We start from the raw sequence: 104462 nt of genomic DNA, 5'->3' as shown, positions 1-104462 counted from the left end.
ATAATAGAATATTGTAATATAAATATGGGAAGTTGACGATGGGAAATGGAGAAGCTGAAATAATCCCGATTGTCATGATATGAGTTGTTAATTTGCCGTTAATATAGATATTCAATAAAACATCTGACTTTGAAGCAGATGTGGGGTCTTTTATTTTGTGTTCACTGGGATATATTGAATTGACATATTAATGGAAATTATATTATACAATGATACTATAAGGCATGCACATACCTAAATATGGGGTTAAAGGTCACATCTAGGGATGTTTTCTCATGTAGAACCTTTTGAATATTTTTTTTTCTTATAAGAATATATAACGGGGTCAGCTCACAAAGGAACAGTGAAGGTTCAATCAATTTGCATTTGAAAAAAAAATATATCGACTCCCCAGCTTCAGAACTTATGCATGTTTTATTGTTTACATTGTTTTCCCTTCAATATTCTCACTTTTAAATGTGTACATCAATGCCTAAAAATTCAGAACGTAAGCTAAAGATACCCTTTAATTATGGTACCGTTACGACGGTCCTTATTTTTGGTTTTGTTTTACACCTGGTCAGTCATATGATGCAACACAATATAACATGACAATGTATATTTGAGAGTTTATGTATCTAAACTGAAAAGCTCTGATGTACAAGGAGAGTACCCTTCAAAAGACATTTTCCTTTTATATTCCTCCATGACAAACAATAGAGACACTATATTCGCTAGCCAAGGATTGTGGTCCACTTCGCTTGTTGGGAGCGGAGTTGATCAAACACCATTGGCTAGCAAAGACGTATAAATACAGGTCGTTACATATACAAAGTTGCATTCCAGAAAGCGTTTGTCTTATAGGACACGTCTCATGTTTTCAAAGTATACAAATTAACTTGCATTTTTCTTTAACGTATGCATATAGAAATTAATTCTAATAGTTCGTTCATCGAAGTATTGCGATAATTATCCACAGCAACAGGCTTAAATATAAGCCCGATTTAAAAAAATTCTAGTGAATTAGTTAGGTAGTCACGTTGTACAGTGACGATATATGCAACATTCGTCGATCAACTTCTTGTGAAAGCAGTGTAACACATTTTTTTTTAAAAACTCAGGTTTTGGGAGCCTAATTTATTTGTCATGGCTATTTTGACTTTCCCGAGTCTTATATATTTTAGCCACCAGTGAATACAAATAACGATGTAAATACAAAAATGTAGCGAGGGAAGCAAGTATGAAGCGATGTGAGATTACGAGTAAATAATGTTTACATAGGGTCAATGTCTTTACACTATTAGGTAATGTTATTCCTAAAAACATTTGTAATTAGTGCAGCTGTTTTTTTAAATGAATACTGCAATTATTATGTCGATTACATACATTATGTAACGATGTATCTATCATTGACAACTAAGCCTTATAATCGCATACTGTCATGTATATCACGGGTGCATTTAAAAAAACAATCGATAAAAAATGATCAAATGTATAGTGGAAATCACATTACTGTGTTATAATTTCAATGTTGTTTATTACAATTGTTTTGATTGGACAAAAATAAAGCTGAACAAGAGTTTATACATCAATAAATCCGAAAACGCGACGTATTCATACACGCCTAAAAACAAATAACATAGTGCGGGGAAACTATTCAAATTTTTGCAATTGTTAATAAAGTGAATGAATTGGAATTATAAGAATCAAACATTCTTTTTTGAAGAATTTATCGTAAACGTACACGTTTATTGAAAAAGGAAGCATTGCAATTCAATTTAAAGTCAAGAAGATACAATATTTCATTATTCATAATTAAGGGTCCAATTATTTTTAGTACTTTGTTTTGTTTTCCATAGCAGCTATTTGTTAGAAACTGAAAGCACAAGGTATGCATATATGTTGTTACAAGGTGAAGGTCAGTTGGTGCGAGGGTACATTGAACGAAATGCATATAATGCTGCAGGCCTACATGCAACAGTGCTTGGCTTCGATAGAGCCATTTTCTCACAGTTTATCTACGTCTTTGTCCAAATTGTTTTTCGAAAAAAAGGAGAGGTACAAATATTACTGGTTTTTCATGACAGAGTCATTGTGCCAACAAAAATATACACGTCTTTTCCCGTCGTACCTTCCTTCAAAAATTGAGGAAGACAGATTTTGAATCCTTTCTACTGACAGCTAAGTACACATTAACCGGCACAAACCACCCTACTGCAGTATTGTTTACAAACTATTAATGTGATAATTTGTTTTCTTTTGTCAATTAATTCTAAAATGTTTATCAAATGTGTAACAACTGTTTGTAAACCTTCTCTCTCGAAGATGCATTTGACGTCACAGATAACGGCGCGTAAAATATCGAAGAACATTTGCACATCGGAAGATTTGAATTACATCGCTTTAAAACTCGAAAACTACGTAAACTGTTTAATTTGAAACACATGTAAAATAGTTTTAGGTATGGAATGAATTGCTTTTGCCGAAAAAATAAAACATTTCGAAAAATACAATGTGTCCTTTAACCGCACTAGCAATACTATGATAGTCCTTTTGGAGGTAGGACGCATATTTGGGTTCCACAGTGCATTGTTCTGGAAATATATGGAACATTATTCTCGTGTACCTTTTATATATTGACATCGTTGATTGTAGTGTTGCACAATTTCATTTGTAAGATTTACGCCACTTTGTACATTGTTCCGAGTGTGTAATCCTCCCCGGTTCATTTTTAGAATTGTTGTTTACTTGAGGCTAGGAGGTTATTTTCATTATTGTTCTTTAGAGTTTTCTTCTGCTTGTTCCAAACATTGTATATGCCCTATGGATACAGTCCTGCACAAAATGTAAGTAAAAATAATCATCCCCTTGCATTTTCCTAAATTATTCTGTATAACATGTTCACATATTATGACTGTTGGGACAGACTTAAGTTTTGGCACATGTTTATGTCTTAAATTTCATTCTTGGAAACATTGCCATTCATTTTGATTCATATTTAGTGAAATCAGTGTTAAATTCAATCTTAAACTAAGATAAGTTTATCATATATTGATGTATGTTAAGTGAGTTATAAGCCATTATAAAGTTTAAATATGAATGTAAATCCTATAGTTATCCTCAGCCATGGAAGGTACATTCTGCATGCAGCTTAATAACGCATATTATTTTTGTGATAGCTTAACCCAATCCCTGATTTAATTTTATACTCAGAATATTCACTTGTACATGATAATTGTTAATCATTTAACTGTATGAACTTTTATAGGGTCATTGTTTTTGTATATTTGTTTTCCCCATTATTTTCAGTATCTTACCACACGCACCTTCAGTCGTTCACGCAACAAGAGTGATCCACTTTGACTGTGTTGATTATTTGGTAAACTATCTACACAAATACAGGATACTGATAAAGGTTTGATTGAAGTACGAAAACTTATAGCCTGATTCAAAAACGTACAACAGGCTATCATGTTTGTCTGGTCGATCGATATAGCGCTTTGATTATGATATTTTTGAAATATACAACAAGCTATATACAATACACAGTGGTCTGATATATCGATATTCTTAAGAAATGAACATCACCTTTGAACTGTTCATGGTCAGTATGAACGGATGTGGATTTGAGGCAAATTCTGTGAATCGCGCTATCCTCAAATCCAAATCCGTTCATATTGACCATGAACAGATCAAAAGTGATGTTCATTTTTTATCTTTTTATTAATTTACTAAAACACCGTTTGTTTACATTGCTTCTAACAAACTCCTAGCCTCTGTCACAGCAGTTATTGTGACGTCTGTTAACACTTAGGCATGACGTCACATTTCGTCTCGCCCTGCCTGTTATCAACATTGCAAGGTGCACTGTATTTTGGAGGTAGGAGACCGCAAGATTGGGATGATAACCCACGTCAGTTTACAATCTTAATCCGAGGTGTGACTTGCGAGATCTTTGTAACACATGTTCTATTTTTTTTCAAATCATTACGCTCTCTCAGTCGTGTGCTTTAAACTAGTTCATAATCCGTTCATAGTCAAAATGAACGGATTGTGTCGCGCGCTGAAATTGGTTGGTTCACAGAGGAAAATGTGATTTGTAATATAAATATTCGGTATTAACCACATATAACTGTTGTGCATTTTTTTTCTTTTTATTTCAGTGATGGTGCGCGAGAAAACTACTGTTGCCTATGTTTCTGTTAAGTCACGTGGAATACATCTTTCATCACATTGACAAATGTTTCTGAGGAGGAGACGATTTGCTTACAGATCTTTCCTTGACAGTGCGATGTGAAATAAATTTATTCATACTTTGTACGAACACCCTTTATGGACTAGAATAATTAAAAACATGTATACTATTAATTGTATATGGAAATGAAATATTCTGTATTATAAGGTACATGTAGCACCAAACTGATGCACATCTTTTACAACATTTTGAAATAAGTATATCAATGGCGGAAATAGCAAGACAATAGGTATTATTATAATCCTTTAATAGGGACAAATTCACACACACATCCCTAATTTTCCTTTTCACTTTCAATGATCAAAATATACAGTCTAACATGTTTATGACATTTAACAAAAACTAAAATGGTGCAGCTTGATAGAAGCTCATTATAGAGAGTTTGCTATTTGTGTTGAAAACAAATATTTGGATATGTTATTGTTTACGAAGTTTTCAATATATATATATCACATCTCGAGTATGATTTATGTATAATATATATACATCACATCTCGAGTATAATTTATGTAAAATGTATCATTTAAAGGTTGAAATTTGTGATGGTACAAATTGATACAAATCTATAAATCACAAAATTAAGGTTTCACTTGTTTATTTGTTTACATAAACAAAACTTGAGCCTCCCTTTACATTACAGATAATCAAAGCTCAGATGTTGCTCTCGTCCTTGCATTCAGACGGTCCAAATTTTGGTTGTCAACATCAAATGAATAATATTTTTAAATGTTAGCATTAAAAATGAAAAATATTTCTTTCGAAAATGGTGCATCAGTCCGTTTAAATGTACATTAAATGAATGTATCAATTTCCATTCTCAATTACCGTACATCGTGTGACAGTGTGGCGAGAATTGCATCATCGTCGAAAGACTTGCTTAGATCACACGGGTAAACGTGTTATCTTCTGGTGGACTGTTAGTCCCCGAGGGTCTCTGCAGCCCAGTAGCTTAGTACTTCGTTACTAGCTTGAAAATACAGATGTATATTTAATTGGTGTTATAAAATTTAGAAATTCATTTCAAAATTAAGAATTTTCTCCCTCGTGCATAACTCTTATCCTTGGACGAATTTGGCTCCACTTTTTTTGACACGCTGTGTTTGGCAATATTTAGCTCCAAAACTTCATAGTTATTTTGGATTTCAAACATTTCGGTTGAGCATCACTGAAGAGATAATATTTGTCGAAATGCGCATCTGGTGCATCAAAATTGGTACCGTATAAGTTTTACATCGGAGATTCAGTGAATGATGTTGCATGTTTATGAAACATAGCATACGTTCAGATTTGCTTTTTAGTGATAAAGACATTCTATGCAGCGACAGTTGTAATAATAAAGAGGTATATGGTCAGCTTTGCAAATGCTTAAAGCGCATGTAAAAGATTAAGAGCACCGAAAAAAGAAATAAAATGTCGTTATGCATTGTGTAAACTTCTACCAAAAATATCATATTAGAGCAGTAAAGAACTGTACATAGTCAAGAAGGAATATTCAATTGCATTTTTAAACTTAGATAATTCTTTAGGAAATGAGAGATCGAAATAATCTTACAGTAAGAGATCAGTAAACTTTATTAAACTTTATTAAAAGCATCGGGTGATATAAAATATGTTATCGGCAATAAGGTAAATGCTATCGGAAAATTCGTTTTTCAGAATTTATGTTATCGGAAATAAGGTTTCAATCGTTTTTCAAAATACCTTATACGGCATTACCTAGACACTAAATTGATATTTTAGTGATAGAAAACACGTGAAACTCGTGTTGTTGAGTGTCCGGTACGAAGTAATAGTGCCTTATAATTATAGTATTTGCGTTGCGTTATCCTCATTTGCTGGGTATTGAGTGGATGGATCTAATGGAAATTGAAGAGGTTTTTTTTCTGATGACAATTAGATTGATTTATTGATTGTATATTGTTTAACTTATTGTCTCGATGATATTTAAATTGCATGGATACGTCATCATTGCCGATCAAGGGCTGCAAAATTTAGGGATATGTTCGACACTTAATGAGGAGGGATCTTTATCGTGTCACACATGATGTAGCACAGGGCCTACGTTACGACAAGCATGGATTACTTAGAACCCATTCCCACCCGGATCTCCACGGGCAAATTGTATATATTTGATTAACTGTCAAACAGAATAATAAGGTAGTACCTGTAAGACATTGGGCATTTTATACTCAGAAGTGGGGATTTGGACTAATGTCAAATTATAAAATGATATCGCAAAAAAAAGAACTTTTTTTTCACATGAAAATGTGGATTTAAAAAAAGAAATGAAAAAAGTTCATATTCAATCGGAATTCATTTATTTGTTTGTTTTTTATCCTTGTTTCAGATACTATGGACGATTTTACGTAGCTTTTGGACATGCTATTTCAAATAATAGAAGAACATTGTACCGATAACGATCCCATTGATGCTATTAAATACAAACAATAAGCCATTAATTATTTAACATGTGAAACATCGAGGCTTTATCACGAGAAAATTGCACACATTCGTAAATTTACCAGAGATACTCAACCGAAAATGCATACATATGTTACAGCAACCTACCAAGAACTAAACCTTGATGTACTACCTACCAAAGACCAAACCACTTACGCTGTACCTCCTTTCGTTTGTATGGAATTTATTGTATGGATTGGCGACTCGACTGTCACGCCCCTCTGTATAATACATTCCATACAGAAAGCATTGTGAATAACTTTTGTATGAGTATTCATAACACCAATTCAAAAATTACACGCGATGTGACATAAGTCTGGGGTTGATAAACAATTTGTCATGGAGATTAGTGACACTTACTGTTTATATGTTTAAATTGGTGTAGATGACCTTACGTTTTCTTAAATATGTACGATAATGGGTAATGAAGAAAGCGCGGGTGGGGGAGTTGGCACGATGCGTATGTCGCATAATTTAGCTTCTTATCACACATTATTTTTGAAGTTGAGAATCATTGTATTTGGAATACTGAATGTATTGAAGTGTATGTGGCGGATTGAGATCCCCTTGGCAACAAATCTATAAGTTATTACTGCATGACATATATATATATATATATATATATATATATATATATATGAGCTTGAAAAAATGCAAACCTTGCATAGAGTATCATGAAATCAGAAACAATGCGAGTAAAAATCCTTATTTGGCACGCAAAATTGTTGAGTATATTGGTTAATGCGTCCCCTTTTTTCAGGAAATCCCGGATCCGCTACTGTATGTGGTTGTGATTGTAGGCATCAACAATGCTTATTTTATATATGTGTTGTATTTCCAAAGTTTTCGTCAATGATTAATGTTACAACATTGTTGTTTTCTATCTATGGTCATTGTTTAGATTTTGTAGTACTTCTCCGTTGAAGTTATTGTACAGCTAAGCTCCGCCCCTGGAAGTTGTTCCACGTTGGATGTCCACCAAGGGGGTTCTCATTCTGTACCCTGAGTTGTATGCGCTACAAGCATTACCAAGCTTGTGTAACACACCCTCTGGTGAGAGAATGAGGGTTTTTGTCTGATTTAAAGTATGGCTAAGATCAAAGGAAAAACACTTGCACCATGGCACATTACTAATTTCTATATAAAATATATAGTAATTGTCACATGCGCCAATATGCACTAACATAAAGATCACTCGAGATGGATCGACAGGGATAAGTATACGCTTCTCTCCCAATCGTGATCTAACCTAACTTAATTGGTGGTACATTCATTTTCTATCAGATGAAAACATGTTTTCCGATCATGCATAACATGCAATTTCGTGCCAATGTAATTTAGTCTGATACTCATACAAAAAGGCTTTTTTTTTCATGTTCTTGCCACATTAATTCACTGCATGACCATTTGTTATTATGCTATATGACTGGTTATTTGATTGTTTGATATTTGACTCTTCCACACATTTATCTTTTCCATTGCATTCTTTGAATTTCTGTACCTGTATGAATTCAAATATGCACACCTGTTTGTCACCATAAGCAGAGTATTATGTTTCTCTGGTATAAGATAAAAAGATTCAGCATTGCATGTATTTCTGTTTCTGATAGTCATTTTTAATCTAACTTTAATGTAATATAATATAAATAGAAATAAAGAAAATCCCACAGAAGAGACCACACGGTCTTTTTAGAAAAGTATAACAGGTAATTAAATTGCACTTTTTATTAAAAGAGAAATATTTTCCATTACATGTTATTTCAAACACAACTCATCGAGCATATATAAGGAGACTAATAAACATTTGACATATCAATTTGGCATTATATAATACAAGTTTACTCCTAACATTGGAGGATATACAATATCGATAATAGGGATCAAAATATTTAAAAATGACACAAAATAGTTGTCCGTCTTAACAAAAATTAGGTAACAACCACACAAAGACCACATTCAAATGGGATCCACCAACTAAAGGCGATTTGTAGTGCTTGTAATTGACCCGTGAAGAGACTGAAAATAGCTAAACAAACGGTTTTTGATGTAATATATATAATTAACCAGGTACACTGCTGTGTCCAGCAAAGTAGTCACCCACATTAGGACTATCAAACTGACTGATAAGACACCAACACAACAAATTACATGTACACCGAGCTAACCAGGTAACACAGCAAACATATTTTGACCTGTTTACCTGGATACAAAATCATGGCTAATAAGAAATACGAAGACAACCAACAACTCCTGAAATGTCACCAATAGACCAAAAACTAAGGTTGGATGTCAACAATGTCCTAATAATGAAATTGTTGAAATAACCGATAACAGTACACGACTTCTGGTCTATATATAGTATCAGATTTATAAACATGGTAGGCAGCACATACTTCTGAACCCCCCCCCCCCCCCGTCCCAAAAAGACAGCAGATAACCTTTAACCTGTTTATGATGATTAATAAACATAATGAACAGTTTCTTAACTGCTGAACATTTTGTAGAAATGAAATATAGCACGGCTTTTGAAAAAAAGTATGGTCCAGTTTCGAACAACTCAAAGTGAAAAAAGAGGCCCAGGGGCCACATCGCTCACCTGAGTCACCTTGACCCATATTTAAAGATGTCCCCTATAAATGTGTATGTAAAAATCTGACCCCCCTTGTGACCCCATCTTACCCTTGGGGGCCATGATTTTAACAACTTGGAATCTGAAATATGTCAGAAAGCTTTCATGTAAATATCAGCTTTTCCTGCACAGTGGTTCTTGAGAAGATTTTTAAATATTGTTCTGATATATTTGTATGTAAAACTTTGATCCCCTATTGTGCCCCCGTCAGATCCCAGGGGCCATGATTTGAACAAACTTGAATCTGCATCATGTCAGGAAGCTTTCATATGAATATAAGTTTTTCTGGCTCGGTGGTTCTTGAGAAGATTTTAAAGATATTTCCTATATATCTGAATGTAAAATTTTGATCTCCTATTTTGGCCCCATCCAACCCCCGGGGGCCATGATTTGAACAAACTTGAATATGTACTATGTCAGGAAGCTTTCATGAAAATTTCATTTTTTCTGGCCCAGTGGTTCTTGAGAAGAAGACGTCAAAGCCCTTCACCCGAAGATGCTTATGGCAAGCTTTATTGGAATTGGTTCAGTGGTTCTTGAGATGAAGTCGAAAATGGGAAAAGTTTACGACGCCGGCGACGCCAACGACGACAGAGAACATACACATTTTGATCAAACAAGCTCACTTGAGCCTTTGACTCAGATGAGCTAAACTGTCTAACAAGCATAATGATGTTTGAAACAAATATAATGATGTTCCAAACAAACGTAAGGATGTTCCAAACAAACAGAAGGATGTTCCAAACAAACATAAAGATATTACATTTGGTCCCGCTCTGGACATACCAATATATGGCACCAGATACTCAAAAAATGTATCACACTGTCACAAACAAATCGCATTGACCAAAACATGAATGTGTCATCCAAAATTAATATCATAAATACAGTACATTTATATTGCGATTATGAAGACAACTACCTTAAAGCACTTTACATATAAAACATTAAAATCAAGCTAAAACAAAGATCAATAAATACATCGAAATGGTTGTAAAATAATACTAAAACTGAGGTTAACATAGCAACTATGAGAATGAAAAACTACATATTAGAAAAAAAAATAATAGATGCAAGGTCACACTCTGGGTAAGCCAAAATGTCACCATATTAAAAACAATATGGTTCCGTTTTAGGCAACCTACTGTAGCAAAACAAAAAAATGTTGCATATATAACTGCCCAGCGCCACATTTGGCCAATCTGGACACACAAATTAGGACCTAATAACCGATCTCAGGTCCATTTACGAAGTTTTCAATGATAAAGAAAAAAAGATGGCACCAAGCAAATAATGTTATTCCAGTGGCTCTTAGATATGAACTTGTTGAATGTCTATGCATACATTAATAAACATGAGCTCCGAAAACAATGTGCATTGGGTTGAAATATATATTGAAAACCCTACACACAAGTATTCAATACGAGTTTGGGTTGTCTAGACAAAGGCACTGGAAAGGTGTGGCCTGGTTTAATTACAATGTAAAATTGAACTCGCAATTCTGAAGCTAGACAAATACTAGATATTTGTTTCACACTGATGAAAAGACAATTCTATTATACCTAAATGCATGCATGTATCTACATACATAATTAGTGAACCTAATGAGGCAAATAAAATTAAATGTACATCAAATTGTATACACGCAGCGATACGATGCACATGTAACGAAGTCATAATGTGATATATATACATTTGAATGTACACATACAAAAATAAAACTTTAGAATTGGCTTATAAAATTATTCGATGAGAAGTTAAGCATTGGAAGCATGCGTCGTTGCACTATATGAAATCTAAATAAATCCTGTGGACAATCAGCGTGTTCCATCATGAAACATGCCATGTCTATAAGATAATACGTTACATGTGAAATGATATATCTAGCTACACTAAGGTTAAACCAACATAGCTATAAATTAAAATGATGCTAGCAGTGTGTAACTAGCACCTGTTCAGGTGATGATGCAGTAGTTAATTGATGGGAACTGGTGTCTCTGATGCTACAGACTTGGGAAATCCCTCCCACTGAGAATTTAAAATGATCAGAATTCAGTATAGTAGTGTTGCCGGCTGGAAGAAAAACATTGACGGCTGACCCTGTTGCCATTGATGGAATTAGACGTTGTTGCCAGAGATGAAGCACTGTTCACGACTATCAATGTCCTGCGTATATCCAGTTTGAGAAAGTTGCATGGACAGCACTGTGGTAGCATACATCCTTCTGGGCGGTAAGAATGATGTTACCTAGAGAATGTAAAATATGTATAGAATTCTAGTAGTACTAATATTAACCTATATTGAGAATTTCAATGAAGAAATGAGAAATTAAAATGAAATAAAAAGAAGCCTGCAATAAAATATAAGATATGGTAATACCAATAATCCTGTAATTTCAAAGTAATTTAACTTTTGTTAACTTCGAACGGAACAATAATTTTTTAAGGGGAAAAAAACGACCTAACTAAACGAATTCCCAGGTTCCAACAACACTGTGATACGCTTTCCCCAACCATATAAACAGTTTAATGTGACAAATATTTGTAATCCGCATGGTTAATTATTGACATAAATTGTATTTAATTCAGATGATGTCATCATTTTATCACCTGGGATTGGTTTAGTAGTACATATCAACAAGCAATACGAACGAGAAAAAAAAAGACAATGCAAGTAAATATATCATATGTCTTGCGTAACTACGAGGGCTGAAAATCTTACATGGTTGTTTCTCTGAATGATAAGGTGTTTAACGGATGTGAGTAATAGATTCCTGCAGAGTGAGACATCTGTCCATTGCAGGATGACCCCTCCCTCTAACCGAAGCGGTATAACCGAGTGAAGTGTAGTGTCAATAGCGGCACGTCCATTGGACAGAACGGGAAACATCAAGTGGCGATATTGTTCCTTCTCTTACTAGTGATATAATCCCCAGCTGTAACAAAGAGGGTGTATTTGAAGAAAGCGAAGTAGCATTGTATTTCATTCCAATGGCACTCTTCATTTCTCTGCATTGGATGTTTGTGTTTGATTCTACAATAGAATCAAGATCATTTGGATCGCCCATCCAAAATATTATGTGGATTTAACTCACCTGTTATGTTAGCCAAAAGATAACGTGAATTTAACACACATGTTACGTTACAGAACTGTTCGGTCGGATGGATGACGTGTTGGTGTAAATTCAGCAGATATACGGAATAAGTGGTGGATTCCAAATGGAAAAAGGATGTTTTAGGGAAAATGTATACAAAACCATTAGATTATTATTTTGTATAATAAGGAAACGGTGAGGATAACGAGTTTCCGTTACACGCTGTTACAGAGTGTCTAAATATGAATGGTGCTGAGGGGATATGGGTTAGAATATATCCACTTTACCCCTTGTTTGTTGTACGAGGTGATTAGATAGTGCTTTTTATGGATTAGAGAGTTGCAAGGATATTAACTTACTTAAAATCTACCCACAATTTGAATTTAACTATAATTCATTCATTCATATTGCAATTGTTTTTACATGGTATCAATATACAATTGCAATGCCTTGGATAGAGCGAGATTCTGACTTCCATGTTGGAGGTCTAATGTTCGAATCTCGCCAATGTATTTAAATTTTGATTGGAAACTTTTAAAAATATTAAAATTTTATAAGCGCTATAGTGACAGAGATGTATAAGCGGAAATTTGTGAATACAAAAATGATAAATTTGATCTCAACAAAACATTGCTGAGTAGCTGTCTTCAGAAATACTTCAAAAATAGAATGACGTCACAGGAAATTTTTGAACTAAAGTACTTGTAAAATTTCGGCAAATCGAATCGACGTGTACTTAAAAGCATGAACTACCATTAAGCTTCGGTACAATGAAAGTTAAAAGCACTATAAATGACTAAACGATTATTAGACCATCACTTTCACACATGTTTAATATATTTGAACTAATCAAGGTTTCCCAGATTAGTATTTTCTTACAACCATTTATGTTTTTTATTGAGATGTAAACTGTTAGTGTATCTACCATAAGGACATGCTCTGTTACATTGACCACACCATCAGTGAAATGGCTGCCTTTTTACTGTTACTTCTGATTCCTATAAATTAGGAAGATTTCAGAAAGCTTTAAGCATTCATAAGAAGTCCAGCTTTAACGAAGAGATACATACACTTTTACAATGAAAAAAGATCTAACTCGCATATCATGAAATTTTATGCGATAAGTGTGTTGAAAACAATCCAAGTCCTGGACAACATTGAACACGTTGGAATTAAGATGTAGAGATGCAGTATTTTCAGTGTCCGGGGTTCATCCGCATGCATTGAAAGAAAATAGTTAATAATATAGTCACTAAATTAAATCATCGTCATACATTAAGATTTGGAATTATAGATGCTTGAAAACAAATTCATTGATTGTGGTTTAAGATCATGAGATGCATTTCAGACATGTTTTGGCTACTGACTTTGGATTATAATGGGCCGAATCGAAATGTTGTTGCATCCATGGCGGCAAAAACAGATCTTTGTGGGTACACCTAGTAAATATAACTGTTGTAATATATATTGTAACATATGTAGAATGAACTCAAACTCTTTCATTTTCCGACAGAATGTTATTTTTGTTATGAATTATATTGAGCATTATACCTGACGATGAACTATATTTGAAAAAGGAAGAACGTGCTACTTTTTTCTGAATGGATAAGAAATATACGAGGGAAACAAAAACCCCGTACTAGACATATCAACACGAAAGTGCGTCCCAACTAGCCGCCTGTGTTTAGCAAAGCATAAGTGATAACATGACTAGAGATTAAAAAATAAGAAAAATTGAATAATTGGTAAATATGGGATTAATCAGTGTTCATTGTCTTCACCATTTCATTGCTAACATTTATGTTTTAGAGTTCCATAGAAATCGTTCATCAAAGAATGAAGAAAGTTGCGATGGAATATTAAGTCATAAACCTTCTAATTGTGTATCACTCACACTTATCAGTTCTTCTAGGAAAACTGAAGATGATGAACCGTGATCAATCTCAAAAATCCTATAAACAACACATCATTGAGAATAGGACAAACACGAACCATTCAAATCAATGGAGGTGGTATCAGTTGTCTAGGAGGAGAACATATTCGTTGTCAATCGGTTAATCCCTTCGTGAAACATCTGTTTTGATCAGGTAAGCGGGATAATCTGTAGTCAAAACCATTTTTAAAAACAACGGCCTGATAATTTCAATGAAAGTGGTCGGACATTATCCAATCCAATGAGAGTTTGCACCTGTAATCCTGGCCTCAAGACCATAAACTGAGAATAAACTTTAGTCTAAATTTTAAATCAAGATAAGTTTTGAAGTGATAAACAAATATAATTCAATATTAGTTTGCATTTGCTTTTTTATCAACCAGCTATTTTTTAGCATCTGTGCTAAATAAATCTTAAGATAACAACAATCAAATTTCTGACTATTGTCAGTTGATGGTCTTGGGGCCAGATTATCATAACGGCCATAGAACTTGAGAAATGCCGATCTCGAAGGAGAGCGCCGAAATCCAGGCAACACCAGCTTGTCAGCATCTGACCGTAATCTCCAAAAACCCCTGTCCACACGCAGATCATGTCCTTCTCGAACCGACAAAGAGACAGCCGTATTTCTGATCTCCTGAAATGTTCAAATACGATGATAGAAAAAATGAATGAAACATTGAATACTTACCATGTTCCATGTTTGTGATTATTGTCATTATAATTAGCTCAGTAAACACGAAAATAATGTTATTTATTTTTCGATTCCCCGTTCGCTGCGTATGCAAGAAATACGCTTATATCGAATAAACGTATAACTTGTAAATACCAAGTGAATGTATGGCTTGTAAATATCAAGCAGATATATGCATCATACTTACCGAGTAAATGTACGCTTCGGAGAAACTAATAACATGTAAAACTTGTAAATACCAGATAAACATATACATTCCGAGTAAATATATAACTCGCACATAGCGATGCACCTTCTAGTAGTCTATATTAGTTTATTTTAAGGGAAAACAAAAATATGTACTCACCAGCATTGGCAATTGCAATCTAAATACTTACCAGTGTTGAATATATCGATATAAATACCAACTAAGGTTGAAGACAGGGACACATGCATCTTACGTTGCATAGGTAACAGTTCATCGATGGATCTTCCATGGATTTATTTGAGCAAGGCACCTGGGTGGTTCTCATTTATCACTTTTTTTATTTTTATACAATGCTCTATTTTGATATCTTCAAATACTCGAATTAAAACTATAGCCATGGGATTCCCTAGTCGCTGAAATATGTTACATTACGGATATATATTTGAAATATACAAGGATATCGTATTTTTCTTATGACATTGGGACATCTTGCCTATTAAGCAATCAGTGATGTAAATGGTATGCCCAAATGTAAATTACTTGTTTTCCTTCTCAAAACACAACTTTGCAATTCATCAGCGTTAAGCAAAGATCAGCTGACTCGAATTACCAGCTGAGAATGATTTAGTACTTTGTGGACATATATGATTGTTTTCTTGTCATTTGATCACTCTATCGATAGCAAGTTAATGAGCGGCACACCAAACAATATTCGTCTGATTATATATCGTCAAAGATGTATCCTCTGATCTGCAATTCCTAACAATTAACGCCAAGTGCAAAGTCAAATTCAAAATGGTCTCAACATAGATCCCAAATTGTGGCATCTGTGAAACAATCTTTAACAATAGAAAAGTCCGCATACATGCATGTTTCAGGCAAGTCATAATATTTACCAAAGACAAAAGTAAGTAAAGTAACAAACTTACTTCAGATGGCATGGGGGATATAGAAATTCGACAGAAATCCAATCTCTATATAAGGGGTTTACCTGTTGGGTTGGAATTCTTCTTGCAAAACGTATTTCAATTTGAAGATCCCAATGTCACCGTGTCAAGAGATATTGTGTCATTGGTTGTTGATGAATGTATGCATCACGTGTTTAGACGTATACGGCAAATTGTTATTTGAAAAACCAGTCCTAGTGTCTTATACAATGACAAAAAATCTAGATACATGATAAATATTTGCCAGATCAAGTGTTGACTTGCTTTGTTTGTATTGATGTCAATTGGACACAACGAAGAATAATCAATCTCAAAAATAACATAAAGCTTTTATAATTAAGAACAGGTCAAATACGAACACCTGGACACACCAGAAGTTGGATGAGGTGCGTAGGAAGAGCAAGCACCCCCTCTTATCAATTCTAATTTTTTACTCCCATTGCTATTTCACCAACCTAACATTGCATCAAATGTTGTGTAACGTGTTTCATACAAAGTTTTAGGCCATTCTTCGCAAATTGTTTTTGTCTACGGAAGCTTGTTTACTTAAGATATAGGACCAACGGCGGGTGTGACCGGCCGACAAATATTGATTACGCCTCAAAGACACCCGATCTCACTTCTGGTATGCCCACGTTCGCGTTTCTTCAACTTGTTATTTTGCATTCATAAAAGGGGTTGTGAGACTGGTCACTATTCGTTATATTCACCTTACATTAATTGAAGTTAGGGCAATATTTATATATACAGTAACTTTTACGCATGGTTGTCTTCCTCTACATATACCTCTGATTTGGATTACCGCTGACTCATACTCTAACAATTTGTCTTCCCATATCCCGTTCTCTTTCACCTGCTGAGTCAATTCACAGATTAAAATCCCAACATCTTCTCTTTGTATATCTAAATGAAATGCAAAATATGCTGAGCTTTTCCTTATGACATTGACATTGTCAAAATGCCCTAGATATGAAATCAAGACACAACATCACGGCATTAGCATGACCAACCAACCAATTTATGATTTTTAAGTAATAGGCATATTAATAGCCAATCTAGGAACATTCACACAACTACAGAATTATTATTCCACTTCATAGGTCAAAGGTTTCAACATATGGAATGGGAAAAGGAGGTTGTTTACGTTGTATCCAGCATTACCTTCTTTTTAATTAAAGTAAAATTATAAGAAAGTAATGTTACCTTAATGCAAATGTGTAATGTCATAATCGTTTTCATAATTTACCCATTACTGTCATCTCTGAGCTGATGCTGTTCTGTTGAAGGGGAAGTACCTCACACGAATACTTCTCCGCCATTGACACATCCTCCAAGGTGCATTGACTGGTCAGCAGCTTTGAATTGTGGTACCACTTCACCTTTAAATTTGTGATGATGTCTAGTGTCCCATGTCCCGAAATGTTACAAAGAGATGTATAATTATCTCCGGCTTTGACCATTGAGTTTACAGACGTCACATCTACTGTGTAGGTTTGAGTTGTCGCATTCCCTAAAATATTAAGTTAGTGATTGGACACATTGTCTACATTTCTACAGGTGGACAGTGAACTTTATCTGATGACATATACGGTATACAACAATCATGTTTATTTAGTGTTCAGTTTCAATACAACTAAATGCCTATAATAAGTTGATGTGTAAATCGTTAGTACCAGTTTGACACTTCACCAACACAATCATCACATTTAAAAACACATAGCATAGCATTATCAGATCTTGATCAACACACTCTAGTGTTTATGTAACTTTAAAAACCAAGTCTTATTAGGACTCTTTGAAATAGATTTGGAAGGTTGCATTGAATAGAACATGGGGTTTTAAATCTCATTACTGATCTTTCTATCACAATTTACATTATTTTTTCCAGGATACATATTCACCAATTCACAAAGAAAAATATTCTTAGCGTCCTTTCACAGAGTACAGTCGCTTCTAAAAAATATAACACAGCACTTTAAAACACGCCGTGTTAGTACGGTGTATAAATATGTTTTACGGCATTGTCTTTATCAAAACAATAGAAATATGTTTTTGTATACCAATTGAAGAAAGTATCAAATTTTGACTTCATGGCATACCATATCTGGAAAATTGTGACTTAAAAAACCTAGGGATTTTTAAAAGAGTTTGGTATGTTTTCTCTACATTTCTTGAAGCATTTGATATAAAAAAGTAGATGGGGTAGCGGACAATTTGAGAGCTCAATGACAACATTTATGTTAAAAGCCTTGTAGAATGCACATTGGAAAACGGTGTTTAAAATTCTTATTTCTACAAGCATGTTTAATTCATCATTTACATTACTTAATTTTCATTTCAAGAAATATAACAGGGTCGTTTTTGAAACACAGTACAGAACATCAAAGCTTTATAAAACTAAAAACCACTTCCATTAATTGTAGTAAGCTTTGTGGATCGGGGTTGGAGTTTGGACAATACTATATATCTCTAAAGTTTAATAAAACACATGTTTCTGGGGCTATGATACAGATAGTTCAAATATAATCAATTATGTATATGATGGCTGCTTCTTTCGCAGCGTGAACGGTGAAATAACGAACAGTGATCAGCGTCATAACTTCTATAAGCAATTCAAAATAGAGAATTGAGCAAACACGAACCCCTGAAAACACCAAAGGTGGGTCAGGTGCCTAGGATGAGTAAGAATCCCCTGTCGACCGGTCACACCCACCGTGAGTCCTATATCTTGATCACCCTAAAACTCGCTATGAAACACGTCATAAATCATTTGACCCAATGATAGGTTATATTAACAAACTAGATCGTTATAATTTGATTATAATAATTTAGTAGAATTTGCGAAATGCTGACTTAAACGATACTGTTGAAACCTCTGCAATGACGAGTCATGAATCAAATCGCATATTGATTCACATTCCATAGACTCGAAATGTCAGACTAATCTTTAGACTACGTGACATGAATACTGACATGACGTCATAATATATGAAATTATAAAACCACATCGTCAGGTTTGAACAAATAAATATAGATCAGAACTATTTTTACTTTTGTTAACGTCCATTCAGAGAATACTAACTTAGTCCCATGTTAATTTTATTTTGAAATTCTGCATCCCTTGTCCCCTTGGTATTTTTTTTTTATTCCTGCTGGGTTTCTTAATGTGATTTCAGCAATACGATACAGCCATGCGCTGTGTGCATTACTGACATGTAGTACTGCGTACACACCGATGAGTTTTAATCAACTGCACTTGACTTAAACATCAGTGAAGGTCATATCCGGTCAGAAAAGGTTTTCGGATAAAAGAAAATTACATAACTCTTATTGATACGTAAAATAACTCAAGTTACGTAAGACTCATAGAGATAACTGTTACAAATGTGTCAGTGTGTGATCTAATTGAACACCCATCGGGGGCCTCAAAACGATTTTTGTCGTGTAAATAAATATCAAACTTTAGTAAGAAGGGGTTATGATGTCAAGTAGCTTTAGATAATGCTCATATTTTAAGATTATGACGACATCATAATGTTTAAAGTATTTTTTTTTTCTGTGGAGACGTTAAATGTTCTAGTTTGTACTGTATTCACCAACACATATCAAGCGTGACAAGATGTCTGGTACATATTATGGTGTTTTCCGATACCTTGGATAGCTATTAGCAAAACTAAAGAGGAATTCCACCTTATTTCTTTCAGTCTTTTGATCTTACTTTATATATATAAAACCCAAATATACATTCCACATTTGATTGAATTTTCGTGCGTGTCAAGCAATACACATCTCCGATAATAATATACCGGGTATGGGAAACACACGGAATGCTGTAGCAAACTGTGTATATGCTGCAAAGTACAATAAAGTTGAAAATTGGTAGTTTGATAAAAAGAAAACATAGACATATTAGCCAATACTATGGATAATTGATTTTTGTTTTACATGATTGCAAGTGGTCGCAAATATTTGCAGTGAAGATTTCAAAACATGCAGCAAACGTGTGGAAACTCCTTTAAGTTTGCAAAAATATTGTCGTTATTGAAAATTTTCACAATGTACAATGATCAACTCCGTTTGTATTTCCAAAAATAAAGAAATTGTCACTCCATTACACAGACTGATATACATTTTTCTCACATTATCACCAGTGTGAGATAGACTTTACCCATGTGATACAGCCATGTGAGATTTTTCTGTCTCACACTGCTGCGACGTCATTTGATTGTGACGTCATATATTTTCTATGATTTACGTTACACGGTGAAGATTTACGTTACACAGTGAAGCAAAAATATTTTGTATTGTTATCTTTAAATTTTAATGTATATAGCTTTCCGTTGGACAACCTTGGGTTTTTTTAGTTTACACTTACAGTGTAAACCATTTTCGGGTATGCTCTTTCTGCCTATCTAATTAGTTTTTGCATAGAAGTTCAAATGAGGATTTTGATAATTTAGAATTTTCTCAAATCTCCTAAATTTATGCACTAAACTGTAGGTAAAATGTGAGAAAAATAATCGTTCATTATTTACTCGTGTGGGATAGGGAAATTCCACCTCTGGAACAAGATTCGCTGTCTTGGACTCGGCAAAGCCTCGTCCTAGACTGCGAATTTTGTCCCCTCGGTGGAATTTCCCTATCCCACACTCGTACTAATGAAGGATTCTATTAATCTCACGTATTGAGTCGGAGAAAAATATCATGGTAGGATATTTTTCTGCAGTATTGTATCTGATTGACTAACACATTTACTGTGTGCTTCATAGAAATAACAAAACAATTGTCAATACTGCTTTAATATCTTTTTTACTCGATATATCATATGTATCGATGATTATTATTGTGGACCCTGCAACTCAGAAAATATACAAGCGATTAGCAATGCGGAAAAGTCAGCGTATGCATGCGCAGGTCGACGTCTTCACCACAGTTAAACATGATTCGGCCTCTTCCGTCAAACCGTGGTATAATTTTTCGACTTGACCGAAAAAGGCCGAGCGATGTTTTGATTGCACTTGACATTAAAAACGCAACCTTTTTATAGATACGTCCTAACAGGGTAGGGTGTGATGATACACATGGAGAGAACAATCAGTTAGCGCACACACAAGTACATGTTTATTGAAATAGGCAGATGAATCTTTTATATAAAATGATGTTGATAAATGTAGTACCGTGTCTGGATTGTGAACATTTTAGGATTCGTACTAAAATCGATTAATGCTTTGAAGTTTAATTCATGCGTGTGTACATAACATGATTACATGACAAGATATGTACCTCAGTAGCTCTGAATTACAGTATTATAGCGTGAAATTGTTGTTCATACTTTGAAATGGACATTATTTTAAAAGTGCACGGAGGTTTTGAAATGAAAATCAGTATTCACGTTTGTGAGTATCATTATTTTGTTGCAAGTATGATTGATATCAGTGGATTAAATCCGTTTATAAAGCTCAAACGTTAACCTACTAATTGGACCAGGTTGTATCCTCTGTTGAATTTGAACATCAAGGTTCAAATGTAATAAAACGATGGTTCTAATTCTGAGCTTACAGGTCAAAAGTACAAATATGTCATACGCATGGGGCCTATGTATCATTACAGTCCTAATAGTAAGGCTTGGTGAAATATATGTAAAACTTATACGGTACCAATTTTGATGCACCAGATGCACATTTCGACAAATAATGTCTCTTGAGTGATGCTCAACCGAAATCTTTGAAATCCGAAATAACTATGAAGTTTTAGAGTTAGTATAGGGAAAAAAGTGAAGTTTTAGAGCCAAATATAGCCAAGAACAGCGTGCCAAAAAGTATGCTTAAGATCAAAAAGACACGTTTACCTGATCAGGATACATTCGCCTTTCTTAGAAATACATTTTTATATTGATGAAATAGCAGGTCTCTATTAGAAACACATTTCTATATGTCACTTGTTATAGGACAGGTTTCCTGTTTGACATATCAGGAAGCGAATATGTCGGTGGCATCGGCGGCTTGATGTTTTCGGAATCAAACATTTCGATATTCAGTGCAAATTTAGAGTTTTGTTTACGGAACATTGATTATCAACTCGCTGGACTCAGTAGATTGTTTTACGTTCCGTCGAGAATTCAGATATATATTATGAGCTGCTGTACCACTATTTAACCACATTTTCACCCTCTCGTATATGGATTTTATACATTTATATATTTATATCGCAGACTGGAATATTAGATTTTGTAGTTGTTTGTTATTCATAATTTACAATTTTGTTACATGCTATTGTGCGTATGTACAATAACCAGGTAAACTTTTTGAAATAAATGAATAAAAAAATCAGTCATATTCAGATATCACCAGCTGTAGGTGTGCTGTCACGCATTTAGACATATGTTTAGCGATTATGACCGTATCAAGTTTTTTTTAAACTTGCAAGCACTCTCTGGTACACCGGACCTCTGTATTTTAGGTTGTATCTGAAAGACCCGTATGCTCACTTTAAAATTCAACGTGTTTGGGGAAGGGACAACCACTATTTATATTCTGATGCAGCCATGGCACGAGTGGGGTTTGAACTACAACATCATAGTTATGAAGCAAACGCTCTAACGCGCAGCTACCGTGACACTGAGCTCACAATGTGTATTGATTAATTCTTTTGAATACCAAATTTCATTGTTTCTGTGTTTTGTAAATTCTATACTTTTTTAAAAAAAATAAATTACTATATCAATTGAAAAGGAAATTATTGTAATTTTGTTTACATAGCCCTACTCATATCTACAGATAAAAAGAACGAGAAAGGTGATGTGTATGTTTACTCTAATGAAAATGGTCGTAGTATCCATGCATATATAATGTAAGCAGGTCAAGTTCTTATATATCCTGCAATATATGCTGAATGTACTATGTAGCTACTGTAGACACATTGTACGACTTTTGTTAATTCGCCGCTGGTCACTAATGGTGAAGGCAGATGTATTTTGTTATGGTAGAGATCGTTTATGACACATCAGTTAAAAGATTTTTTAAATTACATGGATACATATACCAGGTAGCATGCCTGTCGTTGAGACTAGACGAGTGTTTGTATCCCCAATGATATATATATTTTTTACCTGAATCACAAACAACTTCTTGAAGTGAAATGTCCTTCAACAACGTGTCTTTTAAATTAAGAGGGTTTTGACAGGAAGGTTCCGTACTCGACGAGAAGAGCTTTAACTCCAATCGCCTTGTTTTCATAAAGCGGATAAGGGCGACTAAGTGGCAATCGCAATGTAGTGGGTTTCCGCTTACAACACTGAAAAAAAACGAAGTCATTTTTTGATAAGCGAGAGAGTTCTAAAGAAAAGTGCATATAACAAACAATAATCAATCTTATAACTCCCATAAGCAATACAAAATAGAGAGTTGAGCAAACACGGACCGGGTCAGGAGTCAATGAGGAACAAGCATCTCCTGTCGAACAGTCACACCCAGCATGAGCCCCATATCCTGATCAGGTAAACATAGTTTTCGGTAGTCAAAATCATTGTGACAAAAATGTTAGCCAAGGAAGTGTTGCATTGGTAAACTAGATTATTATAAAGACCATGGAATATGCGAAATGTTCACTTTTAAACGAGACTGGTTAAATCCCTGCACCACTAACGTGTTTGGCAGTAGCCTGTCTCGATTTAAAAACTGACTATCCACAGAACAAGGTCGTACGTATCGAAGCTATTGAAACATATAAAAACCTTATCTAGATGGTAATGGAATGGAATAGTGCTACATAAATATGGGACGTTGGATTCATGAAAGAAAATTGAAACACTGCTGCCTTGGTGGACTTTAAGAAGAATGGCAGTGTTGTCCCATCGCATGTGATCTGCCTCCTCACATACGTTTATCCACTGTCGTTTGGAAGTATTTGTACTGTATATCAAGATCCAATGAATATGCGTTATGTAGAGTATGTTATGACATAAAAATGAAGTAGAAGGAATATTCACGTGTAGAGGGTTTATTGTTTGTCCTACACTTAATTTCGTATTATTTATAGGAATTATAAGATTGATCACTGTTCGTTAACTTCATGTTTACAACCATCGTAAATAATCTGGGAAATTACTGTTATCGAGTCATGAGGCCGTAATAGGTATACTGTCGAAGTATATCTACATATCATGTTTCTTTTTCGATCAAGATAATTTCCAGATAAATATCATTTTAATTGCTATGAAGATAATCTTTTATTGAAATGCTTTCTAAAGCATCTCTTCTAGATGTCTAGATACATATAATACTATCAGAAATCAGACGGAATCCTTTGTTCAGGCGAATGGAATATCTGAAGTGCAACTCTTTATTTTTTATCTCTTCTAAGAGTTATGAGATTGATCACTGTTGGTAATTTTTACCCTTCATTGATATATACTATGACAATACATTATCCACTGACGGTATGTTGTTCTAATATCCATGCGGATAGTATCATGGATTTTCAAGAGATAAAGATCTTCATATTTTGATGTGAAATTATTCTACACATCTAGTGTTAAATATACTTAAGTAAGTTAGGGATAATGGTGATCAATATTGCACGGGAATATAAGGAAAACGAACTGTGATCAATGAAATCATAGAGATAACGAACAGAGAGAAATTTAATCAATTGTGTAACGAATGACTAACTGAGGGTCATGCAAACACGGGCCATGTTACAGCACGTTTGGCACCTTGGCATGAATGGTCGCCACCCAAGCCCACTGTCCCAAAACATAATTTTGCTTTTGCTTTGCAAAACGGTGTATGTTCATGTGTATGTGTTCGTTTGTGCATGTCTGCATGTATTTGAGTGACGGTGTGAGCGTATACACGCGTATATGAGTGCATACATGTACGCATACGTGCATGTGTGTATATATGTGTGTGAGTATGTTTGTGCATTCATGTGTAAAACAGTTTGTTTTGCAATACACACGTACAAATGTGCACACGTTTGTGAAACAAGCCAAATACGACACAAAGCCAACAAACACAAAACCTAGGCATTTCTGGATGGAATTTGATGTGAACTTATTTTGCAAACAGGAGTCGCGACATTTTAGCAATACAATACTCTTCCATACCATCCCTACGGCACGCCGTTTTTACATTTACGCCTCTTCAAAGATATCTCATCAATCTTATAAGATATCTTATAAAAGGTATAAAATATCCGAATATGTTTTTTTTATACGAGATATCTTATATAGTATGTAATGTATCTCATCAACTGTATATGATGTCTTATCAACGTTTTAATTTAAGATATTTCTTAAACTCTTATAAGATATTTTTTAACTTTTATACGGTATCTTATGAAAGAAATTTCATAATATAGCTCATATATTTTATAAGATACCTTGTAGAACATATAAGATATTTCTTATACTTTATAAGATATCACATCAATGAATTTTTAGAAAATATCTTATAAACCATATAAAGTATCATATTGTTGTGTAATACTTGCACTTGAGTGACACCTGTGACCTATATTGTTCGATGTTTATCATGTAGAATATGTAGATGACGAACTGGGTTTTTCAAGAATGTACAAGAACACTTAGTCTGATTATGAATACAATGTGATTTTAGCTGATGTTAAGTTCTGGCTAGACAAATACTTTAGGTATTTTGATTATTCTATAACTGGGACTAGGATTTAGGGATTTCTTTGGAAATTAACATTCGATTTGTCATTTCTTTGTATACAGATTCAGCTCGGCACGGATATTGTCAATTGTTCACCTATTGTAAGTTAGTACTTTGTAATTATTATAATTTTCTTTCAAGAATTGCAAATGAATTTTATTACTCATTTGATTGTCGTTGTTAGTAAATTCCGCTGCGGGGTAATTCTGACCCATACTAACATGAATAAGATAAAACTTATACGGTACCAATTTTGATGCACCAGATGCGCATTTCGACAAATAATGTCTCCTGAGTGATGTTCAACCGAAATGTTTGAAATCCGAAATAACAATGAAGTTTTAGAGTTAGTATAGGGAAAAAAGTGTGTCAAATAAGTGGAGTCAAATTCGTCTAAGGATAAGAGCTATGCTCGAGGGAGATAATCCTTGATTTTGAAATGAATTTCTAAATTTTGTAACAGCAATAAAATATACATCAGTATTTTCTAGCTAGTAACGAAGTACCTAGCTACTGGGCTGTAGAGCCCCCGGGGACTAAGAATCCACCAGCAGAGGCATCGACCCATGGATCATAATCTGAAACTTATACGGTACCAATTTTGATGCACCAGATGTGCATTTCGACAAATAATGTTTCTTCAGTGATGCTCAACCGAAATGTTTGAAATCCGAAATAATAATGAAGTTTTAGAGCTATTATAGGGAAAACAGTGTGCCAAAAAAGTGTTATAAAACATAAATGATATCCCGTGGATTTTCTAAGATATCGCATGAAGTTGATCAGATATCTTATAACAATTCATGTATGAAATATTTTCTTATAAAACATATAATATATCTTATGTTTGATAAGATATCTTTCAAAAATAAATGAATAAAATATCTTCCATCTTTTATAAGATATTTCATAAACTTTATAAGATATCTTGTTTAATATGTACGATACCTTATATAGTTTTTGAGATATCCTATATAGTTTAAAAGCCTCTTATATATTTTATGAAATATATTATCAACTGTAAATAATAAGAGATATCTGATGCAATTTATTAGATATCTGATTTAAATTAGAAGATATATCAGAGATTACATTAGATATGTTTATAAAAGAGTAATTGTAAAGATGACGTGACATCCATCCTGATAAGTGAGAGTGCGCAAACACGCATACAAATGCATATGAGCACACAGATTGAAATAGGAAGCAGGTACATGTATTACCATTTGTCATGGTTTGATCAGAAAATGAAATCTTTAGATTCGGCATAAACAACACTGCGTGGAGATTTAATTTTAGTGCACATAATATCCTTGAACAGCACTTTAACACTTACAATGTTAACTTTTTTTTTTAAATCCATTTGACAGTACTATCATGATGAACTCAATTTAAAGAATTAAGGAATTTAAGTTAATTATTGTAGTAGCGATTAGCATGAAAGTATAATGTACAAAATAGCTACAAAATTCGTACTTTTACAAAGTATGCATCAAATTAAACAGGTGGAATAAGCAAGTCTTTGAATTTGAAACTTCATAGGTATGAAGCACTTTTCATACATGAAAGTGACTCTTTTAAAATGAAGCCACTATTTTCTAAAGTATTTAACACCAACACAGTTGTCTTTCTCTTTCTAATTAAATTTGGCGTGGTAGAGATAGAGAAAGAGAGAGAGAGAGAGAGAGAGAGAGAGAGAGAGAGAGAGAGAGAGAGAGAGAGAGAGAGAGAGAGAGAGAGAAGGAGAAGGAGAGAGAGAGAAGGAGAGATAGAGAGAGGTTACATGGGGATGATTGAAGGGCAGCGCAGAGATAACTCTGACTTGTTAAAGAGTAGGTGTCTATGGAGGAATACTACGGTTTTGTGGGTATATCTATGTCATGTTTTGTGCACTCTCTCTTATTGTAAGCCTATCTTTTTACGCCACATTTAAGAAACGCAAGATTATTCTCTACACACTTGAAACATGTTGAAGGTTTGAAGAGCTATTTTGAATCGGTATAAGATATATGTTTGTTAATTGAAGGCTACAAGAAAGCGGCATATCCCCCTTAGCTATTACCCGCCAATTCAAGAGACTCGTTACGTTTGATCAACCCGAAAGAAATTGAAGAATAATTTGGAGAAGAAGGAGAAGGAGAATTAAAAGGGAGACAGAGACGGGAGGGGAGAAGGTGCTGGAGGAGCAGAAGAAAAGCAAAGTTGAGATTTGGGAGTGGGAGCTTGGGTGAGGACCATTCGTGCTCGGGTATAACCTAGAATTGGCGACCAATCGTGTCCACCCCCAGGTCACGTTTGGTCGCCCGGCGACGATATGTGTGGCACAAATGGTCGTCGGCGACCAAACGTGCGGCACAAATGGTCGTCGGCGACCAAACGTGCCGAAACGGCAAAGCGTGCCGTAACAGGGACACAAGAATCACCATAACTCTCATTCATATCCAAGTATCTTTACATAACACACAGCAAGATGGAGTTACCTCCCTTTGATGTAGTATAGCATTCAAATGATGAATGAGATCAGGGTTAATTGTGAGATTGAAGTGTTCTGTCATTGGGTCGAATGTTTCACTTGCATGGTGCCTATAATAAAGCCACTCCTTATATATTGATTTGACTAGGATTACTCCATTTATCGGATCACCATAGTGGGATTATAGCGACTGTGACCTTTTAACAGGGGATGTTTATTTCTGTTAGCCACCTGATCCCACATTTGGATGTTTGTTAACTCATTTCTTTCATGAACATATCGGAGGAAATTTTTTCACATTAATGCATAAGTTGCTAGTCAAAAGGTGATACCTTTACCCTGCAAGAAGACTTATTCACCTTTGTAGTTTACAGGGGAAATTGTTTGCACTATCCTCGATTTTGAATTATTTACAGGATGATGTGCTTGACCAATAATATGATTCTTTATCTTTTTTTCCGTTTTAAGACTCTTTCGTTGTGATTGAAGGATCAAATGAAAAAAGAAAAGAAATGAAGATAACGATACCAGAAATAAAATAATGTTTAATTTAGAGTAGGCTACCTGGAAACATTAGAGGTGGAATCTGATATCTAGGAGGGGTAAATATCAGCTGTTGACCGGTCACATCCGCCATAATACCTATATACATTGATTATGTAATGCGTGTGCGATACAGCTTTCGGACTGATATCATAATGTACACATGCACACAGCTAATCGACATAACTGTCCTTGATTTGACATTTCAATTTCCAGTTTCAATATGATCTGAATGTTTAATGTTACACAAATTAAATTAGGTTTTTATTCCACGTAATCATGCGATTAAGTTAAAACAATTCATATGCATTAGACAACCAACTTGCGGGATTTGTGTGTAATGGATTTTGGCGAACATAGATATAAGGAGTGATTGAGCAAATGTATCACGCACTTTAAATCCATAAAAAGGTGTATGACATATAAGCATATAAATGTATGTTCTCGAAAGTATATTCATCGTATCATTTTACAGAGTGTATAGTAAGCGGTTGAAATACAGCTTTGATTTGCAAAATATGTCTTAAGTATATGAAATGCACGTTGCATATATATTCAAGAAGAATGACCTTCCATGATTTAAGATATATAAGGAATGGCCTGCAATCGTTATTTCTAAAAACATTACTTACAAGATGATGTAAAAATGCTGTCATTTCATAATTTTAAGGGAATCGTTTATCTAAGTACCGGCATATGGTATATATTCCATGATGTTTACACTGTCGTATGAAACAGAAAATGATGTTCTAAATTTTACATATTCTTGATTACTACCAATGTGTACAAATTAGTCAACTGTATTGTAAGTAATTGATATTCATATGAGTATCTATAGGCGTTGTCAAATCGCCAACGTATCAAACATTTCATTTAGTAACGTTGTAATGTTAAGGTACATTTACCTCGCGTTTCAGAATTATGATAATTTTTTAATTAACCTGAACTGATAATCGTTAAAATAATAAGATGTACCGAAATGTTAACTAATTCACCACGCGAAAGGACAGTGCTTGTACAAACTGTGGCTTTAAACTTGACTCCGCTTACCTGAAGTTTTGGTACACTAATTTTGACTGCGGATAACTCCGTTTACCTGATCAGGATATAGCACTCACGGCAGGTGTGTCCGGTCGACAAGGAATGGCTATTCCTCCTAGGCACCGATCCCACCTCCGGTGTATCCAGGGGTCCGCGTTTGCCCAACTATATATTTTATATTGCTTGTAGGAGTAATGAGATTGATCACTGTTCGTTATCTTAACCTTTCACATTCAAATACATCATTTAATCTGCATTTCAACAGTAATAATTTTCAGTCATATGTCGATGAACAGTGAATATAACGAACAATAATCAATCTCATAAATCCTATGAGTAACACAAAACAGAAAGCTAGGCAGACATGGACCTTTATACACACCAGATGGAAGGATCAGGTGCCGAAGAGGAATAAGTATCCCCTTTCGATCTGTCACACCTTCTGTAAGACCTATATTTTCCAGCAAACTTTAAATATTACCTCCTAGGCATGTGACCCCACCTCTTATGTGCCAAGGGGGCATATTATCTCCTAATTCTTCATATGAGTATGAAGATCATTGTTCCTTATCTTTACCTTTTCGTTTCACGATGAGATAAACAATGGTTGATTGAAAGAATATAAAATATGTAATATCGTAGCAAATGCATCCTATATTCATGTCTTACATTGAAGGGACATTAAAAAGTCGTTCAGTTTCAATGAAAACATTACCTACAATACGTACGTGTTACTCAGTTGTAGTGAAAGTAAGTGAATTCATTTAAAGGTACTCACAGTATCTGTAAATTCCCCATTTGATCAAATGTTCCAGTCTGTAACGTTGTTAGTTTATTGTTGCTCAAGTCTCTGAATGACAAAACATATCTTGATTAACCTCAGTAGATTAACTTTACAATGGAACTGTTATTTTACAAGTTGATTCAATATGCAAGACTATATTGATTGCACAAAATGCGACTTTAAAGGCCACGTTCAGGTACATTAATGGGTGATTAATTTACTATTAACAGTAATCATCAAGTCGATAACTGCAGAAACATCTTAATCAAATATTCAGCAATTTTGAGATTTAAAGGAAAACCATATGAGAAAATAGTTTTGGTATCCCGTAGCTCATTTTTGTTATTGCAGAATCATTGCAGTATCGAATAAAATAGCAAAATAGTTTAAGTGTGCATGTCATTTACCATCATGATGAGACAAAATACGTTATTGCAACATGAAAGCTTACTGTTGAAACCCCTTTTACATCAACTTGTTTGCCGGTAGCTTGACTCGATTAAAAATAAATGAGCATAGCTTGCAGACCGAATCGATTGAGGCATATTTGCATCACATGTGAGTGATATTGGAGTGTTACTGCATAAATATGGTAACTTGAGGATTGATAATCTGAAATCATACCATTTTCCCAAAGTTGCACTGTCAGTTTGTCGCTAACATCTATGTTCAAGAAAATAGCCAAATATGAGAAAAAGATGAGACAATCTGTTGTATCTTTTATTTAATGTTCACTGAGATATATCAGTCAACACATGCATGAGAATGACCATTGCTTATAGGTAAAACGTTGTTCATAGATATAAATGTTGAGCGAAGGCCATTACAAAGAAATATTCTCTATTAGTATTTACGTTTTTGAATAAAGTCAGCCTCGTGAACAGATCGACTAATAGATAAGTGCAAGATGACATTGCCGAGGCAAAACTCAAGCAGGTTTTTAGTAACAACTTCAGAGTAGTTCTACCAAGAATCAGAATTATTTCTGAATGACTTTTAAAAAAAAAAATATGAACATTTCCGTCTTCCATTTCTATTGAATAAACTACATTCTATACTTTCAAAATGGCGAGTCTTTTTTATCGTGAGTAATATGCATGTAGGGTATTGAAAAGTCATACATTTTCATTCTCTTGATTTTTGGAACAGTTTGATGATTTTAAATTTACTAAAAGTTCTTCAGAATATTTTAAAACCCACGTTTGATTTATGCTACTTCTGGAATAGTTCATGGTATAATACATTTGAAGTGTGTTCTTCACAGCGGTCAAAATCTCTTGAAGAAGGAAATCTAGGGGCTTGGTATAACATTTACGTGCTCCAACAGCATGGGGACCTATTTTCTACTTTTCTCAAAGGTGAGTACTATCAACAATTGATTTTGCCATTTATATTGATGTCAGTTTTCTGTATCATAAAAGACATAGCTAGAAACTGTAACACCATGTATAGCCGGACTTAATGGGCACATAAAGAAATTAATCTTGTGTATTCGCTGATGAATATTGACAGGTAGAAAAAAATTCTTGTACACAGATTGCAAGTTTCATAAATCATTTTGTGGTATGATCTTTCCACATTTCAAGCTTAGTTTTTTGAAAACGTTCTAACACTTGTTATTGAGTCTTGATACCGTATTAGGTATAATGTCGAAGTTGATCTACAGATCATGTTTCTTGTTCAATCAAGAAAATGTCCAGATAAATACTATTTCAATCGCTATAAAGACAATATTTAATTCAAATGTTTTCTAAATCATCTCTTTAAGATGTCTTCATACAATTGGTATTATGAGAGATCAGGCGGAATCCTTTCTTCAGGCGAATAAAATATCTGATATACAACTCTTTATTTTTTATCCCACCATGGAGTTATGAGGTTGATCACTGTTGGCAATCTTTACCTTTCATTGATACATATATTACAACTCACTATCCATTGACGGTATGAGATTCTAATCTACATACGGATAGTATCATGGATTTCGAAGAGATAGATATCTTCATATTTTGATGTAAATTTATTCCTACAAATCTAGTGATAAATATACCTAAGAATGTTAGGGATAATGGTGATCTATATGTCACGGGAATATGAAGAAACGGAACTGTGATCAATGAAAACACGGAAATAACGAGCAGAGAGGAATTTCATCAATGTTGTAACGAATGAATAACTGAGAGTGGGAAAAACACGGGCCATCAGAAATACCATAATTTCCATTTCAATCCAATCATCTTTACATGGAACACAGCAAGGTGAAGTTACATTCCTTGGATGATTTATAGTATTCACATAATTGATGAGTTAAGGGTTACTGATAATATTAAAATGTTATATCATTAGGTGAATATTTGTTGTGCTCTTTATATACTGAGTTAACTAGGGTTACTCAATTCATCGGATCACCATAGTGGGATTCTAGCGACTGTGACCTTTTAACAGGGGATGCTTATTTCTTCTAGGCACCTTATTCCACATTTGGATGTTTGTTAACTTCATTTCTTTCATGAATACATCGGAGGAAATCACTTCACATAAAGACAAAGGTTGCTAGTCAAAAGGTGATACTTAAACCCTCTAAGAAGACTCTCACACCGTTAGAGTTTACTGGGAAATTGTTTGCCCTCTCCTAGCTTCTGAATACTTTACAGGATTATGTGATTGATCAATGATTTCATTTTTTATCTTGTTCGTTTTAAGACTCTCACTATGTCATTTTTTTGGTTTTTTTTTTTTTTTCGTTTTAAGACTCTCACTAGGTTATTCGAGGATAAAATGAAACAAAGAAGATAACGGTACCAGAAATAAAACCAAAATACTTAATTTAGAGTCGGGCTACCTGGAAACATTATAGATGTAATCTGGTATCTAGGAGGGGTATATATCACCTGTTGTTCGGTCACATCCGTCATGATACCTATACACATTGATTATGCAATGCATGTGCGATACAGCTTTCGAACTGATATTCTAATGTACACATGCATTTATAGTATCTACATAATTGTCATTGATCAGACATTTCAATTTCCAGTTTCAATATGATCTAAATGTTTAATGTTACACAAATTATATTAAGGTTTTTATTCCGCGTAGTCATGCGATTAAGTTCAAACAATTCATATGTATCAGATAACCAATTTGCGGGATATATGTGGAATGGATTTTGGCGAGCATAGATATAAGGGATGATTGAGCAAATGAATTACGCACTTTAAATCCATAAAAAAGGTGTATGACATATAAACGCGAATATGTAACGTATGTTCTCAAAAATATATTCATCGTATCATTTTTACAGTGTGTATACTAAGCGGTTGAAACACAGCTTTAATTTGCAAAAATATGTCTTAAGTATATGAAATGCATGTTGCATATATATTCAAGAAGAATGACATTTCATGATTTAAAATATATAAGGAATGACCTGCAATACGTTATTTCTCATACCATTACTTACAAGATGATGTAAAAATGCTGTCATTTCATAATTTTAAGGGAATCATGTATCTAAGTACCGGGGTATTGTATATATTTCATGTTATTTACACTGTCGTATGAAACAGAAAATAATGTTCTAAATTTTACATATTCTTGATTACTACCAATATGAACAAATTAGTCAGCTGTATTGTAAGTAATTGATATCCATCTCAGTATTTATAGGCGTTGTCAAATTGCCAACGTATCAAACATTTCATTTTATAACGTTGTCATGTTAGGGTACATATACGTTTCGTCTCTGAATTATGATAATTTTTTAATTAACCTGAACTGATAATCGTTAAAATAATAAGATGTACTGAAGTGTTAACTAATTCAACACGCGAGAGGATAGTGCTTGTGCAAATTGTTGTTTTAAACTTGAATCCGCTTACCTGATGTTTTGGTACACTAATTTTGACTGCGGACAACTCCGTTTACCTGATCAGGATATAGCACTCACGGCAGGTGTGTGCGGTTGACAAGGAATGGTTACTCCTCCTAGCCACCGATCCCACTTCTGGTGTATCCATGGATCCGCGTTTGCCCAACAATATATTTTATATTGCTTGTAGGAGTAATGAGATTGATCACTGTTCGTTATCTTAACCTTTCACATTCAAATACATCATTTAATCTGCATTTCAACAGTAATAATTTTCAGTCATATGTCGATGAACAGTGAATATAACGAAAAATAATCAATCTCATAAATCCTATGAGTAACACAAAACAGAAAGCTAGGCAGACATGGACCCTTATACACACCAGATCGAGGGATCAGGTGCCGAGGAGGAATAAGCATCCCCTTTCGATCTGTCACACCTTCTGTAAGACCTATATTTTCCAGCAAACTTTAAATATTACCCCCTAGGCATGTGACCCCACCTCTTATGAGCCATCGGGGCATATTATATCCTAATTCTTCATATGAGTATGAAGATCATTGTTCCTTATCTTTACCTTTTCGTTTCACGATGAGATAAACAATGGTTGATTGGAATAATATAAAATATGTAATATCGTAGCAAATGCATCCTATATTCATGTCTTACATTGAAGGGACATTAAAAAGTCGTTCAGTTTCAATGAAAACATTACCTACAATACGTACGTGTTACTCAGTTGTAGTGGAAGTAAGTGAATTCATTTAAAGGTACTCACAGTCCATGTAAATTCCCCATTTGATCAAATGTTCCAGTCTGTAACGTTGTTAGTTTATTGTTGCTCAAGTCTCTGAATGACAAAACATATCTTGATTAACCTCAGTAGATTAACTTTACAATGGAACTGTTATTTTACAAGTTGATTCAATATGCAAGACTATATTGATTGCACAAAATGCGACTTTAAACACCACGTTCAGGTACATTAATGGGTGATTAATCTACTATTATCAGTAATCATCAAGTCGATAACTGCAGAAACATCTTAATCAAATATTCAGCAATTTTGAGATTTAAAGGAAAACCATATGAGAAAATAGTTTTGGTATCCCGTAGCTCATTTTTGTTATTGCAGAATCATTGCAGTATCGAATAAAATAGCAAAATAGTTTAAGTGTGCGTGTCATTTACCATCATGATGAGACAAAATACGTTATTGCAACATGAAAGCTTACTGTTGAAACCCCTTTTACATCAACTTGTTTGCCGGTAGCTTGACTCGATTTAAAAATAAATGATCATATCTTCCAGACCGAATCGATTGAGGCATATTTGCATCACATGTGAGTGATATTGGAGTGTTACTGCATAAATATGGTAACTTGAGGATTGATAATCTGAAATCATACCATTTTCCCAAAGTTGCACTGTCAGTTTGTCGCTAACATCTATGTTCAAGAAAATAGCCAAATATGAGAAAAAGATGAGACAATCTGTTGTATCTTTTATTTAATGTTCACTGAGATATATCAGTCAACACATGCATGAGAATGACCATTGTTTATAGGTAAAACGTTGTTCATAGATATAAATGTTGAGCGAAGGCCATTACAAAGAAATATTCTCTATTAGTATTTACGTTTTTGAATAAAGTCAGCCTCATGAACAGATCGACTAATAGATAAGTGCAAGATGACATTGCCGAGGCAAAACTCAAGCAGGTTTTTAGTAACAACTTCAGAGTGGTTCTACCAAGAATCAGAATTATTTCTGAATGACTTTTAAAAAAAGATATGAACATTTCCGTCTTCCATTTCTATTGAATAAACTACATTCTATACTTTCAAAATGGCGAGTCTTTTTTATCGTGAGTAATATGCATGTAGGGTATTGAAAAGTCATACATTTTCATTCTCTTGATTTTTGGAACAGTTTGATGATTTTAAATTTACTAAAAGTTCTTCAGAATATTTTAAAACCCGCGTTTGATTTATGCTACTTCTGGAATTGTTCATGGTATAATACATTTGAAGTGTATTCTTCACAGCGGTCAAAATTTCTTGAAGAAGGAAATCTAGGGGCTTGGTATAACATTTACGTGCTCCAGCAGCATGGGGACCTATTTTCTACTTTTCTCAAAGGTGAGTACTATCAACAATTGATTTTGCCATTTATATTGATGTCAGTTTTCTGTATCATAAAAGACATAGCTAGAAACTGTAACACCATGTATAGCCGGACTTAATGGGCACATAAAGAAATTAATCTTGTGTATTCGCTGATGAATATTGACAGGTAGAAAAAAAATTCTTGTACACAGATTGCAAGTTTCATAAATCATTTCGTGGTATGATTTTTCCACATTTCAAGCTTAGTTTTTGAAAACGTTCTAACATTTTATATTGAGTCTTGATACCGTATTAGGTATAATGTCGAAGTTGATCTACATATCATGTTTCTTGTTTAATCAAGAAAATGTCCAGATAAATACTATTTCAATCGCTATAAAGACAATATTTAATTCAAATGTTTTCTAAATCATCTCTTTTAGATGCCTTCATACAATTCGTATTATGAGAGATCAGGCGGAATCCTTTCTTCAGGCGAATAAAATATCTGATATACAACTCTTTATTTTGTTTATCCCATCATGGAGTTATGAGGTTGATCACTGTTGGCAATCTTTACCTTTCATTGATACATATTTTACAACTCACTATCCATTGACGGTATGATATTTTAATCTACATACGGATAGTATCATGGATTTCGAAGAGATAAATATCTTCATATTTTGATGTAAATTTATTCCTACAAATCTAGTGATAAATATACCTAAGAATGTTAGGGATAATGGTGATCTATATGTCTCGGGAATATGAAGAAACGGAACTATGATCAATGAAAACACAGAAATAACGAGCAGAGAGGAATTTCATCAATGTTGTAACGAATGAATAACTGAGAGTGGGAAAACACGGACCATCAGAAACACCATAATTTCCATTTCAATCCAATCATCTTTACATGGAACACAGCAAGGTGGATTTACATTCCTTGGATGATTTATAGTATTCACATAATTGATGAGTTAAGGGTTACTGATGATATTAAAATGTTATATCATTAGGTGAATATTTTTGTGCTCTTTTATTACTGAGTTAACTAGGGTTACTCAATTCATCGGATCACCATAGTGGGATTCTAGCGACTGTGACCTTTTAACAGGGGATGCTTATTTCTTCTAGGCACCTTATTCCACATTTGGATGTTTGTTAACTTCATTTCTTTCATGAATATATCGGAGGAAATTACTTCACATAAAGACAAAAGTTGCTAGTCAAAAGGTGATACTTAAACCCTCTAAGAAGACTATCACACCGTTAGAGTTTACTGGGAAATTGTTTGCCCTCTCCTAGCTTCTGAATTCTTTACAGGATTATGTGATTGATCAATGATTTCATTTTTTATCTTCTTCGTTTTAAAACTCTCACTATGTCATTTATTTTGTTTTTTTTTCGTTTTAAGAGTATCACTAGGTTATTCGAGGATAAAATGAAACAAAGAAGATAACGGTACCAGAAATAAAACCAAAATACTTAATTTAGAGTCGGGCTACCTGGAAACATTATAGATGTAATCTGGTATCTAGGAGGGGTATATATCACCTGTTGTTCGGTCACATCCGCCATGATACCTATACACATTGATTATGCAATGCATGTGCGATACAGCTTTCGGACTGATATTCTAATGTACACCTGCACTTATATTATCTACATAATTGTACTTGATCAGACATTTCAATTTCCAGTTTCAATATGATCTAAATGTTTAATGTTATACAAATTATATTAAGGTTTTTATTCCGCGTAGTAATGCGATTAAGTTCAAACAATTCATATGTATCAGATAACCAATTTTCGGGATATATGTGGAATGGATTTTGGCGAGCATAGATATAAGGGATGATTGAGCAAATGAATTACGCACTTTAAATCCATAAAAAAGGTGTATGACATATAAACGCGAATATGTAACGTATGTTCTCAAAGATATATTCATCGTATCATTTTTACAGTGTGTATACTAAGCGGTTGAAATACAGCTTTAATTTGCAAAAATGTCTTAAGTATATGAAATGCATGTTCAATATATATTCAAGAAGAATGACATTCCATGATCTAAAATATATAAGGAATGACCTGCAATACGTTATTTCTAATATCATTACTAACAAGATGATGTAAAAATGCTGTCATTTCATAATTTTAAGGGAATCATGTATCTCAGTACCAGGATATGGTATATATTTCATGTTATTTACACTGTCGTATGAAACAGAAAATAATGTTCTAAATTTTACATATTCTTGATTACTACCAATATGTACTAATTAGTCAGCTGTATTGTAAGTAATTGATATCCATATCAGTATTTATAGGCGTTGTCAAATTGCCAACGTATCAAACATTTCATTTTGTAACGTTGTCATATTAGGGTACATTTACCTCACATCTCTGAATTATGATATTTTTTTAATTAACCTGAACTGATGATCGTTAAAATAATAAGATGTACTGAAGTGTTAACTAATTCAATACGCGAGAGGATATAACTTGTACAAACTGTGGCTTTAAACTTGACTCCGCTTACCTGATGTTTTTGGTACACTAATTTTGACTGCAGATAACTCCGTTTACCTGATCAGGATATAGTACTCACGGCAGATGTGTCCGGTCGACAAAGAATGGTTACTCCTCCTAGGCACCGATCCCACCTCTGGTAGCTTGTAGGAGTAATGAGATTGATCACTGTTCGTTATCTTAACCTTTCTCATTCAAATACACCATTTAATCTGCATTTCAACAGTAATAATTTTCAGTCATCAGTCGATTAACAGTGAATATAACGAACAATAATCAATCTAATAAATCTTATGAGTAAAACAAATCAGAGAGTTAGGCAGACATTGACCCTTATCCACACCAGATGGAGGGATCAGGTGCCGAGGAGGAATAAGCACCCTTTCTCCATCTGTCACACCTTCTGTAAGACCTATATTTTACAGCAAACTTTAAATATTACCCCCTAGGCATGTGACCCCACGTTTTATGTGCCATGGGGACACATTGTATCATAATTCTTCATATGAGTATTAAGAGCATTTTTCCTTATCTTTACCTTTTCGTTTCAGGATGAGATAAACAATGGTTGATTGGAATAATATAAAATATGTAATATCGTAGCAAATGAATCCTATATTAATGTCTTACATTGAAGGGACATTAAAAAGTCGTTCAGTTTCAATGAAAGCATTACCTACAATACGTACGTGTCACTCAGTTGTAGTGGAAGTAAGTGAATTCATATAGAGGTACTCACAAGCCCTGTAAATTCCCCATTTGATCAAATGTTCCAGTCTGTAACGTTGTTAGTTTATTGTTCCTCAATTCTCTGAACGACAAAACATATCTTGATTAACCTAAGTTGAATAACTTAACAATGGAACTGATATTTTACAAGTTGATTCAATATGCAAGACTATTTTCATTGCACAAAATGCGACTTTAAACACCACGTTCGGGTACATTAAGGGATGCTTCATTTACTATGAACACTAATCATCAAGTCGATAACTGCAGAAACATCTTAATCAAATATTCAGCAATTTTGAGATTTAAAAGAAAATCATATGAGAAAATAGTTTTGGCATCTCGTAGCTCATTTTTGTTATTGCATAATAATGAAGTGTCTAATGAAATAGCAGAATAGTTTAAGTGTGCATGTCATTTACCATCATGATGAGACAAAATACGTTATTGCAACATGAAAGCTTACTGTTGAAACCCCTTTTACATCAACTTGTTTGCCGGTAGCTTGACTCGATTTAAAAATAAATGACCATATTTGCAGACGGAATCGATTGAGGCATATATGCAGCGTATTCAGGTGATACCATATGTGCTACTGTAAAGGCGGCGATGGAAACGATGAACTTAAGCAGCCTTTAAAGTATACTTTCAGTTACACATTTAAAAACGAAGTATCCACATATAAAACAAATAAGGAATATTATGTGCCGCCGTTTATTGTTAATTCAATGCTGTCTATGGAAGCGACATATAAATGACGGCGAATATTGTCTATGGATAAAAAAACCCACATAGCTGTGTAAATAGATATGTTAAGACTATATTGGGGTATTTTTTCTATTGGATAGATTTTTTTTAAATAGATGTATAGTAATCACTATTGCAATTGAAAATAATAAACGTTGTGTATTTTGGTGAACAAAAGATATGTTATTGCTGAAAAATGTATATATTGAATGAATGAAAAGCATAAATTAAACATATTGATAAAATGATATTTGTCATAATATGGGGATAGGTGATACACGTTCTCACAAATACATGTATCGAGCAGTTTTAAGGTATGCACAGTAAGTGGTAGAAATGCAGGTGTGATTTACAATGTATGTTTTATGTATGTGAAATGCAAAACTTATACGGTACCAATTTTGATGCACCAGATGCACATTTCGACACATAATGTCTCTTCAGTGATGCTCAACCCAAATGTTTAAAATCCGAATTTAGAGCTATTATAGGCAAAACAGTGTGCCAAAAAAGTGGAGTCAAATTCGTTTAAGGATAAGAGCTATGCGTGAGGGAGATAATCCTTAATTTTGAAATGAATTTCTAAATTTTATAACAGCAATTAATTATACATCTGTACATAGTGCAAATGTATATTGCACTTTTATTTCAGAACAATGACATATAGTCTCAATGACCTGAAGTACATTACTTATATAATTCATGAAATTATACCTAACTATAGTCATTTCATCATTCGAAAGAAGAGAACCATGCATTATATTTTTTTTCAAGTCATTTACAGTCTTAAATTTTCAGAATTTTGATTAATCTGAGTATATACATATCATTTAGTTTTATTGCAAATAACCGGATTTATAGGATCTCTAAATTCGCCAACATATCACATGTATTCTGTACCGTTGTTATCTTATTGTTTGTGAGGTCACTGATCGTAAAGATGTCCTGATTAACCTTTAATGATCATCGCCATAATGATAAAATATATTTTCTAAATTGATTCAATGCACGAAAGCATAGTGTTTGAATACAATATGACTTTAACCAGGACATGTAAATACATCAATGATGATTTATCTATTATCCAACAATAATCCTATTCATTGATATGTCGATTGTAGCTCCAGTTATCTCCAAATAGAGAAGCTCATGTTCTTCACCCTTTGTTTCATATTTAGATGTTTTATTTTCTATACTATACAGAGATGACGATGACAAACTACCATATGACCTCTATGATAAGTTATTGTTTCAGATTATCCACCATCACCATATGTTTAACAATGTTCTATAACAACCGGGCATCGTATCCAACTGATCCGATACCACATCGCATGCTCAATTTGGTTTGAAGATCTGTGGTTCTGAATCAACACCAGTTTTCAAAGTATAATTTCAAATGAGAAAGATGTACAGGTGACAGCACCTTTGTGTGCAAATTTGCCTTAATATGTCGCAATATTGAAATGACATTACCGATCCTATATTTACGGACTTTATCTCAAACTATGGAAGGATTTTATGTACTCAGTGTTAGATCATTTTCGCACTATTTTTTTAATGTTTTTTGTGCTTGTATCACCTAGTCTAAGAATGAATGATGATTTTGACAGAATGCATATTGATATTATGTACGTGATATGTACACTGTTTTTAGAAAAGTGTTTGTAGTAACTTCCAATTCACATGTAACTGTACTTGCTATTTAGAAAGTATATTCTTAAATGAATTTTGTTCTTTAGGAAAAGGAAAAAATAAAATACATATCGCCAGGCTCTACTAGATAAACGTACGTTGCTTTGAAAATTGTTTCCAGTAGTTCGCAGATCAGATCTTACTCTACTGCTGAAATCATTAACAAAAAAAACAAAAAAAACAAAAAAAACAACAACAAAAACCACAACAACAAAAAAAACCACCAACAATTCAGACGCTGATGGTATATACAATACAAATCAGGAAACGCATCACATTCGGTAAAACCTGTAATTCAACGAAAATACATCCTGCATATCCGCTTTTGTAAAACCTAAGATGACTTAGAAGTGTTTTCAAAAGAATATTTTATATTGTAAACAGTTATAAAGATATGTAAAATCGATTCTCTGTTCCTTTTTCAACTTTATGCAATGTCTCTATGGAAATAATCTTATCAAAGTTGCTAAATATACAGACAATGAAACGTATAACTACACCTATCGAATGGTAAACAAACGTTGGACGGTTTTTAGGAACAAATGGTTTTCTTTTGGGAACGCATGCTGAACACTGCAAAAAGAAGAGTTTTTAGTGAGAACAGAGCGGTTATTTTCGAGAAGAGAACGCTTTGCAAGGAGATGGGAACCGATGTATGGTGTTGGTTTGAAAATCTACATTTCAGACGGTACTTTTTGTTTGAATATTCATAGACATTGCGGAAACGAGGGGAGGTTTTTGCCAAAATAAAAAAGTGTCATCTAATTGAAATTATGAATATTTGAAAATAGCAGTAACGGGGATGAACGTACATTGATATATGCTGTAGTATGCGCCTTGGATTCCACATGTGAATATTTACATGCATTTAATATGATGAATAACGCAAAATCTTTAATTTAAAAACAAAAATTGCGTTAGTTTACATCGAATCCAACTTCAATAACATTGTCACCCTTACATAAAAAATATGCCGTTCTTGGCACATTGATTTTGACTACGGGTAATTCTGTTTAGCTGATCAGGATATAGGGCTCACGGTAGGTTTGACCGGTGAACAGGGGATACTTACTCCTCATAGGCACCTGATGTGTCCTGAGGTCCGTATTTACCCAACTATCTATATTGTATTGCTTATAGGAGTTATGAGAAGGATCACTGTTCGTTATCTTCACCTTTCATGGAACTACAATTGGCTAAGTTTATTTGTAGACAATTAGATTACAAAAAAGTCAATTTTTATAGCAACTACCCGTATTATCCACCAATCTTATAATTAATGCATATAACGATCGGAGAAAATAACTGACGTGACTGATGAGTTAGCTCTCTTTGGGAATATCGTGAGTTTTCCTGTTTCGTGCATGTTTTTTTTCAAATGGAACTAACTTTGTATAAAATCACGACATTTCCTTAAGACGTTGTCATTACTAAGTACAATGACGGAATTTTATATTTCCATCAGTTATAAATCTATATTGAATTTACTGAAAATATTTAATTGCTAATCACAATATATCATTTTTTTTTTACGAATGAAATATCCAATTTTATGAAAATACTTTTGACACTATAATAGGATCTGTATCTTGTTGATTTGATATCCTAGCTGAGCCAATTAATTGCACTTGACATATCAAATTGAGTTGATATTCATAGGTGATTAGTGGTTAAGACGATAACCACCCAATTAGTCAGGAGATGCATTTATTTTTTCGTTATTCAAAGCAGAAATAACACATTTTAGAAGACCAATTCTTGGTTAAAGCAAATGAATAAGACTAACGTATGGATGGATAATATTACATTGTGTTTCAAGATGTGTACATAAATGATACAGCAAGCATCCATCTAACTGTTCATTACAAGGCAGTTAAGGTAAACTATTCTTAAATATAAAGATGTAGGCCAAAGAGAACTGACACTGCTAGTGACGCTGAATTACACGTGCTGAAAATTGTCAATACGATAAGTACATCTAGTGATAAAATTTGATGTGTAAGACAAAACACAACATGTTTGTCCAGACGACAATATGACATAAAAAGGAGTGTGTCCTAAATCGCCAGAGTAGTGATATCCTGCTACGAGAGACTGTCAAATCGTACCAAGGATATTATTTGGCGCTAAGCGCCATATAAACGAATCGTTTGAAGTAATCAGTGTTAAAGAGGCAATTTAGAGTTCATGAGTGACCTTTACGATTATTTACCATAACATTGCCTATATCCAACCCTAGGACCTAAAATTGCACACAGAATAGAATTTCTAAACTCAACACATACATTCGAATTTACCAAAGTATGTTAATTTACGCTAGGAATTTTAAACTATACATTATACTAATGTCCAAATAAAGGTCGCTGAAGGGTGAGGATGGTGATTGTACAGTATGTGTATAAACAATACGTCTTTTGGAATGCGTTAAGTGTTAAACTCACCGCTGTCTGTTATAGGGATAATATTTATCCAAATGTTGACAAATTTTAGCTGTATATAGCAATATATACGTTCTTCATATTCTTTTAGATGTAATTGAAATTTCGTACCATCTATTGCGTAATGTATTTATGTTAAAAGCTAATACATATTGTTTATTTTCCATACGTCCTGTTTTGATATTCAGCAGCGATAATGAGACGAGGGAAAGGAAAAAGACTGAGGAATTGCCCGTATTGTAAAATTCTTTTAATTTTGAATCGCATATGGAATTTATAAGATTCATCACAATTCATAATCTTCTTTTGTTCATTGATCAAAGTTTGGTCTCTTGAACTCTTCATCTCAGCTACGTTATTACTCAGTGGACTTACCAACATATCAGAAATATTATTAATAGCGCATACAACATTATCTGCACTATCATTATTCATGAGATGATTAATGATTGCATTGCAAGTGAGTGATATAGTATTGTATGATGATCTGAACGAAATGGTGTATCATTGACAGGGTGGCATTTTCATATCCATACCCTGAACGTATTATTCCTCTCATTGACATTATTCACTTATCATACAGATAATTGATATTTTATAGATATGCTTTCAATATCTGTAGACTCTTCAGTGCATCAACTATTCCATTCGGGAACGTTGATATGTTATTGCTCCACAGGTTTCTGAATCATAAATATTTCCTAATTAACCTTAATTTATCAACGCTACAATTATGAAATTTAACATTCTGTCAACTGATCGAATATTTGAGCGAATGATATTTGCACTAAATATGGCTCAAAACGGGAAAAGTAGATCCATCAACAATAGTTTATCTATTTCCTAGCATACATTGGTGATTAGAAATTATCAAATCAACGCAAAATAAGTACACACAGAATTTACCATATATGTTTTGTTTCTTTTTTATTTTTTGTTAGCAGAATGGAGATGTTAATGATATACTAGAACATCAACTTTATGGCAATTGGGATAATTTCAGGTTTTCGATCGTCAGCTTCCGACATCTATGTAGCGATATCCCATTATCACCTGGTTATCATGTCTATGTCTCTTAATTGATTTAATTAAAAACTGCATTTTCTGCTTATTATCAATTTGACGTCTGATTTTGCACTGATTCAAAACAAGTCTTCACACTAAACTTTTAAGTGAAAAGGATGTAAAGTTTACAATAACTTATATCAAAATGTGCTTGAAATGTGTCCCCATGTTGAAAAATGCTTATATTTACTCATCCCTTGATCTCAAGCTGTGAAAGAAGACTATAATTACCGACTTTCTCAAATCATTAAATAATGTACTATTTTGATAATATTTTCACCAATGTATTCTGTGCTAGTATGAAAGGTAGTCTATCACATATTCCCAGAATATGTATTTATTTTGACAGCATGCATGTATCCAGGCTCTAATTGATAACTAATTAATTTGCATTTGTTTATCATTCTTCTGCATAGGCAGAATGGTATTTAATTTGAGGTTGATAATTGTTTTCCATATGCAGGTAAACATTTAATTTGTTCTTGTTTATAATTATTTTGCATCGATAGATATACATTTAATTTATAGCTGTGTACAACTGTTTTGCCAAGGCAGATGAGCATTTAATCTGTAGTTGTTTATAATTCTTTTGTATTGGTAGATAAATATTAAATGTGTTGTTGTTCATGTTTATTTTGCGTAGGAAAATGCGTATTTTAAAACAGGTATCAATATGTTACTGTTTGTTATCCTCACGTTCTTCACACTTTGTTTCTTATTTAGATGTTTTATGTCCTGTACTCTACAGAGATGATGATGGCAAACTACCATATGACCTCTATGTTAAGTTATCATTTCAGATTATCCACCATCACCATATGTTTAACAATGTTCCATTAACACCTGTATATGGTATCCACCTGATCTGATACCACACCACATGCTCAATTTGGTTTGCAGGTCTGTGGTTCTGAATCAAAACAAGTTTTTAAAGTATAATTTCAAACGAGAAATATGCATAGCTGACAGCACATTATATGTAAATTTGCCTTAACATATCTCAATATCGAAATGACACTATCGATCTTATATTTACAGACTTTATCTCAAACTATGGAAGGATTTTATGTAATTAATGTTAGACCATTTTGGTACTATTTTCTTCAATGTTTTTTGTGCTTTTAGGAAAGATGGTAAATCACCTAGTCTAAGAATGGTGATTTTGACAGAATGCATATTGGTAATATCTACGTGATATGCACACTGTTTTTAGAAATTTGTTTGTAGTAGTTTCTAATTATCATGTAACTGTGCTTGCTCTTTAGAAAATATTTTCTTCAATGAATTTTGTTCTTTATGAAAATTTGTCCATCACCTACTTTGATTATTAGTAGTCAAAATAAAATACATATCGCCAGGCTCTACTAGATAAACGCACGTTGCTTTGAAAATTGATTCCAGTAGTTTGTAGTTAAGATTGAAATAATTAACAACAACAACAACAATAACAAACAATTCAGAAGCTGATAATCTATAAAATACAAATCAGGAAACGCATCAAATTCAGTAAAACCTGTAATTCAACGAAGATGCATCCTGTATATCCGCATTTGTAAAACCTAAAATGATTAGAAGAGGTTTTCTAAAACAAATATTTTATATTTTAAACAGTTATAAAGATCTGTAGAATCAATTCTTTATTCGTTTTTCAGCTTTATCCAATGTATCTAGGACAAGAATATTATCTAAGTTGCTAAATATACATACCACGAAACGTATAACTACACCTATGGAACGATGAACAAACGTTGGACGGCTTTAGGAAGAAACGATTTTGTTTTGAGAACGGACGCTGAACGATGTGAACAGAGCAGTTTTTAGTGAGAACGGAACGGTTCTTTTCGAGAACGGAACGCGTTGTAACAAGATGGTAACAGACGGTATGGTGTTGATTTCAACATATGCATCTCAGACACTGTCGATACTTTTTTATTCGGATATTCATAGACATTGCAGAAACGAGGGGAGTTTTTTTTTGCCAAAATAAAAAGTTTTAACTCATTGAAATTACGAATATTTCAAAATAGCAGTAACGAGGATGAACGGATATTAATACATGCACTAGTATGCGTCTTGGATTTCATATGGGAATATTTACAAGCATGGAATATGATAAATAAAAAGCAACATCTTCAATTTAAAAACAAAAGTCGCATTAGGTCACATTGAATACGACTTCAATAACATCCCTTAAGTAATTGTTTTTTGATTACTTAGTGCAGATGTGTCTTGGAAAGTGGAATTCAATTTGTAAATACATTACATATTTTTCTTGTAAAAATTAAATCAATGATTAATATTATACAAATATACATTGTACAATGAATGAAGTGCACACAACCGTTTGAATTTTTTATCATATATATACTGTATTTGTATACTTTTAAATAGATCAATACAGGTAAATACAATTTATCTACAAACAATGATTGGTAATTAAAATTTTAACATCGTTAATAATAATGATTGCTATTATAAAAAAAATGATTTATTTGCTGTGTTTAAATTCGATAAGATAATATCTGCATTGTTTCAACGAACATAGTGACTTGTCATGATGATTGATTGCACACGTGATTGTACCCATACATGGAAATATTTTAAAGACACCTGTCAACAGAGGGGTATCAAGGAAACCAATGCCACCTGAGACGGAGAACTATAGGGTGGGTTCTTTGTCATGTCCCCCGTATACTAGTAAATGTACACTGTTATATTCGCAACTCCTAGTATTTCGATCATTTCATACCTATTTTAAAATTTGAAGATGACAAAACCCACTTAAATATTAACACGCAGGCGAGTATTTCCATTTTAATTTTCCAACACTTTCACTCAAACATGCCAAAGTCATACTACTTCAATAGATCTGATAATTCAACAGTTTTTTTTCCAAAATCTCTAAATGATAAATTCAAAACAAAACACTGTACAAACTCCTTTTCATGAACAATATCATTATCCCTATTTTTATTTATAGTCTGCTTATTTCAATTCAAAATCTTTGGTAAAAGTTGATTTACCTTTAATCCGAAATTAAAATTATTTTCTAATGTGTGGTGGTCAATTCGTAATTTATCTGAAAACTTTTATGAATTTGAACTATGAAAAGTACAGTCTTGTGCAAACTTCAAAATGTTGGATAAAATGAAGAGGAATTAGTTTAGTCTTCTTCTATTTCGACCAAGCGTCATGTTAACCCGCAATGACTGGCTGCCACACAAAGTCTGAATGACCATTCAGGAAAAAATGGTTTTAGGGAACGGACGGTTTTAGATATAAAAATGAATCATTTGTCCTAAAAACAGAACGCTTTGGTCTTGGAACGGGACGCTGGTATTGAAGAATTTCATCTTTCGAAAAGGCAGTTGGAGTATAAGTACGATTATCGAATGGAGAATTAATGCCCTGTCTCAACTAAAGCATCACACATCATAACGTAGTCCGGTATCAATACGATAGCACATGCACTATAATGATTCGTGAGATGATCACTGATTGTATTTCAAGTGATTGATGTTGTGTTGTATGGGGATCTGAAAGACATTTTGAATCATTAACATGATTACGTCAAAAAGCAAGAACATTCTCAAATCGAAACAAGTTCTGGACAATTCCTCTCGTTGAAAATATCTACTTGTCATACAGATAATCGGTATCATTATCGATCTACTTAGAATGTCTGTAGATTTGTCGATTCATCACAATTTACAAATTCCAATTGGTAATGTTGGTATTTTATTCTTATTCAGATATTAGAATCGTAAAAAAAATCCATTTTAGCCTTGATTGATCAACGCTTCAATGATGAAATACTTAATTTTGTTAACTGATTCAATATGAGAGAGTATGTTATTTGCACTTAATTTGGTTTTAAGCACCACGGTTTATCTATTTTTACCCATAATAATTTTCGTTCATATGTTGATTAGAAATTATGCAGTCAACTTGAAAAAATAACACCATAAAGGTTTCTACATTTGTTTAACATTCAGATCTTTTTCTTACAGAATAGAGAGGATTTTGTATAATTTTCATGCGTTTTCGAATATATTGTTTTCTTGCAACTACTCTCATTGTCATGATGTATATGTTATACGAATGACTGATGTCTCTATAGAAACACGTATGCTCTAGATATGCGATATACTATCACTGACATAACGACAATGCATGCACTATAAAGATTCGTGAAATTAATATTGATTCATACGGTACCTGTAAAGAGCAAAACGAAATCGAAACGAAACGAAACGAAATCTACCGAAACGAAACGAAATCTACCGAAACGAAACGAAACCCACCGAAACGAAACGAAACCCACCGAAACGAAACGAAACAGATTGTATAATCGAACTCTTTCAATTATAATAATTAAAAATGGTACCTCAGGCCCTTGTTAAAGTTTACACATATAAATAAAATTCGCCTCCCCTTTGATGTAGGTTTTCGGCTTGACTGATACAAAGTTTTGAAAGTTGGAAAGGGGGGGGGGGGGGGGGGGGTAAGCACAAAGCACATAAATATCATGTGCAATTACGCGGGTACGTTAAGGCAGGTTATGAAAATTTGTACTGGGATAAAATCCGCGAAACAATGTGACGTCATAATTGAAATAAGTATATCACTAAGCATATATTAAATTCCAATTTTATTTTTTATTGAAGTTTTATTTATGCATAAAATAAACCATGCAGCTACCAAGAGCCAACGAAATTCGAAATGCTATACTGCTGTTGTGTAATTTCTGTCTGATCGATATGAAAGTAAACTGATGACGTCATGACTATACATCGCGTGACGTTGACACATGCAAGGAATTTGTTTATGTGTGCCATGCAGATATCGACAAAATGTAGAGTATTTGAAATATATGACATGGGATATATGGAATATATATGTGAAACGCTTAGAATTTATTGATATTAAGAAGATATGTTGATATCATACATTATCAACTTTGTTTAACGGAGAAAACATTCCATTTAGCATGCCGATCCGATTTCCTCTGTCACAGACTGAAATAAAACTGCAAAAGTAGCACATTAGCCCGCATACTTTTGGAGACTTTTTATACACCGTTTGAAAGGTCATAAACTAATGTACAAGGCAATTACTGATAGAATCCTCTGTTAAGAAAACTTTTAAAGAAAACTACATAGCATCATGCAAAATGTAAAACATGAGCTAGATGGTTTCGTGTTTAAATGTTCAATAATTATTTCTTATTGAAAGTGGTAGGATTCTATCAGTAATTCTGATATACTATGGGTATTTTACCGTCATTATCGCCAGTTAGACCAATATTTGAATATTGGGATAATGTGTTACTTTTACATTTTCTATTAAGGTACCTCCATGATCTATTTATAACAGTCATGCAATGACGTCATACGGAAGCGCATGTTTGTCATATTGTTATGATATAAAATGTTTTCATGTAAACAACCACAATAGTTTTTAAGAGTTAGTAGCTCCCTCTCTCTATGTAAGACATATTTTAAAACTTATGCAGTTTACGTGCATAAATGAAGCATGACCTGCCTTAACATACCCGGGTAGCTTCGGATCCATAAATTTTAGAACGGGAGGTTACAGTCTCACAGGTCAGAGGTCTGGGGAAATACACTAAACGAGGGATGGGGTCTTCGGCGTTGGATTCGCTTTTGGGCATAAATACATGTTTCAGTATTTTTGTTCTAAAGATAAATATATGTATACATGTGGATATTGTGTATTTGTATGTAGTATATCAAACGGTGGATTCTGAATATGTCCTTCCGTTCTCTTTGTGATTTCTGCTTAAAATTCCCTTGTTCATAAGCCTATTCAGTTTACAAAATGCCGACCTCCTCCTAATATTATTGCATTAAAAAAAATCCGTTTTCCGTCCCGTTTTCAATTCCCCGTCTTAGCAACACCTCAAATGTCAATCTCTCACCAGAGGGCGTATTACGCTACGCTACAAGGATAACTCTGGGTAGAGATTGCCCAAAAGTCTGCTTTCAATTTTCTCAGACACCATCTTCTTCAAACAATGTATCTATGCCCAAAGGCGGATCCAACGTCGGCGACTCCAACCCTCGTATAGTGTGTTTCCATAGATCTCTGAGACTGTAACCCTCGGTTCTGAAATTTATGGATCCGAAACTAATTGTACATGTCATTTAATCAACTACGGATATGTACTTTGTGCTTAACCCCCCCCCCCCCTTTTCAACTTTTAAAACTTTGTAACAGTCAAGCCGAAAGCCTACATCAAAGGGGAGGCGAATTTTATTGATATATTGTAACTTTCACAGGGGCCTAAGATACCATTTTTAATTATTATAATTAAAAGAGTTCGGTTATACAATCTGTTTCCTTTCGTTTTGGTAGGTTTCGTTTCGTTTCGGTAGGTTTCGTTTCGTTTCGGTAGATTTCGTTTCGTTTCGGTAGATTTCGTTTCGTTTCGGTAGATTTCGTTTCGCACTTTACAAGTACCCTGATTCATACGTGTATGAGGATCTGAATCAGAATTTGTATCATTAATATTATTTTTTTTCATAATCACTCTCATTTACATTAACATGATTCATTTGTTATACAGATAGATTGTGTCTATATAGATAAACTTAAAATGTCTCTAGCTTCGTCAATGCATCAAATAATATGTTCGATAACCTTCTTATTCCATTGAAACCCAGAACTATAAATGCTAAAACATCCTTATCAACTGTGTTTGATGAACGCTATAATGCTTCAATAAGTTATTCTGTAAACTGATTCAATATACCAAAACGTGGTATTTGCACTAAACATAGCTTTAAATACAGGGCACCAATTGGGTCTTGATCTTTTTGAAAACCGAGTTATGACAGCAAAGAATAATGTTATGTGATACCAAAATCTGTTGTATATACTCATTTTATGCCAACATATTTTCTAATGACAAAAGCAAATTTTGTTATATGAAATTATCATTTGCAAAAAACAAATGATTGTTGTCTTAATAGAATTCAATTGTGTCAATTAGGTATGCAACCATCAACATATTATGCAATACAAAGTATACCTTTGTTATATAATTTGCTAATTAGACATCAAAAACCAATTTTATGAGTCGAAATTGAATGTGTGCATACTATGTAGACGTAAAATGAGGCGTTGTACTCAAAATCTATTTTTGTATGTAAAGAATTGAGTCTTGTTTGACAACAAATGAGCAATCATAAGTGCAATGACTACGTGAATATTCAACAAATATTTATCTGCTACCATAGTATCCAAGTCTGATTAATCTTTACCACAGAATGGGCTAAATAAAAGAGTTTCCACCAATCGTTGATTGATTTTCAAGTAAATGTGACAAAAAATGAATTGTCATAAGAAAATGACATTTGTCCAAAGAAAGTATGTTTTTTCATTTCTCCACTGAAAGAATATCAATACATAATTTCCTGTTTAATGTCAGCATTTCACAACTTATATTGCCGTTATAATTATCTCATTTCCAATACAACTTATCAATCGATCACATGCTCTCTGACGTGTTTCATACCAATTGTTAGGCCGTTCTCTGCATATTGGTTTTAACTTTTGTGATTTTAAATCTGATCGATAAATGGGTCTCATAGGGGGTGTGATCGGTCGACAGGGAATGATTATTCCTCCTAGACAACGGATCTTACTTCTGGTGTATCAAGTGGTCCGTATTTTCTCAACTATTCATTTCGTATTCCTCATAAAAGTTATAAGATTGACCAATGCTCGTTATATTTATCTATCATGATTGAATTTACCATTTTTAAAAACATGGTTATGTAATTTTCGTTATAACAGAATGTTCTTATATTTTTTATTATTTTTCAACATTCTGTAAATAGTTCATGGATTATCTTCATAATATTTACATGTAATATAGAATTACAGAAGTGTTTATTTCTTTTAGAGAGAGAGAGAGAGAGAGAGAGAGAGAGAGAGAGAGAGAGAGAGAGAGAGAGCTATGAAAATATTTGGTTCTATCTGTTTCAAAGGGCATCAAAATCTTCAGTATCACCATATACATACGAAATGATTTTTTGTGTTTCACAGATTAACTTTAAAAATGATATTGCAAAACGCACACTCATTTTTTCTCTGTACAACTTGCTGTATAGATATAATAATTTAAGCAGAGAATGAGAATAGTTTGTATACCCTTGTTTTTCTCAAGGATGCCTACTATAAATGACAGTTCAATGTCGTCTAACGAAATTCAATATCGTCTCACAAACCTAACATTTGTCAGAATTTGCCCCAGTTGTCTTTGCCGGTTAGTTTACAGAATCCATATTAAAGTAGTTTGTTAATTACAACCCATCATTGTTAAACAAAATGAATTTGTGTCCACCCAAAATTAGATTCCGTGTACGATATCATAAAAGTCTAATACCCCCCCCCCTATCAAATATCAAACACGAGAATTAGATTCCTTTAACCACGATTTATCTCTTTTCGAAAGATATTTCCCAATTGTTTTTTGATTAGAAATTATCCATTTAACTCGAATTAAGACGCCACACAATCTTCCACATTTGTTTTATGTTTGGATCGTTTTCATTACAGAACGGTTTCCGTTAATGGTATACGAACAGTTTAATTTTTTGGCATATTAAATGCTAGGTTCTCCATCCACAGCTTCCATTGTCTGTGTCTCCCAACTGATTCAATGCTAAAGTACAATTTCTGCTTTTGGTTAATTTTGTTTGTAATTTTGCACAGAAGAAAACACGTTTCCAAACAAAAGCTTTAGATGAAAATAATATACGATCGGCATTGTTTCATATGTAAACAGTCCTTCAAAATATGTCCCATATCAACTTACATTCACCGACTTTATATCAAACGATGAAATGATTGCTTTAATCAATAAACGACTATTTTGATCGTATTTTCATTAGTGCCTTTGTGCTTTTTGGAAATGTGATCTTTCAACTATTCTCAGAATAAATAGTCATTTGGGCAAAATGTATGTTTTCAAGTTCTAGTTGATCAACACGCAGCCGGCTTTGAATGATGACTATAGTAGTCTATGATTCAAATTCGGTACTTACAATTTCATCACCAAAATAACATCAGGAACGAATAAACGAGGCAAAAGAATTGTGAGATTGACCACTGTTCGTTATATTCGCCTTTTCATAGAAAAAAGTATTGGTTTGTAGCTTCGTTCATCTTCGCCAAGAAGTGAATTTCATTTGCCTTTCTAAATATGAAATCTAAGGAGTGTTTACCTATCTTCAGTAAACTTGATTTCAAGTGGTAGTATTAAGAGCGTTTTGATCATATCACTGATAGTTACAGAGGTCCGTGTTTACCCTCTATACACGTTATGTTTTATGGAAATGATAAAATTGATCTTTGTTCAGTATCTTCACTTGTCAATTGGTCACCGTTAGGAATCTTTACTTTTTGATTTTAGATAACGAATCACACATCATGATATATCGTGATTCCAGATATACTATCATTGTCACAAACAAAAGCACACACATAATACTATGATATATAGGAGGATCGGCGGTTGTAATTCAAAGGAATTATGAACAGGGAATGATTATTCCTCCTGGGCACATGATCCCACCCATGGTGTGTCCAGGGGTCCGTGTTTGCCCGACTATCTATTTTGTATTGCTTATAGGAGTTATGAGATTGATCACTGTTCGTTATCTTCACCTTGCATTAATAAGAATATCATGATCAGAAATAGATGTTGTATTATTCCCATGGTAAGGAGCAGCTATCAATAAGAGTTTCAAATGTGTTCAATTTTCCTATAATTACCCTCATTAACATGAATCATTTAGTATACATGCATGTTGTAAATATTTAGATAGCATCACAGGGCACCGCTTGATAACGTTGGTATTTAACTCAGAATCGTAAAAAAAAATCTGAATAGCCTGAATTGGTCAACGGTAAATGTTGAAACACATTATTCTGGAAACCGATTCGTTGTGTGGGAAAATGGTGCATGCACTGAATACGGCTTTAAACACGAAAATTAGATCAATCAACTACTATTAATTTATTTTCCAATAGTGATATAATCATATGTCGATTCGAAATGATTCATTCAACCTAAAATAACACAACCACATCACCCCCCCCTTTTTTTTTTACATTTATGTTTCTTTCGTTGCAGAATAGAGATGATAAGTGTAAAAACATAAACTTTTTGTTTCCCAACAAATTAAATACAAAAACACATATTCTACTTTGATCAATTTGGTAAGTAATTTCACACTGACTCAAAAACAAGCTTCCAGACTATAATTCCAAATTAAAATATATGTACGATTTGTGATACTGTTTATACAAATTGCTAAAACACGTGACCCAAAGCCAAAAAGGGAACTACTAACCTATATGTATCTCAACGTATAAAAGAAGTGTTTACTCAACATTGGACGATTTTGGTGATATTTTCATCGATGTATTTTGTGGTTATAGGAAAGGTGGCCTATCAACTATTATCAGAATTAGCATGCATGTTGACAAGATGCAATTCGCCTGTACCCATATGGTAGATAGATAATATAAATGCGTATCAAGATATGTAAGATCAGTTCTTTATTCGTTTTTTTTTTTTTGTTCAGGTTTACCCAATGATGTTAAGAATATTGTTTTATATACTTTGCTAAATGTAAATCCGTATCTTTTTACTCCAAGGCTAATATTCAAAACGCTGGATTCGATCTGTGGTATATCTAGAAGTACACGGGTACCCTTCTTTAAAGTTTGTAATATATGGGGTTTATGAAATTGATCACAGTTGATTATGTTCACTTGTTCATTGATCACAGTTTGACATATCGACCTCTTCATCTAAACTAAGTTATTGCACACTGTGATTTAACGATATGCCATATATTGTATTTTTGTATCAGTGACGTATATGACACTACTTACACTTTAATTATTGATGAGGTAAGTAGCAACGAGTACTTCGTTAGTTTATGCAAATGTGATATATATCATGTTTATTGACAGGGTGATGTGAAAAAATAGAAAATGCTTAAAAGTAGGGAATTACTATAGTGACATTGAATTACAAGTGTTCACAATAGTCAATACGGTAGGAACAACTAGTGATGTAATTAATATGCAGGACAGAATACAGAATGTTTGTCCAGGCGGCAACAACAGAAATAGGACCGTGTCCTCAATCGTCATAACAGTGAAATCCTTCAACGGAGGGGACTGTCGTCAGCCGTACCAGAGATATTACGCGTTATGGGCATCATAAATGAATAGTCTGAAGTCTGCATTGTTTTGGGGGAACTATAAAGATAATGAGTGATCTAGAAGAGCATTTATCAAAATTGTCTAAATTCATCTGTAGGATTTAAAACTGCATACAGAATAAAATTTCTAAACACGAAAATTCGAAATAAATCAGTCCACCCATGCATTCGAATTTGCCAAATTATGTTACATGTAATTCGCAATAGGGATTTTGAACTAAGACTTGATAGAATTATGCATGATAACAATAAGGGTCAGGGGAAGTTCATGTAAGGGTCGCTCAAATCAAGGAGAGGAGTGTTTAAACTGCATCAGAGTGCACCCCAGGAAGTAACCCCAGATACTAACATCAAACAAATTATCCGTAAACAGTTGATTAATTCTACAAACCACGCAAAATTTCCTAATCACGGGTACATTAATGAAGAGGGAAGAATAAAAGGAAACTGTTTTTTTTTTAATATGTGGAGCTACAATTCACAGCAATTGTTTTAATTGGAGAATTACCGGTGTGTTATCACAAGGTTCCCTTCGATTTGACTCCTCCTAGGCATTTGTTCCTGAATCTAGTATATCCAGGGATCCCTGTTTCTCCAACACTTAATTTGTTTTCCTTATAGGAGGTATTAGACAAATTTCATGGCAAACAGGATAATTTCAGGTTTTTCGTCGTCAGCTACCTATATCTATGTAGCAATAACCCTCCCTTATCCTTGTCATGGTACCAATATGTTCTAACTGATTCAATAGACAAACATATATTTGCTGATGACCAATTTGATTTGTAATTTTGCACAGACCCAACACAAGTTACTAAATTAAAATATGTACGGATGACAAACCTTTTATGCACATCCCGGTACAAATATGATGTAATATTGAAAAGGAACTACCAACTTATTTTAACCGACATAACGTAGTTCCACATTCCTGTGACGTCATAGGATTTTGCAAAGTCAATGATTTAATGATAGGAACATACATTTTGTTGGAATCTTTTTCAATAGTTATTGTAAAAAATCGTGTTAGCCATAAATATTTCAAAATTCTAGTTATATTTGAATAGTCAATGATATGTTTCAAAATATTGAATCCAAGGACAATAACTCTGTTTTCATTCAATTATTTATCAAGTCCATAATGCGATAGATTTCCTTTCTTTTTGACAAACATTTTACCAAGGTGATAAGGAATCACTATCTGTGTCTTTTCATGAAATTACATAAAATTATAATCCCGAGTGATTTTAAATAGCTCAGCTGTATGGTGCCAAACTTCAGTTTTTAATGGGGGGGGGGGGGTATACATAATCTGGAAGCTATAGATTTGAAATTATTAAGGAAAGGTATGGATTATTTCCCAAGAATAACTATAACAGATGTAACTCTACTAACATAAACATAAAAAATGATATGTAAACCATGGTATAAGGAAATTGCGTCCACATTTGTTTGTTTTTTAACATTCTGGGGAATAACGCTAATTCAATAATTTTGCAAATATTATTCTAAAACTTGATGAACATATTGAAAATGACATTGTGTTCTAGTTATTAACATGTTTCCCGATAAATAAATGCAATTCAAATAATATTTTCTTGTTTTTTATATTAAAATAACAACATATAACTGTTTCTAATGAATTTCATAAAAATCTACATCGGGATATATGACTTTAGTGGTGTATGTAATGAAAATTAATATGGAAACCCTTAACTGTTTTGCTTTTTTTCATTACTCTGAATGTTAATTTATTGATTCCAAGCAAAAAAATGCTACCTAAACCCCCAAAATCCAGTATTAAGGACCCACCTTAATCTCAAAATATGCCAGGAATTTTTACTCAGCACTAGACTATTTTGATTGCATTTTGGTCAATGAAATGTTTTGCTTTTAGGAAAGTTGGTACATCAAATATTCTAAGAACGTAACAATTTGGTCTTGGAGAGGAACGCTGAGTGATAACGGAACGGTTCGATGTAGGAACAGTTCTTATCGAGAACACCACGGTTTGAGCAGTGTAGTAGTTCACTTCACGATGTGTTAACGTGTCTTTTTAGTATTAAATATTCTTATCTCCAATGCTAATATTCAAAACGTTGGATCCTGCCTAATGAACATACCTTCGGTATTATAATGGGATCTATATCTGGTCAATTTGATATCCTAGCTGATCCAATTAATTACACTTGACATATCGAACCCAGTTGATATTCATAGGTGATTAGTGGTTAAGATGATAACCACCTAATTATTCAGGAGTTGCACTTATTTTTCCGTTATTTAAGGCAGAAATAACACATTTTAGAAGACCAAATGTTGGTTAAAGCAAATGAATAAGACTAAAGTATGGGGGATAGATGTGTACAGAAATGATACAGAAGTCAGCAATCTAACTGCCCGTTACAGGAAATTTAAGGTAAACTATTCTTAAATATTGGTTCTAAAGAAGATGTAGGCCAAAGAGAAATGACACTGATAGTGACGTTGAATTACAAGTGCTCAAAATCGTCAATACGGTATGTACATCTAGTGATAATATTGATAGTTAGGACAGAACACAGAATTGTTGTCCAGACGGCAATATAACATATTAAGGATCGTGTCCTAAACCGTCAGAGTAGTGACATCCCTCTATGGAGGAGACAGTCGTAAATCGTACCAAATATATAATTTTGCGTTATGGGCCGTATAGACGAATAGTTTTACAGTGTTAAGTAAGCAATTCAGAAATCATGAGTGACCTTGGCGAGCATTTACCATGAAATTGTTGAAATCCAACTCTAGGATCTAAATTAAAATTCCATGCATTATATAATTTCTAAACTGAACACATATATTCAAATTTGCCAAATTGTGTTAATTTATGCTAAAAAAAATTAAACTAAGAACTCATAGGATATACACGATACTAATAGAGGTCATGGAAAGTCCATCTAAAGGTCGCTCAAGGCAACATGAGGATGGTTATTGTGCAAAATGCGTATTACAAAAGCTACTTGAAATCATCGTACGTCTTTTGGAATGTGTTAAGTGTTAAAATCGCAGTTGTCTGTAATAGGGATACATTTTCATCAGAAAAAAAGTTAGAAGCCGATGATTTTCAATATAAAAATCAGAAAATTAGCCAACTTTGCCTAAATGTTTATTCACGGAAGGGATGTCCTATACTTCCGTATTAGTAACACTAATGGTGACTTAGACGAGGCATCCATAACAATATTCTTTTATAACTTATACATAGATGAGATTGATCACTGTTTTTTATCTTCACCTTTCATCCATATTTTAAACGTGTATGAAGGTATGGAAGACCGGTTCTGTATTCGTTTGTCGGCTTTACTCAATGTTATCAAGAACATAATTACATCTACAATGCTAAATGTAAATGTGCATCTGTTGAATCCAGGAATAGTTTTGGATCCCATCTCTGTTATTTCCAGAAGTATGTAATTACCGTTCTGTAAGTTTTGTATGTTATGGGGTTTATAGAATTGATCATTGTTTACTATGTTCTCTTGTTCATTGTTTACAGTTCGGTATCTTGACCTCTTCATCTAAACTAAGCTATTTGAGTTAAACATATTTTATTGAGAAACTCTACATGATTGGGCAACAGGCAAAGCCTATATCGGCCCTCTCCCAAATCTAAACTAAGCTATCACGCACTATGATTTATCCATATGTCAGATATTGTAATTTGTATCAATGGACCGATACATACACTATAATTATTCCTGAGAGAGAATAACAAAGAGTAATTTATTAGTGAATTCGAATGTGATACAGATTCCGTAGTATTCACACGGCGATGTTAAAATAGAAAAAGGGTTCAAGTAGATAGTTTTCTTACAATTACTCTCATTAACATTGTTGTCTGGAAAACAAATAATCAGTATCCATATTGATATACTTAACAAGTTCTGTAGATTTGTTAATGCGTCAAAGATTCCATTCGGTAACGTTGCTATGACATTGTATGCAGCTATTTGAATGGAAGATTACCATGTTAGCCTTAATTGATGAAATATAATATTCTGTAAATCTATTCATGTGAGAACATGATGCTTTGTTTAACATCATTCTAAGTTCACAGATACTCCGAAGTTCATGTTAAAACGATCACGTGATTTCATATTGATGACATATTCGTAATCTTTGGTGATCAGGACTTCCAAGAAATATGGTGTGATTCCCATATACACATGTTGTGCTGAATGTTGGTCAAAACCTTTTACATCAGAAAAAGAAAAAAAACGTCTTCCTGTGGCCTTCATATCATCAATTAGATATATCTCCAACGTTTCATATGTTAACAATCATCAAGTTCATACATATTTCGATTCGATATATCCCAGTGAACTCGCAAATGAAAGAAACAATAGCGTCTTGTATATTTACTTCGTACTTAGATCTTCAATTGAACATAGATGTCAACTGCAAAATAACAATTCAGTTTTATGATCGTTCTACATTGTGAAATTCCTATATTTATGCTGCAATATCCTATTCTCACCTGTATACGGTGCTTTGGGCTTCGACTGATTTGATATACAAACGTTTATTCTGCGTATTATGAGTTTTGAAATCAAGGCAGGCCACTGACACAGATGTGGGCGTTATAGATGTTTCAGAAGTCTAGTTTAAAGTAAGAATTTTGCACATCCTAGGGTTTGTATTACGATGTACTTGCCAAATAGAATCTATCATCAAGCCAAATACAGTCTAACCTGTTTCATACCGATTGTTAGACCGTTCTTTAAAAACTCATCTTTAATACGAATTGCTCCTTTTCCCTGGCCAGGATATATGCATCCTACTAGTAATGAGTTCCATCATATATTACTACCAAAAATAAAACAAAAACAAACAAAATCAAATTTATAAATTGATGCCGTAATAACGCAGTCGGAAATGTTCTAAAGTCTACAACTTATACAAAATTTACTAAGCAGGAGTACATATATCAAGAAAAGAAAAGTGGGAAATGAGCAAAGTCTGCACGTAAAATATATCTTAATTATATGGAACTGCAATTGACTAAATCAATTTTGATTCGACAATTACCGATGTGATATTTTGTAGATAACTAAATTACCAAAATGTCAAATCAGGTGCCTAGAGGGCGAAAGCATCCCCTGTTGACCGGTCACACCCGCCGTGAGCCCTATATCCTGATAAGGTAACGGAGCTATCCGCAGTCGAAATTAGTGTGCCAAGAACGGCTTAACAATCGGTATGAAACACGTCAGACAGCATTTGACCCAATGCGAAGTTGTATTGACGAACTAGATCGTTATAACGACCATACAATTTGCGAAATGCTGACTTCAATCGAGACTGTTGAAATCCCTGTACCATTCAACTTGTTTGTTGGTAGCTTACCTCGATTTAAAAACTGACTATACCCAGAACAAACTCTTGCATATCGAATCAGTTGAGACATATAAACATCATATGCAGGTGATAATGGAATATCGCTACACAAATATGGGAAGTTGACGATGGAGAAGCTGAAATCATCCCGTTTGTCATACAGTTGAGTTATCAGTTTGCTGTTAATGTCTACTTTCAATAAAATATCTAAGTATGAAACAGAAGTGGACGACTCTATGGTGTCCTTTATTTCGAACTCACAGGGATATATCAAATCGACATATGGATGAAAGCTATCATTGTTAATAGACAGAACGTCATCGATATATCTAAAAGTCGAATTGAAGGTCACAGTGAGAGATTTTTTCTTCTTACGTAGAAGTGTTTGAATAAATTATGCTTCATATGAATATAAAATCAGGTCAGCTAACAAAGGAGCATAATTCGTACCCATGGTAATTGCAACAGACTGTTGGAAGACCTGATCACACAATGCCGTTAATGTCTACTTTCAATAAAATATATAAGTATGAAGCACAAGTGAACGACTCGGTGGTATCTTATTTCGAGCTCGCAAGGAAATATGGAATCGACATATGCATGAAAGGTATTATTGCTAATAAATAAAACGTTGACGATACATCTAAATGTCGAATTGAAGGCCACAATAAGATAGTATTTGTTCTCACGGTAATGATGTAATTGGGCAATGAATGAACTTTCACCAATAAATGATTATTTTTGATACTAATTATAAATGATTCTATTTTATATGATTTCTTGTTCCAGTTATAATATTCAAAAGGAACCCGTGTAATATCCAGAGGTCCATATTTAGCCTTCTCTTCATTTTGTATCATATGGAATTTATGAAAAAAATCTCACAGTTCATTATCTTTCTCTTTTTCTCTTCTTTACTGATCACTGTTTGGTGTCTTGACCTCATCATGTACATTAAGTTTTCACACAATATCGCATACCAAGATGTCAAATGTATTATCAATACCACATATGACAGTAACTGCACTATAACTATCCATCCGATGATTAATGACAGTATTACAAATAGATGTTTTAGTAATGTATGACGGTCTGAAAGAAAATGTGTATCATTGACAGGGTCACATTTCCAAATCCGTACACTGTTCGTACAATTCCTCTGATTAACATTATTAACTTGTGGTACAAATAATCGGTATTTTTATACATATACTTACAATGTCTGAAGACTCGTCAACGCATCAAAGGTTCCAGTCAGTAACGTTGTTATTGTATTGTCATGCAGGTATCTGAATCATAAATGTGTAACGATTAAGCTTAGTTGATTAAAGCTACAATGCTGGAATATACTATGTAAATTCAAAATACAAGAGAATGGTATTAACAATAAATATAACTTTAAACACGAGAACTAGATCAATCAACAACAGTTTATCTATTCTGTAGCAAATATTTCCAATGCCATGTCAACTCAGAATAAGAACACCACATACTCCCCACACTCCTTTCATATTTGAATATTTTTCCTTTACAGAACATAAATGTCAATGATATACGAACACATCAACTTTATGACATTTGAGATAATTTCAGGTTCTCCACCGTCAGCTTCCTATATCTATGTAGCGATATCCTATTATCATACATGTATGTATGTCCCCAATTTATTCCATTCAAAGCTGCATTTTCTCTTATCGTCACTTTAGTTCCTAATTTTGCACTGATTCAAAACAAGTTTTCAAACTAAACTTTTAAATGATAAAGACGTACAGTTTACAATAACTTATATGAAAATGTGCTTGAAATGTGTTCCCATGTTGAAAAGGCTTATATTTACTCATCCTTTTAATCTCAAACTGTTAAAGAACTGTTGTACGCATAATTATACTATTTTGATAGTATTTTCATCCATGCATGTTGTGCTTTGAGGAATAATTGTCTATCAACTCAGAATATGTAGTCATTTTGACAGAATGCATGTCTCCAAGATTTACTTCGTCACCATTTCAGATTTCAAAGATGTTTGTAACAATTTACAATTCAAGTTAAACTGTCCATACAATTTCATCCTAAAAAGAACGTCAAAAACTCACAATGTATCAAATACAAATCAGGAAGTGTATTAATTTTGTCTAAACATCTAATTCATTGAAGGCGTTATATACTAGTATGCATTGATAAAGCCAAAGATGACAGACGGAATTTTTGGAGGCATAAAATTCATGTGTTTATTATTTTCGCTTTTTCATTCTTAAAATTATTCTTTTACAAACAATGCGTAGTTAAATATTTAAAACATCCATTAATATTGTTTCTCTATTCATTTTTCAGCTTTACTCAACCTCACCAAGAAGTAGATAGTATCTATATTGCTATAATTATATAATCGAGTATCTAATTCATCTTAAATCCTCTTTCATTTTCAGTGTTAATATTCTAAACGTTGAATCACATCTCTGGTGTTTCCAGCGCTTCGTCTTTACCCTTAATTTAAGTTTATATTTACAATGAGAGAGTAAAATTCATCAGTGTTCATCGCCTTCATTTGTTCATTGATCACTGTTCAGAATCTTCGCATTTTCATCTTACATGTAACTATATCACACAACACGACTTACTATGATGTCATATATGTTATCAATTACTTTTACAATAACACCTACACCACTCTGATTCATGAGATAATTAATTATTATCAAATTAGTCATCTACAGGTTTGTGATCATCTGAATGTTTCAATGTCAGGATGAGGTACATATATCAATACCGTTTTCAAATTAATACAACTTTCCTGCACTTGCTCTCATCAGCATGGTCCAATTCTTATAGAGATAATTTATATATAGATATAGGTATATATATAAATATACATTGCCTCTAGTTTTGTGAATGCATCAAATAAACTTTCAAGATTTTACAAAGTATTACGGTTAATTGTGGTAATAATGATAATACTACGCGGGAAGGTTAAGGATTCCCTTATAGAATATCACAATGCACTTTATGTCTTTACTTCTCTGAACTACCAATATATGACGTCATAATGGAAAATGACGTCACGTCACTGCAAACTTGAGCTGTTATGACGGGGAGAGTGTCAAAATCTTTAGGCCTTATTTCAAACTGCCTATAAGATGTCAGAACGCTATTGCAAACTTCACGAGTCTGAATTGTATTTTAATATCTTGTATGTCCGAATATTTCAAAATAGTTGGTTTAATTACCCTCGATTGAAATTCAGCGTGTTTACACTGCTTTCGAAAAATATACTTTTGAAATGTGTTTTGTTTTATACCAGTGATAAGAGGTAGAATTTATGATGTGTTTATAAAAGAGTCTAGCGCAGGTAATTTATGAGGATTCAATTGAGATATATTACGGAAATCGAAAGAGGAGTTTGTTCTCTAAACGAATCTTGCTTGGTTAAATGTGTGATGGCTTTGTTTGAATATAGATTACCCTCAAATGTGTAGGTAAGTATGTCGGTAGGTTGAACCCTTCATGAAATACGTGTATTTTGTACGCAAGTAATACTACCATTTTCCCAAGCAAATTTCGGGTACACAAGGATACGGTGAGTTCATTTATCAAACAAAAGTTAAAAATAATTGTTAAATGAGCTGCACAGAAGCGGTTTATGTGAAACACTTCAAACAATTACAAATTACCGTCACGTGATCAACGAAGTCATCTGATATCATAGCAGATATGATAATATATAGCTGAGAGAGAACTTTCTATATAAATTGTCTGTACCTAAGTGTATAAATTACAAGTGAAAACCAAAAAACAGACATCGCAATCCAATGTATGTTTTGAACGTATTTCAAACTCCGGGAAGCCTTAACATAGCTGCGAATGGGATAGTTTCAGGTTCTCCATCATCACCTTCCTGTATCTAAGTAACAATACTCTATTATTACAGGTTTATGTTATCTATGAGTCCCACCTGATTGAATACATCCTAATATTATTTGCTGAATGGTCGATTATCACATTTGACATATCGAACCGAGTTGATATTCGTTGGTAATTAATGGTTAAGATGATAACCACCTAATTGGTCAGGATGTCACTTATTTTTTCGTTATTCGAAGCAGGGGTAACAACTTTTAGAAGACCAACTATTGGTTAAAGCAAAGGAATAACTAAAGTATGGATGGACAATAATATGTTTAAAGATGTGTACACAAATTATACAGGAATCATCAACCCAACTGTTCATTAGAGGGCGTTTAAGGTAAAATATTATCTAAATATTGGTTCTAAAGAAGATGTAGCCGAAGAGTAATGGGAATGATAGTGACGTTGAATTACATGCGCTTAACATGGTCAATACGATGAGGATTTTAGTGATGAAATTGATATGTGAGAGAACACAAAATGTTTCCAAGGTGACATAACATAATGAGTATCATGTCCTACAACGTCAGAGTAGTAATATCCTGCTACCGAAGGGATTTTCGTACATCATACCAGAGATATTACGGAACGTGAAACGAATTGTTTGAAATCTTCAGTGTTTATCGGGAGGGGGGGGGGGACTTTAAAGTTCATTAATGACCTAGACAAGCATTTACCATGAGATTGTCTAAATACAACTCTAGAACCTGAAATTCCATGCAGAATAAAATTTCTAAACTGAACACATAAATTAGAATTTCCCAAATTGTGTTAATTTACGCTAGGAATTTTAAATTAAGAATTCATACAGTATACGCTCAAGGCAATAGACGAAGTGTTATAGTGCAATGTGGGTATTGTAAAAGTTGCTTGAAATGTTCATATGTCTTTTGGAATGCGTTAAGTGTTGAAATCGCCGGTGTGTGTTATACGGATAGGTGTACATACATTTATTTTACGATTTTCTATACGGCAAGCATACGTTCTTCGTATATCTTTACACGGAATTGAAATTACGTATCCTGCATTGCGTAATGTTTCTGTATAGAAGGAAAAAAAAGTTTCATTTCCCAAACCTCGTGTGTTGATATCCACTAACGATAATGAGACGAGGAAAAGGAAAAGGATAGAGAAAACGGAAATTGTGAATTTTACAACTTATTTCAAAGTATCACACCGGCAATTAGTTGTACTATATAATACTATAAAAGACAAAAAAGTACAATCATTCTGCTAAGTTAATTCAAAATAACACAGTCGGAAATGTCATATGTTATCAGTCTCGTCTGCTGACACCGGAAAAGCAACAACCTACGTGGAATTTTCTGCGGTTGTTTTTCCCGTCACTAAGACTACCCTCAAACCCACGTGTTTTTCACATGTGTGCAAATTGCCTGAAAGTGCACTTCAGGATGTAATCTCAGCTATTAACATCAAATAGTTCCTTTGTAGACAATTCGTTATTTGTACAAAATACACAGAATCAGGGGTACAAGAATGAAGAGAGAAAAATAAGGGGAATGGGGATTTTTTCAAATATGAGGAACTACCATTGACAGAATTCATTATAATTGGAGAACTACCGGTGTGATGCCACACGGTTCACTTCGGTGTGACCGGTCCACTGGAGGATGCTTATTCCTCCTAAGCATTTGTTCACAAATCTGGTATATCCAGGGATCAATCTTTGCTAAACTCTTAATTTTGTATTCCTTATAGGAGTCATGAGATCAACATTATTGCAAATGAGATGATCATATTATTCAGATATATTGATTGGACTTTATTCAGTCAACTGGAAATAAGAATATACTAGTAGTTCTCACATTTGATTTATATTTCAATATGTTTTATTTACAGAGCGGGGATGGTAATTGTATACGAACACATCAACTTAATGACAACTTTTGCATTGGCAGATATATATTTATTTAATTTGTCGTTGTTTATACTTATTTTACATAGACAAATGAACATTTGAGTTGTAGATGTTTATAATTTCTTTGCATAGGTAGATAGATATTTCATTTCTAGTTGTTTATAATTATTTTGATAGGTAGATACATATTGATGTAAATTTTTAAATGCTACTTAATTTCACAAAGAAGATGGTTATTTACGATGCTAATTAGGTTTTATCTTACGCGGTTTCGTGTTCCATGATGGCATTTATGTAGCAATATTCCATTATCACCTGCATATAGTATTTATATATCTCAACTGCTTCGATATGCAAGAGATTGTTCTGGGTATAGTCAGTTTTTAAATCGAGGTAAGCTACTGACAAACAAGTTGATGGTACAGGGATTTCAACAGTCTCGATTGAAGTCAGCATTTTGCAAATTCCATTGTCGTTATAACGATTTAGTTCGTCAATACAACCTTGGGTCAAATGCTTTCTGACGTATTTCATACCGATTGTTAAGCCGTTCTTGGCACACTGATATGACTGCGGATACCTCCGTTTACCTGATCAGGATATGGGGCTCACAGCCTGTGTGACCGGTCAACAGGGAGTGCTTACTCCTCCTAGGCACCTGATCCCACCTCTGGTATGTCCAGGGGTTCGTGTTTGCCCAACTATCTATTTTGTATTGTTTGTAGGAGTTATGAGATTGAACACTGTTCGTTATCTTCACCTTGCATCAAAACCAACCTGTGATTTTACCAGAGGTCCGTGTCAACTCTTTTCTTGATTTTGTATTAGATGTGGAATTGATAAAATTCATCACTGTTTATTAATTTCACTTGTTCATTGATCACAATTCGGTATCTTGACGTATTCATCTAAGCTAAATTATCACACAACATGCCTTATCTAGATGCCAGTTACAGGTTATCAATGACACATACGACATTACCTGCACTTTAATTATTCATGAGATGATAATTAATTATCGTATTACAAGCGACTGATGCAGTGTTTTAAGAGAATCTGAAAGTTTGTGCGATATTTTTAATTCCATACACTTCTCGTACAATTCCTCTCATTGACATTATTAACTTGTACAAATAATCGGTACATTTATAGATATGTCTGTAGATGTGTCAGTGCATCAAATATTCCATTCGGGAACGTTGTTAACTTATTAGAACTCAGATATCTGAATCATAAACATTTCCAGATTAAGCTTAGTTCATCAACGCTATAATGCTGGAATATATCATTTTGTAAATTCAAATTCAAGAGAATGGCATTTACAATAAATATGGCTTTAAGATTGAGGATGAGACCCATTAACAACAGTTAATTTATTTTCTAATAAAAATGTCCAATCAAAATCATATTGATTACAAATTATCCAGTGAACTCAAAATAAGAACACCACATAATTCCCCACACTTGTTTTATATTTGGATGTTTGTCTTTAGTGAACGGAGATGTTAACATGGGTGTACGAACACATCAAGTTCATGACAACTGGAATAGTTAGAAGTTCTCTATCGCCAGTTTCTTACATCAATGTAGCGATATTCCATTATCACCTGGTTATCATGTCAATGTCAATGTCTCCCAATTGATTCAATTCAAAACAGCATTTTCTGCCTATGGCCAATTTGGTTTCTAATTTCACACTGATTCAAAATAAGTTTCAAAACTGAACATTTAGGTGAAGAGGATGTTATCTTCACATAATTTTCTATTCAAATGTGCTTCAAAATGTGTCTGCATGTTAGAAAGGTTTAATTTACCGACTTCATCTCAAATAATGAAATAACGTACTTAACTTCAAACTATGTTGATAGTGTTTCCACCAATGTATCTTGTGTTTCTATGAAAGAGGCCTATTACATTTCCCAAAATAAGTATTAATGTTGACAGAACTGTATCCAGACTCTACTTGCTAAACATTTTATGTGTATTTGTTTTTAATTCTTTTGCATAGGCAGATTAACAATTTACTTTGTAGTTGTTTTAATACTTTTTACTTAGCAGGTATACATTTCATTTGTAGTTGTTTATAACTGTTTTACATAGACAGATAACATTTAATTTGTAGTTGTTTATAATTCGTTTGCATTGACAGATAAATATTTAAATTGTAGCTGTTTATAATTACTTTGCATTGGCAGACAATTATTTGATTTGCAGTTGTGTATAACTGTTTTGCATTGACAGATAAATATTTGATTCATTGTTGTTAATAATGTTTTTTTCCATCGGCAGATACATATCAAAGTTGTAGTTGTTAATGTTTATTCTGCATAGGGAAATGTGTATTTCAAATCGGTATTAATATGTTAGTCAATTTCACTAAGAAGATGATTATTTACGATACTAGTAATGAATGGTTATATTTTACATGACTTCTTGTTCCAGTCATGATGCTCAAAACCAACCTGTGATATTACCAGAGTTCCATGTTTACCCTTCTTTTGATTTTGTATTTGATATGGAACTTATCAAATATATCACTGTTTATTATCTTCACTTGTTTGTTATTCACAGTGCAATATCTTGATCTCCTCATCTAAGCTACGCTATCACACAGTATAACCTATCAAGATGTCAGATATATTGGCAATGACGCATACGACAGTACATGCACTATGATTATCCATGACTTTATTAATAATTGTTTTAACAGCGAGTGATATAGTATTGGATAAGGATCTGAAAGACATTTTTTATCATTGACAAGGTGACATTTTGATATTCATACACTTTTCGTACAATTCCTCTTGTGGACATTATTCACTTATACAAATAATCTCTATTTTTATATACATGTTTAAAATTGATGTAGACTCGTCAGTGCATCAAATATTCCATCCGATAACGTTGTTATTTTATTATAACTCGGGCCTCTGAATCATGAATATTTCTCATTTAAGCTTAGTTCATGAACGCTACAATGCTGGAATATATCATGCTGTAAACTCAAAATGCAAGAAAATGGTATTCACAATAATAATGGCTTTAAACACGAGAATTAAATCCATCAACAATAGTTTACCTATTCTCTACCAACATTTTTCAATGATACTTACTTTGATTAGAAATTACCCAGTCAATTCAAATAAGAACACCACATAATTTTCAACATTTGTTTGATATTTATATCTTTTTCTTTACAGAACGAAACTGCCGATAGTATATGAACATATCAAAATGGATAACAAATGTGATCATTTCGTGTTCTCCATCATCAACTTCCTATATCTATGTTGAGATATCCATTGTCGACTGGTTATCATATCAATTGATTCAATTTCTGCATTTTCTGCGCATTATGAATATGTTTTCTAAATTTGCACTGATTGAAAACAAGTTTTCAAACTAAACATTTAGATGAAAAGTAAAATTTACAGTGATTTGTTAGAAAATACGCTAAAAATGGGTCCCCATGTTGAAAAGGTTAATAATTACTTTTTCTATTTCAAACTGAAATGTTTGTTCTACAAACATTATACTATTTTGATAGCATTTTCAACAAATCATGCGCTGCCTTAAGACACGGTCTATCCACTGTTCTCAGAATATGTAGTAATTTTAACAACAGATATGTCTCCAGGTTTTACGTGATCAGCACGAGGTCTGATTTTAAAATTGCTTTTTGCAGTATATAAAGCAATTCAAACTGTCCGTACACCGTAATAACAAAAAAGAACGCCATAAACTGACTATGTATCAAATTCAAGCCAGTAAGCGCATTATTTCTCTCTACACATGTTATTCACCGAAGGGGTATCACACTAGTCTGGCACTGATAAAGTCTAAGATAGCGGAAGAAATATAGGAGTCATAAGATTAACCACTGTTTGTTATTCTCACCTTTTTCTTCCTAACATAATTTACCGCATTATGTAGATAAATATTTCAAACAGATATCAATATACGTAAGACTGGTTCTTTATTCCTTTTTCAGTTTTACTTAAACTCACCAAGAAGTGGATGTTATATATGTGTTGCTATATATAAATGAGTCTCCTTTTTTATCTTAAATGCTTTTTTTTTAATTTCCAATGTTAATATTCAAAACTTTGAATCCCATCTCTGGTATTTCCAGAGGTCCGTCTTTACCCTTCTCTTAATTTTATGTTTGCATGGGATGTTTAAAGCAGGATTTATTCAAAATATTCTACGTAAAGAAACTCTTGTTGTGACCTTCAATTCAACATTTAGATGTATCGACGACCTATTATTTATCAACACTAATAGTTTTCATTCATATGCCGACTGGATATACCCCAATGAACTCAAATTAAAAGACAACACAGTCGTCCACTTCTGCTTTATATGTATCTATATCCATTGAAAATATATATAAACGGCAAACTAACAACTCAATGTTATGACACACGGGATTGTTTCAGGTTCTTCATTGTCAACCTCCTAGATTTATGTAACATTGTTCCATTGTCGTTTGCATATGGTTTATATCTCTCTAGTGATTCGATATAAAAGAGCTTGTCCAGACTTATGGTCATTTTTAAATCGAAGCAGGCTACTGACAAACAAGGTGATGGAACAGGAGTTCCAACAGTCTCATTTAAATTCAACATTTCGCAAATTATATGGTCATTGTAGCGATCTGGTTTGCTAACGCAACATGTCATTGGGTTAAGATCTCTCTAACCTGCTTCATACCGATCGTTAGAGCGTTCCTGGCACAATGAGTTTGACTACGGATACATTGGTTTACCTGATCAAGGTATAAGGCTCACGGTGGGAGTGATCGGTCGACAGGGAATGTTAATTCCTCCTAGACACCTTATCCCCCGCTTGTATATCTAGGGTCAGACGTTTACTTAACTATCTATTGTGTTGTGATTATAGGAGTTATAAGATTAATCACTATTCGTTACATTCACCTTTCTTAAGATTTACCATTGTTCATTATTATCAATTGTTCATTGATCACAGTTTGGAATATTCGCATTTTCATCTTTCTTGTATCTCAGAAATCCCAAACATGACTTATTGTGATGTCAAATATACGATCAATTACTTTTACAATATCACCTGTACTATTATGATTCATGAGGTAATTAATGGTAGTAAATCAAATTAGTCATCTACAGGTGTATGTTAATCTGAAATCGATTTTAATGTCATTGTCATGATGACTAAAAATATCAAAAATGTTTACAAAACAAAAAACTATTTCCTACACTTACTCTCATTAACATAATTTGTTATAGAAATAATTTCTATCCACATAGATATATTTATGGTGCTTCTAAGTTCCTAATGTATCAAATATTAATTCGGTAACGCTGTTCTTTGATTGTTACTCACGTATCCGAATCATAAAAAAAATCCCGATTAGCCTTAATTGATCAACACTACAACCATGAAATACATTTTTATGTAAACTAATTCAATATTCTAGAGAATAATATTTGCAGTAACTATGGTTAAACACAAGAAGTAGATACATCAACGATGGTTTATTTATTTTCTAACGATAATAGTTTTTATTCATATCTTAAATAGAGATAACCCAGTCAACTCGAGATATATTTTTTTCAAATTAGTTGTATAGTTGGATTTTCCCCGAACACAGGTGTTCATGGTAAACAAATACATGAACGTAATGGTAAATGGGACATTCCAAGGTTTTCCATCATCACTTTCCTGCACATCTTATTATCATATAATTATGTTCTCTTTGTATCCCAAATAATTGAATGTATCAGAATTTGTTCTGCTGATTTACAATTTCGTTTGGCATTTATTATTGACTCAAATTAGGTTTTCAAACTATGATTCTAAATCAAACAATTGTACGAATTGCAACACTTTTTAGGCAAATTTGCTGGAAAGCATGACCCAATACAGAAAGATGAACGACTGACTTATAATTAGCGATCTTATCTTAACTATAAAAGGATTATTTACTCAACATTAGACGATAAAGGCACCATGCACATAAAAGCTACATAAATATTGGAAACTAACGCTGAGAAAGCTAAACTAATCCCATTTGTCATAACTTGAATTGTTAGTTTGCTGTTAATAACTTTTTTCAATAAGGTATCTAAATGCAAAACTGATGTGGAATCTGTGATATCTTTTTTTTTTCAAATTCACAGGGATATATCGAATTGAAATATGAATGAAAATAAGTATTTTCAATCAATAAAACGTCATTGATATGTCTAGATGTCGAGTTGAAATCAACAGGAAGACATTTCTTCTTTGCATACAGAAACATTTGATTGAACTATGCTTCTTAAGAAAACGGAACACAATCCGTGTCCATGGAAATTTCAGCAGACTGTTGGAAAACCAGATCATCAGAGGCTAGGAGCGACAAGGAACTCTATCATTTTTTTTTTAAAATTTAAACTTTAGGGTATTCGTGCGTGGTATAAGAGTGATGGCTAACAAAATATTATTTTGGATTACTGATAACTAGATACGATTATTTCGTTTTTCATTTTTTATTGAAGAAGTAACTATCCATAATTTCTTAAAGTCTAGTCTTTGATTTATCGTGATGAATGGTTGTGTAACGTGTTGAAAAGTCATACAGTTTGATGTTGTGGGTTTCAGAAAATCTTCTGCGATTTCAAATCTAAAAGAAATCTTAAAATCTTTTTAAATACATTTTTGATATACACTATTTGTAACATATGTTATGGCACAGCATGCTTGGATTTTTTTTTATTTTACAGTTGTTGATAGTTTTATAAGAAGCAAAGATAGGGGTTTGTACAAATATTACCCGATCCAGTAATGTATCTTCGTTTGTACAGGTTTTTTGTGAAGGTTAGGAATCCAGTATAGGTACGGTAACTCATATTCTTCTATCCCATTGAATGGAATGTTAAATGTGTCTAAAACTGAAAATGATGATTTTGAAGATTTTCATCTTTTGATTACCAAATGTGAAATTAATACCAAATGTGTGTAAGATACAGGTGTGATAATGAGTCGTTTAATCAATGGAAAGATAATAAAATATTCCAGAATCGAGAAACTGAATATTCTACAGTTTTCGAATATGTTTAGTCTAAAAAAGGAATAGTACTTTTTTGTAAAAGAACTGGATGTATATTTCATATGAAATGGTCACAGATTCAGCATCAGTTCACAGAACAAAATGATACACAACGAAAAAGCAATTTCCCTGTATACATTGTGTACAGTATTATATGTACAGATACGTTGACATGTGTACATGACAAAAGAGGGGGGCTGCTTGTTTTATGTATTACGATTATTATTAATGAAACCAAGGATTACAGTTAGATCTTTTAATATTGGTATATCGTTGAAGCAGACAAAACCAAGTACTATATTGAACTGCACATCAACTGTTCACAGAATGAATTATTTGTGAGGCAAATACAAGAATATACGAGAAAAACAATTACGTCTTTGCATTGAGAGACAACCATAGATATAAGCGTGAAATACTTGTCAAATAAGTTTCAAATGACATTTAGACACAAATGTACATTGAAGTGTGGCATAGTTTTCTTTCAATTACAAATTGGGGGATCCGTTTATGCTCGAATTTGATGATGCCAAATTGCATGTATGTGTGAGGACATGTTCATTCACTGAAACTGCCTCGTTTTTGTACATACATGGGCGCTCGTCATTCGCAACAATTGATACCGATATGCTCGTGTATTATCCTCTCTCATTCAGAACTGCAATAGCTGTACCACACCTCTAATCTACCCCATCCCCTAAAATTAAACTTCTTATGATCACATAAAATGCATTAGTATTTCTTTTTAATGAAATGCTTGTCAAAAATTTTGGGAAGCCAAATTCATCTCCCCCTTGAAAAAAAGATACGCGCCGATTTTGTTGCAGAAATGTCATTCCTCGAGTTGTCTTTGAATTTTCACATTTGATAATCCGGATATTGTGTACTTCACTATCCAATTTCTGATAAGACAAGAAATGTTTCGTTCCACTCTTACACAAGAGTTCTATTTTCATGTTTACTTCTCTATCAAATTCTCTCACTTTGATGTTCCGAATGACATTGCTGAACGGCGAACAAACGGTTAATGTATGATGAGAGCATGGTATATGTTTTGTAAACGTTGCACGCGAGCGGTTAATGAACGGTGACCACACAGCTGTGAATGGCGAGCACACGGTGAACGCACTGTGAGTGCACGGACAGAAATAATGTTGAAAGCTTCAGGGAATGTAAAACTCTTCGTTCGCGATGTGTTTGCTTCCTCAAAGCGTTCATTTCTGCATTGAAATCCGGACCTCATCTACCATTAGTCATTATAGTTCGACATGGGGTTCAGTCAGAAATCAGGAAGACAAAATGAATTTTTTAATGAAAAGAACAAAAAATATTGTGTAGTAAAGTTTTTTTTTCTAGTTTTGATAGCAAGTAGGTTTCGAGACTAGCTCAATTTCAAATTACATGCTCAGTGTGATATTGATTTGAAAAAAAATTTCTTTTGATGAAATTGTGTAAAAAATGAAAAGAATCGCTGGATTGTTATGATATCAACTGCTGTTGTCTTGATATGTGGGTGTGAATTGAGAAACTACCAGTTGCTAAAGCAACGGTGTACTCCCATACGCACCAGTGGACACGGACTACATTTCTCCGATGTAATTAGCTTCCTTGACACACCTAGCCTCTCTGTGTCTTTGCTGTCAAACCTCGATTTATTTGAGTATCGAGCGGATATCAAACATACACGTACTTTCAATCAATTCAGCACAAATATTGAAACAATGCGCGCGCGTACCCCCTCCACCCACCTTTAAGCAAAACAATGTGCCATGCTTATAAACGTAATGTTTTCAAAATATCAGTAGCGTACAGAGAGAGAGAGAGAGAGAGAGAGAGAGAGAGAGAGAGAGAGAGAGAGAGAGAGAGAGAGAGAGAGAGAGAGAGAGAGAAAGAGAGAGAGACAGAGAGGTGAAAAGGTGACTGTGTGTATTTTTTTAAGGTAAAGTTCTTGCTCCAACAAAAAAATATCCAAGTCTTTTTTCTCGTATCATCCTTCGAAAATTCGAAAAATACTTCTTTCTACCGACAACTAGTACACCCGAGCACGGCGCAAAACATCTTAATGCATTGATATTTAGAAGCCGTTAACATGATAATTGTTTTTTTATCGATTAAATCTAATCTGTATATGAAATGGCTAATATATGTTTTCAAGCCCTAGGGCGCATATGACGTCACACATAAAGGCGCGTAAACAAGCGAAAGAAAATATGCATATCGCAAGATTTGAATTTCATTTTTTCAAACTCGAAAACTACGTAAAATATTTCATTTAAAACACATTTAAAGTAGCTTTAAGCATAAAAAGAATTAATTTTGCTGAAAAAATAAAATTTTTTTTTAGAAAAATGCGATGCGTCCTTTAATACAATATTTCCTTAAAGCAATATTTTCCCAAATTGTCGGCGGTGTGGCGATTTGGGATGCCGGGCGACGAATTGGGTTGTAACATATGACAATACCTACACTATAAAGATTCATGGGATGAATAACAAAGAGTAATTCACTATTGTATTGCAATATGATACATATTCTCTAATATTCAAAGGGCGATGTAAAAATAGAAAACGATTTCATTAGAAAACACAAGGATGGATTTTTCTGAGGTTGTTTTACCCGCCAATAAAACTACCTCCGATTCCACTTGTTTTCCACATGTGTGTAAACTGCCTGAAAATGTACCTCAATGTGTAACCTCAACTATGAACATCGAATAGTTCTTTTGTAGACAATTGGTTATGCCTACACATTACACAGAATTCCGTAATCAGGGGTACAAAAATGAAGAACAATAAGGGGAATGAGGATTTTTTTTAAATATGAAGATCTATAATTCACTAAATGTATTCTATGTGTGATATAATACGTTTTACTTCGCTGTGACCGGTCCACTGGAAGATGCTTATTCCTCCTAAGCATTTGTCCCCAACTCTGATATATCCAACTCTTAATTTTGTACTTCTTATAGGAGTTATAAGATCAACTTTATTAGAAATGGGATGATTTCAATTTCTCTATCGAACAGATTCAAAAGAAGTTTTTAAAACTAAATATGTACGGGTAACATGATATGTATCCACATCTCGATACAGATATGTCCCAATGTTGAAAAGTGGCTACCAATTTATACTTTACCTCAAAATATGAAAAGATTGTTGTACTCACCATCAGACTGTTTTGGTTGCACTTTGATCAATGTATTGTGTGCTTTAAGGAAAGGTGGTTTATCAACAATTCTGCGAACGGAACGATTCGGTACTAATATTTAAAACATTGGATCCTGTCTCGGATATTCCCAGAGGTCACAATTGATGTTTCTTAATTTAATATTGTTTATAGGACTTATGATATTGATTACTGTTCATTACTTCATTTTTTTATTGATCAATGCTTGGTATTTCCACTTCTTTATCTAATCTGAGCTATCAAGAATCGTCACGTATAGTGATGTCATACAACACCTACACCATTGTGCTTCATGCGATACATATGCAGTTGTGTTAAGTAGGGGCATAGCAATATGTCAGAGGAAAAAACCATTATCACAGATCAATTTTTGACAAATATTGTACACACAATCACTTTATACAAAAACATCATGTATATATAGTTAAGTGCATATTGACCTCCCATAAATTTTTCACCATACCGACAGTCTCTTCATCAGCTGTATATCACGTGATCAAATATCAAGATCAAATCGTACCGTGTATGTATAAATCGTTCCATTGGAACGATATCCAAATATTAATGCAAGTTGAAGTTAATATAACTTCAAAAAATGTTAATCTCCTAACTTGAAAAGTGATGAGAGCAAGGTTATCGTGACTTATAACATGTCTAATTTTTGCATTGAATATGCAAGATGTGGCGATTTTTGCATTTACGAAGTTGAACCTAACCTGAAAATCATGTTTCCTGTTGAAGCCACAACTTGCTCCCCTAACTTTCCTTTTACACTAAAGTTCACATGTCAAATAAATCAAACATCTTTCACTCAAAAACCTCGGGGTGTCGTTCCAATAATGACATTTGTATGTACAGAAACCCTGTTTATGCAAATGAGTTCATTGTGAAAGTCACTCTTTTACGTGCAGATTAGGGGCGATATCAGGATCACAATCTAATATGGATATTACTTTAGCATGTATGTTATATAAATAAGAAAATGAAAATAGTGCAGCATCAAAGAGAATTACAATAACCCATTTGAGAGAAACTTTTACACGATTGTGGTTTATTGTTTGACAGCAGTTGTAAATAACGAAACAGTATTTTGACATTTCGAACCGTAAAGGGAATGTAGATGTGTACGTCACGACCTTTATCATGACGTATTTTTGATTGTGGCGTCATGTAATGTGCAAGTGCAGTGAAGTACATTTCTACTGTACTGGTATTTATGAGGAAAGTCTTAACTCAGCCGCGTATGTATTGCATTTCAAGAGAGTAAATTATGAGTGTAGGGGGGTCTGAAACAGACTTCGTTTCATTGAAAAAGTGACGTTAAAAATCGATAAAAATTCAAATTGATACACTTTATGCAATTACTCTGATTGACATGATCCAATTGTCATACAAACAATTGACAAGTATAGATACTTAGAATACCTGTATATTCTTGAACACATCAAATATTTCATTAGGAAATGTTACTACGCTATTGGACTTCAACAATCTGAATCATAAGATAACTTTAGCTCAGTTGATAAACGCTACAATGATGATACATATATCGTGTATTTTTTTTCAGTACGCAAATGCATGACATTTGCGCTAAATATCGCTTTAAACGCTAAATTTAAATATGTCAACGACGGGTTTTCCTATGTTCTAACATTGATACAAATGTGTGTGTTGATTAGAAGATAGCCAGTCAATTCGAGATAAGAACAACTCGGAATTTTCCACACTTGTTTTGTATTTGCATGTATATATTTATAGAACACAGAAGTTAATGATAAACGAAGAGATCCACTTGATGTCAAATGGGATGAATTCTACATTCTCAACTTTCCACATCTATGTAGCAGTGTTCCATTATAAACTGGGTATGATATGCATCTGATTCGATACGCAAGAACAAGTTATACATATGCTCACATTGGTTTATAATTTTGCATTAACCCAAACACTTTTCACTAATATCATTCTAAATACAAAGAGATGTACTGGTTGCATTACATTATATGCAAACTTGCTTTAACATGGCATTCGATATTGGAAAGGGAGTATCAATTTATATTGATAAACTTTATATCATACTGTAAAATAATGTATTTAACTTCACACTATTTCGATAGTTTTTACACCAATGCTTTGGCGACAGGGGGCCTATCAAATATTCGAGAAATAAATATTTTGACAGAATTACACACATCCAAGCTCTGCTTGATCAACATTTAAATTGTAGTTGTTTACAAATGTATAATTCTTTGGCATAGACATATATATATATATATATATATATATATATATATATATATATATATATATATATATATATATATTTAAAAAGGTATCAAGAAGTTAGTCCATTTCACCATGGATATGCTTCTTTACTATGCTAATTATTAATTCTTTTATTGCACATTGTTTACTTGGTTTCTTGTTCCAGTGATAATAATCAAAACCAACCTGTGATGTTACCAGAGTCCTTGTTTACCCTTCTCATGATTTTGTGTTTCATATGGAATCTATAATATCTACCATTGTTTATTACTCACTTGTTCATTGATCACAGTTTGGTATAGTGTCCTACTAACTGATCACAAAGTATGACTTTTTGAGATAGCGAATACCAGATATATTAGTAATGGCGCATAAATATTCATGAGCTGATTAATGATTGTATTACAAGTGAGTGATGTTGTATTGTATGAGGATCTGAAGAAAAAAATATATATATATCATCAACAGGGTGATATATTTTCATATTCATACACTTTTCGTACAATTCCTCTCATTTAAATTATTCACTAGTACAAATGATCGGCATTTTTATATACTTACAATTCCTGTAGACTCGTCAGTGCATCAAATATTAAAACGTTAAAGGTATACGAAGGCATCAACTTTATGACAAGTATGATAATTGTAGTTGTATATCCTAATCTTCTTCTATCTATGTAGCGATAATCCATTATCATCTGGTTATCATATCTATGTCTTTCAACTAGAGCTCCCAAATGATTCAATGCAAAACTACATTTTCTGCTTATGATCAATTAGTTTTCTAAGTACACACTGATTCACAACAAGTTTCCAAACTAAACAATTGGATGAAAAGGATGTACAGAATTCATATGAACATGTCCTTAAAATATGTCCCCGTGTTGGAAATGTTTATATTTACTAATATTTTATCTAGAACTGTGAAAGGATGGTAGTACTCAATATTATACTATTTTGACAGCATTTTCATCGTTGCATTTTGTGCTATGGGTCATTTTGACAGAACACATGTTTCCAAGGCTTGATCAACACGTGGTTAGATTTGAAAAATCTTTGTTACAGTTTATAATTCAAATGTCAAATGAAATTGTACATACAATTTCATCACAAAAAAGAACGTCATAATCTGACTATGTATCAAATGTAAAACTTATATGGCACCAATTTTGATGCATCAGATGTGCATTTCGACAAATAATGTATCTCCATTGATGCCCAACCGAAATGTACGAAATAACAATGAAGTTTTAGAGCTATTATAGGGAAAACAGTGTGCCAAAAAAGTGAAGTCAAATTCGTCTAAGGATAAGAGCTATGCGTGAGGGAGATACTTCTTAATTTTGAAATGAATTTCTAAACTTTACAACAGCAATTAAATATGCATCCGTATTTTGAAGCTAGTAACAAAGTATTTAGCTACTGGACTGTAAAGACCCTCGGGGACTATCAGTCCACCAGCAGAGGGTTCGACCCAGGGGCCATAAAATACAATTCAGGAAGCGCGTTTATTTTGTCTATACATGTAATTCATTAAAGATGCATCACACTATTTTAATATCTTGATTGGAAATTATCAAGTCAACTGGAAATAAGAACATCACAGCAGCTCTCACATTTGTTTATATTTCAATATGTTTTATTTACAGAGCGGATATGTTAATTGTATACGAACATATCAACTTAATGACAACTTTTGCATTGACAGATAACTATTTATTTAATTTGTAGTTGTTGATAATTCTTTTCTATAGGCAGGTGAACATTTGATTTGTTGATGTTTATAATTCCTTTGCTTAGGTAGAGAAATATCCAATTTGGAGTTGTTTATAATTATTTTGATAGGCAGATACATATGTTTAACAAGACATCAAGATGTTACTTGATTTCACCAAGAAGATGAGTATCTACGATGATGATTATGTTTTATTTGACGTGGTGTCCTGTTCCAATGGTGATATCAAAACCAACCTGTGATTTTACCAGAGGTCCATGCCAACCCTTTTCTTGATTTTGTATTTGATATGGAATTGATAAAATTCATCACTGTTTCTTAACTTCACTTGTTCATTGATCACCATTCGGTATCTTAACCTCTTTATTTCGGATAACTTATCACACACTATGCCTTATCGATATGCCAGATACATTATAAATAGAACATACGACATTACCTGCACTCTAATTATTCATGAGATGATGATTAATTATTTTATTACAAGTGACTGATGCAGTGGGTTTTTTTTTTTTTGAGAATCTGAAAGAAAGTGTGTTTCATTGACAGTGCGACATTTTTAAATTCATACACTTTTCGTACAATTCCTCTCATTGACATTATTCACTTGTACAAATAATCGGCGCTTTTATAGATATGTCTGTAGACGTGTCAGTGAATTAAATAATCCATTCGGGAACGTTGTTAACTTAATGAAACTCAGGTATCTGAATTATAAATATTTCTTGATTAGGATTAGTTCATCAATGCTATAATGCTGGAATATATCATTTTGTAAATTCAAAATGCAAGAGAATGACATTTACAATGAGCATGGTTTTAAAAATGAGAATACGATCCATCAACAACAATTAATTTATTTTCTGATAGAAATTTCCATTGATAATAATGTTGATTACAAATTATCCAGTCAACACAAAATAAAAACACCACATAATTCCCCACACTTGTTTTATATCAGGATCGTTTTCTTTACTGATTGGAGATGTTAACATGGGTGTGCGAACACATCAACTTAATGACAACTGGGATAATTACAGGTTCTCCTTCGTCACCTTCCTTTATCTATGTAGCGATATTTCATTATCACCTGTCTCCCAAATGATTCAATTCAAAACTGCATGTTCTGCCTATGATCAATTTGGTTTCTAATTTCAGACTGATTCAAAACAAGTTTAAAACTGAAAATTTAGAAGAGGGTGTTATCTTCACATAATTTTGTATGCAAATGTGCTTATAAATGTGTCCACATGTTAAAAAGGCTTAATTTACCGACTTTATCTCAAATAATGAAATTAGGTACTTAACTTAAAAGTATGTTGATAGTATTTCCACCAATGTATCTTGTGTTTGTATGAAAGAGGTATATCAAATATTCTAAGAATAAGTATTTATTTTGATAGAATGCTGTATCCAGTCTCTACTTGATGAACATTTTATTTGTAGTTGTTTTTAATTCTTTTGCATAGGTAGATTAACCTTTACTTTGTAGTTGTTTTAATGCTTTTAAATTAGCAGATATACATTTCATTTGTAGTTGTAACAGATAAATATTTAAGTTTTAGTTCTTTATGATCCGTGTGCATTGGCAGATAAATATTTAAATTAAAGCTGTTTATAATTAGTTTGTATTGGCAGATGAATATTTGATTTATAATTGTTAATAATTCCTTTGCATCGGCAGATAAATAGTTAATGTATAGTTGTTAATGTTTATTTTGTATAGGGAAATGTGTATTTTCAAAGCGGTATCAATATGTTACTCAATTTCACCAAGAATATGATTATTTACGATACTACTAATAAATTGTTTTATTTTACATGACTTCTTGTTCCAGTAATGATACTCAAAACCAACCTGTGGTATTACCAGAGGTCCGTGTTTACCCTTCTCTTGATTTTGTATTTGATATGGAACTTATCAAATCCATCACTGTTTATTATTTTCACTTGTTTGTTATTCACAGTGCAATATCTTGATCTCCTGAGCAAAGCTATGTTATCACACAATATAACTTATCAAAATGTCAGATTTATTACCAATGACGCATACACAGGCATGCTTGCCACGTATGATTTTCATATGTGGATCATATGAATAGCTTCATATGAGAATCATGAAAAAGGGCATCATATGTGAATCATATGATGTGTTTCATATGATTTACATATGATTCACATATGTATATCATATGAAAGGGACTTCATATGATTCACATATGAAGGTGTTGTGTGCATGTTGTGCTAACATGTTATATGAGAACCATATGTAAAGAAACTCATACGTAAATCATATGAGACATATACGTATATTTTACATTAATTTGTAATATGCAGATGCCGGGAATCAAGTATTTCTATTAATTATACAACTACTTCTTGGTTAAATACCAATGCAAAGTACAAAAAAATTATTACTCAACATTCTCTAAAATACCTCAATATTATAGATATGGACCGGCTTCAGCGATGAACAAAAATAAAAGATTTGACAGTGCATATTTACATAATTTTTTGAAATAGGAATGAAAGATTCACATTTGTAAAAAGTGAAATTTTCACCAAAAAGAAGACAAAGCAAGATTAGCACTTGTCGATACGTATATGTTGTGATAAATTTCAGTTTCTTTCATACACATATAAAAACATATCATATTTAGAAGTAACAAGTAAATCAATAACTGTACATGCTTTTAAAGAAGAAATACACAACTATACAACAAACAATAACCTGATTTTATAAAATCTTAATTTAAATAGTTATGATAAATATTTCTCAATTTTTCTCTCATCCTTTTCCTCCAATTTCTCCCACTTGTCCATCTACCATTCTTATTGACAGTGTCCACAAACTTATGGAACTCAGTCCAGAAAGCAAAGCCACTTGTTCCTCCATTACGGAACAATTTCTGTGATGCGCAGAAAAATCTCTATGGAAATTAGAAATAAAGATATACAAGTATTGTTTCAGGTATTATGTATGCCTTTAAGTGAATCAATGCTAAAGTGAGATGATTTCCTTCTAAGGGAATGCTATTGTCTCAAGCTACAATCTGGAGTTCGCTCATAGCTCTTTCCAGAATGGGAGAGGATGGTACATTTTGACATTTTTGGCCGCGACATGTGACAACGGGTAAATGCATGCCAATTTCATTTCTTATTTTTTTAAAATAAATAAACTTCAGATTGTAGTACAATGTAGTCTCATTGCAATTAAAATGAAAGTGTTTAGAATTTTTAAAGTCTACTTGAATTTCTGATTTTACATGAGACAAAAATTTGATTCCCATGCAGGCAAGAGAAAGAAAATTAAATATTTCTTTCACATATCAACTTTATGAATCTATAAATTATTGCAAGGCAAATGTGGTATAAACGAAATATTTATCTTAATATATGGAGCATTTTGAAAAATACTGTATAACTAATGTGGTTGAAAATGGTAAAACAAACAATATTGCATGAAATTAATTACAAGCAATAAGGTCAAGAGTTCCCTCTCTATGTCCACAAGTGGAATTGCTGGTGGCAAAAAACACTTCCACAGGTAGCTGTGGAGGGACTTTCAAGAACGTCCCTCCACATCAATTTCCTTGTTGCCCATTGACTACAAAAAGGAATAGTGACTTCAAGCATATGTATACTTTTAACTAGATATTTCAAATAACATAATGTACAATTATTCAGATATCGAACTATTTCAATGAATTATGTGTATTTAATAGTTCACCTCACTGAAAAAAGTTTCATTTACATGAAAACGTTTAACATTGTTTTATGTCTTAATTTGTAATGAAATATATTTACATTAAATCAAGACATCACGTTTTACTACACATGGTTTCTTAATTACCTTTGCTCTTGTCTGGTTCCTGTAATAAGTAAATTTTGTCGAGCCATAGATCGACAAAACCCTCAGGACATGACTTATTTCTGCCCAACCTGCTTTACTGGCAAAGTCCTTCAGCATTCCCTAAAAAATGTTATCATACAGTTAGAAAATTCGTACCTGTTTTTGAAATAAAAACAACATATGGGGTTACTTTGTCAATGTCTTTGCCTCTCAGTGCAGGCATAACAATATGATATAGCTTCATTAACCTTTGTAAAATTTGGCTGATGCAGTTTGGTTGCATCAGTTCTTAGAAGTATTTTCTTGCCAAATAAGTTATCATTTCAAAACTTTTATTGGGATGTAAATATGAGTTGGTCACATGATCAAAATCCCATAAAGGGCATTATGATATATTGCATCATTTATCAACATGCATTTACATCCGAATAATGTTTCAGTATGGAAATAATATTTAAATAATTTATTAATTTAAACATCAAAGGTATGAAATAAATGTTTGAACACGTTGTATGACCACTTATGATCTTGGCTTTGCACCTCTTGAGAAGAAGAGTTTTAAGGATTTTTCAGTTATATTCCTATATAAAACTTTATTTGTCTATTGTGACCCTGCCTTAGCCCCAAGAATCATGCTTTAAACAACTTGAATCTACACTAATGTATTGAAGCTTTCACAGAAGTTTGATCTTTTCTGGTCCAGTGGTTTTTGAGTAGATGTTATGAAAAATGCAATTCAATTTTCTTTAATTCTACAAAAATCAACCCTTGCAAGAGGGTGTGGTCCTTCATTTGAAGAAACTGAAATCCACTTCACACAAGGATGCTTGTTGGCAAGTTTGGTTAAATAATGGTTAGTGGTTCTATAAAAGAAGTGAAAAATGTGAAAAGTTTACAGACGAACGGACAAACAGACATATGGATGCCAGACACCCTTCGAACAGAAAAACTCTTTGGCTCAGGTGAACTGATGATTGGAATTGGAAATGTTGCCTCTTACAGCAAGAAATGTACTTTTCACTATGGAAACAAAAACAATATGTCCCAATTTAAGGTACTCATTCTTAATTTTGTTAGCAAGGTAAACACCTTTACACCTCTTTTGAAGTATTTAACCAGTTAACAATTTTCACTGTTCATCAGAATTATATCAACTAACAAACTTGTATTTCTTGATCTTGGAAACTGATCCACGGAAATACGCTGAATTTGGCTTTTAGGAAGTTTACATACTCCTTCTGTGGAAATACAATTAATTAATTAATTTACAGTGTATATAAAATAAAACAGGTATATGATGGCTTTAAATAAGAGGCCCATGAACCACAATGCTCAACTGTTGCATTTTGTTGCACCACCTTAGAACCCAGGGGCCATAATTTGAACACCATTGAATCTACACTTCCTGACAATTAATACTTCCATGTAAATATGATAAATGACGGCTTTGCTGTTCTTGATAATTAGCTTTCAAAACCCTTTCCAATAAATTCCATTGTCAAACTCTTATCATCTATTGTGGCCCCCACCCTGTCGTTGGGGTTCAATATTTCAACAAACTTCATTGAATTTACGCCAGTTGTGGAGGCTTTCACATAAAGATGTTTTCATGGTTTTGTAGCTCTTGAGGAGAGAAGTTTTGAACATTATCCCTGTATTACCTCAGGGGGCCATGATTTGATCAATTCACAAGCTAAACTATGTCATAAACTTTTCACATAAGACTTTCATCTGTTCTGGGTCAGTGTTCTTGATTAGAAGATTTATACAGTTTTTTCCTATATATTTTGATGTAAAAAATCACAAGTCCCTAATGTGGCCCAAAAAAAAAACCCCAGGGACCATGATTTGAACAATTTACAAACTACATTGCTTCAGAGAGCTTGCATATCTGAGTTTCATGTTTTCTGGTTCAGTGGATCTTGAAAAGAAGATTTAAAAAAAAAATCCAATATATTTCAATATGAAACTTTGATCTATTGTGACCCCATATACGACCCCCAGGGGCCATGAAAGCTAGACAGATGGACGGACGGGTGATCAGAAAAGTTCACTTAATGTTTCAGTTCAGGTGAACTATAAATATATAACTGGCCTGCAGTTATACCAGCATAAGACAAGTACAATGTTATTGGCTTTGTAAATAAATGATTCTTGAATTTTTTACTAAAATTAAAAGTTTTAATTCACTTTCTGTTGGAATATAAAATAGATCATATTAACTGTTAATCTTATATGACTTTTATTACAAATGATATATACCAATAGCAAGGTGTATTTTCACCATACCTCAATAGTTGACCCTTCTACTGGCACCTTGGTCATTGAGAGTGCTGCTTTGTTCTTAATTCTTTGGATCTATCCTCTCAATTTGTTAACCTCCTCTGTCAGCTTGTTCTGTTCTTTCACTTAAAAGAACATTAAATATTCCTTATTTATGAAGGTTTTGATTTTGGTCAAGCTGTGCATTCAATTCAATTCTTATTCTAAGAGAAATATGTATCAAACAAACAATCATCAATTATCGTATAATCACTTATTTATTTATTTTTCCCCCAGAAAACATTAATATTTAGAAATAAAAAAGTACTGAAAAATGATATATTACTTTTGAATAAATTGATACTTATGAATAAGTTAATCATTACAATAATTAAAAAAGAAAGAAATTAAGATCCTTACAAATTTCTGACAACACTGCCATAATTTTATCCTGTGGAGGGATGTCAACAGTGGAAGGAGCAGGGGGTGATTCAGGAACTACTCGAGCTTGTGGAGCATTTGAGAGATTTGAGAGAGGCCCCACTTGTGAAATTTTGAATAGGTCATCTTGAGAGTCCTGTGAATAAATATCATATGCACCTTAATGACTGAATGTAAATTTAAAGTTAATGAATTGTTTATTTATGATTCCTGTTTGTTTATGATAAAACCAAAATATCAGACAGTTCTTATATCCACTCCTCATTTTTGTTTGAGTTACTGCCCGTAGACATTGAGTAAACACGCAACGATACTTGTATTGCATTAAAATCTAAACATTGTATTCATAGATATGGGTCAGTGTATTGAATATAAACAAATTTAGCGATACTTACTGCCAAGTAGTATCTCTCCATCTTTCCGAACCTTTATGTTTTGATCGTCTGCTAGAGCGTGCTAAAATATGCTTGGCTACCTTTGCGCTTGAACCGATGCCAAGTAATGTAAACAGTATGCAAAGCGTTTTCTGAACATCGATTTTGACACTGACAGTTAGCGCGATGGCTTTTCGCTGAAACGTCTGTGATGTGTCATTTGACAAAATAAATCATTTAAATCGACGCAATATTACAAGAACACACCTATTAAATGACAGCTTCAACAGCCTGATGAACACCTGTTGTGACAAGGAGGAAAATCTCGACAATACGACGAAGTTTAGTTCGTTTCAAGAATACGCAGAAATTTTAGATAACAGTTTCGCAACGTTAATTAACGATGACGATTCGGATACCGATGGGGAGACTGAACCCGTCTCGGAGACAGAGGATTATGATCTCTTGGTATTGTACTTTGAAATTCTGTATCATTATTTAGAAATTTTTATTAATTTACAAAATGTTGCTGAGTGTAAACTTTAGACCGTTTAGTTTCATGTTTACAAAGGGTAGGAAAATATTGACACTTTGTTTTTAGAATGAAGGCTTCAGCAGTGACTCTGAGAGCCAAACATACAAGGTCCAAACAAATGACAGCAAGTGGTATCCATTTCCAGACAAGCTGGGTCTTCTTTTATATGGATTGCTTCATAGTACAACACATCATATTGTAAGTAAAATGTGAAAATTATATTAGAATCCAAATTAAAAAACAAAAAAAACAAAACAAAAACTAAACAAGAATTTTCACATTCATTACAAACAAATTGAATCGAATTATACTTGTTTAGAACAACTGACCACAAATATTTCCCTTATCATCAATTCTGAAAATGCATTGTGTGTGTGTGTGTGTGTGTGTGGGAGGTATGCTTGTATGACATTTGAATTAATTAAATAATTAATTATTTGTTTCAGCAATGTGCTTTGATACATGACCAAGTCAGTATTTCTTATATTGATACTGAAATTTGTATCAGTGATATTCCCCAACTCTACTTGTTTTTGAACAGTAATAATAATGTATAACCAACGATAGTATCTTAAAATGTCATTCCTGTCAATTCCATTTTGTTTTCTTTAAATGAGTTTGGAAGTGGCGAAGTATGTGTGGTTCATTTTAAAAGAAGTTGGTGTTCCCAATGCACCATCATTAAATCATATCAGAAACATGGAATTTGGGGACTTGGATGTAAACAGCTTGATAGCTAAGGTAAGGTTCATCATTCATTTGGTATGAGTAAAAATGCAAAGGCGGACCCAGAAATTTGTGTCGGAGGAGGGGGGTCTAGCACTTGATCTTTTAGGTATGTTTCACAATCTCCACCCCCACCCGATTTACGCCTTTTGCTTGTGCACATATTAACATTAAACTTACTTCTTGTTTCCCACATTCTAGTCATTGTTATGGACATATTCACATCCGATTTTCAATGATAAAAAGAGCTGGTTTAAAGGTTACTCGCAATAGGTGGAGGGGGCTGGGGGTGTATAGGCCCCCAGAAGCTCTGCAGTAAAAAAAGATTGTGTTACATATACTCTTTAAGAATTTTTAAATCATACTTGTATCTGACGAAAATAAAATATCGTAAATATATACACATGTATCAGTGTTTCGTCCCATTTATCCTGATATACTAGTGTTGATAAATTTGAATAATGTAATTGCATATAAGTATCCACCTTTCATATCATTTTCACTAAACGTCACGTTGAAATTGAATAAATTAATTTTTGTTCCGCTAAAGCGGGTGGGTGGTGTCTGGACACTCCCACCCTCACCCCCATGGATCTACCCTTCAAATGCATACTCATCACACTTGTATTCATGGTGATCCAATCAGTGTTTTGTTGTTGGATATGGAATTCATTTTAAGAGTAGCTAAGGACAGATTCAGATTTTTTTTCAGATTGCAGTTATAAAAAATGTTCATGAGTATAAAACATTTGTTTTGTTTTTGGTTTTTTTCATTGTGAAATATATATTTATTGCTTTAATTCAACTGATATATTACACAGTATTTTAATGTTGAAAAAAAAAACTTTAATCTAACCAATATTTCCTACATAGGAAAGGTGTCAGGAAATCTAACCATATTCCCAACCTTCTTAACATTTCATTTTTTTTAAATGCTAATATTTTATTTACATTGAAAACCCTTTAATCTAACCAATATTTCCTACATAGGAAAGGTGTCAGGAAATCTAACCATATTCCCAACCTTCTTAACATTTCATTTTTTTTAAATACTGATATTTTATTTACATTGCAAAGAAGTTGTATTCAGATTTATTGTAATATCAGGGAGAAGATGACAATGGTTTACCTTTATACAATCTGAAACCAACTGAAATTGCCAAACTCCACTTGAGCAATCCTTCAATGTCAAAGAACATTGCCAGATATGTATAAATAGGAACACATATTATTTATAATGAAAATGAAAAGGTAAAACCATAGTATAACCAAATGTAGTGAAAGTAGTTCACGAATAACTGTGAGGTATATTACTGTCACAGGCCACACCACTTTATAAACTTCAGTAATATACAATTGATGCAGATCTTTGTTATCTCAAACACTAACTGATATCAGGGACGTGTCAACATGAACTGGCAATCCCAGCGGCTTTTTCCGTTATGTTTTTTTTACCTTGTTTTCTTGAATCCTCGCATATTTCTAAGTTTAATCTTGGTCTGGTTGAGTTCAAGATAAGGAGGTTCGACTTAATTTAACCCTAAATTCTTCTCATTAAGATATCCACGGAAAACTGGTCATGTACGTGAGCAAAAGGACGACAGTCGCCTCCATGAAATCGGATCCCCTTGGGCATCATTTGGTGATACTCATTTCCATGTGGGTAATGTTGTGGAATCAACAGCTGTCCATATTATTGGAAGCATAAGATCATTTTACGAGAATGAAGAGGTATATTGTTAAACTTTCCTTATTTTTTAAATTAGGTTAATCAATCACTCGGTATATTTTAAACAAAACTTTTGTGAAATAAGAGGTAAATATCTACAAGTGTTTAAAGTTTGCAGAACTTCATAACTAACTCAAAATTGCAATAAATATTCATCCAAATAAATATTAGCAAAGGGTTAGCTGAATTCAAACTGAAAATATTCTAAAACTTTGATTTTAAATTTCTAACTGCTGAAATAACCATTATACAGCATATATTTTATTATTTTGCATATTTTTACTTTTGTAGGAAAATTTTATTCTGGTTGATTTAGAAATATTGAAACAGGAAAGGAATGAAGACAATCAAAGGTACAATGTAGTGTCCAATTCATACCCTTGTAATTTGAAATGTGTATTGGCTTAACTATTGATTGATTGATTGATTGTATCTCGGATTCGAGCCCTGATCTTCCGCATGCAGGTGAACGCTCTAACCTCTAGGTCATCGCAACTGTCGTAGAATGAATATAAATACTTCATTTCCAGCATCTGCATATTACATAATTAAAGTACACATACATGTCTCATATGATTTACATATTAGTTTCCTTACATATGATTCTTAACTAAATTTGGACATTAAGTCTATAAACTTCTGTTGAGGGCAAAATGCATGAATATGATCATGGTTTTATAGTCCTCATCAACCGTAAAATATTCATTTGAAAACAGTGTTCCAGTTTGGGTGTGAAGAAAGTTGTCATTGCCTGAAAAATTGACATGATTAATACTTAGATGACAGATAGGCTAATGGTCAGTTTGTTTGATATAAATGCAAGCTTCATAGGTAAAATATGTTACAAGTCATGATTATAAATTTTAGACAAAGTCCATTTGCAGTTTTTAGCTCACATGAGCTGAAAGCTTACGTGAACTTTCCTGACATAGTGCAGATTCAAGTTTGTTAAAATCATGACCCCTAAGATGAGGCGACAATAGGGGATCAAAGTTTTACATACGAATAGGAAACATTCTTAAATATGAGCCAAAGTGACTCAGGTGAGCGATGTGGACCATGGACCTGTTATTGAGGAGATTTTCACTATTAATCAAAATTATTTTTGTTATTCTTACTGTGTTTTATACACACAATGTATAGAAAAAGACTGTGTTTAATGAAAGCAACTAAGTTACCCTAATAGTTTTTATTTTAGGAGAAGTCTGAGGTTCTGAATTCGTATCAGAACCAACACATTCCAAAACTGTTAATTCCTGTGAATTTGTTCATTGATGACACATCTACAAATATCAGTAGGAGATGGCTGCCAATGCAACTAGCAGGTATCTAAATTTAATAGCTTTTTTTTTCTTTGCTTAAACTGTATAAAGTTCCAACACCAACATACATATACAGTGGAGCTTCGTTAAACCAAAGTGGTTCCCGGCAAAATCATCCGGATAAATGAAGCGTCCGGATAACTGAATCACATATATTTTATCTTCACATAAGTAACCAATTTGCTTACTTTATTGATGCGTAGAGAGTTATATCATTATATTTAACCATTTGCATTAGTAAATAAATCATGATAATGTTAACATTTACATGCATTTCAAAGCTCTAAAATTGAAATATGCGTGTGTAGTGTATTTACCTTTATCACGCCTCAGACAAAATTGTTGAAATCTAATTTGTCAGATCTTGGTCACATGACGTCGTGAAAAAAACCGTATCATTCGAGTAAAATCTGTGTTGGACGAGTAGTTATATTTATCGTCGGATTCGACTTGCAACTGTGGCAAAAGGAAATACATTTGACTAAGTTGTATGATATAAACCCTCCACACATACAGTTAGAGGTCTTCGACGTGATCAATTCGTTTCACAGTTAGTTAGTGACCTGATACGGAAAATACATGGTGTGAAAAGAAAACCGTATCGGGCGAGGCGAATGTACATTAGCACTACAAATCAATATACAACAATAGTTGATCAACGCTACAATGCTGGAATACATCATTCTGTAAACTCAAAATGCAAGAGAATGGTATTCACAATAATTATGGCTTTAAACACGAGAATTAAATCCATCAACAATAGTTTACCTATTTTCTACCAACATTTTTCACTCATCATTATTTTGATTAGAAATTATCCAGTCAATTCAAATAAGAACATCACATCCTTTCCAACATTTGTTTGATATTTGGATCTTTTTTTTCTTTACAGAACAACACTGTTGATGGTATGCGAACACATCAAAATTGATGACAAATTTGATGTCATATTCTCCATCATCAGCTTCCTATATCTATGTTGCGATAGTACATTATCACCTGGTTAATATATCAATTGATCCAATTCAATTCTGCATTTTCTGCTCATTATCAATTTGTTTTCTAAATTAGCACTGATTGAAAAAAGTTTTCAAACTAAACATTTAGATGAAAAGTATATAAAGTTTACAGTGATTTGTTTGAAAATGTGCTTAAAATGCGTCTCCATGTTGAAATGGTTTATATTTCCTTTATTCTATCTCAAACTGTGAAAGGATTGATGTACACAACATTATACTATTTTGATAATATTTTCAACAAATAATTTTCTGCCTTAAGGAATGGTCTATCCACGCTTTTAAGAATGTGTAGTCATTTCAAGAAAAAGATATGTCTCCAGGTTTTACTTGATCAGCACGAGCTCAGAGTTCAAAAATGCATTTTGTAGTTTATAAATCAATTCAAACCGTTCATACAATGTAATCGCAAAAAAGAACGTCATAAACTGATTATGTATCAAATTCAAGTCTACACATGTAATTCACCGAAGGGGTGTTATACTATTCTGTATTGATAAAGTCTAATATGATGGGAGAAATATAGGAGTCATAAGATTAATCACTGTTTGTTATTTTCACCTTATTAATAATATAATTTACACCATTGTGTAGATAAATATTTCAGACAAATATCAAAATACGTAAGATTGGTTCTTTATCCATTTTTCAATTTTACTTAAACTCACCAAGAAGTGGATGTTGTTTGTGTTGCTATATATAAATGAGTCTCCTTTTATCTATTTTTTTTATTTCCAGTGTCAATATTCAAAACGTTGAATCCCATTTCTGGTATTTCCAAAGGTCCGTCTTTACCCTTCTCTTAAGTTTATATTTGCATGAGATGTTTAAAGCAAGATTTATTAAACATTTTCTGCACAAGAAGAAAGAACCTCTTGCTGTGACCTTCAATTCGACATTTAGATGTATCGACAACCTATTATTTATCAAAAATGATTTTCATTCATATGTTGACTGGATATATCCAACTGAACTCAAATCAAAAGACAACACAGTCATCCACTTCTGCTTCATATTTATCTATATTTATTGAAAGTAGTTATAAACTGCGAACTAACAACTCAAGTTTATGACAAACGGGATTGCCTCAAGTTTTCCATTATCAATTTCCCAGATTAATGTACCATTATTCCAATGTCACCTGCATATAGTGTACATATATCTCTAGTGATTCGATACACAAGAGCTTGTCCTGACTTATGGTCATTTTAAAATCGAAGCAGGCTACTGACAAACAAGGTGATGGTGCTGGAGTTCCAACAATCTCGTTTAAAGTCAACATTTCACAAATCATATGGTCATTGTAGCGATTTGGTTTGCCAATATAACATGACATTGAGTTAAGTGTTGCCTATCGTGTTTCATAGCGATCGTTATAGCGTTTTTGGACACTAAGTTTGACTACGGATGCATTATTTTACCTGATCAAGATATAAGGCTCACGGTGGGTTTGATCGTTCGACAGGGAGTGTTTACTCCTCCTAGACACATGACCTCACCGTTTGTATATCTAGGGTCACGTGTTTGCTAAGCTCTGTATTATGTATATATTATAGGAGTTATCAGATTTATCACTATTCGTTATCTTCACCTTTCATGAGATTTATTATTGTTCATTATTTCCAATTGTTTATTGATCACTGTTCGCAATCTTCGCAATTTCATCTTTCTGGTATTTACGGTATCACAAAGCATGACTTATTGTGATGTCAAATATGCCATGAATGACTCTTAAAATAGTCCATGCACTATTATGATTCATGATGTATTTAATGACTGTATTTCAAATTAGTCATCTACCAGTGTATGCTAATCTGAAATAGATTTTTATGCCATTATCATGATGACGTAAATTTGTCAAAAATGTTTACAATACAAAAAACCTTTCCTACACTTACTATCAATAACATCATTTGTTATAGAAAAAATTGTATCCACATAGCTATATGTATGGTGCTTCTAAGTTTCTAAATGCATCAAAGAATTCGGTAACGTTGTTCTTTGATTGTTACTCACGCATCCGAATAATAAAAACAATCCTTATTAACCTTAATTGATCAACACTACAATCACGAAATACATCACTATGTAAACTGATTCAATATTCTAGAGAATAGTATTTGCACTAACTATGGTTAAACACAAGACGTAGATACACCAACGATGGTTTATCTATTTTCTAACGATAATAGGTTGTTTTTTCATATGTTAATTAAAGATAACTGGATTTTTTTTTTTCAAATTAATTGTATAGTTGAATTTCTCCCCAGAACACAGGTGTTCATGGTCAACGGATACATTAACGTGATAGTAAGTGGGATATATTCAGGTTTTTCCTCATCGCCTTCCCGCATCTATGCAGCAATATTATATTATCATATTGTCATGTTATCTATGCATCCCAAATGATTGAATACATCGCAACTTTTTCTGCTGATTGGGAATTTGGTTTGGCATTTATTAATGACTCAAATTAGGTTTTCACACTACGATTCTAAATCAAACAATTGTACGAATTGCAATGCTTTTTAGGCAAATTTGCTGGACATTATGACCCAATGCCCAAAGATGAATGGCTGACTTATAATTAGCTATCTTATCTCAACTATAAAAGGATTGTTTACTCAACATTATACGATAAATGCACCATTGCTACATAAATATCGGAAACTAACGATGGCGAAGCTATACTAATCCCACATGACATAAATTTGAATTGTTAGTTTACTGTTAATGACTTTTTTTCAATAAAGTATCCAAATGCGAAGCAGATGCGGAATCTGTGATATCTTTTTTTTTTTTAAATTTACAGTGATATATCGAATCGATATAAAATGAGTATTTTCAATCAATAAGACGTCATATGAAAACAGGTCATCTAAAACCGGAATACAATCCGTACCCATGGGAATTTCAACAGACTGTTGGAAAACCTGATCATCAGAGGCTAGGGAAATATCATCGACAATGAACTCCAACATGTTTGTTTTTTATTTCAACTTTAGGGTATTCGTGCGTGGTATAAGAGTGATGGCTAACAAAGTATATGTTGCATTACTCATCTCTAGATACGAATATTTCGTTTTTTTCTGAAGAAGGAACTATCCATAATGTCTGAAAGTCTAGTCTTTAATTTATCGTGATGAGTGGTTGTGTAAAGTGTTGAAAAGTCATACGGTTTGATGTTGTGGGTTTCAGAAAAGCTTTTGCGATTTCAAATCTAAAAGAAATCTTAAAATATGTTTAAATACATATTTGATATACACTATTTATGATATATGTTGTGGCACAGTATGTTTGATTTTTTTTATTTTACAGTTGTTAATGGTTTCATAAGAAGCATAAATAGGGGCTTGTACTTGCCCTACCAAGTAGTGTATATTTGTTTGTAAAGGTTTTTGTGAAAGTTGGGAGTCCAGTATAGGTACGGTAACTCATGGTATTATATCCCATTGAATGGGATGTTAAATGTGTCTAAAACTGAAAACTTGATTTTGAAGATTTTCATCTTTTGATTACCAAATGTGGAATTAATACCAAATGTGTGTAAAATAAAAGTGTGATAATGAGTCGTTTAATCAATGGAAAGATAATAAAATATTCCAGAATCCGGAAATGTTCAGTATAAATAAGGCATAGTACATCTTTGTAACAGAATTGAATGTATATTTCATATGAAATGATCACATATTCCACATCAGTTCACACAAATTTTCCCTGTATACATTGCGTGCAGTACTATAGGTACATATACGTTGACATGTGTACATGGAAAAAGAGGGATAATGCTTGCTTCGAATCATATTCTATAATATTTAGAATGCTTGACCCTTTTCATGAAATATGAATATTGATGTGTCTTCTCCGGATATTATTAGATTGTGACTAATAATACATGATATTAATTCTTAATGCACAATACTTGTGAAAAAATACACACTAATAATTAGCACTGTAGTGATATCCAAAATTTACAGGTATTCATTTATGGCATCACACTTTACGAGCTCGGTTGTTTGGGATGTAAGTGATTAACAAACGCCCACAAAAAGTCTTTCACTTTATCGGAACTAAATCGACCCGAAGCAATGGTCCCATAATTTATGTAAGTACAACATGTATTACTATTAACATTAATGAGACCAGGGATTGCATTCAGATCGTTCATTATTGGTATATCGTTGAGGCAGACAACATTATATTGAACTGTACGTAAACTTTTCAAAGAATGTATTATTGTTGAGTCAAATACAAGAATATACGAAAACTTACATCTTTGTATTGAAAGACAACGGTGGGTATAGGCGTAAAATCCTTGTCAAATCAATTTCAACTGATATTTTTATAGATATACTTACAATGTCTCCAGACTCGTCAGTGCATCAAATATTCCATTTGGTAACGTTGTTATTTCATTTGAATTCAGGTGCCTGAATTTATAAATATTTCCCGATTAAGCTTAGTTGATCAACGCTACAATTCTGGAATATATCATTCTGTAAACTCAGAGTGCACGAAAATGGTGATGACAATGAATGTGGCTTTAAAAACGGAAATTAAATCCATCAACAACAGTTTCTTTATTTTCTAACAAACATTTCAAATCATATGTTTATTACAAATTATCCAGTCAAATCAAGATAAGAATACCACCGAATTCCCCAAATTTGTTTTATATTTAGATCCTTTTTTCTTTACAGAAGGGAGATGTTAACATTGGTGTGCGAACACATCAACTTTTTGACAAATGTAGTAAATTCAAGTTCTCAAACGTCAGCTTCCTATATACATGTAGTGATATTCCATTATCACCTGGTTATCAAATCAATAAATCTCAATTGTCTTAATTCAAAACTGCATTTCCTTGTTATCATCAATTTGAGTTCTAATTTCGCGCTAATTCAAAACAAGTTTTAAATAAATAGAAAGTAAAAATGCAATAATGTATATGAAAATGGCCTTAAAATATCCCCATGTTGAAAAAGGTTATATTTACTTATATTTTGTTTTTATTTCAAACTATAAAATATTGTTGTACTCAACATTATATTATTTTGATAGTATTTTCATCAATGTATTTTGTGGTTTTAGGAATGGTGGTCTATCAACTGTTCTCAGAATATGTAGTCATTTTGACAGAATATGTCTCCAGGCTTCACTTGTTTAACATGCGGTCAGATTTAAAAGATGTTTGTCGCAGTTTATACTTCAAAATATTTTTTTTCATACAATTTGCATCACAAAAAGGACGTCTTAAACTGACCATGTATGAAACACAATTTAGGAAGGGCATTAATTTTGTCTACACATGTAATTCACTAAAGAGGTGTCATACTATTCAGCTTGATAAACCCCAAGAAGACAGAAAATCTATCGGAGTCATAAGATCGATCACTCTTTGTTATGTTCACCTTTTCATTCATAACACAATTTGCAACAGTATGTAGATGAATATTTCAACTGATATCAAGATACGTAAGATTAGTTCTCTATTCATTTTTCAGTTTTACTCAAGATTCTGTGTGTCATTGTCATTATGACGTAAATATATCGAAAAAGATTTCAAAGCAATACAGCTTTCCTACCATTACTATCATCAACATGATTCATTTGATATAGAAATAATTTGTATACATATAGACATATGTATAGTGCTTTTAGATCCGTGAATGCATCAAATAATCCATTCGATAATCATGTTCTTTGATTGCTACCCATGCATCCGAATCGTAAAAAAACAAATCATGATTAGTCTTAATTGATCAAAGCTACAATGATGAAATACTTTATTCTGTAAACTGAATGAATATTCTAGAGAAATGTATTTGTTAACGAAACAACTATCCTTTATGTCTTAAAGTATAATCTTTATTTTATCGTGGTGAGTGATTGTGTAAAGTGTTGAAAAGTTATACGGTTTGATGTTGTGGGTTTGAGAAAAGTTTTGTGATTCCAAATCTAAATGAAATCTGAAAATGTTTTAAAATCCACATTTGATATACACTATATCTGGCATATGTTGTGACACAGTATGTTGTATTTTCTATTTTACAGCTGTTAATATTTTCGCAAGGAGCAAAGAAAGGGGCTTGGTAAAACATTTACCCCATTCAGCAATGTATCTTTATTTGTAAAGTTTTTTGTAAAGGTACCGCAACTCATATTCTTCTATTCCATTGAATTGAATATCAAAATATGTCTAAAACTGAAAACCATGATATTGAAAATGTTCATCTTCTGATTACAAAATGAGATATTAACAGCAAATCTGTGTAAAATACAGTTGCGATAATAAGTCTTTTAATCAATGGATATATAATAAAATATTCCAGAATCGGGAAACTGCATGTTCTGGAGTTTTGAATATGTTTAGTGTAAACAAAGCGTAGTACATATCTGTAAAGGTACTGAATGTATATTTCTCAGGAAATGATCGCAGATGCCACACCAGTTCACGTAGCAACCATACAAAACAAAAAGCAAATTTCATATGTACATTGTGTACAATATTACATCTACAGATGCATGTACCTGGTTTCATGGAGAAAGAGGGGGAAATGCATGTTTCAAATCATATTCTATAATACATGATATTTAAAATGCTTGACCTTTTCATAAAAAATCATTAAAATTGATGCGTCATTTCGGGATAGTTTTAGATTGTGACTGATGCTGCAAGGTATTTATTTTCAATGCACAATATATGTGGGGAAAATACACTCTGGTACTTAGCACTGTAGGGACGTCCACAATTTACAGGTGTTTTTGTATGGCTTCAAACTTTACGAGCGCGGTCGTTTGGGATACATGTAATTAACAAACACCCACATAGTGAGTCAAGATACAATGTACATGTAGATGCACTGTATGTCAAACATCACGGGCTGTATATGTACCCTGTGTTAACACCTCCACGCTCATAAACGATATAAAACTTCACTTCCTACATAGATTAAACATTCAGCTTTTGTGTCATTCACTTTATCGGAACTATATCAAACCGAAGCAGTGATCCCAGGATTTATGTTCATACAAAATGTATGACTATTATCATTAGTGAGGTCAAGGATTGCATTTACATCGTTTAATATGTGTATATATTGGAGGCGAACAAAACTAAATACTGAATTGAACTACTCTAGAATGTTTAAAGAATGTATTATTTGTATGGCAAATACAAAAATGTACAAGAAAAACAATTACATCTTTGTATTGATAGACAAAAACAAAAAACAAAAAAAACAACAACAACAAATGTTTCATATTTTGCGAAAGCAGCAAATACATTTATGCACAATGTCTACCATAAATATATGCGTAAAATATTTATCAAACCAGTTTCAAATGACATTTAGGCAGACATGTACAATAAAGTGTGGTATCGTGTTCTTTTCAATTACAAAGGGCGGGATTGTTTCTGCCCGAATTCGATAATGCAAAATATGTATCTATGTGTGTGTGAGGGTGTTGATTAACTGAAACTGAAACTGAAATCGCATCTGTTTGTGTGAATGTGTTGATTAACTGAAACCGCCTTGTTTTTGTACTTACACCAGCAGTCGTCATTCGCAGCACTTCCAACCGACATGCTCTTATATTCCCATCTTTCATTCAGAACTATAATAGCTAAACAAGATCTTTAATCTACCCCATCACCCTAAAAATCAAAATTTTGAAGATCGCGTGAAATTCCTTAATTTTTCTTTGATTAAATTCTTGTCAATAATTTTTGAGGAACCGAATTAATCTCCCTCCCCTTGAAAAAAAATTGATAGGCACCGATTTTGATGCAAAGAGCATTTCCTCGAGTTTTCTTTGAATTTTCACAGTTGATAATCCAGGCATTTTCTACTTCATTATTACATTTCTGAAAAGAAAAGAAAGTATATCTTCCAATTTTACGCACACGTTCTTTTTCTCATGTGTGCTTCATCAAAATTGATCCCCAAAACTGTGAACGGCGAGCGCATGCTGAACGTACGTAGAGCGCACAAAGATATAAACTTGAACGTTTCAGGTAATGTAAAACCCTTCGTTCGCGATATGTTCGTTTCCTCAAACCATTCATTCCTGCATGGAATTTCGGACCTCACCTACCATTATCGAGTCATTGCAGTTCAAAACGAGATTCTGTCGGACATCAATAAGACAAAATTAATTTCTTAATGAAAAGAACAAAACCGATATGTAGTAAAGGGCTTTTTTTCCGGTTCGGATAGCAAAGGAATTTCGAGACTAGCAAAATTTCAAACGGCATGCTCAGTCTGAAATTGATTAAGAATAATTACTTTTGATGCAATTGTTGGAACAAATGAAATGAATAAGTGACTCGGTATAATATCAACTCCTGTTATCTTGAATCGTGAATTGATTTATTGATTAGGGTTTTACGCCGTTTTAACAATATTTCAGCCACCCCAAGGCGGGAAGCGTGGATGTGAATTAAGAAGCTATGAGTTGCTAAAACAACGGTGTACTCCCCTACACATCAGTTGATACGAATTACATTTCTCCGGTGTAATTAGCTTCCTTAACACATCTAGCATCCCCGTGTCTTCAGTGTCATAACTGGATTTTATTTGAGTATCAATTGGATACCAAACATGCATGTACTTTCAATGAATTCAGCACAAATACTGAAACAATACGGGCGTGTACCTCCCTACTAAGCCATGTTTGTCAACGTTATTTTTTTTTTCAAAATATCATTAGCGTACACATTTCAATCTAGAGTGGTGAATTGGGAGATTGTTCAATTTTTAATACACGACTGGTATCATGATATATGCACAATCGTTGTATGCATCGTGGATTGGTCCGTCAATAGATATTGACTATAATCCATTTATTAGGAACATCTTAGACAAATAATGTTAAAAAAAAAATAACGTACATTTGAAATTTACACATCCAACAATGCGAACAACATGAAGGGATTACTTCTTGTATATTCTCTATCAATAGCTGAAGACACTTGCTGTTATAGAATATTACATACTCCAATATTCCAAGTGCAAAATGTCGTCCATGAAAATGTCATATTTCAAGAAATTATCGCTAGTTCCAACCTTCCCTATTAGACCTACTAGATTGTGATTATATGTACCAACATTTTTAAAGAAATATGAATGAGTCATCAATGCAATTTAAATCAGTTTACCGAACTTACAAGTACGAACCACTACTTGAATCATCAAGAAATAAATTAATACATGTAAAAACTGAAATATATACGCAGTGATATTACTGATAGCTATTTTAGAGTTGTGTCAAGAAACTACTGACATTTTGTTTTAGTTATATGATGACAATTGTATCACAATCAGGCCTGCAATGACCTCAGGAATGTATGAATAAGGTATATAAGTAACTATTTGAGCTTTGTCAAGAATGTGTATGCATAACTGTAATCCATGTTTCAATTCATTTTCATCAGCATTTCCCCACCTTAGAATGGCAACATTTTCAAATAATTTATTTTGTGAACCGTTAATGTCGTCTGGGTTTGTTTTGTTTTTGTTTTTTGTTTTTTTTTTTTTTTGGGGGGGGGGTACCTTTTTCTTTTTATAACACGTTCTCTGTATCATTGGGTCAAATGCTGTCTGACGTGTTTCACACCAATTGTTAGACCGTTCT

General features: G+C 33.1%; 1 protein-coding gene and 2 pseudogenes across 1 annotated transcript; 1 reads left to right on the top strand and 2 right to left on the bottom strand.

Annotated features, from left to right (window-relative positions):
- Positions 1–8370: 8370 nt before the first annotated feature.
- Positions 8371–99238, bottom strand: LOC125666178 (slit homolog 2 protein-like). Its single transcript, XM_056151370.1, has 10 exons — positions 99185–99238; positions 63746–63817; positions 39951–40022; positions 35344–35415; positions 30688–30759; positions 23287–23471; positions 17425–17688; positions 14410–17081; positions 12045–12258; positions 8371–11570 (listed from the first exon to the last, which is right to left on the bottom strand). The coding sequence occupies exons 3-8, from the start codon at positions 39968–39970 to the stop codon at positions 16885–16887; spliced, it is 810 nt and encodes a 269-aa protein (XP_056007345.1). The 5' UTR covers positions 39971–40022; positions 63746–63817; positions 99185–99238; the 3' UTR covers positions 8371–11570; positions 12045–12258; positions 14410–16884.
- On the bottom strand, positions 85152–88845 carry LOC130050780 (uncharacterized; annotated as a pseudogene).
- On the top strand, positions 90200–92912 carry LOC130050782 (uncharacterized; annotated as a pseudogene).
- Positions 99239–104462: the final 5224 nt, after the last annotated feature.

This window comes from Ostrea edulis, chromosome 10 (genome assembly GCF_947568905.1).
Source record: "Ostrea edulis chromosome 10, xbOstEdul1.1, whole genome shotgun sequence".
NCBI lineage: Eukaryota > Metazoa > Mollusca > Bivalvia > Ostreida > Ostreidae > Ostrea > Ostrea edulis.
This window is presented reverse-complemented; position numbering and strand designations above follow the sequence as displayed.

Excerpts from the sequence above, each read along its gene's own strand:
- LOC125666178 (XM_056151370.1), bottom strand. The coding sequence starts at position 39,970 with ATGGGGAATTTACAGGGCTT. Across the intron at positions 35,416-39,950 it reads ATGGGGAATTTACAGGGCTT|AGACTTGAGCAACAATAAAC; the intron begins GTGAGTACCTCT and ends TTTGTCATTCAG. Across the intron at positions 30,760-35,343 it reads ATGGGGAATTTACATGGACT|AGACTTGAGCAACAATAAAC; the intron begins GTGAGTACCTTT and ends TTTGTCATTCAG.